The following is a 144179-nucleotide window of genomic DNA, read 5'->3' as shown; positions in this document are numbered from 1 at the left end:
AGCACCACCACCCCCTGCATCCAGGGGCACCCTCCATCAGGCCCCCACTCATGTCTCCCTGCATCCCCTCCCCCCACCAGTCAGGGGCACCCTCCACCAGGCCCCCACTCATGTCTCCCAGCACCCCCACACCCCTGCATCCAGGGGCACCCTCCACCAGGCCCCCACTCATGTCTCCCAGCACCCCCACCCCCCAGCATCCAGGGGCACCCTCCACCAGGCCCCCACTCATGTCTCCCAGCACCCCCACGCCCCTGCATCCAGGGGCACCCTCCACCAGGCCCCCACTCATGTCTCCCTTCACCCCCACCCCCCAGCACTGTGGAGAACCCTCCACCAGGCCCCCACACATGTCTCCCATCACCCCCACCCCCCAGCACTGTGGGGCACCCTCCACGAGGCCCCCACTCATGTCCCCCTGCACCCCCACCCCCCAGCACTGTGGGGCACCCTCCACCAGGCCCCCACTCATGTCTCCCTGCACCCCCACCCCCCAGCACTGTGTGGCACCCTCCACCAGGCCCCCACTCATGTCCCCCTGCACCCCCACCCCCCCAGCACTGTGGGGCACCCTCCACCAGGCCCCCACTCATGTCTCCCAGCACCCCCACCCCCCTGCATCCAGGGGCACCCTCCACCAGGCCCCCATTCATGTCTCCCAGCACCCCGCCCCCCTGCATCCAGGGGCACCCTCCACCAGGCTCCCACTCATGTCTCCCTGCACCCCCACCCCCCAGCACTGTGGGACACCCTCCACCAGGCCCACACTCATGACTCCCAGCACCCCACCCCCCAGCATCCAGGGGCACCCTCCACCAGGCCCCCACTCATGTCTCCCAGCACCCCCACGCCCCTGCATCCAGGGGCACCCTCCACCAGGCCCCCACTCATGTCTCTCTGCACCCCCACCCCCCAGCACTGTGGAGCACCCTCCACCAGGCCCCCACACATGTCTCCCAGCACCCCCACCCCCCAGCACTGTGGGGCACCCTCCACGAGGCCCCCACTCATGTCCCCCTGCACCCCCACCCCCCAGCACTGTGGGGCACCCTCCACCAGGCCCCCACTCATGTCTCCCTGCACCCCCATCCCCCAGCACTGTGTGACACCCTCCACCAGGCCCCCACTCATGTCCCCCTGCACCCCCACCCCCCCAGCACTGTGGGGCACCCTCCACCAGGCCCCCACTCATGTCTCCCAGCACCCCCACCCCCCTGCATCCAGGGCCACCCTCCACCAGGCCCCCATTCATGTCTCCCAGCACCCCGCCCCCCTGCATCCAGGGGCACCCTCCACCAGGCCCCCACTCATGTCTCCCTGCACCCCCACCCCCCAGCACTGTGGGGCACCCTCCACCAGGCCCACACTCATGACTCCCAGCACCCCACCCCCCAGCATCCAGGGGCACCCTCCACCAGGCCCCCACTCATGTCTCCCAGCACCCCCACGCCCCTGCATCCAGGGGCACCCTCCACCAGGCCCCCACTCATGTCTCCCTGCACCCCCACCCCCCAGCACTGTGGAGCACCCTCCACCAGGCCCCCACACATGTCTCCCAGCACCCCCACCCCCCAGCACTGTGGGGCACCCTCCACGAGGCCCCCACTCATGTCCCCCTGCACCCCCACCCCCCAGCACTGTGGGGCACCCTCCACCAGGCCCCCACTCATGTCTCCCTGCACCCCCACCCCCCAGCACTGTGTGGCACCCTCCTCCAGGCCCCCACTCATGTCCCCCTGCACCCCCACCCCCCAGCACTGTGGGGCACCCTCCACCAGGCCCCCACTCATGTCTCCCAGCACCCCCACCCCCCTGCATCCAGGGCCACCCTCCACCAGGCCCCCATTCATGTCTCCCAGCACCCCGCCCCCCTGCATCCAGGGGCACCCTCCACCAGGCCCCCACTCATGTCTCCCTGCACCCCCACCCCCCAGCACTGTGGGGCACCCTCCACCAGGCCCACACTCATGTCTCCCAGCACCCCCACCCCCCAGCATCCAGGGGAACCCTCCACCAGGCCCCCACTCATGTCTCCCTGCACCCCCACCCCCACCAGTCAGGGGCACCCTCCACGAGGCCCCCACTCATGTCCAACTCATGTCTGCCTGCACCCCCAGCATCCAGGGGCACCCTCCACCAGGCCCCCACTTATGTCTCCCAGCACCCCCACCCCCCAGCACTGTGGGGCACCGTCCACCAGGCCCACACTCATGTCTCCCAGCACCCCCAACCCCCAGCATCCAGGGGCACCCTCCACCAGGCCCCCACTCATGTCTCCCTGCACCCCCACCCTCCAGCACTGTGGGGCACCCTCCACCAGGCCCCCACTCATTTCCCCCTGCACCCCCACCCCCCAGCATCCAGAGGCACCCTCCACCAGGCCCCCACTCATGTTCCCCTGCACCTCCACCCCCCAGCATCCAGTGGCACCCTCCACCAGGCCCCACTCATGTCCAACTCATGTCCCCCTGCACCCCCACCCCCCTGTATTCAGGGGCACCCTCCACCAGGCCCCCACTCATGTCCCCCGCACCCCCACCCCCCAGCATCCAGGGGCCCCCTCCACCAGGCCCCCACTCCTGTCTCCCTGCACCCCCACCCCCCAGCACTGTGAGGCACCCTCCACCAGGCCCCCACTCATGTCCCCCTGCACTTCCACTCCCCAGCATCCAGGGGCACCCTCCACCAGGCCCCCACTCATGTCCCCCTGCACCCCCACCCCCCAGCATCTAGGGGCATCCTGCACCAGGCCCCACTCATGTCCAACTCATGTCCCCCTGCACCTCTACCCCCCAGCATCCAGGGGCACCTTCCACCAGGCCCCACTCATGTCCAACTCATGTCCCCCTGCACCCCACCCCCCTGCATCCAGGGGCACCCTCCACCAGGCCCCCACTCATGTCCCCCTGCACCCCCACCCCCCAGCATCCAGGGGCACCCTCCACCAGGCCCCATTCATGTCCAACTCATGCCCCACTGCACCCCCACCCCCCTGCATCCAGGGGCACCCTCCATCAGGCCCCCACTCATGTCTCCCTGCATCCCCACCCCTCTGCATCCAGGGGCACCCTCCACCAGGCCCCCACTCCTGTCTCCCTGCACCCCCACCCCCCAGCATCCAGGGGCACCCTCCATCAGGCCCCCACTCATGTCTCCCTGCACCCCCACCACCCAGCATCCAGGGGCACCCTCCACCAGGCCCCACTCATGTCCATCTCATGTCCCCCTGCACCCCCACACCACTGCCCCCACGGCCACTGCTGCTAGGAACGGTATGTTCATCCTGGCGTCTGAGCTTGTTTGTTGTTTGCGCACTCTTTTATGTTGCGCGTCACGTGCACCGTGTTTCCGGATTGGACCTTTTTTTTTGGCGCGTTTTTTTTGGCCGCAGGAGGAGGAGGAGGATAGTCAGGGCCAGAATCTTCACACCCAGAACCAGCCTATTTGGTATGCCTGATGACCAGGTGTATGGGAGGTACAGGTTTCCACCACACATAATACTCAACCTGGTCAGTGAGTGGGAGGATGACCTCACATCACCCACCCTGTGCTCCCAAGCACTCAGCCCCCTGGAGAAGGTCCTCAATGTACTGCACTTCTTGGCTACCGGATCATTTCAGCGGACAAGTGCCATAGTGGGGGGGAGTGTCACAAGCCACGCAGTCACAGTGCCTACACCAGGTGTTGGCCATCATCACTGCACGCCCATCAGTCCTCAGGCACATATACCTGCCCAGAACACCTGCAGAATGTCAGGCTGTCAGCCAGGATTTCTACAGGGTGGCACAATTCCCCAAAGTGCTAGGTGCCATTGATTGCACCGATGTGGCTCTATGTCCCCCCAGGGCATCTGATCACATCTATAGAAACCGCAAGCACTGGTATTCCATCAACGTGCAGGTAGTATGTGATGCCAAGGGAATCATCACCTCAGTACATGCCAACTATCCAGGGTCCACCCACGACAGCTTCATTTACAGGATGTCAACCCTAAACCGGGACATGGAAGCTGGGCGGCATGGCGGTGCATGGCTGCTTGGTGAGTATAAATGCCACAGCACACGCATGCTTGACAGATACAGAGTAATGTCACTACCCCACTAATGATCCCCATCACCACCTCCACAGGGGACAGTGCCTACCCTCTGAGCACCCACATGATGACGCTAATTTGGAACCCCATCACGCCTCCCGAGGTAAGATACAACACAGCCCATATTGCAACCCGGGGCATAGTGGAGCGCACATTCGGAGTGCTCAAGTAACGCTTTCGCTCCCTTGACCGTTCTGGCTGGCAGCTGTTATACGCTCCCCCAGTAGTGTGCAGGATCATTTTGGCAGCATGTGTCCTGCACAATGTGGCAACACGCCGGGGCCTGGCTGTGGACATGGTGGTGCCCCCACATCCCCAACCACATGCACGTCCACTGCGCATAGGAGGGGAAAGGGCACGGGGTGAGGCAGCAAGTACGCAGCTGGTGGCTAATTACTTCACATAGAAATCACACCCCTGTGGAGTGCACACAGCCCTGGCACATACCATCTGACAATCAATGATGACTCAATCTGACAATTCTGATGAATTAAGGGACAGTCAACTGTCAGAACCATAGCAGCCTGAGATTGTTCACCTGGAAGTGTCACAATGTGTTCATCCCTACCTACACAAACACCACCAATGCAGTGTCATCAAAAGACACCCTTCTATGCAGCAAAAATGAATATCCACTTGCAAAATACAACATGAGAACAGTGCCATGTCAGCCAACCCCTCCCCGGCACTGCCACACAACACACCATGGCATGTCATGCTATGTGAGAGCAAACAAATTAATCCCCACAACATGACACAAGTGTCACGAACTACAGTGTCCCTCATGGAAATTGGCCACACATGAAATGCTCACAGTAATGCAGGACCAACAACACACATTACCAAATATTTACCAAAAATACTAATCACCTACACAACCTCCAACCTACCATAAACATGACAGTACGGACTTAAAAAATTGGTAGCCTCACTACCTGATAATGCCAGCACTTCGAACACTTCCAACTGTACAGTGTTAGCGCCACGCAAAAGTGTAGGTGCACTGCTTACAACATGGACTCCATTTCCAAAGTAGACCGCCTTCTGAAGACATGAGAAATGGACCTGCAAATTAGGAGGATGAGATGGATGCAGAGGCACATATCAATACACCATGCAGTGTACAATACAGCAACAATATGCACTAGGAATGTATACACAGTATTGACTACAGACTGCCCACACATCAAATGGGAGTCCAACGTCACTGTGTAAGTCAATGTCACTTGGGCACACCCTTTGCAAGCCCATGGAAACGGGAAGCAGGAGGGGTGTGTGTCACACAAACCCAAGCATCTGACCCAAATTCAGGACAAGCCTGCATCTGCCCAGCCACAATACAGCGTATGCCCACGGGAGCCACACAAGGCAACACACTGTCCAAAAAATCAAAAATAAAAAATAAAAAATAAAAAATAAAAAATAAAAAATCAAAAATAAAAAATAAAAAATCAAAAATCAAAAATGGCCATGAATAGGCCAGGGGAGGTGGGGGAGGCCACCCAGAAGGTCCGAGGACAGGGTGCACACCAAAACCCAACTGTGTAGATCTTGCGAAAAAAAAGCACCTCCATGGGCTCATGGCCTGCACGGCTACCCTATTGTAGGAGAATCGCTGCTGTCGCTCTCATCACCCTCTGCAGCTGCATCAGGAGGTGGTGGCACTATGGGAGGCAGCCCACACAAAGCCCTAGTCTGGTCCTCCATGGCAGCAAGCATGCGGGTGTGGAAGGTCTGGATCTAGAGGATAATTGTGCGGAGGTCCCCATGCAACAACTCACGGGATGCCCGGACCTCATCCCTAGTTGCCTGCATCTCAGCTGAGAGCATACATGTGAGCCGTTCCAGCTGCTGTTCTGTCCTCGTGTTAGCTGAAGCCTCAAGCTCAACCAGAGTTACCCTGAGCTGACGGAGTTCCACCCTCAGGGCTTCCCTGCGGCCCTGGGACTCAATAGAAATGGCTTCCCGCAGAGTCTCCAGTGCCGCCCACCTGTCCCTGTTGGACGTCAACATGTCCTCCCTGTGTGACTGGCAAATGAAGTCTGTTGCCTGCTGTAGTTGTTCAATCAGCCTTTCTTGGGGGACAATGGAAGTGGCCACCCTATTCATCTCAGTTGATGCTGCCTGTTGGTTTGCCATACCGTATATGGATTGCTCCCATGCGGTATTGCCAGGTGGCGTACGGCCACCGCATCGGCGGGCACACACCTGTCTGGGGCAAGGCGAACTGCACCTTGCTGTGCCGGCACTGCCTGAGGCTGCAGGACTGCATTCCCCCTCTGATCTGCTGGCCTAGGAACATGATCTGATGTAACGGAGTGTGACCCTGCATTCGTAACCACCAAAGGCGGACCTACCAACACTGACATCCCCGTTGAGGGTTCTACCCCTGGTGCAGGTGGGTTGGACAGTACAGAATCCCTCCCAGAAACACTTACCTGCGACGGCACATAGGTCTCATCATCCGAATCGACACCTGAATAGATCTCGGGGGAGGTGCACCCAGAGACACCCCTTGAGATGATGGTCTGCAGCAAGTGTGGGTTCTCACCCACCACCACACCACGTCCCTCACTGGTGCCCGGTCGGGCCTGAGACCCCTCCTGGGTCTGCACCATCTCCACAACCCCAGCAGTATCAAGTGCGTCATCCCCTGCAAAGACATGAAAGAAAAGAAATGCGAACAGACATTAGCACCATGGCACACAATTAGGTCTGAGAAGCAACAGAAACAGTACTTCATTGACACATGTCCCACATGACTATAACCCTCCCATGCATGCACTGTCACTGCGTATGAAGGGGAGGCAAATGGCACACATTAATGACACCAAGATGGAAGACCAACACATTAGCTGCATGCTGGCTAGCAGTGCCATCACACATTGGCCTGTGATCGGCATGTCCAATACACATACATGACACATGCCATCACACAGATGGCATGTACCCTAGCCATGTCACACATGTGACAATAGGACTGATAAATGCCTAGTGAAAGTGGTGGAATGCAGACAATCAGCCTGAATGAACACAGAATAATATGCAACTATGGTGTGGCAAGATGACACTTCAAGGGCAACTGGCGTGAGGTTGGGCTGAATGTCTACTGTTGCCAGAAGGGATACTGCAATACCCAAATCCTGGTGCGCAGAATGTATTGGATGAAGCACATGGGTGACCCAAACCACTCAGGCACACAACCCCTCACCTGGCACTGAATCAGAAGCACTCACACACACACCATGCACATGGATGACACACACATGCATGTGCACTCACCGGACAATGCCTCGTAATCTGGCAGGTCTCCCACGCCTTGGATCTGTTCCTCCGTGACGTAGGTCCTAGCAACATACTCATGTGGAGTGAGTTCCATGTCCTCTGCTGGAGACCCACCTCCAGTCACTAGAGTTGCGGCATGACTTGAGGCCAGCTTTTTCTTTGCCCTGCGCTTAAGGTCATTCCAGCGCTTGTAGCAATCATTAGCTGTGCGCCTCACAAATCCAAGGGCACTTATGAGTTCCGCAATGGTCTGCCAGTGTGCCTGACATTGTGCAGGTGTGGTCTTGCATCCTGCAGTAATCACCATTTTGCTGTCATGTGCGGACACATACTCCACAAGTGCATCAAGTTCGACCCGATTGAAGCAGGGCTTCCTTGGTGGGCCGGACTGTGTAGCCGTGTCGGGGGCATCAGCCTGTACTGGACGAGCACTCTTCCTCTTCCGCTTGGAAGGTGGTGGTGATACTGAGTGTCCTATGCCGCTCTGGACACTAGGGGCAGGAGCCCCGGTGGACTGTGGACTAGGAGTGTGGGAATGAACACTCACCATGGGACTTGGTGCAGGCATTAGCTGAAGTGTGATGTAGTCAGGGGGAACGTCAGCAGGATGGACTAGGACCGACACTGTCCTGGCTGGGACACTCAGAGCTGGGGTGGATAGAGCCGCAGCTGGCCCTGCAGCCTCCCCTCCCTGCCTACTCGGGGCAGCAGATGACATAGCTGCCCCTGATCCACGTGGGCTGGTGACACCAACGTGCACTGCTACACGTGGCCTAAACCTGCTGACCTGGAAGTCAGCCATGGAGTCACCCAGTGCCAGGTCTGGTGCCACAATGGGCTGGTCCAACAAGGGCTGAGCAGGGATGGTGTCAGCCACGTTACCCTCAACCGGGGGGGGGGCATGGGTGTCCCTGACTGGTCACCCACACATGGGGGGCTAGGATCACCCTGCAAGTCCTGGGCACGTCCCATACTGTATCCACCACGGCCACCTCTTGTGGCTCGCCCACCTTTGCCACCCTTACCACGTACTCGCCTCCCAACCATGGCACTGATGTAGTTGTGCGTATGGGAGTTGCAGTAAACTATTGTCCTGGGCAATTGGGGGTCAAAGGGGTAGGGTGCTAGATGGAATTCGTACCCTAGTGCTCTAGCAAGGCTGTATGTGACCCCTGGGGGAAGATGACGGGTCATGCACCGCACAGGCACCCCGAAAAAGTAGAGATAATGTGCACGCAACCCCTCCTAGACCACGTGCGTGGAAAAAAAACCTGCACTATGCTGTGGCACCCAGAAACACAAAAATGAACGTATGCGTGTCACATGCAGCCTAGACTGACCTCTGAAGGGGTAGGCAACACACGGGGCAATCACAGATGTCAAATATATGCGCAACTCACTGTCTGCCAGGAAAAATCGCGTGTAAAATACGCGCGTGTGCGCGTTGGCAACACCCCCGCCAAAAGACGAATTGTACGCTGTCTGAGGAGACAGGACAACAGGAGAAGTGAACGCTGTTTGAGGAAACAGGCCCAGGAAAAAGACAAGAAGAGAAAAAGCTCTCAGAGGTAACAGGGAGTACGAACTTGGAACGCCGTGAAGTAAATCGCGTGTGAACTGACAAGAAGTACAGATTTCACCCACTCGCTCTCCACGAAAAGCACGTACAAGGAAATGGCGTTCTACACGTACCTTTTAAACATGCCCACACGTCCAGTGTCAATTCCGCGTGTACACGCTAAGGCCCCATCCTCCAATTACACGCGCTGACACTCTGACGTGCAGTCATTGGACGTGTAACATGCACCCGTATACAGGGAAACGCCCGCGCACGCACGTCACAGATGCGCATACGCACTGTTGTCCTTTGGGCCAATGAATTCACGTACGTGTGCTGACGCGCTTACGCGCAAAGGCCCTTTCCTCGAATTACACACAGACGTGCTGGATTTTCACGTGCCAAATCACTCCGTATCAAGCTGGCCACGCGTAAGCACACGGAAGACCATGCTCCTGCCCAGAAGGCCGAATTACTGCCCCCAGAGTCCCGAGCACTCTGCCACCTGCCATCTGCTGCTGCCTGATTGCCTGCTGCCCACATGCCCTGCCATTTGCTGCCTGCACATCAGCCAGGGGTGCTGTTGCTGTGACCACCCCTGCTGGAACCAAAGACTCCCGACTGGGATTCCATCGCTCCACAGCCCAGCCCCAGGACCCAGTTGCCCACCCACTCCTGCCTCTGGGGTTGTCATGTTGGGCACTGCAACATCTGGCCCCACTGACAACCCCCGGCCAGAGAGGCAGAGGCGCACCAGCTTCACTGCCACCGAAGTTGGTGTACTGGTGGAGCAAGTCCTGGGGCAGTATGATGCCCTCTTCGGAATTTTGCGCGCCGACAAGGAAGGACGGACTCGGATCTGGACGGACATCGTGACTGCCATCAACGCGGAGGGATTGGCAGTCCGTGACTTCCAACATGTCAAGAAGCGCTGGGAGGACTTCAGGTCCAGGACCCTCAACAAGGCCCAGCGCTCCATGTCCAGGTCCTTGAGAGGCAGACCCGTCTGGAGTCGAGCGGTAAGTGTACATGCGTCATGATTGTAAGCTGTGCGTGTGGTGATGTGCCAGTAGTGTGCAGGTTGCACATCTGTTTGTATGGGGCCGAGTATGGGTGGGGGTGTACACGGCCGTGAGGCTAACACATGCGAGGGCTGTCATGTGTGAGACATGGATGGTGCTTGTGCATGTAGGCTTGCATGCCAAATGCAGTTGTGTGGGCCCACATGTTTGGATGAATGTGTATGTAAGTAGGCCCACATGTCACCTTGCATCCCCACCCCCCACCAGTCAGGGGCACCCTCCACCAGGCCCCCACTCATGTCTCCCAGTACCCCCACCCACCTGCATCCAGGGGCACCCTCCACCAGGCCCCCACTCATGTCTCCCAGCACCCCCACCCCCCAGCACTGTGGGGCACCCTCCACCTGGCCCCCACTCATGTCCCCCTGCACCCCCACACCCCAGCACTGTGGGGCACCCTCCACCAGGCCCCCACTCATGTCCCCCTGCACCTCCACCCCCCAGCACTGTGGGGCACCCTCCACCAGGCCCCCACTCATGCCCCCCTGCACCCCACCCCCCAGCACTGTGGGGCACCCTCCGCCAGGCCCCCACTCATGTCTCCCAGCACCCCCACCCCCCTGCATCCAGGGGCACCCTCCACCAGGCCCCCACTCATGTCTCCCAGCACCACCACCCCCCTGCATCCAGGGGCACCCTCCACCAGGCCCCCACTCATGTCTCCCTGCATCCCCACCCCCACCAGTCAGGGGCACACTCTACCAGGCCCCCACTCATGTCTCCCAGCACCCCCACCCCCCTGCATCCAGGGGCACCCTCCACCAGGCCCCCACTCATGTCTCCCAGCACCCCCACCCCCCAGCATCCAGGGGCACCCTCCACCAGGCCCCCACTCATGTCTCCCAGCACCCCCACCCCCCAGCACTGGGGGGCACCCTCCACGAGGCCCCCACTCATGTCCCCCTGCACCCCCACCCCCCAGCACTGTGGGGCACCCTCCACCAGTCCCCCACTCATGTCTCTCTGCACCCCTACCCCCCAGCACTGCGTGGCACCCTCCACCAGGCCCCCACTCATGTCCCCCTGCACCCCCACCCCCCCAGCACTGTGGGGCACCCTCCACCAGGCCCCCACTCATGTCTCCCAGCACCCCCACCCCCCTGCATCCAGGGGCAACCTCCACAAGGCCCCCACTCATGTCTCCCTGCACCGCCACCCCCCAGCACTGTGGGGCACCCTCCACCAGGCCCACACTCATGTCTCCCAGTACCCCCACCCCCCAGCATCCAGGGGAACCCTCCACCAGGCCCCCACTCATGTCTCCCTGCAATCCCACCCCCACCAGTCAGGGGCACCCTCCACGAGGCCCCCACTCATGTCCAACTCATGTCTCCCTGCACCCCCACCCCCCAGCATCCAGGGGCACCCACCACCAGGCCCCCACTTATGTCTCCCAGAACCCCCACCCCCCAGAACTGTGGGGCACCGTCCACCAGGCCCACACTCATGTCTCCCAGCACCCCCACCGCCCAGCATCCAGGGGCACCCTCCACCAGGCCCCCACTCATGTCTCCCTGCACCCCCACCCTCCAGCACTGTGGGGCACCCTCCACCAGGCCCCCACTCATTTCCCCCTGCACCCCCACCCCCCAGCATCCAGGGGCACCCTCCACCAGGCCCCCACTCATGTCCCCCTGCACTCCCACCCCCCAGCATCCAGGGGCACCCTCCACCAGGCCCCACTCATGTCCAACTCATGTCCCCCTGCACCCCCACCCCCCTGTATTCAGGGGCACCCTCCACCAGGCCCCCACTCATGTCCCCCGCACCCCTACCCCCCAGCATCCAGGGGCACCCTCCACCAGGCCCCCACTCATGTCTCCCTGCACCCCCACCCCCCAGCACTGTGGGGCACCCTCCCCAGGCCCACACTCATGTCTCCCAGTACCCCCACCCCCCAGCATCCAGGGGAACCCTCCACCAGGCCCCCACTCATGTCTCCCTGCACTCCCACCCCCACCAGTCAGGGGAACCCTCCACGAGGCCCCCACTCATGTCCAACTCATGTCTCCCTGCACCCCCACCCCCCAGCATCCAGGGGCACCCTCCACCAGGCCCCCACTTATGTCTCCCAGCACCCCCACCCCCCAGCACTGTGGGGCACCATCCACCAGGCCCACACTCATGTCTTCCAGCACCCCCACCGCCCAGCATCCAGGGGCACCCTCCACCAGGCCCCCACTCATGTCTCGATGCACCCCCACCCTCCAGCACTGTGGGGCACCCTCCACCAGGCCCCCACTCATTTCCCCCTGCACCCCCACCCCCCAGCATCCAGGGGCACCCTCCACCAGGCCCCCACTCATGTCCCCCTGCACTCCCACCCCCCAGCATCCAGGGGCACACTCCACCAGGCCCCACTCATGTCCAACTCATGTCCCCCTGCACCCCCACCCCCCTGTATTCAGGGGCACCCTCCACCAGGCCCAAATCATGTCCCCCGCACCCCCACCCCCCAGCATCCAGGGGCCCCCTCCACCAGGCCCCCACTCCTGTCTCCCTGCACCCCCACCCCCCAGCACTGTGGGGCACCCTCCACCAGGCCCCGACTCATGTCCCACTGCACCCCCATCCCCCTGCATCCAGGGGCACCCTCCACCAGGCCCCCACTCATGTCTCCCTGCACCCCCACCCCCTAGCATCCAGGGGCACCCTGCACCAGGCCCCACTCATGTCCAACTCATGTCCCCCTGCACCCCCACCCCCCCAGCACTGTGGGGCACCCTCCACCAGGCCCCCACTCATGTCTCCCAGCACCCCCAATACCCAGCATCCAGGGGCACTCTCCACCAGGTCCCCACTACTTCCTACCACCCCCCCACCCCCCAGCAGTGCGATTCGCCTGTGTACGTGTATATCAGGGTTGCGCGTGTAGTCTGACACGCAATATCAGCAGAGTACGTGTATTACGGGGTTCGCGGGAAGTTCCTCACGCGATTGCCCTGGGTACGTGTATTTCGGGCTGCGCGGGAAGTTCCACATGCGATTTCAGCAGGGTACGTGTATTCCAAGGTGTGCGGGAAGTTCCACACGCAATTTCAGCAGGGTACGTATATTCCAAGGTGCGCGGGAAGTTCCACACGCGATTTCAGCAGGGTACGTGTATTCCAAGGTGCAAGTGAAATTCCACACGCGAATCCAGCAGCCTACGTGGATTCCGGGGGTGCCGGGCAGTCCTACACGTGAATCCCCCGTGTGGGTCCTCCCAGCTGTTCAACCGACACCCTCCACGGCCCCTGCAGGCGGCCCACACCATAGGGGACTACCCTGCACATGTCCCGCAGGCAGCCCATCCACCATGCCCATGCTCCCCAGCCAACCCAAATGTCACCTTGCACTACTGCCCACCAACGCATGTCTCCCAGCACCCCCACCCCCCAGCACTGTGGGGCACCTGCCAGCAGGCCCCCACACATGTCCAACTCATGTCCCCCTGCACCCCCACCCCCCAGCACTGTGGGGCACCCTCCACCAGGCCCACACTCATGTCTCCCAGCACCCCCACCCCCCAGCATCCAGGGCACCCTCCACTAGGCCCCCACTCATGTCTCCCTGCACCCCCACCCCCCACCAGTCAGGGGCACCCTCCACCAGGCCCCCACTCATGTCTCCCAGCACCCCCACCCCCCTGCATCCAGGGGCACCCTCCACCAGGCCCCCACTCATGTCTCCCAGCGCCCCCACCCCCCCAGCATCCAGGGGCACCCTCCACCAGGCCCCCACTCATGTCCCCCTGCACCCCCACCCCCCAGCACTGTGGTGCACCCTCCACCAGGACCCCAATCATGTCTCCCTGCACCCCCACCCCCCAGCACTGTGGGGCACCCTCCACCAGGCCCCCACTCATGTCTCCCAGCACCCCCACCCCCCAGCACTGTGGGGCACCCTCCACCTGGCCCCCACTCATGTCCCCCTGCACCCCCACACCCCAGCACTGTGGGGCACCCTCCACCAGGCCCCCACTCATGTCTCCCTGCACCCCCACCCCCCAGCACTGTGGGGCACCCTCCACCAGGCCCCCACTCATGCCCCCCTGCACCCCCACCCCCTAGCACTGTGGGGCACCCTCCACCAGGCCCCCACTCATGTCTCCCAGCACCCCCAACCCCCTGGATCCAGGGGCACCCTCCACCAGGCCCCCACTCATGTCTCCCAGCACCACCACCCCCCTGCATCCAGGGGCACCCTCCATCAGTCCCCCACTCATGTCTCCCTGCATCCCCACCCCCCACCAGTCAGGGGCACCCTCCACCAGGCCCCCACTCATGTCTCCCAGCACCCCCACCCCCCTGCATCCAGGGGCACCCTCCACCAGGCCCCCACTCATGTCTCCCTGCATCCCCACCCCCCACCAGTCAGGGGCACCCTCCACCAGGCCCCCACTCATGTCTCCCAGCACCCCCACCCCCCAGCACTGGGGGGCACCCTCCACGAGGCCCCCACTCATGTCCCCCTGCACCCCCACCCCCCAGCACTGTGGGGCACCCTCCACCAGGCCCCCACTCATGTCTCTCTGCACCCCTACCCCCCAGCACTGCGTGGCACCCTCCACCAGGCCCCCACTCATGTCCCCCTGCACCCCCACCCCCCCAGCACTGTGGGGCACCCTCCACCAGGCCCCCACTCATGTCTCCCAGCACCCCCACCCCCCTGCATCCAGGGGCAACCTCCACCAGGCCCCCACTCATGTCTCCCTGCACCCCCACCCCCCAGCACTGTGGGGCACCCTCCACCAGGCCCACACTCATGTCTCCCAGTACCCCCACCCCCCAGCATCCAGGGGAACCCTCCACCAGGCCCCCACTCATGTCTCCCTGCAATCCCACCCCCACCAGTCAGGGGCACCCTCCACGAGGCCCCCACTCATGTCCAACTCATGTCTCCCTCCACCCCCACCCCCCAGCATCCAGGGGCACCCACCACCAGGCCCCCACTTATGTCTCCCAGTACCCCCACCCCCCAGAACTGTGGGGCACCGTCCACCAGGCCCACACTCATGTCTCCCAGCACCCCCACCGCCCAGCATCCAGGGGCACCCTCCACCAGGCCCCCACTCATGTCTCCCTGCACCCCCACCCTCCAGCACTGTGGGGCACCCTCCACCAGGCCCCCACTCATTTCCCCCTGCACCCCCACCCCCCAGCATCCAGGGGCACCCTCCACCAGGCCCCCACTCATGTCCCCCTGCACTCCCACCCCCCAGCATCCAGGGGCACCCTCCACCAGGCCCCACTCATGTCCAACTCATGTCCCCCTGCACCCCCACCCCCCTGTATTCAGGGGCACCCTCCACCAGGCCCCCACTCATGTCCCCCGCACCCCCACCCCCCAGCATCCAGGGGCACCCTCCACCAGGCCCCCACTCATGTCTCCCTGCACCCCCACCCCCCAGCACTGTGGGGCACCCTCCCCAGGCCCACACTCATGTCTCCCAGTACCCCCACCCCCCAGCATCCAGGGGAACCCTCCACCAGGCCCCCACTCATGTCTCCCTGCACTCCCACCCCCACCAGTCAGGGGAACCCTCCACGAGGCCCCCACTCATGTCCAACTCATGTCTCCCTGCACCCCCACCCCCCAGCATCCAGGGGCACCCTCCACCAGGCCCCCACTTATGTCTCCCAGCACCCCCACCCCCCAGCACTGTGGGGCACCATCCACCAGGCCCACACTCATTTCCCCCTGCACCCCCACCCCCCAGCATCCAGGGGCACCCTCCACCAGGCCCCCACTCATGTCCCCCTGCACTCCCACCCCCCAGCATCCAGGGGCACCCTCCACCAGGCCCCACTCATGTCCCCCTGCACCCCCACCCCCCAGCATCCAGGGGCACCCTCCACCAGGCCCCCACTCATGTCCCCCTGCACCCCCACCCCCCTGTATTCAGGGGCACCCTCCACCAGGCCCAAATCATGTCCCCCGCACCCCCACCCCCCAGCATCCAGGGGCCCCCTCCACCAGGCCCCCACTCCTGTCTCCCTGCACCCCCACCCCCCAGCACTGTGGGGCACCCTCCACCAGGCCCCCACTCATGTCCCCCTGCACCCCCATCCCCCTGCATCCAGGGGCACCCTCCACCAGGCCCCCACTCATGTCTCCCTGCACCCCCACCCCCTAGCATCCAGGGGCACCCTGCACCAGGCCCCACTCATGTCCAACTCATGTCCCCCTGCACCCCCACCCCCCCAGCATCCAGGGGCACCCTCCACCAGGCCCCACTCATGTCCAACTCATGTCCCCCTGCACCCCCACCCCCTGCATCCAGGGGCACCCTCCACCAGGCCCCCACTCATGTCCCCCTGCACCCCCACCCCCCAGCATCCAGGGGCACCCTCCACCAGGGCCCATTCATGTCCAACTCATGTCCCCCTGCACCCCCACCCCCCTGCATCCAGGGGTACCCTCCACCAGGCCCCTACTCATGTCTCCCTGCATCCCCACCCCTCTGCATCCAGGGGCACCCTCCACCAGGCCCCCACTCCTGTCTCCCTGCACCCCCACCCCCCAGCATCCAGGGGCACCCTCCACCAGGCCCCCACTCATGTCCCCCTGCACCCCCACCCCCCAGCATCCAGGGGCACCCTCCACCAGGCCCCATTCATGTCCAACTCATGTCCCCCTGCACCCCCACCCCCCTGCATCCAGGGGCACCCTCCACCAGGCCCCCACTCATGTCTCCCTGCATCCCCACCCCTCTGCATCCAGGGGCACCCTCCACCAGGCCCCCGCTCCTGTCTCCCTGCACCCCCACCCCCCAGCACTGTGGGGCACCCTTCACCAGGCCCCCACTCATGTTTCCCAGCACCCCCACCCCCCTGCATCCAGGGGCACCCTCCACCAGGCCCCCACTCATGTCTCCCAGCACCCCGCCCTCCTGCATCCAGGGGCACCCTCCACCAGGCCCCCACTCATGTCTCCCTGCACCCCCACCCCCCAGCGCTGTGGGACACCCTCCACCAGGCCCACACTCATGTCTCCCAGCACCCCCACCCCCCAGCATCCAGGGGAACCCTCCACCAGGCCCCCACTCATGTCTCCCTGCACCCCCACCCCCACCAGTCAGGGGCACCCTCCACGAGGCCCCCACTCATGTCCAACTCATGTCTCCCTGCACCCCCACCCCCCAGCATCCAGGGGCACCCTCCACCAGGCCCCCACTTATGTCTCCCAGCACCCCCACCCCCCAGCACTGTGGGGCACCGTCCACCAGGCCCACACTCATGTCTCCCAGCACCCCCACCCCCCAGCATCCAGGGGCACCCTCCACCAGGCCCCCACTCATGTCTCCCTGCACCCCCACCCTCCAGCACTGTGGGGCACCCTCCACCAGGCCCCCACTCATGTCCCCCTGCACCCCCACCCCCCAGCATCCAGGGGCACACTCCACCAGGCCCCCACTCTTGTCCCCTTGCACTCCCACCCCCCAGCATCCAGGGGCACCCTCCACCAGGCCCCACTCATGTCCAACTCATGCCCCCCTGCACCCCCACACCACTGCCTCCAGGGACACCCTCCACCAGGCCCCCACTCATGTCGACCACATCCCCACCCCCTAGCAGTGCGATTTGGCTGGGTACGTGTATTTCAGGGGTGCGCGGGTAGTCTTACACGCGATATCAGAAGGGTACGTGTATTACGGGGTTCGCGGGAAGTTCCACACGCGATTGTCCGTGGTGCGTGTATTTCCGGGTGCGCGTGAAGTTTCACACGCGACTGGGCCTGTGAGAGTGGGGTATGTGTATTCCTGGGGTGGGCGGGAATATTTACTCGCGACTGGGCCTGGGAGAGCGTGTCACATGTATTCCTGGGGTGGGCGGGGAGATTTACACGGTCGTCTACAACGCGCCAAAAAAAAAGGTCCAATCCGGAAACACGGTGCACGACCCGCGCAACATAAAAGAGTGCGCAAACAACAAACAAGCTCAGACGCCAGGATGAACATACCGTTCCTAGCAGCAGTGGCCGTGGGATACCACAGGAGGAGGAGGAGGATAGTCAGGGCCAGAATCTTCACACCCAGAACCAGCCTATTTGGTATGCCTGATGAACAGGTGTATGGGAGGTACAGGTTTCCACCACACATAATACTCAACCTGGTCAGTGAGTGGGAGGATGACCTCACATCACCCACCCTGTGCTCCCAAGCACTCAGCCCCCTGGAGAAGGTCCTCAATGTACTGCACTTCTTGGCTACCGGATCATTTCAGCGGACAAGTGCCATATTGGGGGGGAGTGTCACAAGCCACGCAGTCACGGTGCCTACACCAGGTGTTGGCCATCATCACTGCACGCCCATCAGTCCGCAGGCACATATACCTGCCCAGAACACCTGCAGAAAGGCAGGCTGTCAGCCAGGATTTCTACAGGGTGGCTCAATTCCCCAAAGTGCTAGGTGCCATTGATTGCACCCATGTGGCTCTATGTCCCCCCAGGGCATCTGAGCACATCTATAGAAACCGCAAGCACTGGCATTCCATCAACGTGCAGGTAGTATGTGATGCCAAGGGAATCATCACCTCAGTACATGCCAACTATCCAGGGTCCACCCACGACAGCTTCATTTACAGGATGTCAACCCTAAACCGGGACATGGAAGCTGGGCGGCATGGCGATACATGGCTGCTTGGTGAGTATAAATGCCACAGCACACGCATGCTTGACAGATACAGAGTAATGTCACTACCCCACTAATGATCCCCATCACCACCTCCACAGGGGACAGTGCCTACCCTCTGAGCACCCACATGATGACGCTAATTTGGAACCCCATCACGCCTCCCGAGGTAAGATACAACACAGCCCATATTGCAACCCGGGGCATAGTGGAGCGCACATTCGGAGTGCTCAAGTAATGTTTTCGCTCCCTTGACCGTTCTGGCGGGCAGCTGTTATACGCTCCCCCAGTAGTGTGCAGGATAATTTTGGCAGCATGTGTCCTGCACAATGTGGCAACACGCCGGGGCCTGGCTGTGGACATGGTGGTGCCCCCACATCCCCAACCACATGCACGTCCACTGCGCATGGGAGGGGAAAGGGCACGGGGTGAGGCAGCAAGTACGCAGCTGGTGGCTAATTACTTCACATAGAAATCACACCCTTGTGGAGTGCACACAGCCCTGGCACATACCATCTGGCAATCAATGATGACTCAATCTGACAATTCTGATGAATTAAGGGACAGTCAACTGTCAGAACCATAGCAGCCTGAGACTGTTCACCTGGAAGTGTCACAATATGTGCATCCCTACCTACACAAACACCACCAATGCAGTGTCATCAAAAGACACACTTCTATGCAGCAAAAATGAATATCCACTTGCAAAATACAACATGAGAACAGTGCCATGTCAGCCAACCCCTCCCCGGCACCGCCACACAACACACCATGGCATGTCATGCTATGTGAGAGCAAACAAATTAATCCCCACAACATGACACAAGTGTCACGAACTACAGTGTCCCTCATGGAAACTGGCCACACATGAAATGCTCACAGTAATGCAGGACTAACAACATACATTACCAAATATTTACCAAAAATACTAATCACCTACACAACCTCCAACCTACCATAAACATGACAGTACAGACTTAAAAAATTGGTAGCCTCACTACCTGATAATGCCAGCACTTTGAACACTTCCAACTGTACAGTGTTAGCGCCACACAAAAGTGTAGGTGCACTGCTTACAACATGGACTCCATTTCCAAAGTAGACCGCCTTCTGAAGACATGAGAAATGGACCTGCAAATTAGGAGGATGAGATGGATGCAGAGGCACATATCAATACACCATGCAGTGTACAATACAACAACAATATGCACTAGGAATGTATACACAGTATTGACTACAGACTGCCCACACATCAAATGGGAGTCCAACGTCACTGTGTAAGTCAATGTCACTTGGGCACACCCTTTGCAAGCCCATGGAAACGGGAAGCAGGACAAACCCAAGCATCTGACCCAAATTCAGTACAAGCCTGCAGTACAAGCCTGCATCTGCCCAGCCACAATACAGCGTATGCCCACGGGAGCCACACAAGGCAACACACTGTCCAAAAAATCAAAAATCAAAAATCAAAAATAAAAAATAAAAAATCAAAAATAAAAAATAAAAAATGGCCATGAATGGGCCAGGGGGTGTGGGGGAGGCCACCCAGGAGGTCCGAGGACAGGGTGCACACCAAAACCCACCTGTGTGGATCTTGCGAAAAAGAAACACCTCCATGGGCTCATGGCCTGCACGGCTACCCTATTGTAGGAGAATCGCTGCTGTCCCTCTCCTCACCCTCTGCAGATGCATCAGGAGGTGGTGGCACTTTGGGAGGCAGCCCACACAAAGCCCTAGTCTGGTCCTCCATGGCAGCAAGCATGCGGGTGTGGAAGGTCTGGTTCTGGAGGATAATTGTGCGGCGGTCCCCATGCAACAACTCACGGGATGCCCGGACCTCATCCCTAGTTGCCTGCAACTGAGAGCATACATGTGAGCCGTTCCAGCTGCTGTTCTGTCCTCGTGTTAGCTGAAGCCTCAAGCTCAACCAGAGTTACCCTGAGCTGACGGAGTTCCACCCTCAGGGCTTCCCTGTGGCCCTGGGATTCAATAGAAATGGCTTCCCGCAGAGTCTCCAGTGCCACCCGCCTGTCCCTGTTGGACGCCAACCTGTCCTCCCTGTGTGACTGGCAAATGGAGTCTGTTGCCTGCTGTAGTTGTTCAATCAGCCTTTCTTGGGGGACAATGGAAGTGGCCACCCTATCCATGGCCTGAGCCATCATCTCAGTTGATGCTGCCTGTTGGTTTGCCATACCGTATATGGATTGCTCCCATGCGGTATTGCCAGGTGGCGTACGCCCACCGTGTCGGCAGGCACCACACCTGTCTGGGGCAAGGCGAACTGCGCCTTGCTGTGCCGGCACTGCCTGAGGCTGCAGGACTGCATTCCCCCTCTGATCTGCTGGCCTAGGAACAGGATCAGATGTAGCGGAGTGTGACCCTGCATCCGTAACCACCAAAGGCGGACCTACCAACACTGACATCCCCGTTGAGGGTTCTACCCCTGGTGCAGGTGGGTTGGACAGTACAGAATACCTCCCAGAAACACTTACCTGCGACGGCACATAGGTCTCATCATCCGAATCGACACCTGAATAGAGCTCGGGGGAGGTGCACCCAGAGACACCCCTTGAGATGATGGTCTGCAGCAAGTGTGGGTTCTCACCCACCACCACACCACGTCCCTCACTGGTGCCCGGTCGGGCCTGAGACCCCTCCTGGGTCTGCACCATCTCCACAACCCCAGCAGTATCAAGTGCGTCATCCTCTGCAAAGACATGAAAGAAAAGAAATGCGAACAGGCATTAGCACCATGGCACACAATTAGGTCTGAGAAGCAACAGAAACAGTACTTCATTGACACATGTCCCACATGACTATAACCCTCCCATGCATGCACTGTCACTGCGTATGAAGGGGAGGCAAATGGCACACATTAATGACACCAAGATGGAAGACCAACACATTAGCTGCATGCTGGCTAGCAGTGCCATCACACATTGGCCTGTGATCGGCATGTCCAATACACATACATGACACATGCCATCACACAGATGGCATGTACCCTAGCCATGTCACACATGTGACAATAGGACTGATAAATGCCTAGTGAAAGTGGTGGAATGCAGACAATCAGCCTGAATGAACACAGAATAATATGCAACTATGGTGTGGCAAGATGACACTTCAAGGGCAACTGGCGTGAGGTTGGGCTGAATGTCTACTGTTGCCAGAAGGGATACTGCAATACCCAAATCCTGGTGCGCAGAATGTATTGGATGAAGCACATGGGTGACCCAAACCACTCAGGCACACAACCCCTCACCTGGCACTCAATCAGAAGCCCTCACACACACACCATGCACATGGATGACACACACATGCATGTGCACTCACCGGACAATGCCTCGTAATCTGGCAGGTCTCCCACGCCTTGGATCTGTTCCTCCGTGACGTAGGTCCTAGCAAAATACTCATGTGGAGTGAGTTCCATGTCCTCTGCTGGAGACCCACCTCCAGTCACTAGAGTTGCGGCATGACTTGAGGCCAGCTTTTTCTTTGCCCTGCGCTTAAGGTCATTCCAGCGCTTGTAGCAATCATTAGCTGTGCGCCTCACGAATCCAAGGGCACTTATGAGTTCCGCAATGGTCTGCCAGTGTGCCTGACGTTGTGCAGGTGTGGTCTTGCATCCTGCAGTAATCACCATTTTGCTGTCATGTGCAGACACATACTCCACAAGTGCATCAAGTTCGACCCGATTGAAGCAGGGCTTCCTTGGTGGGCCGGACTGTGTAGCCGTGTCTGGGGCATCAGCCTGTACTGGACGAGCACTCTTCCTCTTCCGCTTGGAAGGTGGTGGTGATACTGAGTGTCCTATGCCGCTCTGGACACTAGGGGCAGGAGCCCCGGTGGACTGTGGACTAGGAGTGTGGGAATGAACACTCACCATGGGACTTGGTGCAGGCATTAGCTGAAGTGTGATGTAGTCAGGGGGAACGTCAGCAGGATGGACTAGGACCAACACTGTCCTGGCTGGGACACTCAGAGCTGGGGTGGATGGAGCCGCAGCTGCCCCTGCAGCCACCCCACCCTGCCTACTCGGGGCAGCAGATGACATAGCTGCCCCTGATCCACGTGGGCTGGTGACACCAACGTGCACTGCCACACGTGGCCTAAACCTGCTGACCTGGAAGTCAGCCATGGAGTCACCCAGTGCCAGGTCTGGTGCCACAATGGGCTGGTCCAACACGGGCTGAGCAGGGATGGTGTCAGCCATGTTACCCTCAACCAGGGGGGGGGCATGGGTCTCCCTGACTGGTCACCCACACATGGGGGGCTAGGGGCATCCTGCAAGTCCTGGCCACGTCCCCTACTGTATCCACCACGGCCACCTCTTGTGGCTCGCCCACCTTTGCCACCCTTACCGCGTACTCGCCTCCCAACCATGGCACTGATGTAGTTGTGCGTATGGGAGTTGCAGTAAACTATTGTCCTGGGCAATTGGGGGTCAAAGGGGTAGGGTACTAGATGGAATTCGTACCCTAGTGCTCTAGCAAGGCTGTATGTGACCCCTGGGGGAAGATGACGGGTCACGCACCGCACAGGCACCCCAAAAAAGGGAGATAATGTGCACGCAACCCCTCCTAGACCACGTGCGTGGAAAAAAAAACCTGCACTACGCTGTGGCACCCAGAAACACAAAAATGAACGTATGCGTGTCACACGCAGCCTAGACTGACCTCTGAAGGGGTAGGCAACACACGGGGCAAGCACAGATGTCAAATACGTGCGCAACTCACCGTCTGCCAGGAAAAATCGCGTGTAAAATACGCGCGTGTGCGCGTTGGCAACACCCCCGCCAAAAGACGAATTGTACGCTGTCTGAGGAGACAGGACAACAGGAGAAGTGAACGCTGTTTGAGGAAACAGGCCCAGGAAAAAGACAAGAAGAGAAAAAGCTGTCAGAGGTAACAGGGAGTACGAACTTGGAACGCCGTGAAGTAAATCGCGTGTGAACCGACAAGAAGTACAGATTTCACCCACTCGCTCTCCACGAAAAGCACGTACAAGGAAATGGCGTTCTACACGTACCTTTTAAACATGCCCACACGTCCAGCGTCAATTCCGCGTATACACGCTAAGGCCCCATCCTCCAATTACACGCGCTGACACTCTGACGTGCAGTCATTGGACGTGTAACATGCACCCGTATACAGGGAAACGCCCGCGCACGCACGTCACAGATGCGCATACGCGCTGTTGTCCTTTGGGCCAATGAATTCGCGTACGTGTGCTGACGCGCTTACGTGCAAAGGCCCTTTCCTCGAATTACACACAGACGTGCTGGATTTTCACGTGCCAAATCACTCCGTATCAAGCTGGCCACGCGTAAGCACACGGAAGACCATGCTCCTGCCCAGAAGGCCGAATTACTGCCCCCATAGCCCCGAGCACTCTGCCACCTGCCATCTGCTGCTGCCTGATTGCCTGCTGCCCACGTGCCCTGCCATTTGCTGCCTGCACATCAGCCAGGGGTGCTGTTGCTGTGACCACCCCTGCTGGAACCGAAGACTCCCGACTGGGATTCCATCGCTCCACAGCCCAGCCCCAGGACCCAGTTGCCCACCCACTCCTGCCTCTGGGGTTGTCATGTTGGGCACTGCAACATCTGGCACCACTGACAACCCCCGGCCAGAGAGGCAGAGGCGCACCAGCTTCACTGCCACCGAAGTTGGTGTACTGGTGGAGCAAGTCCTGGGGCAGTATGATGCCATCTTCGGAACTTTGTTCGCCGACAAGGAAGGAGGGACTCGGATCTGGACGGACATCGTGACTGCCATCAATGCGGAGGGGGTGGCAGTCCGCGACTTCCAACATGTCAAGAAGCGCTGGGAGGACTTCAGGTCCAGGACCCTCAACAAGGCCCAGCGCTTCACGTCCAGGTCCTTGAGAGGCAGACCCGTCTGGAGTCGAGCGGTAAGTGTACATGCATCATGATTGTAAGCTGTGCGTGTGGTGATGTGCCAGTAGTGTGCAGGTTGCACATCTGTTTGTATGGGGCCGAGTATGGGTGGGGGTGTACACGGCCGTGAGGCTAACACATGCAAGGGCTGTCATGTGTGAGACATGGATGGTGCTTGTGTGTGTAGGCTTGCATGCCAAATGCAGTTGTGTGGGCCCACAGGTTTGGATGAATGTGTATGTAAGTAGGCATGATCGTGATGTCACACATGGATGTTGTTTTCAGCTGCATGTATCAGCACTGTGTACATGTGCATGTGTGTGTATTTGACAAGGGTGCAACAGTGATGCAACATGGATGCATGTGACAGCAGGATGTGGAAGCCTGATTGGCAGATGTGACATGGATGCCCATCTGAACACTGCGACAGTTGGCAGAGGTGTACACATGCATGCAAGTGTGGTGGTGTGTGTGCATGTGTAGTGCACTCCCTGTGTTGCATGTGATGTCTGGCTCACCTTTGCCTGCTCGTGCTGTTGTATGTGCATGGATGGTGCTGGCAGTTGCAATGTGTCTGTGGTATGGCTCATGTGTGCAAGTTGAAATGACATGTGTGTTGGCGATTGTGATGCCATGTCTGAGGTTTGCCAATGCCACTCATGTACAACTGTCATGTGTGTATGTGTCCATTGTACAGTGCCCTGATGCCTGTGTTTTATTTCTCCCTGTCTGCAGCGTCAACTGATGAAGAGGGTGGAGAAGGTGCTGTGGAGCACAGCGGCGGGGATCGCACCTCCAGCCGGAGATGCAAGGCCCGGCTCCCCTCCCAGGTTGTCATCTCGTCGGGGAGTGAGGAGTCCGGTGCCGCATCCCAGGCCGCAGCTGCCGGGGGGAGGTCCAAGAGGCGGAGGTCGGAGTTGGACTCCTCGCCAGCAGAAGGGGCAGCTGGGACCCCACAGGGCCCAACGGGGGAAGATGGCACGGAGTCATCCAGGTTGGTGGGGGGTTTGGTGGAGGAGGAGGCCATGCAAGCAACAGAGACGGGGTCTGGAGGTGGGGATTCCACTGATGCTAGTGGTGCAGTGCAGGACCAGGGACAGGAGGCAGCACATGTCGCCGCGGAGGTGCCTGTGTGCAATCCTGTCCTGATCCTGTCACTGCATCATCTTGCACCAGCAGGGATGCCTACGTCCAGACCCGTTTTCAGGCAGGGGATGACCTCACAACAACTGGCCTTCCTCTGCCTGCAGATGTGGCTATCCGGGTCCGGGTTGAGCCTGTCCTGACTGGTGTGGCGTTGCGTCAATGGGCCATGCGAGGTGACCTGCAGTCTTTTCATGAGGAGACTGCACGTCATCTCGAATGGCTCGTTGACTGCGTCGGCCTACTGGGACAGCACACCCAGGCCGGATTCCTCCGTTTGATGGGGCTTGCTCAGACCCCCTCCTCAACTGAACCCCCTATGCGCCAGTCGTCCTCCGTGCCATCTTCCCACCCATTAGTCATCTGGGTGCCCTGTGGAGCTGCCTCTGACGGTGCGGCCAGGCTGGTGGAGGAGGCATCCCTGCCACAGTCGGGAGTCGGACGTCCAGCAGGGGTGGCCACATCAACGACTGCACCCCAGCCAGTGGAGGATGTGCAGGCAGCAGGAGGCAGGGCACGGGCAGAGGCACAGCAGCAGCAGCAACGAGGTGGGAGCCATGATGGCTCGGGGCCTTTGACATCGGAGGGGCAGGCATCGGCCGGAGGGCAGGAGGACCCAGAACCGGGAAGTGTCTTCCGTGTGGCAGCGGTTGGGCCACGCCATAGATGCGGAGCGGCAGTGGGCGGAAGAGGCACGGCTCACGATGGTCAGGGCGGAGAACTCCATGTGGAGGGCCCTGAGGCGGGGCGAGTGCCTCGAGGCAATCCGCAGGGAGTTGGAGGCGAACGTGTCGACGGCCCTGCGGACCCTCGGGGCCATGGAGGAGGACCGCCTCCGGGATATTGAGCAGGAGTTCGAAGATGCCCTGGCCCGGAACATCCCGAAGTGAGCCGTCGGATTAGCCCGCTGCCCTTGTAAATAGTTCTGTAGTTAGTGTTTGGTTTCCTTTGGTTTTGCATTTTTTTTGGACCTTTTGGACAATGGGCCACATTTTTGTATATAGTTTTTTTTATTAGGTAGTGTTATTAGATAGGTTTCATTTCTTCTGTTGGGATCATGGACCGTGGATTGTTTATCTGTATATAGTTGACTGTTGGATTTTCATTTTTTTTTTATGATTTACCCATGGAGCAATGGTTTTCGATTTTAATTTTCCATTGAATTTACTTTTGTGGACTGTGACTTTGGACACCTTTCCTTTGGATTATGATTTGTGGTTTTACATTATTTCACGGACATGCTGCTTTTTTTTTTTTTAATTCCCATTTTTGTTTGTTTATTTTTGATTCAATTTATGTTGCTTTTAATACATATTTTTTCTTCAAACTTCAATGTGTAGTATCATCTCATTGGTTTCATGCATATTGTCAAGATCCGAGTCCACCTCCCCTTTCTCCTCACCTGACTCCTCCGAGGTAAATACACAAGGATCCGTCTCAACCTTGCCTGGCTTCTCCTTAGTCCTTGGAACCTTGCCTTTCTGTGTTCTGGTCTTCTTTTCGTGAAGGTAAGCTCTGGCCCCTCCGGAGGCCACCTTGACAGAAGAGTGGACCTGTCACCGGGGAACTCCAGGGGGCCAGCCTCAGCTCTAGGGAAAAAGCCAGAAGGCAGAAAAAACCCTAGTCCATAGATGGGTTCGGAATACAGGTCCTTTAGATGGTACAGATCTTTAGTTTGCAGTTCCAAGATGCCAGGTATGATGACGTAGTCAGTGTAGCTGAAGGCAGGAATCCAAGAAGCTAATGCCAAGATACGGAGTGGAAGGGTAGCAGACCCTGGGAGAAGGGTAGGTAAAGGAAGGTATAGAAAAGAAAAGGAATACAAGAGTAAGATGCAACAGGAAGGGACTACTGTACCAAATCAGGGAGAAGGCAACAGGAATGCCTCAAGTAGTCTGAAGCAGCGCTGAACCCCCGCGGCGGAACGGAAAGGAACAACTCGCCAGAAGGCAGTGCGCCGAGAAGGCAGAAAGGTAGAATAAGCAACAGGGGCTCAAGAAACGCAGAAGCGGCAAAGCGCAGCGCTTCCGTGCCTGTTAAAGAAAGAAATTACCAGCCAGAAGGGCTGAGAGAACAGCCGATAGCAAGTCCAGCAGGGAAGCTCCTGTTCACGGACGCGGGACACAGTGCGAGAAGCACCCTCGCTGCCGGAGTAGGATGGAGACCAGGTAGAAGTAAGGTAGATAGAAAGTTTAGAGCGAAGGAAGAAATAGGGAAGCGGAGAGGCACCGCAGCAGATATAACAGCGGCACCCGTGAACTCAGGGTAGAACTGTAGCGAGCACGAAGATAATAGAAAGGTAGTGGACAAGGGATAAAGGGACGGAACAAGGTGAAATAGGGACTAGGAGGGTAATACACAGGATGGCGATAATCCAAAGTCGGAGCGTTGAGAAGTGAAACAACAGATACAACGCGCCGAGAAGTGGGCGGAGCCAGATTATATAAGCTCCAGCGCCATGTTGGGCGCCATGTTGGGTGAGGACTAGACCGCTCACGGTCGGAACCGCCAGCGATTCCACTGTTTCCAATCTTGGGTCCTGACACATATCATGATATGGGTTTTGACATTCACTGACACCCATTGTGTGTATGTGAGGGACATGTGTTCATTTACAAACTTGCAATTGGGGTTCTATCATGTAATTGCCATTTCTAAGTGGGTGGATGCAATACTCGGGTGGGTGCTTGGCATTTGGAGGCTGACCATAAGGGCCAGGGATCTAGATTGTGATGACATGTTGGCTGGGGGACATGTGTGGGGGCCTGGTGGAGGGTGCACCACAGTGCTGGGGGGCGGGGGTTCAGGGGGACATGTGTGGGGGCCTGGTGGAGGGTGGCCCTGACTGGTGGGGGGTGGGGGTGCAGGGAGACATGAGTGTGGGCCTGGTGGAGGCTGCCCCACAGTGCTGGGGGGTGGGGGTGCAGGGAGACATGAGTGGGGGCCTGGTGGAGGGTGGCCCTGACTGGTGGGGGTGCAGGGAGCATGAGTGGGAGCCTGGTGGAGGGTGGCCCTGACTGGTGGGGGGTGGGGGTGCAGGGAGACATGAGTGGGGGCCTGGTGGAGGGTGCACCACAGTGCTGGGGGGTGGGGGTGCAGGGAGACATGAGTGGGGGCCTGGTGGAGGGTGCCCCTGGATGCAGGGGGTGGGGGTGCTGGGAGACATGAGTGGGGGCCTGGTGGAGGGTGCCTCTGGATGCAGGGGGGTGGGGGTGCAGGGGGACATGAGTGGGGGCCTGGTGGAGGGTGGCCCTGACTGGTGGGGGGTGGGGGTGCAGGGAGACATGAGTGGGGGCCTGGTGGAGGGTGCCCCTGGATACAGGGGGGTGGGGGTGCTGGGAGACATGAGTGGGGGCCTGGTGGAGGGTGCCCCTGACTGGTGGGGGGTGGGGGTGCAGGGAGACATGAGTGGGGGCCTGGTGGAGGGTGCACCACAGTGCTGGGGGGTGGGGGTGCAGGGGGACATGAGTTGGACATGTGTGGGGGCCTGCTGGCAGGTGCCCCACAGTGCTGGGGGGTGGGGGTGCTGGGAGCCATGAGTGGGGGCCTGGTGGAGGATGCCCCTGACTGGTGGGGGGTGGGGGTGCAGGGAGACATGAGTGGGGGCCTGGTGGAGGGTGCACCACAGTGCTGGGGGGTGGGGGTGCAGGGGGACATGAGTTGGACATGTGTGGGGGCCTGCTGGCAGGTGCCCCACAGTGCTGGGGGGTGGGGGTGCTGGGAGACATGAGTGGGGGCCTGGTGGAGGGTGCCCCTGACTGGTGGGGGGTGGGGGTGCAGGGAGACATGAGTGGGGGCCTGGTGGAGGGTGCACCACAGTGCTGGGGGGTGGGGTGCAGGGAGACATGAGTGGGGGCCTGGTGGAGGGTGCCCCTGGATGCAGGGGGGTGGGGGTGCTGGGAGACATGAGTGGGGGCCTGGTGGAGAGTGCCCCTGACTGGTGGGGGGTGGGGGTGCTGGGAGACATGAGTGGGGGCCTGGTGGAGGGTGCCCCTGTATGCAGGGGGGTGGGGGTGCTGGGAGACATGAGTGGGGGCCTGATGGAGGGTGCCCCTGGATGCTGGGGGTTAGGGGTGCAGGGAGACATGAGTTGGACATGAGTGGGGGCCTGGTGGAGGGTGGCCCTGACTGGTGGGGGGTGGGGGTGCAGGGAGACATGAGTGGGGGCCTGGTGGAGGGTGCACCACAGTGCTGGGGTTGGGGGTGCAGGGAGACATGAGTGGGGGCCTGGTGGAGGGTGCCCCACAGTGCTGGGGGTGGGGGTGGGGGTGCAGGGAGACATGAGTGGGGGCCTGGTGGAGGGTGCCCCACAGTGCTGGGGGGTGGGGGTGCAGGGACACATGAGTGGGGGCCTGGTGGAGGGTGCCCCTGGATGCTGGGGGGTGGGGGTGCTAGGGAAACATGAGTTTGGGCCTGGTGGAGGGTGCCCCACAGTGCTGAGGGGTGGGGGTGCAGGGAGACATGAGTGGGGGCCTGGTGGAGGGTGCCCCTGGATGCAGGGGGGTGGGGGTGCTGGGAGACATGAGTGGGGGCCGGGTGGAGGGTGCCCCTGACTGGTGGGGGGTGGGGGTGCAGGGAGACATGAGTGGGGGCCTGGTGGAGGGTGCCCCTGGATGCTGGGGGGTGGGGGTGCTGGGAGACATGAGTGTCGGCCTGGTGGAGGTTGCCCCACAGTGCTGGGGGGTGGGGGTGCAGGGGGACATGAGTTGGACATGTGTGGGGGCCTGCTGGCAGGTGCCCCACAGTGCTGGGGGGTGGGGGTGCTGGGAGACATGCTTTGGTGGGCAGTAGTGCAAGGTGACATGTGGGTTGGCTGGGGGGGCATGGGCATGGTGGATGGGCTGCCTCTGGACATGTGCAGGGTAGTCCCCTGTGGTGTGGGCCGCTTGCAGGGGCCGTGGAGGGTGTCGGTTGAACAGCTGGGAGGACCCACACAGCGGATTCACATGTAGGACTGCCCGGCACCCCCAGAATCCACGTAGGCTGCTGGATTCGCGTGTGAAATTTCACTAGCACCTTGGAATACACGTACCCTGCTGAAATCGCGTGTGGAACTTCCCGCGCACCTTGGAATACACGTACCCTGCTGAAATCACATGTGGAACTTCCCGCGCACCTTGGAAACCACGTACCCTGCTGAAATCGCATGTGGAACTTCCCACGCACCCCAAAATACACGTACCCAGGGCAATCGCATGTGGAACTTCCTGCGAACCCTGTAATACACGTACCCTGCTGATATCGCGTGTCAGACTACACGCGCAACCCTGATATACACGTACACAAGCGAATCGCACTGCTGGGGGGTGGGGGGGTGGTAGGAAGGAGTGGGGGCCTGGTGGAGGGTGCCCCTGGATGCTGAGGGGTGGGGGTGCTGGGAGACATGAGTGGGGGCCTGGTGGAGGGTGCCCCTGGATGCAGGGGGGTGGGGGTGCTGGGAGACATGAGTGGGGGCCTGGTGGAGGGTGCCCCACAGTGCTGGGGGGTGGGGGAGCAGGGATACATGAGTGGGGGCCTGGTGGAGGGTGCCCTTGGATGCAGGGGGGTGGGGGTGCTGGAAGACATGAGTGGGGGCCTGGTGGAAGGTGCCCCTGGATGCAGGGGGGTGGGGGTGCAGGGGGACATGAGTGGGGGCCTGGTGGAGGGTGCCCCACAGTGCTGGGGGTGGGGGTGCAGGGAGACATGAGTGGGGCCCTGGTGGAGGGTGCCCCTGAATGCAGGGGGGTGGGGGTGCAGGAAGACATGAGTTGGACATGAGTGCGGGCCTGGTGGAGGGTGCCCCACAGTGCTGGGGGTGGGGGTGCAGGGAGACATGAGTGGGGGCCTGGTGGAGGGTGCCCCTGGATGCTGGGGGGTGGGGGTGCAGGAAGACATGAGTTGGACATGAGTGGGGGCCTGGTGGAGGGTGCCCCTGACTGGTGGGGGGTGGGGGTGCAGGGAGACATGAGTGGGGGCCTGGTGGAGGGTGCCCCTGGATGCTGGCCGTGGGGGTGCTGGGAGACATGAGTGGGGGCCTGGTGGAGGGTGCCCCTGGATGCAGGGGGGTGGGGGTGCTGGGAGACATGAGTGGGGGCCTGGTGGAGGGTGCCCCACAGTGCTGGCGGGTGGGGGTGCAGGGAGACATGAGTGGGGGCCTGGTGGAGGGTTCCCCTGGATGCAGGGGGGTGGGGGTGCTGGGTGACATGAGTCGGGCCCTGGTTAAGGGAGCCCCTGGATGCAGGGGGGTGGGGGTGCAGGAGGACATGAGTGGGGGCCTGGTGGAGGGTGCCCCACAGTTCTGGGGGGTGGGGGTGCAGGGAGACATGAGTGGGGGCCTGGTGGAGGGTGCCCCTGGATGCAGGGGGGTGGGGGTGCTGGGAGACATGAGTGGGGGCCTGGTGGAGGGTGCCCCTGGATGCTGGGGGGTGGGGGTGCAGGGAGACATGAGTTGGACATGAGTGGGGGCCTGGTGGAGGGGGCCCTGGATGCAGGGGGGTGGGGGTGCTGGGAGACATGAGTGGGGCCTGGTGGAGGGTGCCCCTGGATGCTGGGGGGTGGGGGTGCAGGGAGACATGAGTTGGACATGAGTGGGGGCCTGGTGGAGGGTGCCCCTGACTGGTGCGGGGTGGGGGTGCAGGGAGACATGAGTGGGGGCCTGGTGGAGGGTGCCCCTGGATGCTGGGGGGTGGGGGTGCTGGGAGACATGAGTGGGGGCCTGGTGGAGGGTGCCCCTGGATGCAGGGGGGTGGGGGTGCTGGGAGACATGAGTAGGGGCCTGGTGGAGGGTGCCCCACAGTGCTGGAGGGTGGGGGTGCAGGGAGACATGAGTGGGGGCCTGGTGGAGGGTGCCCCTGGATGCAGGGGGTGGGGGTGCTGGGAGACATGAGTGGGGGCCTGGTGGAGGGTGCCCCTGGATGCAGGGGGGTGGAGGTGCAGGGGGACATGAGTGGGGGCCTGGTGGATGGTGCCCCACAGTGCTGGGGGGTGGGGGTGCAGGGAGACATGAGTGGGGGCCTGGTGGAGGGTGCCCCTGGATGCAGGGGGTGGGGGTGCTGGGAGACATGAGTGGGGGCCTGGTGGAGGGTGCCCCTGGATGCTGGGGGGTGGGGGTGCAGGGAGACATGAGTTGGACATGAGTGGGGGCCTGGTGGAGGGTGCCCCTGACTGGTGGAGGGTGGGGGTGCAGGGAGACATGAGTGGGGGCCTGGTGGAGGGTGCCCCTGGATGCTGGGGGGTGGGGGTGCAGGGAGACATGAGTTGGACATGAGTGGGGGCCTGGTGGAGGGTGCCCCTGACTGGTGCGGGGTGGGGGTGCAGGGAGACATGAGTGGGGGCCTGGTGGAGGGTGCCCCTGGATGCTGGGGGGTGGGGGTGCAGGGAGACATGAGTTGGACATGAGTGGGGGCCTGGTGGAGGGGGCCCTGGATGCAGGGGGGTGGGGGTGCTGGGAGACATGAGTGGGGCCTGGTGGAGGGTGCCCCTGGATGCTGGGGGGTGGGGGTGCAGGGAGACATGAGTTGGACATGAGTGGGGGCCTGGTGGAGGGTGCCCCTGACTGGTGCGGGGTGGGGGTGCAGGGAGACATGAGTGGGGGCCTGGTGGAGGGTGCCCCTGGATGCTGGGGGGTGGGGGTGCTGGGAGACATGAGTGGGGGCCTGGTGGAGGGTGCCCCTGGATGCAGGGGGGTGGGGGTGCTGGGAGACATGAGTGGGGGCCTGGTGGAGGGTGCCCCACAGTGCTGGAGGGTGGGGGTGCAGGGAGACATGAGTGGGGGCCTGGTGGAGGGTGCCCCTGGATGCAGGGGGTGGGGGTGCTGGGAGACATGAGTGGGGGCCTGGTGGAGGGTGCCCCTGGATGCAGGGGGGTGGAGGTGCAGGGGGACATGAGTGGGGGCCTGGTGGATGGTGCCCCACAGTGCTGGGGGGTGGGGGTGCAGGGAGACATGAGTGGGGGCCTGGTGGAGGGTGCCCCTGGATGCAGGGGGTGGGGGTGCTGGGAGACATGAGTGGGGGCCTGGTGGAGGGTGCCCCTGGATGCTGGGGGGTGGGGGTGCAGGGAGACATGAGTTGGACATGAGTGGGGGCCTGGTGGAGGGTGCCCCTGACTGGTGGAGGGTGGGGGTGCAGGGAGACATGAGTGGGGGCCTGGTGGAGGGTGCCCCTGGATGCTGGGGGGTGGGGGTGCTGGGAGACATGAGTGTGGGCCTGGTGGAGGTTGCCCCACAGTGCTGGGGGTGGGGGTGCAGGGGGCATGAGTTGGACCTGTGTGGGGGCCTGCTGGCAGGTGCCCCACAGTGCTGGGGGGTGAGGGTGCTGGGAGACATGCGTTGTTGATCAGTAGTGCAAGGTGACATGTGGCTTGGCTGGGGGGCATGGCCATGGTGGATGGGCTGCCAGCGGGACATGGGCAGGGGTGCAGGATGGTTCCCTGGTGTGGGCTGGCTGCAGGGGCCGTGGAGGGTGTAGAGGGAACACCTGGGAGGACCCACACGGCCAATTTACGTGTAGTGCTCTCCGCGCACCCCTGGAATACACGTACCCAGATGGAATCGCGTGTGATACTTCCCGCGCACCCCTGAAATACACGTACCCTGCTGATTTTGCGTGTGATACTTCCCGTGCACCCCTGGAATACATGTGCCCTGATGGAATTGCGTGTGATACTTCCCGCGCACCCCTGGAATACATGTGCCCTGATGGAATCGCGTGTGATACTTCCCGCGCACCCCTGGAATACACGTACCCTGATGGAATCGCGTGTGATGCTTCCCACACACCCCTGAAATACACGTACCCTGCTGATTTTGCGTATGATACTTCCCGCGCACCCCTGGAATACACGTGCCCTGATGGAATCACGTGTGATACTTCCCGCGCACCCCTGGAATACACGTGCCCTGATGGAATCGCGTGTGATACTTCCCGCGCACCCCTGGAATACACGTACCCTGATGGAATCCCCGCGCACCCCTGAAATACACGTACCCTGCTGATTTTTTATGTGATACTTCCCGCGCACCCCTGGAATACACATGCCTGATGGAATCGCACGTATTACTTCACGCGCACCCCTGATGTACACGTACCCAGGACAATCGCGTGTGATACTTCCTGCGAACCATTGAAATACACATTCCCTGCTTGGCGTTTGCTGTTTGGCAGCCCTGTGAACTGGTCCAGGGTTAGCGCAGCCCTTTGCGATGAACTGGGAATTTTGAAGGCTTTTCCTTGCGCGAGGGCATTCTTGGGGGCGTAACTGGCGCTGCTGCAGGGTCGCTGCGCCACTCTGCACCACAGCTGGTTTTGGAGGCTGGAATCCATGAATACGCTGTGCGATTAAATGGATTTTATCGCACGCGGCTGGCGCAGTGTATCGCACGGGGACACTGTGCGCCAGCCGCGTGAGCCACTTTTGTGCGAAATTCTATGAATTACCCTGTAAGTCATATGATCTATTTTGTTACAGACACTCAAATGTTTGTAATTTACACTTGAGACTAGAGTACATTTTCCAAATGTGAAAGCTAAATGCACACAATAGACACAAACTGATAATAACATATATCCAGCAAAGGAATTACAGCTGAATTATGAAAATATATTAATGGGCTCATTTTAGTACATTAGATTTGTTTGTTTATGGATTTGTCTACATTATTTTTTTTAAAAAACATATGAGTCCCATAGGAGTCCCAGTCACTCCCAGTTGCTGTGTGCTTTCTGTTGGAAAAGGAGAAGCTGTTTGTATTGTGTGGCTGCTACTTGTGCTTTAACATTTGAGCCCACCTACAAAATCTGCCTCATGGTGTTTAGCACTGCGCGTGAGTCACGTAGGAGTCACTCATTCCCAGTTGCTGTGTACTTTCTGTTGGAAAAGGAGAAGCTGTTTGTATTGTGTGGCTGCTACTTGTGCTTTAACATTTGAGCCCACCTACAAAATCTGCCTCATGGTGTTTAGCGCTGCGCGTGAGTCACGTAGGAGTCACTCACTCCCAGTTGCTGTGTGCTTTCTGTTGGAAGAGGAGAAGCTGTTTGTATTGTGTGGCTGCTACTTGTGCTTTAACATTTGAGCCCACCTACAAAATCTGCCTCATGGTGTTTAGCGCTGCGCGTGAGTCACGTAGGAGTCACTCACTCCCAGTTGCTGTGTGCTTTCTGTTGGAAGAGGAGAAGCTGTTTGTATTGTGTGGCTGCTACATGTGCTTTAACATTTGAGCCCACCTACAAAATCTGCCTCATGGTGTTTAGCGCTGCGCGTGAGTCACGTAGGAGTCACTCACTCCCAGTTGCTGTGTGCTTTCTGTTGGAAGAGGAGAAGCTGTTTGTATTGTGTGGCTGCTACTTGTGCTTTAACATTTGAGCCCACCTACAAAATCTGCCTCATGGTGTTTAGCGCTGCGCGTGAGTCACGTAGGAGTCACGGTCACTCCCAGTTGCTGTGTGCCTTCTGTTGGAAGAGGAGAAGCTGTTTGTATTGTGTGGCTGCTACATGTGCTTTAACATTTGAGCCCACCTACAAAATCTGCCTCATGGTGTTTAGCGCTGCGCGTGAGTCACGTAGGAGTCACAGTCACTCCCAGTTGCTGTGTGCCTTCTGTTGGAAGAGGAGAAGCTGTTTGTATTGTGTGGCTGCTACTTGTGCTTTAACATTTGAGCCCACCTACAAAATCTGCCTCATGGTGTTTAGCGCTGCGCGTGAGTCATGTAGGAGTCACAGTCACTCCCAGTTGCTGTGTGCCTTCTGTTGGAAGAGGAGAAGCTGTTTGTATTGTGTGGCTGATACTTGTGCTTTAACATTTGAGCCCAACTACAAAAACTGACTCATGCGTGTACTATCACGCGTGACACCCGTAGGAGTCCCAGTCACTCCCAGTTGCTGTGCACTTTCTGTTGGAAGAGGAGAAGCTGTTTGTATTGAGGCTGCTGCTGGCACTTTAACATTTGAGCCCACCTACAAAAACTGACTCATGGCGCATAGCGCCTCGTGTGAGTCCCGTAGGCGCCCCAGTCACTCCCAGTCCCTCACGAGTACCGATTACACAGGCAGCCAACATGGAGCCTGGCAGTGACGGTCTATCCTACCCTAACACCCACCTACATCAGCGGAAATAAGAAGCGGAGATGTCGTGCAAAAGGCTCCCGGCAGGCATCAATTCGGTGAGTGGCATGTGTGTGACACACACTACATTCAAGTTAAACTCTTTGAATAATACCAGTGACTTGTTTGAAACTGATGCAGGGAGTCAGCTGCATTTAGAAGCCTAACAGGCGGGAGACCGGGGAAAAGAGGGAGAAGTATTTCAGCTGGTGCCCGGCCCTAGCCTGTCCATCGCTGACGTCAGGTGCAACCCTAATAATTAATTACATGTAACGACCGATCTTTAGATTTGCTTCTGGATCCATGATGTGTTGCAGCCGAAGAGGCAGACCAATCTCCTGGTTCTGAGGACATTAATACTCTTTCTCAACAATCGCTGGCAGCTCCAGTGTCTGGAAAATGTCTGCATACAAATGAACCTCGCACTCGCTTCAATCAGTTGGAAATCAAAGAACATGCAGACGCATGTATTCTGTCTGTCGAATTGTAAGGCAAGACAGGTTTGGCAGAAATGCCAGTCGTAGAGAGGCCTAATTGTTTAGAGACACTGAATAAAACATCAGCCCTGCAAAGGCAAATGTCGATACCTGTAACATCATCAACTCAAAAGGCTCAAAGATTCCATTTCAATGAGCGATCGATAGCAGGCGAATTAAAACAATACGATGTGCGGGTGAATTGCATCACCAAAAGGAAAACGCATGAGAAATTTAAAGGGAGTGCGCAGTCTAAAAATGATCAAACTGCTAAATGAATGGGCAAAGACCACAAAGACATTGGAGTGGGCTAGAATGAAGATGAAAAACTCGAGGCACATATACTGGAGAGTGGTAAAACCGAGCACTCTGAAATGAGAACTAAGCGGACAGACAAACTTAGTAGAACCAAGAGAATCAATAGAAACAACAATATACCCAATCAAACTGGTATCACCTTGAAAAGGCCCTACATCAATGATGCAAACTGATCCCATATAATGGGGGAAATAATCAAGAGATCGCCTCCTCAGACCAGCGGAATTACAGTGAACGCCAGCTGTAGGAAAGTATGGTTGGTGGTCAAACTCATAATAGTGTGAGAAATGTATACGCAAAACAAAAAAGTACAACCCGGGATGAGACGGCAACCAACACAGAAAATAACAACAATGAGAGAGGTTAGAGGAGCCAACAAGGAGACCACAATAAGAACCATCTCTCCATCGCGGCAGCGATCCAAATTCGTAACAATGTCATGGCAGCCATGACAATTGCCATGGCACCGTTCACCAAGCTATACGAGTTGATGAATGATTATATAAAAGACAGTGCCACGATATTGGACATGGCACATACAAAATGGTTATATTTGGAGGCATTCACATTGAAAGTGGTGGAACGACTAAATGCAGAGGCAGAAGCCTCGCAAAACTGGCAGCACCGCTTATGGAACATAGCCAGTTGGGGACATGGAGAAAATGCTGTGTTGATGGAAGCCATCCTTGATTCAATAAAATTAATTGCGTTCTTTAGCCACCGAAAAGACAAGAGGTCCAATTTACCCCCATGACTCTGGTAAAAGGATCGAAAGTGGTGAACTCAGACTAAATAATCATGGGCCAGATTGGAATTTCCCACGAAATAGTGAAGAGGGGAGCGCGGCAGGCGTACAGAGGCAAAGAGAAGTTCCAACAATGTCGATGAGGGGACAAGAGACACACAATGAGAAGACTGCTCAACACTCTAAGATGGAAAAAACAGTATGTGATCACATCGGCAAAGTTGAAAGCAGTCAAATCTTGATAAAGACACAGATCAGTAGAATGAGTGATTCAATCACCCACAATAGTGATAGCAGAATTCAACAAGATAGTGAAAGGCAAGAAAATGCATCGCAGAAGTCAGTGAAAGAATACAAGTGGCAAATGAAAACTCAATGATCAAAATAGAGAAGTGATCCAACATAGATGCTCACCGAGAAATAAATGATCAATCCCGAATTGCGAGCATCCAGATGAAGAGTTATAGCCGCTATTTCACCAAGCGAAGACGAAGGATGTCAATAAACATCAAACTGATCAGGCCCAGATTGTTAGGAAAATAAAATAGCAAAGGAGTCAAGTGGATAAAAATAAACAGAAATATGGCACAGGGCACAACTAGGAAATCAAACGATCCACATTCTATTTTGCGGAATCTGTCAACCTCTCCTCGTCGCATAGCTATACCTGTAAGGAAAAGCACAAAGGAAAGGTCCAAGGTTGAAACACACATTCTAGTTACTTCAAGAGAAAGTGACAGTGACAGCGATACACATTCAGATGTTTCCATGAAAACCTTACCCCGGTATCATGATGATGGTGTGTGGGAGTGAGGGGTCGTTTGCGCCCCCCGCCATACATTCAGTACAGCCTGGACCACTTACTCGTCCAATGGTGGGGGACGCCTCCATTGCCCTTATGTTAACATCAGCCTTATGCTGACATTGGCATAGATGGGGCTGTTGCGAGAGACTCTTGGCATCCATTTAGTACACCCTCGACTCCATCTTTTTGGACTAGGCCTCACTGCGATTATACAAAAAGGCTTCTCACCCCTGTTCAGTGTCGCGCGTACCGCGCACATATCCCCCACCCTTTCTCACTGTGTCTGAAAACTTTGCAGCTCCATTCTCATGTTCGAGCGGGAGGCAATTGCAACAAAAACAAATGTAACATCTCGCTCTTCCTCTGAGATCATTGTCCCGTGTGTGAACCGGCCTGAGCCAGGCCTTGTAGCTCGTCCATTTCCACAAACCTGCCCGTACCCCCTCACCCTAGCTGTGGAAAATTACTGCCAGTGTAACCCTGTGTCCCTGCAAGGTATTCTCTTGATGTACCAGATACGTGACCCTTCCATGAAGCCCACTCCAGCATGCCCTCTGGCTAAAATCAGACATCTGTCACAGTATTCTGCTTTCTATAACTAACAAACGTCAACCCGACCCCAGCCTCTTTGATAAGTCCAGACCCACCCCGCAATTGATGTTATCATACTGGTCAAGACCCTTAACCTGGTAGTCCCAATAAGTAATGGTGCGATTATATGAATACCATTTATAGGTTTATGATGATTTGCTCAAAGGAGTTGTAATGACTATTGTGTAGTGCATGTTTTATGGTAGTGTATTATGTTAGCTTAGTTTGCGGACACCCTGCCTCACAGCGGCCTGACCCTCACCCCGCCTGGACACAGACAGATGGACCTTGTGATGCTCACCCTCCCACCAACCCAGGAGCCAACCACGGAGGAGCAGCACCTATATGCGCCTATACAACGCGAGCTTGTGTCCAATCATAATGAACTTCGCAAAATTAATGTCTGACATCATTTATGACGCTTTCTGCCCTTATAATCAATTGCAAATGTATTGTTTGCCAGAGCGCTCTCGGGCAGCAGTCTCATTCCCTGTTGGGGTGTGTCTATTTTATTTGTATTGCATGTGCTAAGACGGGGATGGGCCTTTACATTTGGTGACCCCCCCCGCAACGTGATTTGGGACAGGTGCCCCAAGGCCCCATGCCATGCGGCAAGATCCGGGACGCCCCCAGCAAAACCATTGCCTACGCGGTTGATTAATCCATGCGCACAACAAGAGAGTCGAAGGGTTCCCGTTTTCCGAATACCCAACTAAAAACTGCTCACAGAGGCGGGCCACAGCTTGGTTGGGGTGCGGACCCGATTGTTGATAAACTGTGAACTGTGGCTCTCGGACTACCCGACTGAACACGTGAGTACTGGTTGTGAGACTTCAAGGGGAGAAAAGAGGGTTTGGGAGAAGGGGTAAATATAATAGAGTGGGTTAAAATATAAATAGCGCAAAGTTAGGGTCTATGTGAATGTTACTGAGGCTTTTTCTTATCTATCCTTTATATGGCCATTAGGTTTTGTGGAGAAAATGAAAAAGAGGTAAAGAGGTACAAGGGATCCTAGCCCGAAGGGGGTAGAAGGCGGCACCGCGTAGCATTGTCTCATCCAGTGCAGGTAAAATAAGTGAAGATAAAGAGAAAACAGTAGGAGTCTCATATATTTAGTAGACCCGGAGTAGTAATTTAGAATATTCTTTTTCCGTCTGAGCAGAACTCTTGGTGAGGTAGACTGGGGGGGCTTAGAAGTGGGGAGTGCATGAGAAAGCAAGGTTGAGGGGTACAAACTGAAATAATTAAGAAGGGGAGCAAAGCGAAGGTAGTTCACGTTATATGTTTATGTGTTTTATGTTCATGTGTGATAATGTTACATGTTGTTCTGTTAGTAAGTGCCTATGTATCTGTGACTTGAAAAGAATTAAGGTTGATCAGAAAAATTGGCAATGAAATGTGTCAGTAATATGATAAACATGTTGAATATTGGCAAATAAGGAATACCTTTTGAAATAATTTGTGGTTTCAGCAAGGTGGTGTAAGTAAAAAGGTTGTTGAAATATTGTTGATGCCAAAGGTTAAACAAGGTTGAATAAAAGCATCACAGAATAGAGATTGTTGGTTGATTGATTGTGTATTTATCCCCAGAAAGTGAAGTGACCAGAAATAAGAGTACAAACACACTATCATGGGAGGGACAACACCATTAACACACATTTGTCAGCATCTCCCTTTGTATAGTGAGAAAATACAAAAGCATCATGATCAATGGGTGGTGGAAATAAAAGGAGACAGTGTAACACCGATATGGCCGCAGGGAGGGTCCTTTGACAAGAGGGTATTGGATCTAGCATCCACACACTTGCTCGCGAAATACAGGGGAAAGCAATTGCAGAACCGAAGGGAAGTGCTAGATTTGTGGCAAATGTTTGAAGAAGTAGCACCTACCGGCGAGGTGAGTAAGGACACGATAATTGAGAAAGAGAAGGTGCCAGAGGGAGGCGATGGGGCTACAGGGGGAGAATGTCCAACAGCCGCAACAGAGAATGACCCCACTAGAATATACCCATTGATGACAAGGCCTGCAGTGGGATACAGTAAGCCCCTGTATGTGCCAGCGTGCACCACATCGACGACCGGGGCAACACCATCAGCCACTGCACCACCCCCGTATGAAAGAGGAGGGGTGTACAGCCTAACCAGTGCCCCACCAGTGAATTTGGTGCAGTTAACAGGAGATTTAGACAGACAGCTTGCGCATGCAAAATTGGAGATAACACGGTTATGAGCCTTGTGTGACAAGGGCCAGATGTTGCCAGGGGGAGGGGAAGTACCACCATTAACGTTGGGTGACCTCACACCTACGTCGGCACCAATACCAAAAGGGCAAGAACAAGAGTGGCAATCAGGTGAGTTTCTGTTCTATTTGAACGGCAAACCCATGAAGAAAATACAACCAGCAACCCCGGACAGCCAGAGAGGGGACACACAGGAAAGAGGGGAACAGGAGGAGAAGGAAGAGGAGGTATGGATTGATTTAGATGAATATGAAGAGGGAGTGGCAGCGACGGAATCTCCACTGCCATTCCCATTCGACGAAGAAGTTGAAAGGGCTGCACCAAGATGGCAGGGGAGGTTAAGGCAAAGAGTAGGAAACATGCTGGTAAGTAAAACAAGGAAGGGAACGGTAAGCAAGAAAGGGGTAAAAACAAAGCTGCAAATGCCCCTAATACACAAAGGAGCAGGGAGGCCCCACTACATAACGTGGGCACAGATGGATAAGAATAACCTGTTGAAACTTCTCCTTCCACTTTCGGGTGGGGCGGGGAAATGGATACATGGATCCCCATTTAACAACGTTAGAGCACAAGTATGGGATGCATTGCGGAGAACGTTTCCAGATATTCCAAATTTACACCTAGTGATGCAGTGCACTATGGGAGAGGAGAAGGTTCCTACACAATTCATCCTCCGGGTGCAGGCCTGTGGAGAATTGAAACGGGTATGGCGTGGGACCAATCTACCACCTTGTTTTACTTAGCAAAAACGGGCTCCCAAAGGAGGTACAGAAGGCCTTGGAAAAAATAGCTGGGATAGAAACCAAGCTCCCGCCCGAGATTCAGAGCATAATTGTGCACCATTGTAGGAGGATCAAAGGAAGAGAAAAAGAGATAGCACAGCGAAGGTTGTCAGACGAAGCGAAGCTAGAACAAAATAAATTAGTGAAGGTTGTAGCGCTGAATGCCTCAACATCAACTGACAGGAAGGGCGAAGGAGAAGAGGGAGTGGGAAGCGTACCAGCCAGAATGGCCGCAACATGGGCTGTAAATGGACAGGAGCAGTGGGATGGAGAGGAACAGTACGGAGGGCCCCAATGGCAAGGGAGGCCAGCAAGAGGACGAGGTGGGTACAGAGGCGTGCACCGGTAGAAGAGCAAGGACTATGGGCCAACAGAGGGTGCTGTAAGAGGATTCAATTCAACACTACAGCTAAGTCAATGCCTAGTCTGGGATACTGAATGGAAACCCTTATTGATATATCTTTATGTCCAGTTCATGAGTTCTGGATGACTGACTACCCCTATATAACACCCCTCTCTTAGAATTCCCCTGACCCCACTGAGCCAAGAAGTAGTTCTGTTTTGCAAGTTTAAAAGGTTTATTTGAGAATTTAAACTATATCAACAATGGGTAATCTGGCACTAGCACACTTCTTTACAATCAATGAGGAGTTAGTATACGATGGATAAAGTAGCAAAAATACTTTTACGGTTTCAAGGGAAAAGCAATGAGGAATAAAATGCAGTACAGAAATACTTGATATGATTTTAGCAAAAGATAAGATAATCACTTTTTCTCTGGCAATTCACCCCCCCCTCCCCTATGCAATGTAAGAAATGGAAGGAGATGGAAAGAGGAGCACACAGTTCTCAGGAATGCAATCAAATACAATACGAAATTCAGTTCCTCCGCAGCAAGCTTAAAGGAAACAGGTAGGAGTTTGAAACACAGGCCCAAAATGCTTTTTTTAAATGTGATGGCAATGGATGGGAAAATGTGCCAATGATTTTAATTCCCTCTAGAGATTCAGGGTGAGTGAGAGATGTGTGCTGGTATTAGTTCAGGCTCACTTTAGCAATGCTCTATGAGTTATTACCATATTGCAAACGGATTTTAACAAAAGGAAGAATGGAGCTGCTATTTTGACAAGTGGAGAAATTGAGCCAAAATCCAAATCGCGGTAAATTTCGCAAGTGCGTGTCTCGCGATCGCTGCAAAAGTATAAGGAGTAGCAAGTCGGGTCTAGGTTGAAAAGCCTAGATTCTAAGCTTTCAGAGGAAAGTTAAATCTCGTTCCTAGCCCAAACGGTTCCAGAGATACGGACGATTAAATAAAGGTAGTTTTTCGGATTTAAAGTAAACTCAAAATGACAGGTGACAGCTTGCAGCTTCAGAATTGACAGGTGACAGTTGTGCAGCTTTATAAATGACAGATGACACGATTTCTAGGAGGCTGTTCTACTTAGGTTAAAATAGTTTGGATTAGATTATTTTAACTAAGAGATTGGTTCTGCACAGTTCTGCTAGGTACTCATAATATAAATTTGAAATAGGCCTTGCCACGGATCTGGTCAGGTTTTGGACTGGACTCCGGTTCTGGTCTCGGCACTTCACAGTGATCTGGGTCAGCTCTCTGGTTCTGCTCACAGCGGTGTGGGTCACTCTGGATCTCTGGTCTGGTCTCTGGATACTGCTCTGCTTTCTCTGGGTACAGCACTGCTTCTGGATCTTTCTGGTGCAGGGTTTCAGGCCAGAATCAACAGCTCAGACCGCTGTGAATAGTCTGCAAATGATTTTAAGGTTGCTGAGGCCTGCTGAGAAGAGTTTTCAGTTTGTGGGTTTAGGCCCTTGCTTTAAGTTCTGAAGTAAAGTTCTGGTCTTTGGAGATTGATGGATTTGAAGTCTGGATTTCTGGATGTGAAGTCGTCGGTCAGCATGCTCCGCAGCAAATGGAATTGAATGTTTCTACCTGTCCCAGCAGTCACTTTTTATGTGTTTTGAAAATGGGTGTGTGCCTGGGCCTAGCTAAGCCTGCCCCTCTCTACTTGTCATTGGCCCAATTCTCCCCTCTCCCATGATTGGGGGAAGGAAATGTGAGTCAGAGTGATGCTGTAGGTTTTATGGGTCAGAGGATCCTCCCCTGGTCAGTTTGCCCACAAATCTATATTTGATTCAAATACATCCTTCCCAGATATACAATTTGTTGAAATTACATGTGCACATTATATATTCCTTATGGTCCATGCTTGTCCGCCTCTGTCCTTCCTGGGGGCTTGCATTCAAAAATGACAACATTTTGCCATTTTTAACTGGTTTTGCAATACCCAAATGTACACACATGTGCGCAAGGAGTATGGACATTAATTGATGAAGTGTCAGATTTTTAACATGCAGACATTTGGAGTGAGACCCTATTTTCCGCTAGCAACCCCCCAGAATACACCACAGGGTCCTAACGCATCTCAAAATGTTCACAGAAAAATCACAAAAATAATGATATTACTTATATAATTCTGACAAGTCCGCACTTTGAGTTATCTATCTTTTTAAAATTATGCCCTGGTCAAAAAGGGGTGTGGCTTCCCACATCACAGGGTGAAATAACTGGTTTATCTACTTCCCCCAAGCTCAGCTGCTAGCAGAGGCACTGCCCCTCCCAGTTTCCCCTGAGGAAGCCACTTTACGGCCCCCAATATAACATTTGCCTGAGTCCAGGACAGGCCTTTGTTCAACTCCCTGTAGTCCCCAGCTGCTCCACCCCTAATCTAATCAACAGGGCCATGTGACCTCAGGATGCAGCCAGGCCTGGCAGCCAGGCCTGGGAACACAGCTGTTGATCCAGTATCAACTCCTGTCGGGGGTAGTTGTCAGGCAGAATTCAGTTTCATTAAGCCAGGTTTCAGCTAAATGTCACTTTTTGTTCCCAGTTTTCTACATTCAAATCAAACTGACAATTTTTACATATACATTAAATAATTACTTCCTTCAAGTCATTTCAGAATATAGTTTTACATTGTATCCACCTCTTAGCAAGTCTTTCCTTGGTCTGGTTTTGTTTCATTTGTTCAGTTTTACACAAAAGTCTGGTGGTTTTAAAACGCCGGCTTTCTGATAGTGGTGAGTACTGGTAATGCAACCATTTTTGGGATTAAGAAAATGAATTCCCCACAAGAAGGTTTTATCTTTGGAGTGGTCTCGTGCCAACTGCGCAGTTCTCCTATTCTGGCGTGAATGTGGGCGGCGATAGCTCATCCCCACATCCACCTAGTCTATTGATTTAGTTTGTTCTGGGATAGAATAATGGGCGGCGACAGCTCATCCCCACATCTACCCAGTCTATTGATTCAACATGGGTCAAAACCCATGACAGTGCAAACAGTCATCAACAGATTTAATATGTAGACAGGAATTAACAGGGAAAGTGGTGATGCCAGTGGAGTTGCTGGAAATAGCGTTCCAACAGTTACACTTTCCGACACATGTAACTAAACAACATATTGCAGCAGATATACAGGAACATTGGTTTGTTCCCAACTTACAGCAACATCTGTCAAAATCTACTATAGAGTGCGCCAATTGCCAAACATACAGTTCAGGAATGACACTGAGGACATTGTGAGGAACATTACCGCATCCTGTGGGCCCATTCAGAGAGCTCCACATTTGCTATGCGGACATGGGAGAAAGATGTAATGGATCAAGATACTTAATTGCGATAGTTTGTCCCTTCTTATGGTGGGTGGAAGATGGACCATCCCCCCACCCAGATGCGAAGTGCGCCGTGAAGTTCTTAGTACGAGAAGTGTTCTCGAGGTGGGACATATGTGATGTAATAAGATCAGATAATGGCACACACTTTGTGAATGACCTCTTCAAGGAAGTAACATCAATACTGGAGGTCAAGCACAAACTGTGTTCGATTTATTACCCAATTGCCAAACGGGATGGTGGAAAAAATCAACGGCCTGCTCAAAAGTAAGTTGTCAAAGTTGTGCAACACGCTTAAATAGAATTGGGTGTATTGCTTGCCCCTAGCACTGTTTCGAATCAGAACATAGCCAAGTAAAGAAAATCATTTGAGTCTGCACGAAAAAGTGATGGGCAGGCGCATTCATACGCCACTCTCCACATTAAGAAAAGCTTCAGGGATTCTAAGATGGCCGCTCGTAGTGGGTAGACGCGCCCACGGAGCTCCCAAGCCCTAACGTTGGGAGAGGCCCACCACCCAGTGCTTACTGCGATCAGTAGCTCGTTAAGCAGTATTAGGGAACCTCCAAAGTATCAGGGAAGCGACGGAGCCTGCAACCATTTGGAGGCGAGCAGAGTTTTGGTCCCGTGTGAGCGCCGTAGCTGGAGGAGACGTCCTGGTCCCTGGAGCATGGATCGGGGCTGTGCTGAGAGGGCCGGTCGCAGCGGATGAGGTGTTGCCCAGAGCCGGGTGAGTGGAGCCGCCACGATCCCTGGGATCTAGTGACAGGAGAGAGCCCGGAGCTGTGCCGAAGGGAGGAGACCAGTGGATCGGAGGAGGGAGTCCCGGATGGCACCCTGGCACCGCGGCCTGCTGGAGCAGGAGGAGGCGGTGATTCCCCGACAGTACAGGTTCTGCCGGGAAGGGCAGCCGCAGACAAGGGGAGCAGCTACCACCCGGAGGAGCGAAGACTGAGTCCGGTGGCCCTTAGGGGCTGACTCCGAGGCCTGGCCCGCTGACACTGAAGGAGGCTTTGAGCATGGCGGGGACCCGCAAAGCGCAGTAGCAGCCCGGGGGAGCGGAGCTGGAGCTCGGCACAGCAGGAGGGGTGAAACACTGCGTCTGTGAGGAGTGCTGGTCTGGGCGAGATCAGACCCTGGGCTGGGACGGAGGAGGAGCTGGCAGAGTAGGGCCCGGCCCTGCGCCCGGCCATACCATAGGACCCGCGCTCGGGTCGAGGTAAGAGGCGGCGAGGAATAACAGAGCTTGCCCCGTAGTTCCGGGAAGAGAGGCCCACCAGAGACAGGAGGTTTTTCAGCGGGGGGCAGCCCCCGGAGAGGCCCTGGGAGGACGCTTTCAATAAGAGGTCCCCGGGGAGGGTACTCCAGCCCCGAACTCCATTGGACTTTTTATTACTGGACTGTGGCTGCTTAGGGGAGCCTTGCTTTAACCTGGAGAAGGCTGCAACCGTATAGAGGCGACCAGGAGCATTTTGCCGCCAGTAGGAGGCAGAGCACAGGGGCTCTCCGGGTGCTTGGAGGGGCTGACAAGTGAAGAAGGCCTCAGAAAGGACTGGTGCCTGCAGCTGTTGGAGAAGCACGTAGTGTGGCCAGGAGTAGAAGTGGAAGAAGCGGGCGGGCTCCTACTAGGTGATGGCCATGAAGCCCAAGGTGAAAAGAGGGAAGGGTCAAGCCATCCAGGGCGACAGCTCTGGTACCCTCCCCTCCATGTGTCATGACACGAGAGAGCTGGCTAAATCGGCAGGGGCAAGCGAGTCAAGGGAGCCTTCTCCGCCGATGGAGGGGGGTGCGGCCGGGATGTCGCGGGACAAACTGAAGGGAGAAATGCAGGCCCTGCAATCTAGCATATCCAAGACGTTTCTGGACCAGTTTCTTTGGGCGGATCTTAATGCGGCGATGGGAAAATCAAACAGGAACTGCGGCAGCAGAGTGTGAGGACGGATGTGCTGGAGAGAGGGCTAGAAGTGCTGTATAAGGAGGTATCCGCAAATAGCGAAGCAATAGAGCGTCTGGATGTAGCCACTCGTAACCTGGAGGCCCAGGTTGAAGATATGGAGAATAGAACTCGGCGAGTTAACATCCGAATTAAAATGCTTCCCGAGACACTCCAGGATAAGGACCTCAGGTGGGTCGCCCAATCGATTTTTGTGGAAATCCTGGGGTCCTCGGCCCCGGAGGAGATCGAGCTGGATCGCATACACAGAGTGGGAAGAGGGGGGCTGGGACCCCAGGCCAGGCCCCGGGATGTCCTGGCAGCATTTGCCAGGTATGCCCAAAAGGAAGAAATTCTCTGGGAGGCGAGGAAGCAGGAACCGATAAAGTATCAGGAGCACCGCATAGTGCTATTCCAGGACCTGGCGGCAAGTACTTTGGTGAAGAGGAAGCTGATGGCCCCGATCATCAAGGCGTTGAATGAGAAAGGGATCAAATATAGATGGACATTTCCCTTTGGCCTGGTGTTTGATTGGGGAGGGACTCAGAAGCGAATCACCACGGTCCAGGAGGGCGTAGGCTTGTTGGGCCTCGAGGTTGATGATGTCCCCATTAGCTCGGGGAGGTCAGCTGCGGCAGTTACCCCGGAAGCAAGGCCATGGATGTGGTCTACGGTGGGGGAGAAGAGAAGGAGGGTGAGACAAGGAGGCACAAGGCGGTTTGGGGGAAATCCGGGTAACCCCTCGGAGGGGGACCAAGCAGCACTGGGAGAGTCTCATACATATAAAGATTTGGATCAAGGGTGGTGGGCCACCAAAAGGAGTTATGGGGCAGGAGGGAGGACCCACCTGTGAATCGGTAAGGGTGAGGTTACCCGAGGGGAGAGGAGGTGGAGGCAGGAAGGGTATGCTCTTCAGGAGGGGGGAGGGGGGATTAGGAGGGGTGGGGGTTGTCGGGCAGCAGGTGAGGTGGACAGGGTTAAAAAAACGTTGGTTAGTCACTGCCCTTACAGGTCGGATGGACGACTGGAAGGCGGAGTTGGTTGCGTGGACTGCCCGCAGCGGGGGCAGCCATCTGTGGGGGGGCTTCCGGGGACTCAGGGCTTTCTTTGCCCGATCCGCTATCACAAAATTTCAAGTGCTTAACACATAATGTGCGGGGCCTTAATACCCCCCAGAAAAGGAAGAAGCTAGAACACTTTACTAGGAAGGAGAACCCGGGTGTATTGGGGTTGCAGTTAACGCACCTTCGACCTACGAATCAGGGCCGTCTTAAACTCCAGGGTTACGACCAGATCTTGCACGCATCGGGGGAGGACCAGGTCCGGGGAGTTGCTTTAGCGATCAAAGCATCAGTGGGCCTCAAGATATCAGAGAGTGTACGAGACAAGGGGGGGTAGATACATCTTGGCTATAGGATCGTATCAAGGGAGACAGTACACATTAGTGGTAGCGTATGGTCCGAATGCAGGGCAAGAGGACTTTTTGAGGAGACTCCTGGGACTGATAGAGGAGAAAGCACGGGCCATATTATCTTAATGGGGGACCTCAATATAGCGTGGGAGGGGGTTTGGGACCACTCGGATCATCCAAGGGGAGGAGTTGGGGCGGTGATGTCGGTGGATCTCCGGAATCGAATACAGGAGCTGGATTAAGGGATGTCTGGCACGAGATAAAGGGCGAGGAGGAGGGATATACCTTCCTGTCGGGAGTTCACGGTTCGCAGTCGAGGATCGACTATATCTGGGTGTCCTCATGTCTGGTGGGAAGGGTACGGGAGGTTGCAACAGGACTCATTGGCATCGGGGATCATAAAGTAGTTTCAATGGTTTTGGACCTGGGGCCAAGGGAAAGAGGGGTATGGTCCTGGAGATTTCCGGGTCATCTCCTTAGAGACCCGATTCACAGACAGGATATAGAGGGGAAGATCAAGGACTTCTTCAATAACAAATGTAGGGGAGATACGGGGGAGGAGATGAGGTGGGATGCCTTTAAAGCTGTGTTATGTGGGGAACTGATAGCACTGGCGGCACATAGAGAGAGGCAATTGAGAGCGTTGGAAGTGAAACTGGAGGGGGAGGTGGAAAAGGCGCGATGGGGAGCTGGGGCGGTGCCGTCCAGGTCTTCTATGAGGGAATACCGCAGGGCACTGGGACAGTTGAAGATTCTTCGGACCAAAAGGGCGGAGGGGGCTCTCCTGCGAGTATGACAACAATAAAGCAGATGCTCTCCTCGCACGATTGTTGCGAGGGGTTAAGGCCAAAAATGCATTTACTGCCCTAAGGACAGAAGGGGGGGAAAAGGGTCGTGAAGGCAGGGGAGGTTAGGGAAGCGTTGGCTTCTTTTTATGAGGCTCTTTATACATCGCAGAACCCCCGGGAAGGCTTACAGGATGATTTCCTGGATAAGATTGGGCTGGAGAGGATAGGGATTGAAGCACGAGAGGAGCTGAACGGGGAAATTACAGAGGAGGAGGTGAGGAGGGTGATTGGGGGGTTACCGCTGAATAAGGCACCGGGCCCTGATGCATATAGCGCAATCTTTAATAAAAACCTTTGTGAACATCCTGGCCCCGCAGCTGACGCACCTTTTTAATGTCTTTCGGGAGACGGGGAGAATTACCCCCTCCATGGAGGAGGCTCGGCTAACCCTTGTCCTCAAGGCGGGTAAGAACCCGGAGGAACGAACATCTTATAGGCCTATAGCGCTGATTAATATCGCCGCAAACATTTTCACGAAGGTTTTGGCGATAAGGCTAGAGGGTTTCCTCCCCGACTTGGTTCACCCGGACCAAGCAGGGTTTGTTATGGGTCGGCAGACTGCGGACAATATACGAAGAATTGCGCATCTGGTGGAAAAGTCTCATAGAATGGACACTCCCGCTGTCTTCCTTTCGTTAGATGCTGAAAAAGCCTTTGACAGTGTAGAGTGGTCCTTTATATTTAAGCTAATGCAGAGGATGGGCATCGATGGGAGCATTTTGCGCATGGTTCAGGCCAATTATCAGACACCTAAGCTGAGAATAGCGGTGAATGGAACGATGTCTAGACTATTTGGGGTGACCAGGGGGACCAGGCAAGGCTGCCCTTTGTCCCCCATGCTTTATGCAATTTACCTGGAGCCTCTCTTGCAGGCGATCAGATAGGCGAGGGGGATTAGGGGTATTTCTTTTGGGGGGACAGAGCAGAAGGTTGTGGCATTCGCGGATGACCTTCTACTAGCTCTTACAGCCCCTTCTCCATCTATCCAACTGAGCAGGAGCCTGTTAGAATCTTTCGGGGAGGCTTTGGGCCTTTGGATTAATTATGCGAAGTCTGAACTTTTGAATCTGACGGTACAGGGCGCCGAGCAGACTGCTCTGAGGGAATCTACCCCGTTTATCTGGAGTCCAACTAGTATTAATTACCTTGGGGTGAAAATTACACCGAGGTTGACGGGATGGTACAGGGCAAACCATCCCCCATTATTAAAAAGCATCAAAGGGGATTTTCGCCGGTGGAGAACTCTCCCGATAACGTGGCTAGGTAGGCTGGCAACGGTCAAAATGGTAACGTTACCCCGCCTGCTGTACCTGTTCCAGGCAATTCCTCAGGGGGTCCCCCGGGTTTTCTTTAAGAAGTTGGATCTACTCACCAGAAATTTCCTGTGGGCTGGGAAAAAACCACGGATTAGCAAGCAAATATTGTAGGCTCCTAGGCGGGAAGGGGGTCTAGCGCTTCCGAATTTTCAACGGTACTATGAGGCGGCCCAATTAAGGGTGGTGAGGGAATGGCTGTGTGAAGGGGAGCCTGCTCAAAATAAGCAGTGGGTGAAGATGGATAGGGCGGTGGCGCACTGTAGCCTTGCAGAGGTTCTATGGCTTCCGAAGGGGCTGCGCCCTGGTCACATTTATGAGAGCACCATTACTGGCCTGATGGTTCGGAACTGGGACAAATTGGTCAAAGGCAATGGGATTATGACATTTCCTTCTCCATACACGCCCCTCTTTCGCAATAGAGAGTTTACTCCGGGAATGGAAGAGGGGGCTTTCTGCCAATGGGAGGACGGAGGCTGTAGGTGGCTGGGAGACATGTTCTGAGAGGGGCAGATTCTCTCTTTTGAAGACTGTAAAAAGGAATACGGGGTGGGGGAGGGGGAGAGGCTCCGGTACGCGCAGCTGCGCCACTGCGTTATGTACCCGGTAAATAGGTTGGCGGCCACTAGGGGAAGAACGAGGTTCGAAAAGTTTCTGCACTCGACCGATGGGTCTAAGGGTCTTATTTCCAATCTTTATAAGATACTAGACGAAACCCCGGATAGGGCCCCATGGCAGTACATGCAGAGATGGGATCGGATGTTAGGTAGACCAATAGAGCGGGAGGAATGGGAGCTTCTGTGGCGGGTAATCCCCAAGTTAGCGAGAGCCTCCCAGATCCAAGAAATGTGGTACAAGATCTTATTTGGTTGGCACTACACCCCAGCCAGGCTCAAAGAGATCTTTCCTACGACATCGGGGAAGTGTTGGAGGGGATGTGGGATGGAGGGTACGGCACAGCATATCTGTTGGGAATGCCCACATATTACACCCTTCTGGGTTGAGGTGCAGAGGGCTCAGGAGCAGATAAGTGGGCCGGGAAGTAGTAGGTCTCCAGAGGAGATTATTCTGGGTGTGGGGAGGGGCAACGGAGGGGGGGCGCCCAAATCACGGGAGAAAGCAAGAGTGATCTATGTCTTGGCTGCTATGACAGTGATAGCTTAGAGGTGGAGCAGTGGAGAGGTCCCTCTTCTTCAGGATTGGCTGCGGAAGCTTTGGGACATTGTGTCTCTGGAAAGGGCCACTCACGCAAAGGATAATAAGCTGCAGTCCTTTGCAAGAGATTGGGAGGAAACCTTGTGTTTTTTGCAAGACTACTTTCGTATCGGCTGGCGGCCTCAACGCTTGAGATTATTGGACCTGGGGTGAGCACTGGTGGAGGGAAGGGGAAAAGGGGGGCTGACAACGCAAGGAGCCGGGGACTATTTGGACTACTTTAACTGTGTCTATCTTTGACAGTGACAATTTAAGCTGCCTGGGAGGGATGGGGGGGAGTTTGGGGATACAAGTCTCGTTGTTTGAAAATTAATAAAAAGAAGTTTAAAAAAAAAAAGAAAATCTTCAGATGCTCAGAGAGCTGCAACAGTGCTGGGGGAAGAATTCAAGGAATACCTCACGCAGTTAACACGCGCAGTGCGTAGCATAGCACGACAAGTTGCACCACCATTCACTGAAAATGCTGTGACAGACACTGCAATGCCAGCCCATGACAGTCTAAAGGGCCAGTTAAAGCCAGGAGAAAATGTGTATGTATGGAGTTTTGTTTGGAGGTGGAAATCCCCAACATTTCATGGCCCTAACGAAGTAATATGCTGCACACCTACCGCTGTAAAGGTTAAGGGATTGAAATATTGGTGCATCTGTCAGATGTGAGAAGAGCCTGTGATCCCTCAATGCGAACAAACCAACAAAGTTGTAAGTGGGTAAGAAAGGAGCTATGAAAAGGCCAAAAGTGACAGAAATTAAAAATTGAAAAGCATTGAGTAAAAATCAGTTAGGTCTCTCTCTCTCTCTGTCTCTCCCTCTCTCTCTATCTCACTCACTCTCTCTCTTTCTCCGTCTATCAATATCAGGAAATTAAAGGGACAGCTTGTATAGAAAAATGATGATTATTATTGAAAGAAAATTATGTTAATTGCGAAATGATATAATACAAATAAAATGCACAAGAAGAATAGAAACAATAGAATTTAGGTGTGCACACCATAAAAAGTATCATTTAGCAATAGTAGATATGCCAACAACAAAATGACAGCGTAATGAAATAAAGAATGTATGCATGTCACTTAACAATTTTATATCACCCCTCCAGGTAACATAACGTAAATGGCCGAAAGGAGTAAACTCACAGTTGACAACACAGTTTTAGTTAGTGATAGGGTAGTTAATAGAGTTAATAAATATGATAATTTAGAGTGCGGCGTGAAATATTCTGCAATATTGTTTTCAATTGTGCTATTTTTAATGGCATGGTACTATACTGTGTTTTTCATTGTTGATGACATGAAAAAGGGGGGAGCGGGAAAAAGCTAATATGAGAAGGATCAATACTTACATGGGCAGGTGTGAAAACCATGTGGAAACATAATTAGTCTGTTAATAATTATTCTGTTAATACAAACCTCACTACGCTGTACATAAATCGCACAGCGACAGCCCCCCTTCTTCCTCTTGCTGCTATAAGCCCGAGAAATGACAATGAGACCAACCAGTATGATGGTGATTACTTTTGGGAGAATGAAAATTATAAATATTGATGTATGGACAACCACAGAACCTACCTCACAAGGAACTATGATGCACTTTTATGTTGCTGCTACCCAGGAGACCCCAGGCTGGGTACACTGTGAATGATTACAATGACACAACATGTTTTTCCCATAAATTAACAAAAAGTAAAAACAATGAATAACCAGGATGGGGGGAGGAGGAGACAGAAAAGGGGGGGCGGGAGCGAAAAGATATGATATCTACCATGGCTTGGGATTAGATGAAATTGAATACCCCCGCCACCCAGACCAGTCAAATAAATGGTACTCAGACATGAGTGCTACAGCAAAACAAGCCACAAACAAGAGCTGCTATGTCTGCTCTCTCATACTGCATGAATCAGGCACATCGAAAATACTTGTACCACAAGAAGTGCCCTTGTCAGATGCCCAGTGTTTAATTCATCTCATATTATGTAAAATGCGGAGCCCCTTCCAGGAACACACCGTTACAATAGAACTGCTGCAGAATGAGAAAACATGCACAAGCAGGCGCCAAGGAGTATTCTGCATTAAAGAACCATTTTTTGTCATAAAAGGAACAAGGTTCACAGAAAACAAGTGGCATGACGAAACAATCGAGTGCAAAGCTGAAGCACTTAGGGGACTAACTGAAGAAAACTTTCAATGGGTCAAAGAAACGTGTGCTCCTGTCTGGTCCCAGCACATTGCAAAACTCACCTGGGTTACTGCTCTCGAAAAACCTATCAAGACCCAAAAAGAAATACCACATGAGCTTTGTTTCCACGGGGAGGGAAGGTACAAATGGGTGCCAACAAACAGTGCAGCAAAACAATCATTATCCTGGATATGAAAAAAGGTACAGCTGCATATCAAAATATCAACTAACTTGAATTAAAGCGCTTGATCAAAGCTAAAAAACTGCATTATCGAAATTGGGTAATCAGCTTTAGAATGATCTGCGAACAGAAACATGGAGAAAAAATGAAAAAAGCAATGGCAAATTCAAATTCACGAGAAATGTGGTCAATTATAAATGGAATCATGCTAAATCAGCGAAGCCGGCTAAGCTTTGGAGTAACCGAGAAAAACTGGTTGGCTCATTATGTCAATGTCTTTGCAAATAACAATGAAGAGCTAAATAAACAACCTAACTATCCTCTGCCAATTGGGCTGTGCAAGTTGATGCTGATAACATTAAAGGTATGATAAAATAAAAAGGAAAACACTCATCAGCAGCAGGTCCAGATACATTGGTGAATAAATCATTGAACGCCGATCCAGAGGCATGGGCAAGCGTTATTGTATTGGTCGTTCTTAACATCAAGAAGTACAGAAAACTCCATACCTCATGAACTTCAAGCATAATCATTCCGATCTTTAAAAAGGGAGCAAGAGACAATCCTGCATGCTACCGGCCCATTGCGTTAATAGATGTGATAGGAAAAACTTTGCATCATTTTTACAAACACGGCTAATGCAATGGGCTGAGTGTGAACGAATTACTGATCTGGGACAATCAGGTTTCACAAAAGGGACTGGGAGGGACTTAAATCTATTAATTCTCTTGTTACTAAAACTTGATACAATCAGAGCAAAAGGAACACTTTTCATAGCCTTCATTGATATGAAACAGGCCTTTGACGGTGTAAACGGTCAGAAAATGTGGTCAAAACTACATGTTTGGAACTGTCTAGAAGATTTGCTAGGTCCCATCGAAGCCTTACATCAAAATACAACCTTGTGTGTTAGGTTAGACAAAAAAGGAAACTACACTGCAGCAATTAAAGTCAACAAAGGAGTAAAACAGGGGTCTTCCCTAGCAGCAACATTGCTTAAATGATACATTGCAGACTTACATGAAGCACTACAACATATTCCTCACTTTTCTCCAAAACGGAACAACATAGAAATTCCAGGTATTGCATACGCTCATGATCTGGAGATAATGGATCAGACCCAGAATGGACTGCAGTGCTTACTAGACAAGCTTCAAGAGTATATGGTTGAAAACGATCTGGCCATAAATAGCGTAAACACAAAGATAATGGCGATTGGGATAAACAAGGGAAACTAACAAACTCATTGAAATGGAGTATTGTAGAGGAAACGCTTGAAAAGGTAAATGTGACACGATATATGGGCACACATTTCAACACATCTGTAGCCGAAAAGACCTGGCAAGACAAATTACATCAAAAAGTGACCCAGCTAGCCTCTCAAGGTGCGATCTTGCACGCTTGATATGGCAAATTCTCAAATGTGCCCTTGCAGACATTCTATGTGAATAAGGTGATACCCATATTGACATATGCAGGAGAAGCAGTGTTAAATCTCTTGTGGAAGGTGTAAGAAGCTCTAGAAGGTACATTTTGGAAGACATAGTCAGGAGTTCCCAAAAGTCTATCTATGGTTGTGAGCCATGCAGAGCTTGGGCTACAGTCCATCCACTCAATAGTTCTTTGGAAATCCTTGAACCTCCTACGAAAATTGTCAGAAGAACACCCGGCACAGGGGTATTCTTTTAAAACAAGAAGGAAACGCTAAAGGCTTAAGTACATTAGGTGAGTGGAAATTAAAGGGTGAGAAACATCTGAAATACCTAGACTCATCATTAATACAGCTACTTGAAAATCCTGACAAAGTGAAGGACAAGCTAAAGAGAACGGACTGTATCCACACCATGAAAGCGAAAACGAAATTACCATCTCAGAGAGACTCCACCAGCATTCACCGACCGAGAAATACAATACCACACTACTTGCAAAAGTTCCCAAGCAAAATCCATCAGGGCATATTGCTAAGAATAAGATTAAACATTTATCCAACCAACGAATATCATCATAGGACTGAAAGACATGGAGTAAATGGAGTAAATAACAGACACTGGCCCTCATTACGACCCTGGCGGAAATCGAAAAACGATGGCGGAAATGCAATACCGCCATCGAATAGCGCTCGGTGCGATTATGACCCGTCACCGTAAAGTACGATGCCATTAGCGACACCGTAGTGAACGCCAACGCTAACTGCACCAAGTACGCGCGCGAATTCCGACCCTAGCGGACATGTACTTAACGCCATCAAGCACGGCGGAAAGTACCATTCCGCCATGGTGAGAAGTACGGCATCGCGAATCAACCGTAAACGGCCCCACTGAGTGCCTGTACACCGCTCCCTGGCCACATAGTACAACTCCCCGTAGGTGCAACGAAGTCACAAGTCACCCATGCATGCCAACGAACAAAAGAATCACAAGAGGGACCAATGGGAGCTGCAGGGCACAGATGGCACGAATACAGAAGCTATACCAATGGACATGACCTCAGTCTCCCACCAAGAAGCGCACGCAAACACAGGCACCTGTGACCAGCAATATTCCGATAATCACATCATTCCACCAATCCACCTGGCTGACCGGCATCTGTTACACAAAACCCAATCCCCCGCCCCTGAGCATGACATCATTCAAACAGTCATATTGGCAGCCCTCACCCCTGACCTCACTGGGCTTCGTAGGCAAACGCGCCCAGCACAGTACCACGCAACTATACTCCGAAGCTGGAACCCAATGCAGATCTCCTCACAATACATCGCTCCCCAAATAGGAATATGCCACATCACTTGCAAAGAAGAACGCTACACGGCCCATATCAGAATAGAAATTTAATGCACAACAAATTCACCAAGCCCATACAGCCATTAGGCCATGAACTCCAAAACACATTTCACCATTGTGGGCTGCATCCGCAATAAATGACCAGCTACTTCTTGTGTGACGCCCTGTTCCTTCATGGTACACAGGGGCTACATTCTCGTACGAAAAGGCAACATGGAAGCGCCTAGAACCGCAGGGCCGTCCCAATAGGGAGGCACTAGTCCAGCTGAAAGGCCGAAATGTTGCTCCGAGCCACTAGTACTGCGTAAGGGCATGTGGCCCATTGGCGATCGTCCCATAAGATCGTAATGCTGCTCCACTGATTAACACGAAGCAGCAGGTGTCGGGAGTAAAACCCATCTACAGGAGTGGCATACAGATGGCAGTGGCAAAAGGGGAGGAGATACCTGTCAACCAAAAGAAAAGAAAAAGAATAGAACGGCCATCAGAACTACATTCGAACAACTCACTTCAATGATCACACTAGATCCACAGCCATATGCATGCTAGCCCACTCCAAAGGATCATCACCACCCCAAAACCACTTGCGACTCATAACTATCCATATCGAGGTGAAAACACCATCACAAACGAGTGTACCTGTGCATGCGTCTGTGAAAACAGAATCCATCAGATGGGATTGGTAACGTGCATGGACACAAGTGTCTGAAGGCGCGTCGAGACAGGGAGGGCTCAACAAGGCCAGATAGACGATGGTCCCACTATGGCAGCCCTGCATCACATAGCGCAGGGGAGGCAGACAGATTCCAAGAAGCCCTGTACATGGCAAACACCGTATCAAATCATCTGTCCATGCATCCATTCATCATTCCCTCATCCCGTAATGATAACGCCTGTTTCCATACTCACATAACATGTGAGAATTCCATTGAGTCTGTGCGTTATGCAGCCTGCAAAATCCACTGTGCCCCAGCCCGTAATTCCAGTGTTGTGAAGTAACATGTATTTGGGAACGTCCGGCCTCATCATCCACTTCGCTATTGCGCATCCCAAACTATTCATATCAATCATTGCATCCTCGCCATGGCCCCTGTCCCAAGGACACTGAACAATAGAACGTTATATTTGCAGTCAGACCTGTGGGCATCTCCTCGCCGCTAGCTGAAGACCGAAAGCGCCGCCCTTCGAATTCCTCATTTGCAACATCACGTCGAAAAGGCATCTGTGGCCGCTTGAAATCACAAATTAATCCATCTAGTGCGGCTGTGTGTGAAAATGGCAACTGCCTTCACTCACAAATGGGAGGCCCCGCCCGTCGGTGAACCTCGGTACAGTGATGCATGAGGGTCCACCGTTACTCGAGTACTACGTTCCACTGACCCTTCACAAGTCTGTTCGCGACTGCAAAGAATGCATGTGAAACAATGGGACCATAGCCGAATGAACATATCAACCAATGTTACACGGCCATCGGGTACTAATACATGATTGTAATAGCAAGATGCCATTCCTCGATTTGCAGCGTTGTGTGCGGGACGTGCTCGCCCAAAGGGGAGAGCAGCTTGCACAGGTGGAATGAATCACCACAGGTGGAGGCCATACAGCCTGAAAACACATAAATTGCACACCCAGTCTCCTCCCACAACCACACCCACTCCGAAATGCTACCGGCAGGACTCGCGATGTTGGCCCTTTGGGACCTGATAGCACTGCAAGTACTCCAACTCCAAGAAGAAGACGAACACCAACTACAACCAGCCACACGGAGGAGACGCAGGAGGAGGAGGAGGGCAAGGCAGGGCCAGCAAGGGCTGCCAGCACAGCCACTACCACCACTCAGGCAGCCCGCAATCCCACGCCTCCGAGCACATCCGTTCAACCTCACTGATGAGCAGATCCACACCCTCTACCGTTTGGACCGGGACACCATAGCCGCCATTGTGGACATGACACAGGCTGACCTTGTCAGCATGATAGATAGCCCAACCGCCATCCCACCCCTACTGAAGGTGGTGTCTGTACTCCACTTCCTGGCCACAGGCACCTACCAGCACACAGTCGGACAGTTGCATGGCATTTCTCAGCCACTGTTCTCACGGACACTATTGCAAGTGCTCGATGCCCTCCTGCAGCACGCAGACGACTACATCTCTCTACACCGCTCGGAGCAGGAAATAACCAACACAAAAGTGGGATTCCATGCACTTGGCGGCATACCGGGTTGCATTGGTGCCATCGACTGCACCCATGTGGAATTGGTCGTCCCACATGCCATGGAGGCCCAGTACCGCAACCGAAAACAATTTCATTCACTGAATGTACAAATGGTGTGTGACTCCAACAGGATCATTACACATTGTTGTGCCCGATTCCCTGGATCAACCCATGATTCTATGGTCTTGAGGAACTCTACAATACCACGGTACATGGAGCGACACGCAGGGAACAGATCCTGGCTACTCGGTGAGTCTCATTTCATGCATGATGATGTGGGGTATGTGATGCGGCAATGACCTGGCAGGAAGGGGGGGGTGTGTACGTAGCAATGGCATTCCACATAATTCGTTTATCGTCCACATACAGGTGATGCCGGATATCCACTGAAGAGATGGCTCCTCACACCAGTCCGGAACCCACGGGACCAGCATGAGGAGGACTACAGCCATGCCCACTCACGTACCCGTGTAGTCATTGAACAGGCATTTGGCCTACTGAAGACCCGTTTCCGGTGCCTCAGCAGGTCTGGCGGGGCACTCCTGTACCGCCATGAGAAGGTTGCAAAGATGGTGATGGCATGTGTCATGCTCCACAACATGTGCGTACGTAGAAATGTGCCCATGCCCCCTGACGCAGAACTGCAAGCACCTGAAGATGGTCATGATGAGGGTGGGGATGTGGCAGCACCTCAAGGAGTCTGCGAGGCACAGGAGGGCCGTGAAATTCGTCAGCATCTCATAGATGCATGCTTCTAGCACTCACGCCTGGTGGCTGATACATGGACACGGGACTCGTGGCACTGTGTGTGTCTGGTACATGTACAATATGGACTGTACGCCTATGATGGCCTAGTACACAAAGATCATTGTCCACACATCTCATTGTTTGATCGTGCATTGTTTATGGCATATGTGATATCATGTTGAACACCCTATCGACCCGCCACCCAAGTGAGCCCAACACACCCCCTCCACCCTCCTACCTCCCCCCCGAACACCAGTGTCCAAAGATGCTCATTGTCAGTGGGCAGTCGCTATTGCAAGCCCCCTCTGCGGGTATCAGGGGCACCCCTGCCTGTGGAGCGCAGGTTCCTCCCAGATCTACGTTGGGGGCTGCCCTGGACGGAACTTGCAACGGATGATGTCTCTGCCTGCTCACGTCCATGCATGTCCCTAAGGGTTTGTGAGAGCTCAGTGAGCACACGGCGCACTGCGGCAAGTTCGGCACATACGTCTTTGGACGTCGCATGCAGTTCCCCCCTCAGGCTCTCGGTGCTTCTCTCCATTTGGACTCTCAGGCTCTCGGTGCTACTCTCCATTTGGACTCTCAGGCTCTCGGTGCTACTCTCCATTTGGACTCTCAGGCTCTCGGTGCTACTCTCCATTTGTGCCCTAAGTGTCTCAGTTGATGTTTCTATGTCTGCCTTAGTGCCCCCACATCCATCGGCATGGTCCTTGAGGAGCGTGGCCAGTTGCTGCTGTTGCACGATTAACTGGTCGAGGGACTGTTGCCTCTGCTGGGCCATGGCCATTTGCGGTGGTGTCACAGAGGGGCTGTTCGCCTCATGTTGCCCTGCCACAGGGCTTGTGGGGAATGGCCAGTCGTCGTCTTGTGGGTGCCCCTGCGTGGTATCCTCATGGTGTACGGGATGGAACAGACAGGGGGATTGGGACAGGTCATGGATGGATCTGACTTCGACATCCCCGTCTTCTGTGTCGGAGCATGCTGCCATTAATGGGGTGTCACCTATGGTGCTGCTGCCACCAGAGGCAGTACCTTCTGTGGCATCCATTGGGGGGACCTGTGGTGGTGCTGTTGTGGGCATGCTGGCTGCTGGGGTGCCTGTTGATGTTCCCTCCTGTGTGCTGCCACTTGATATGTGCTGCTGCCGTGTCTTGATGCGTGCAGCTGAGGTGGAGGGTCTTTGGCCGTCGGTCTTGGCCCTCTTTGCAGGTGTGCTGGTAGGGGTGTCCTGGAGCTCGTCGTTTGGATCGGACCCTGTGGTGGAGTAAAGGAGGGCGAGCGTTATTAATGGGTCTGTGGGAATTGGAATGGCAATGTATCACATGCATTGGGGTGGTACCTGAGGGTGATTTGGGTCGGGGCCTTGGAGGTGCTTTCATTTGTGTGTGGAGTGAGGGTGCAGTTGTTTGGCAGCCTGCAGTTAGGGTGTGCCTGCTGCACGTGTAGTGGGTGTTTTTGGGGTTTTTACTTATTTATGTATTTATTGTGAGTTTTAAAGTGCGCTATCAGGCCAATGTGTGTGGACGTTCTCCTGGCCATGTGTTGCTGTTGCGCTATGTGGACACATGTGAGTCACATGATTGGACATTGTGGATTTGGCATGGTTTTATTTGGGCCACCTACCTGATTCTCCGGATGTCTGCACTCCTTTCTCCATCCCTCCGACTCCCTCTATGCTCTCCATTCCAATGGTGGAGGCACAGATTTCTTCCCAGGGGGTCAACTTGATGGGTGATTCCGATCCTCCCCCGGTGGCTGTGGCAATGTTGCGGTTGGCAGAAAGTATGCTACGGACGCGTATCCGCAGGTCGTCCCACCGCTTCCTGCATTGCTGTGGGTTGCGGGGTGCGGTCTCCACCGCACTTACCCGCTGTGCCACCAGGGCCCATATGGCCTTCTTGTTCGCAAGTGCCGTCCTAGTCATTTGCGTGGAGAAGACGGCGGCGGCATTCTCCTGGAGGGTCTCTGTAAGCACGGTGAGTTCCTCACGGGAGAAGTGGACCTGCCGCTTGCGGTCGCACGCTTTCTTCGCTACTTTTCCCATTTTTCTTGGTTTCACTAGGGTGGATGACGGGTTGGGATGTGTCTCAGGGTGGTGTTTTTAGTGGTTGTGTGTATTTTGTGGTTTTATAGGTGTACGGGGTGTTGTTTCCCGTTCCGGGCCCATGTTTTTACTTCCGTTTCCGTATATTTACGGTCACCGTACTTTCCGGTTGGCGCTCACTGCGGTGTCCGCTATGATGGGTGGCGGTATTGCACCTAGGGCGCCGTACGGCGGCGGTGTGGGCCGTTTTGGGGTCATTTCCGCCATCGCGGTCTTTGCACTTCCGCCATGGCGTGGTGCTTGTGCCCGATGGGTCGGAATGGGCCGCACTTTGCTCCATCGTGCAATGGCGGAAACGCTATTTACGCTGTGGCGGTCCGGTCAGTCACTTTCCGCCAGGGTCGTAATGAGGGCCACTGCAGTCTCTGCAATACTCAGAAAAGTCTGGAAACCGTGAAAGACTTATTAATGTACTGCCAAGGAGTAACCAATGAGAGATCACAGTTCCTTGCAAAACAAATGGAAAAGTATAAAACCCTCACACCGGATGAACCAGATGCCTTTGGGCCAGGCGCGCTATATAAATAAACAAAATACAAATGGTGGGTGATGTTTCTAGGAGAACACAAACAAGCAATGGTATGTGCGGGATTGACTTTTTGGAGAAGTTAAGAAGAGAAATAGACAATACCAACTGTAGCAAGAATTAATACTTGATCAACCGTTTATTGATCGGAGATGACTGTAAATAAACTCTGTAACATGGTACTCTCAAATGAGAGATGTACTATGTTAAATGGTAATCTGTTTTTTCTTTTTTATCTACTGTGTAATGACGATGAACTCGTGTAAACTGTAAAAAGTGTGTTAGTAAACTATAGTAAACTATACTACACAATAAAATAAAAAATAAAAAATACAGAAAAAAAACAATTGTTCAGCCACCTCTTAGACTATTCATGGACGTGTGAGACATTACAGAAATTATGAATTTACAAGTCATGTGAGAAATATAGAAAATCACCTATATGAGAAAACATGTGTTTTTGAATTGTATCTGTTGCACAAACTGTGCTTGTTAATGAAAGTATGCTCACTACGTAGTCAATAACCCATGTTAATAATTGCATCTGGAAAATTATGTGGATGATTCTGGTCTTCTTCCCCTCTCTCCCTGCATTTCTTCCACAACCCTTTGATGATGTCATGAGGGATAGAGCTAACAGATGAGCGTATTGCCACTGAGATGGAAGGCTAGTGCTGTGTAGGGGAGTAAGGGTTATCTAGACACACTCGCTATATCTCTTTTATCTTCCTCCATTGCATGATCATGTGCTCTCCTATCTTCTCACTTTCATGTCTTTGAAGAAGTGGTGGTAGAGTGACCATTGAAGCATGTTCCAAGTCAGAATATTTGGGGGTATTCTGTTCGTGCACTGTTTATAGATCATCATATCCTGAGGTGATAACAAATGAAAATTACATTCAATATATATGCTGAGAAACAACCTTGCTCTTAACAAAAGCAAGACGGAGCTTTTGCTTGTGGCTTTGTCTCCCTTATTATCTAATCTGGGCTTGCCCTATACCAGTTTACTTCTCGGCAAGGTCATGCTAACCCCCTAAAAAAGTTAAAACCTTAGGGGTAGTTTTAGATCAACAGCTATCGATGAAGGCCCACGTGGGCAGTTTAGTTTCTGCTGCAGCATTTTATATAAAACTCTTACCCCATCTTAGGCCTTTTATTAGCTAAGTTAACAAAGAAACAATCGCCCGCACGATTATAGTAGCCAAAATCGACTATTGTTGTAGCCTATTGGCTGCCCTCACCAAATCAGAAATGAATAGATGCCCAGTCAATCAGAATGGTGCTGTCCGGGTCGATTCATGGCTTAAGCACTGCAACCACATCTCTGCTGCTAGAAGGGGCCTGCACTGGCTCCCGGCGGATGCCCGATTAAAATACAGACTATTGGTGATTAAATATAAGTGTGTTAATGTCACCATGCCTGACTATCCAATATCCTAAAACTTCTGAGCATTCCCACAAGTAGAACCAAAAGGGCTGAAAAAGGAGATGTCTATTTATCAGCCCCGAAAGCGTGGAACAACCTCACTCGTGATCTCAGAATTCAACCTGATCTGGATTCTTTTAAAAAGAATCTGAAAATTCTGTTGTTCCTTTAATTTGATGGCCCAGTTCTTCTGTTCACTCTGTCAGCATTTTCTGAGGTTTATGTTATGCCTTGTGCTCTAATGCCCGCTGGTGCACAGCTGCGCTATATAATGCTTGAATTTTTTTTAAAAAAAATTAATAAATAAATAAATATATAGATATTAATGTACTTGAGCAGTGCACCCATCATGAGATCTTTTTCCTCGCCATCACCCCATCTGATGGTCAAATATCCCATACCAAGGACTGATACTGCAGCAAAAAAATAATGAAATGTTAGAGAGGTTTTTGTTGCAACCAGTTGACAATGCAAATATTTATCTTGGCAATGACAGCACTGTGGGGATCCAAACACCTGCGTTTGTAACGCCTAAATGTATGCAGATTGCCTGGACACCATCCCCATAATTTGGATTTGCTTGCATATTTCATGATTGCATTATCTTTTAATTTTCTTTGCTCCTTTGTACTATCATTCACAGTTAGTCTGTAGTGTTTCTGGACTGCAAAAGATTAATTAAAGATTTCATTGGTCTACTGGCAGCAATGTCAGTCATCCATTGTGGTTTGAGTCTCCCATTTACACACCATAATTAGGCTCTAATTTTGCCACTTAGGATGACTTGACTACTTTCACAATCAACTAAGGGCAGGCCTCAGAAGGAGCAAGATATTCTCTATTCTCTATTTAAATGAGGCCACAGCGCCAGAAAACATCACTATACTGCAGAGGAAACATCTATCGAACATCCATATTGGACACCTGATCAGTAAACTGTAACTTTATAATGTGCACAAAAGCTGATTGGGCATCAATCTGCAGTAACAAAAACAAACAAGCAAATTACTTGTTCATTTCATATTACAAAGTTGTCATGTGTTTCCAAATGAAGAATAACATTGTACAACACGTTGCTTAAAACATGAGGGATATTTCATTCAAAGCATGTAAAATAATATAAAATATAAAAATGATGCAATTATAAAAATAGAGAATCATATTTTAAATGCAACACAATGACTTGTTCGAGGTTATACAAGGAATACATAAATGTTTAATCTGCATGGATTAACCAATGTTTGTATCTGATGACTTTCTAGTGGCTCTGATATTCATTTCTATTCAGCCTACATGAAAACACATTCCTATTGAGGAAAGGCCCAAGACTCTAGGAAACAGCTTGCCAGCTGGAGAAACATCAGCATATGTATATTTCATAAAAGGAGCACATTGAGATCAGTACAAGCCCATGACCAGTAAATTCATAAATATGCTGATCCAGCTAATAAAGGTCTATGGTTCAAAATAAAATTATTCAACTTAAAAATGGAAACTCTGAACTCTGCCTCCCCATAAAACATCTGGAGATAATGGAAACTCACACAAAGTGACCTGTAAGACCCCTCTATTAGTCATCTGCTTCACAAAGGGCATCTGAGAGCTGCACACATGATTAATTAGGCTGGCACAAGTTTTGACATATCTATATAGAGCAGTAATGAGGAAAGGATGCACTCTTCTCAGTATATCTGGTGAATTTCCCCAGGATGTCCCTTGCATCTTCCATAAAGCATGGTTAATCCATGTCCCTTTAGGAATATATTCTACTTTTTCCCCTTCTCATTAATCTGAGTTTGTTTTAAATGGGCTAAAATAAAATATAAACTCACAATGTAAAATACTGGGTAAAAATATTGTATTTTTTAAGAGTCACTAGCTGAATATACATTGTAATTAATCCAGAAAATGCATAAACATGGAGATGCAGCTGATAAAGCTCTAAAGTTCAAAATAACATTATTGCACTTAAAAATGGACACTCTAAATTCTGCCTCCCATAAAACCCACCATCTGGAGATAATGCAAACTCACACAAAGGGACCTTTGAAACCTCTCTATTAATAATATGCTTTGCAAATGGCCTATGAGAGCTTCTCATGTGATTCATTAGGCTGAATCAATATTTCACATGCCCAGTGCAATAGAAAATAAAGCTGAACATTTGATATTAGCCTGACTGAGAGATTCATTGAAAGCTCAGAGGTTCCATGCTGACTCTGAGACCTAAGGAATTATCCACCAATGAGTATGGTAATTTCCCAATGCAGTTAGATATAAATCCCCAAGAATCATTTCCCTGCTAGGTCACTGGAGGGCATGGAACTGGGAGGACATTTCTTTATTTGAGGCTGGTCCCGAGAAGAATTAGATTCAAACCCATTTGTGATCTCATTTAGTGTTGAACAAACATAATTTTCCACTACGAAGAATTTTGTGTGACATGTATCCTGTTTCTGAGCATATTATAAGCCAAAGAAAGGGGAGGTTAAACTGGTACCTAAAATCAAGTCTATGCTTGATGTGCATACCCTTGCAACCAGAGCTGAGTAAATTGAGCCCAGGTGTTTTTGCAGGTATCAATCAATAACTGAAACTGTGAACCCAGGCAACCACTTCATAGCTAAATAGAACATTCATAAGTCAACAATTGTGAAAGCCTAGTCTTTCACAATAAGAGATAGGGATGAAAGGGAGCTTAGAGGAATTACTTCGATTTTCATAGATAATGATGTAATTGTATATGAACAGTACAATTTAACCAATGGCATTGAATTGAGAGGACCCCAAATTAGATATACTCCAATCATATAAGAGAATTTGGATTATAGTTGTTATCCATTCTGACATGTATTAATCAGGTCTCACAATTAGTGTAGATGAATAAATACATTCTTTCCATCCTAATTTGATAGCACAGCTCCCCTAAACAGAAATCAATAGATTGTGGTACAGCCTATCAGAACTTGTTATTTATTTATGTGCATATGCTGGAAACCAATCGCTCCACATTGTACATGGGAACCCACAGCTGATGGGAAATATTTAGCAAATGCAGTGATCTGTGTAACATTTGAATGATGCCAATAGATGTTTTTGATATGCCTAGAAGAAAAAGTATTCAAAAAAGTCTGCCATTCATTAAAAGGAACATGTTCTTTAAGTATATGTGGTGTGAAGTATTTAAACACACTGAATGATAAGCAACAATATATGGATTGCATTGGACTGTGTTGCTTAGAATGTATATGTCCTTTTAGAATTACTTATTCAGTAATGTACATCTAGTCAGTCAATCAGTCATAATAGTTTATTTCGACATTGGTCGTAAAACTTGCAAAATACATAACACCATTTATTAAAGACACAATGTCATGCCTAAATTAAAATAACTATGGTCAAGCTACATTACATCCAATGACATAACAATACAATCAGTAGGAAATAAATAAGACATCCTACATGTGCATAAATTGCTAATAAATACAATATATTATAAACAAAGCTAGAATTATGAAGTTCATAGTGACTAATAAGCTCGGGTTCAGGTATCAATACATGTGGACATAACAAGTCAGGTATTATTCAGGAAATTAGCGACTGCAAAAACTACATTTCTTTTACCAGTCGTTTTGAAAAGTATTGATGCATCATAAACCCGTCTCAAGGAGTGCTCTATCGGTACTGGCTTTAGGTAGACATATTTTGGACAGAAATAGAGGAAATGTTTGACTGAGTCTGTCTCCAAGGAACAGACAGGGTAGCAATCCCAAGCATGTGCCTTTCTTGCATATTCATTATATGCTAGTAGTCGGATTCCAATCCTTAATTTCAAGTAAAATGTGCAAACATGTGCAGGAGACATCTTTTCTAGCTGTCAAATCCGAAGCTCATTTTTCAACACATATAAGATCTAGCAAAAGCTAAGTTACTGCAATTTGAAATAGCTTTCCCTAAGTGCTGCTTTGAGAATAACCTATGTGTTAGTTGCCATATGGTAAGGATTGCATCACAAGTGTGAGAAGCCTGGGGCTCTTAAATACTTGTTGACAGGCATAAACCAGGGCAAATAACAACCTACATCATGGGACAGGAGGTTGTGTATAGTGTCTCTTTAATTTCCTTGAACAGGTGAGGACCCCAATCTTACCCAGTAAAAGGCCTGAAAGAAATGGCATCACTTATTGTTCTTTGATCTGGCTCAAGCCGTAAAATAGCATTAGATGTGCTTGATGGGAGATAAGGCAGCTTTTCTTAGAATGTATGTTCTGTTTTCTCAATTTCTGCATACTTTGTAAATCCATAGAACTCGGAGCTATATGTTGACACTTCTTTGGCTTTCATATCATGAATTGTCAGCGCAGATGTAATCGCCCCATTACCATGTGATTTACTGTATTTAAGAATCGCATTGCTGTTTATTGCTGTTTATTTGCTTTCTCCACCTACTCAGTCCATTTAGTGTTTCCTGCTGAGCGAACACCAAGGTAATCATAGCTAGATAACTACTCTGTACTACCACCATCTAAGGTCATATATAGTCAATGTGTTTTTTTTTGTTGATGGTGGGTGAAAGACCATAGCCTTACTCTTACATATTAATGGTTAAACCACTGCATTCCTCATTGAAGGCAATACGTTCTTTCCTAATACCAGATGGAATCAGAGATATGAAGGTTCCATCATCTGCAAACAATAGGAGCAGGATCCTCTCACCTCCTAGTTTAAGAGCATCTGTTTCTAAGGCTGTAACACACTCAATGAGCATGTTAATATAATTGCAAACAGCCTGTCTAACACCAGTTTCAATATTTAAGGGATCAGTAATGTCTAACAGCAGTGGTGTTGTTTGTGTATAGGATTGGAATTTCCCTACAAATACCAGATGGCACCTCCGCACCTCTAAGAGCTCCCCAGAGCATAGCTCTAGGGACTCCATCAAAGGCTGTTTTTAGGTCTATGCATGCCACATTTAAATTGGCCTTTCTCAGCACAGTGCAGTTTGAACAAGCACGAAGACCCTTATTGACTGGTCAATTGTGTTCATACCTGATTAGAACCCTTTTGCAGGTGATTTACCACCTTCTCCTCAGTTACCCAATCAGACATATAGAACAACACTGACTTTCCATTGATTTTACCAACTGTATCGAGCATGGATAAGGGCCTGTAATTGGCAGGATCTTTATATGCAATAGGTTCAAAGACGCAATCAATAAAAACAAGAAGGGACAATTTGCAAGAAAAACAAGTTTTAATCCATACAAGTGTAGCCGGGAGGGTCAGCCAGCTCTGTAGAAAACGGAAAACGCACTTGACACTTCCATATTAGTCACAGTTTTTATACAGAAAAAACACAAAACTACAGGTGTTAAAAATATGAAATACATGTTCATCCCACACTGAAGCGAGTGTGAACAGTGCAGTCAGTACACAGTGGTAACAAAATGGGCACAATACTATTGTTTTATGAGACCAGACACCTTGGCACCCCCATGAGGTTCTCAGACCTTGCAGTTGTACATTTGCAACACTTCATGCGACTCCCATCTTGAAATATGTTGCTTTCCTAGCACACATTCTCTCATGGGAACCAGGTGGCTTTTAAAAAAACACAGTCGATGCACTGCTCTTGAGGACTAACTTCTCTGATGTATTTGCTCTATTTAACCTGTCAGCTGCCACTCCAATGATACTACCACTTCTCAGTGGGGGCAGCATACCCACAACCTCATTCAATACCCTGACTAGGTCTTGCCCCTAGGCAATGTTCACACCAAGATGTGTCCTTCACTGTCATCGCATTTATCTAATGTTGAGAACATAACATTACCTATGTCCTGCCTGAAGCATCTGGGAAAGCTAAGTCTTGCAACAATAACCAATCTCTGTGTGGTGCTTCACCCTTCCTCCAAGAGCCTTGGCAACCTGGACACTTGAGGGGGTGGCGGGGCAAGCAGGAATGCTTTTATTTCACATATACACTTGATTCCGCAGCTCTGTGTAATGGGGCCGGATGACTTTGAATTCTTTGTACCACACAAAGGAATCAACCCAAACGTCCCCCCTTAATTGAGCCCATAGGGCTCAATGGGAATGGGGAAGGAGCTAATAACGGTAAACCCAGGTGTTAAGGAAGGGACCCGCTAAGGGACCTCGTAGTAGGGCGGTAAGGGATTACCGGCCGGTAATCCCTTACTGCCTACCGTGTAATGAGGCCCTATGTCTCAGACCTTCCCCAGCATCTGGCCCAGATAATAGGCTGTCCCCCTAAAATAGACAACATGCATTGTATGATCCTGGCATATGCAGATGATCTGATGCTCCTGGATCATACTTTCAGTGGCATTCAATGCACATCAAATGCTCTTTGGGCCTATGGGGACAAGAATGCGCTTGTTATTAACAGGGAGAAAACACAGCTTATGTTATTTACTGTGAAACAAATAGCCAGACCCAGGCTGTTGGTACAGAACATTGGGATTGCCTATACTTTGCAGCATAAATATCTGGGTGATCGAATTTGAGTCTGGACCAGGCATTAAACATCTATTGAAGGCCGTACTAGGAAGGCAGAACAGCTGACGACACTTATCGGACAGTATACGAAAAGAAGGGCAGGCTATTCGCTGGCCGGTATAAGATAGTTCTATATAAAGGTTCTTGTTCTGGCTGTCATTTATGGCCTGGAGTGTTTGGCAGATATTGTTTTTACGGGGGCACTCAATTAACTCCAGTTGATTGAGGGCAGATGTCGGAGGAAATTACTGGGTCTGCCTAAATGTGTCCCTATGGTTTTATTGAAGCTCGAGCTGGGTATTTATTCTCTCAAAATTGTCGTTCTGAAGAAGAGATCCATCATGTATATGAAAATGATGAATGGGCCATTTAATCCTCTCCTCAAAGTCTAGGCAATTTAGAGCGGAGATTGGAAATTAAATCTAGCTTAAGTAAGAGAATGAACTCTTTATTTAAATATTGGTTGGATCCCAAACTAGGGAGAAGACTATTTCAATCTCTGGCGACGCTTTGAAAGATGCCTAGACCTGTGGGATTGGAATGAAAATTGTGCACATTTGAGTTCAATAAAAAGTTATACCTTTGTGCCTGATATGAGCCGCATCTCCATCAATTGCACTGAGGAAATTTATTCTCCTATTGTGTATTAATAGGCTTCCGGTGTTGAATGCCAGAACAGGAACGCTTTTGTCAGAATGTGTAAGACTGGGTGCAGTAACTTGAAACACCTCAGTAAATGTGTATGCCATCAAGGATCTGACAATCCGGAAGAAATGCCTACATACTTATAATAGGGTTTTGCATAGTGCTCTATTTAGGATATGGAAGGTGGTGGAAACACATTTAATTGCGGTACATGATGAAGGAAATGAAAATTAACTTTAATGTACCCATGCCCCGGTTAAATGGGGCACACAAGGTGACAAGGATATAGTGATCCTGATTTCAATAATTCAATAATTCAATATCTTAATATATGCTGATAAAATGCTGAGTCCTCCATCAGTTTTGTTTTTTTGGTGTACTGTTCTTACTGTTTTTACAGTTTTAATTGTTTAAATAGTTTTAACAGGTAACATGCTTTTAAGCATCTTAAAATGATTGATATACCTTATCTTTTTTCACTTTTTAGACCTGCAAGACAGCTAATATGAAATAGAATTTGACATTGACGCTGATTGTGATTAATTGCTGATTGATCGCAGTTTGTTTAATACAGCACATTTCTAACTATTTAACTAATAATGGTAATAAGTATATGGGTAAGTGCATGTAATTATTAAAAATCAAAACACATTAAATAAAGAAATAAAAATGTGTCAAAACTAAGTTCAATTCACACATACACAGAAATGGCAATTATTCTGACACATAAAGGACCAATCCTCCATGCCAATAAAATATACGCAGCCTGTACCTCTTTTTGTTAATTCATTAACTAATCTATGTGCTTCCTTCTGCTTGTCAAAATCTGTCTTGGTTACCCATACCATACTCACAAAAGCACGATCTCCCCACTTTGGTTGTATGCCACTGAGGTACATGTTAGGAAGCATAAATCTCCAACTCCTGCACAATCAACCCAATGTTCAAAATGTTCCCAGGGTCGGGTGGAGTGTCAACAAGTCTTCCTGGGGAACCACATTACTGTTCTACACTTCGCATACGATGCTCTATTTCACCATTCCATTTGTTTGTCTGTTTATGCACATGTTTCAAGAAGGGAGTGGCTGTCATGATGCCTACCCCCGGGCATCAGGACCAAGCCCATCAGCTCTGGAAGCAGGCATCCAGATACTTACTAAATCCCCAACAGCCCCTTAGGCGCCAGGCTCATCATGGAAATCAGTCCTGGCCCCATAGGCGCCACGCTCATAGACTTTACTTACCTGATGCAGACCATGCTGCTAGTGAGTCCAAGCCAACGTGAGGCCTGGATGGGACTATTTTTCTACAGGGACTATTTTTTACTCGGGCGTGGTTCTAGGGAACTTCTTATCTGGAACTACTTTGGAGGCTATTTAAACGACGCCCGAACAACAGCAAACGCTTTGCGTTATTCTGCATCCAGCAGCGTAACGCTCACCGTGCCTGCAGTCTGCATCCAGTCTTCTGCCACGCACGCCTCGAATCTGGAGCTCCTAAAACCAAGAGGAAAGAAAAGGACAAGAGTAGAAAACGAACTATTTCGAATTCCTCACCTGACTTCGGATCCATCTCGCCTCCGGACCTGGAAAGAACATCATTTCTGTACGTGTCGCATCTCCAGCTGAAGCGCCGCGCAATACTCACCAGTCCTCGCAATCTTTCGATTCGGTGCTGCCTCCATCATTTCTTCGCCGAACTCCGGCACCTGAGGGACGAAAGAAAACAACAAGGTGAGCCGAGAAAACCAACAAATAAAACACTTATCATCATAGACTTACCTGATTACCGCCGGAGGCATTATTCTATAACTCTCCACATCTTCATGTGCTGCACCTGCAAAGAGAGGGAAAACAACACGTTAAACACCGGCAACATTTACCGGACGGCGTCGGGTAATACAGACTCTTACCTGAGCGCCACCAACTGCCACGAAGGGTATCTTCTCACGATCTTAGTTGCATGACAAGGAAGGAAGGGTGAATCATCAGACATATTGAATTCTATGAACTTGATACTTACCGAACCTTGCCAGGAACCTCAGAGTCAATACTCTCCGGAACTCTCCCACTCCTTCAAACCAGTGAAGTAACTGGCTTCAACGCGCCCCTGCAATCCACACAGGATGGAGAGCTCATCATTTAAAAACCTAAGGTGAGGTTCCTAAAAGGGGATATCGGAGGTGACAAGAAGGGAGAACGAGAACAGTGGGAGGGGGCTATCACTCATATCCATGGGCGTCTAAATCCCTTTCTCCACTTGCAGGAGAATACTTCTATGGATCAAGCAGACGAGATTAGGTGGGCCAGTCCAGACAGTCATCTCGGCACTACACATCACGTTGGTGGAGACCACAGCTGTCCGGGTCCAATCGACGCCCCTGTATGAACCAGGTGAGCGTAACAGTGGCCTTACCTGCTTTAAGATTTAGGAACATCACAGTCATTTCTCCTAACAGTGTCTTTGTGCAACACCTTACAACTAGCTAGGAGGAGCAAAATGTTATAAGCACCACGACAAGGACTGGAGTCAATATTTTACAAACAGTACTCACCCACAATGGGACCCATGCAAATACGGATGAAACCTTCGACCTTCCACCAGCCCACCTTCCTTTTCAATTACTTTGCATAGAACATGTAGGGCCAACATGGCAAGCATTAGAGGTCCATTGTCGAAATCATGAGGTGCAATGGAGGAGCAACAGGAGTTGCCTATTTTCTCACACACACCACCCACCATGGTGGTGAGGAGGTCAAGAATATTGCAGTTTTGCAGTGTCATTGATCTAATGGCCCTTCGTTCATCCTTAATCGTGTTAAGGTCATACTAGGTATTATTGGCAAGCTGGATCATCTCCCAGCATTTGATCTGTATCCACTTGGAGTTTGTTGCTGCCTGTATTCCCAGAGCAAGCAGAGAGGATTGGTGAACAGCCTATTTTTTGATGAATGGCATTGAGCTTATCTGGTGAATCTTGGGAACAATTATTTGAGCGTTTACGGTGGAGGAGGTCCAGTGACCGGCAGGCTCGCTGTTGGGTAGGGTGTGGCTGAGAGGTTCTCATTCAATATGGTGAGATGGGAGTTTTGTACAAGGAGGACAGTGGAATGAAGAGTTGCTAGGGAGCAGACACCCTTCCAGAGCAGTTGGAGGTGGATATATGAAAGGCACCCACATGTCTAGAAAACGTCCATGAGCAATGCAGTCCCCCCATTGAGGTTTGGGATATCGAGTGTCTTATTACTACATTGTCCATTTGTGCCAACAGGCACACTGCCATTGCATCTGAAACACAAGGAGAATTGTGCGTGTTTCTGTACTTTAGTTGGTTGCCTCATTTCTGTATCCATGTCAGTTGTTTTACATATCCTTCCCACACATCATAACATGTCTCATTTATATATGTCATTGTTTCCTCCAAATACCCCAACAGTCTTCCTGCGTTGCACCTGTTAGTCCTCGACCCACTTATTGTTTTGCACCGCAGCCTATCCTACTCGTTTACCTCAGAACAATCACTGTCATCTGCTTTTACCAAGGTTGCTTGAACCCTGGGTCCCTGAAACAACCCATGCAATCTACATAGGGTGAGTTGCACCAAGCATTGTGCTATTCGAGATTACATTTCTTGTGTCAGAAACAGTCTGGGGGTGCCAGTTGCATGGTGTATTAAAAAACAACTGTAACAGGAGTCATCTGACTTCTGTCTTTCCGCCTCCCTCATGTGGTTATAATGTAAATTGTCAGTCATGGGGTGATGCACATCTGTACTCCTTAGATAGCCCTTTGGATCCGACACATCCCTTCTAATTCTAATCATTGATACTCTCCTATTTTTCTGCATAGATGTAAAGTTGCTATCATTATTATATATACCCCTAGAAGACAAACATGTCATTCTGATGAAAAAGAGAGAGAAAAAAACAGAACAATAATGCAACGTATTATCCTATTTGCACTATCCGATATCCTTACAGCCTGCAAAGATGAGTTATGGTCTGCCCGACCAAAAGGGCACACTGAGATAAAAAGTTCAAATAATCTTTATGGGCACTTATATTTCTATGGTACTTGTTTCACTCCTTCTGCTGCTTGATTGGAGGTTTGAGTCCATCGGCCGTCCGGGTGTTAATCCAGCTGTGATATTGCTGTGGGTGTGGCATACATAACAGTAAATGGACCACCCTCGAAGCGTTGTTCATTCCATGTTCTGTTAAAGTTCCTGATGAAAACATGATCACTGTGGGGAAACATGCTGTTGTTGTGATGCTTTCCCCTTCTGTGCCGCTTGTTCTTCTCCTTTCAGAGCCGGCTCCCTTGGATGAGGACCAACGTGTTGGAAGATCACAATGACAGCATTTGTTAAAGCATTAACATTATCCTGAAACACATCTGCTAAAATGCACAAAGATATGTCGGCATTGGAGGCTGTGCGTGCATGTGTGAGTATGGTATGGAGATGCCTCACTGTTATTATTTCATGAGGAGTTAAATGTTGATCTTTCCTTGGCTGAGTCCTGAGAGCAAATAATTCAGTTGGTAGGCAGTGTAGCCAACTATTGCATAACGAACTGCACATATTTGCGAAATGTTGATTTAACAGACCAGCGAGGTGTTCTGCATCCTGTAAGCTTGTGGGTGGTTCTAGATCCCGTAGGCCTGCAAGTCAGCTGCAATGTACGGTTTGGATGTGTTTGTAGGGGAATTTAATTGCTCAGGGGCAACCGTGAGCAATTGCTTGGGCATCATTGCTTTCTCTGTACTGTTTTGCCTCCAAATTATATCTTTGGGGGATAGAGAACTCCCTATTTTTATCCTTAGATCATTCTCTTGTTGTGGTGCTTGTCCTTGTAATTCAATACTCTGAGTGAGGGTAATTGTATTGTAAGAAACTGGCTACTGCACCTGTTGGGTTACTATTCCAGAGTGTGCTGTAGGATTTTGTATGCAGCATCATTGCAGCATCATTGCAGCATCTCTGCAGCATCATTGCCATAAGCAATTGGTGCTGTACATTTGGCCACTGCAACTATTGATGGGAGCGCTAATGCCTCAATCAGTACAGAAAGCAATGTTGTGTCCTGCACTGGTGCTCCACCCGATGTCCTGTACCATTTCCTGCACCATCTTGACATCACTGAATGCACTTTTGTAGTCACATGTCACAAGTCTGAATAGATGTTAACAGAATGCCCTTTAGACATTTGTAATGCTTATATAAGTGTTATGAGATCTGCTGCTAGTGAGGAGTAATGTGAGAGCAATTGCTTCTTTATCATTACCTCATACCCCACATCTTCACGGCCCACTACTGCTACAGCAGTGTATCTTTTTCCAGTGCTCTGATCAATTATTGATGACCCATCAATGAAGAGTACTTCCCTCTCCTTAAGATCATCCTCCCTGACATGGGTACCCTAATCTACAGTTCCTTCATTTGTGGTACAGTCATGTACTGAATCATCTGGCTGTGTGGGTTCTGCAATGAATGATGCAGGGTTCACTGTGTGATATCTGACAATGTGAATGGAGGAGTTTGATAGTAATGTATAGTAATGTATAGTATAATGTAACTGGGCAACCCATTGTGATTAAAGAATACTTTTGTATTGTGAAGGCCACTTCTGCTAATGCTTGCGTGTATGGGAAATAACCTTGCAATACTGGGTCCCATTGATGTCTGCTGATTGAGGAAAACCGTCATCACTTAGCCATTTGAGTGTGAGAACAGGAAGAATTGCTTGTTGTAATCTGGTGTTGCCAGAACAGGTGCATTACTTAGTGCATTTTTACGTTTTTGAAAGAACTTGAGGCCTCAACATGAGTTTGGCGGTAACCCTTAAATGCGGCGGTAATGCTTTTACCGCCACTTTTAAGGGTTCGCCAAATCACAGGTTTGCAGCATTTACTCCCAGCTCTGAGCTGGGGGTAGATGCGCCAGGAATTTGCCAATTTTCGGTGCAATTACTGCGTGGTAATACTGCCGACAGTAATCACGCCAAAAATTCCCCAATGGGCCCAATGGGTGATGGGGAATTACCATTCCACCAAACCTGTGATACTGGCGCTAATAGCGCCGGGCGGGTTGGCGGTAACGATATTAGCCCTGCCGGTATATCGGCAATAATACCGCTGGGATACCGCCCAACTCATGATGAGGCCCTTAGTCATCTCATCTGTCCAGTGAAGGGGTCCCTTTATTTTCTGTGCTTCCTTTAGACCTTGAATCAGGGGTTTGGTGTAGGTGGAATATTCAAATATCTAGGCACTACAGTAGTTACACAATCCTAGAAACTGCTACATCTGCTTTACTGTGGTTGAGTATGGTGTGTGTTGAACTGCTACTTCTCTTTCGGAAGTTACCTTTCTCCCTGATGGTGATATTATTTGTTCTATTATTTGTTCCTGGTACACAACCTCTTTCTGACAAAACTGAAACGTCTCTTTCCCTACCTTGTTACCCTACTCTGCTAATAAAGTTAAACAGTTTACTGAATCATCCCTGCATTTCTCTTCTGTAGTGTTTATTTATTAAATCACTGTAATCAATACTTGAAGGTTTCGTAAATCCATTTGCAAAACCCTATCACAGATGTTCAGGGATTCACAAAACCCCTGAGGCAACCAGGTGTGTTGGCAACTGCGTCTATGATAGGTCACACTGTGAGGAACTGAGATTTGGGTGTGATGGAATGAAGAAAAATGCATTCTTTAAGTCAATTACTGTGAAGTCTGTTCCTGCAGTGGGGATGTAGCAAAGGAATAATGAAAGGATTAGGGAGCACTGGAAATACTGCTTCTACAATATTGTTCAACGGATGTAAGTCCTGAACCATCCTTCAACTTGAACCCTATGCTTTCTTCACAGAATATATAGCTGTATTAAGTTTTTTAAAGTTAGTACTCTAATATTGCGCCAGGCATACAAAGAATTGTTTTCCGAAACCAGTTTTCACTCATGATTTGAAATGTATTTGTGAATTAATTGAGTGCCCATTTTTGTTGACATACGTTTCGGCCACTTAGGCCTTTTTCAAAACTGAGCTCAATATTATTACACTTTCATAGTTCATGTGAATAAATCATATTCTGTATCAATGATATGCATTACATGTATGCACAAATTACTGGTAATGTGGACAGAGAAAAAGGAATTGGTGTTAGGTAGGATTGGTAGGAAGAGAGAGACAGTACCATATACACCATTAATTACACTGTTCTTTTGATTACAAAATCATTTTTAATTTACAAATTTCTAGATTATTTGGTGCAGCGATGCACATAGCAATAGCATACTTATGTTTACTGTATATCATTGTTGCTTCTGTATATTTGTTCTTTCAACATTCCCTAAGTGACTGCCACAAGTGAATCAACTTATGTCACCTGAATCAAACAGGATAGTAAAAGAATTCAAATTAACTTAGCATTCACTAGATTTAAGCATGTACTCCGAAGGATTGAACATTTTACTGCCACTTCACGTTTCAATGTGAGCTTGATCCCCAATGTAAAAACGTTATCAATGCCCCATATAGAGACTACTACTTACCACCATCATCCTTGAAAATGTCCTTGTAATTCCTTATACTTTTAGTACAGTTTAGAAAGGATGATTTCTCCAACTTGTATATCAGGGATAGCTCCCTAGGTCCTGTAAAAAAAAGTTTTCAAGTTTATCCACCTATTCAATTAAGAAAACATCTATTTATATATTACTTAAGTACTTTAGCTGACCTAAAAACGTCCCTCTACACCTTAATCACTGATATGTTAGGTCTCCTCTCTACCATATTACACATTCACTTTTCATATTGTCATTATTTTTTGAAAAAATAAGGCTGCCCAAGTGCCTTAAAAACAAACTTAAATAATTACGTTTATTTTTTGGTTTTGGTTCCTCCAAAGGTATATTAAAGCCCCCCTGATAGCAATTACCTCATCTCATTGCCTCTAATGAGGCTCCACAATCGTCCCGCGTGCCGATCTGTGCCGCAGACGCCATTCCTGATGGCTTAAATGCCTATGAAAAAATAGTGACATCACATGTTTTACGTGCATAGTCATCACGTTACCTAGTCCACACAGCCATGTTATGGGAGAGCTCACTGTACTCCCAAACCCCATGGTGCCCACTAGTCTTCTTTAATCTTAATTACTACAAGTTGTAGTGGGGTCTAATGTCTCAATCTAAAATGTATCCTTGAATCAGTACATTAATTATATATTTTCAAACTACATGCTACCAACTACTCTTCCTTGTAATTTTCAGATATAAATTATGCTGACACCAAATATTCAAACTAAAGCATATCCTTACACCAATAGATTACACAAATAGCTCATAAATACTAAAATTAATTCGGATCTTGCTTCTCCTTTTTATTAACTTTAATGCTCCTACTGGTGTATATATCAAAATGGCTTCATATTCATCAGTGAACCCCATATTTAAACCAACAACACATTTCAGCAGTAGCGGGCTTCACATACATTTAAGTAGAAATAAAATTCACCAAAATCTCTAAATATCATATTTTTACAAGTGCATAGTTAGTAACCTCCACCTTACAAAATGTATGTGAAGCCTGCAAATCATCAGGTCGAGGGAAGACACATCGCTTTTGCCAGGGCTATGTGCAGAGTGGGCTAAGCTACCCTTCCAAACACTGCTTGTTGCTGCAGCATTAATATTATAATTATTATGATTATTAGTATAATTATTATTATAATTGGTTATTGATAAGGTGAATAATACCAAAGAGGTTTCTAAGAGCGGACCCGGGATTTGAATCTGTGTTCCTATGCATCATCTTGCTTCTAAGGCGAGCGTGTTACCACTGAACTATACTACCCGTGTCTAGCATAATCTTGCCTTTCATCGCTACTTGTATTGTTGCCCTTCACAATTGTAGCGCTTCCAAGGAAATCATTCATTTTAATTTATTAGTTTATAGGCGTTGCCTGTGATCATACTATAAGACCCCACCTTAATGACACCTTGATCGAGATCTAAAATGGGCAGATCATGCCACCTTCATTTTACAATGAAATGTTTCCTCTTAGTTATGCAGGGCGCAGAGAGGATTCTTGGTGAAAGGGGGAAGGAAGCGGCAACCTCCATTGACATGTCAGTACAAGTTAGAGATTCAAAAAAAAGGATACAAGGATACTGGTGAGGGATCACCATAGTACGACTCCCCCCTCACCCACTATCACAAATAGACTGTGCTGTTCTTCAAGTTCATCAACGAGGAAACAGGTGCAATCAAATTGCTAAATATGCTGTCTCAATGGGGACTTATATGAACTTGTCAGGTGCAAGACAGAGTTCAGGATATGTGCGGGACAGACAGAAGGAACAGAAGGAACTACTCAACTAGTCTTAGACAGCCAATCTGATCAGTCGACTCAATCCACTCTACCTACTTTAACCTACTCTAACCACAAGAAACACATGTGTGCTGGCACGTTTATCATCACTTATCATATCATATGCAGTCCATGGGTTCCATGGGTTCCAGCAAAGGCCTTCAGTAATTGCAGAATACGACGCTCACTAGAGGAACTTGGTTTTAGCTGAGCCGAGTGGTTGCGTTGTCAGGATGTCAAGTTCTCAGTAACCAGTTACCGGTGAAGGCACGCCCCTGAACGCTCACACAAGAGAGAATAAAACCTGCTAGGGATGAAAGGGCCAAGCCGATCTAGTAAGGATAAACAATTTAATCTCACATGAAGATGAGAGCAACAGCAAAAAAAGACTGCTGCTAAGAACGCTCTGCCAAAAAGAAGTACAAGCAGAATCTTATAAAGGAAAACATTTTCAGAACTGACGAAATACATACAGTAAAACATGTACTATTTCTATCTACTACCTCTATCCATAAGGGATGGCAGTTTATTGGTCCCAGCCCAGCCCGGTACATCCATCTTCATCACATGGGTGGCTTATCTTCTTCTCACATCAAAGATCAGAAAACAAAATAATTATACTCCTACTATACAACTTGTTTTATCATTCCTTAAGACAGACACACAGGAGGTTCTCGGGCACTCTAACCTTCACACACACATTTTGCTCAATGCCTCTGCGACATCTGATCACAAGGTCTCCACCCTCTTTTGAACTATAATTTATACCTCCCAGCACCTCGCAATATAAATCACATGATTGTCACTTCAACAATGTGCCCTTTGCATCCTCTTTGAACATTTCAGGACTTGTTACTTTGGGGTCGGTTGTCAAAGGGCACCTGGTGCCGTGAAATTCGGGGATCATAGGGTCAATAACTCGTGGTCACCCGGGAATGGGCCATGTCATGCTTTGTCCAATGTGAGATAACATGCACACCAGGCGCCGGCCTCTGATCGTGGCCTTATAGGACACATTCATCTTGGGTGAAAAACACCTCTTTGCAACACTTTTGGAACAAAAAATAGATGGTGTGGCGGGTGGGGGTGCAAACTGTCCTCATGGGAGCTCGGGCATGACTGGAGATTTCTGTGGCCTCATGGATTTGGGTCTAGTTCATGCAATGCCGCATTTACCATGCAGGCCTTCCCTTTGACATACGATTACTAATATCTACGCAAAATAGCGATGCTGTCCGTGCCTTGGGCCACACCATGCCGTTAATCTATAATTAACATGAGGTCCTGCTGGACGGGAAGGTGTCCCTCTCACTGCTCCCCCTTACCCCTAGCTCATCACAGTGCCTCAAATGCATCTCGCCTTACTTTAAAGTGCCTAGAATGGGACGGGGCTGCCTTCCCTTCCCAACACCGGTTACTGAGCGGCCACATAATACCAGAGAATGCTCTCAATGGCACCGTTGTCTGTATAAACAGAGCTTAGAGACTGATAAAGCTGTGCTGGGCTGCACGAGACTGAGAGACTGCGAGACTGAGCTGTAGTATAAAGTTGCAGCGGCATGAGAAGGAGAAGGATAAATCACAAGCAGTGAATTAACAAAAACAGGCACCTGCAGCTATGACAGCCAAGCCAGCCAAACAGTAAAACAGCCCACTCACGGCACCGCTACACTCCGCTTTGTGGCAGCATGCCAACGTTATGAGCCCCAGGTGGTGGGCTGCGAGGACTGCTGGGCTGGTCAGGTGAACACCCACCCTCCTCCTCACAAAGAGCAACAAAACAGCCCGCTCACATCCCGCTCTGCTCCATTCTTTGGGCTGGATGTCAACTCTTTGACTCAGACTTTCCTTAGTTTTGTTCAGCTAGGGAAATCCCACCTTAGTATAGGGCAAGGTAGGCCTTCTACTATCCCGGCATTTCATTTAATAAAATATTTTATTTTGAACTTTAAGTCTGTTATCCTCATTTATAGATGTGCTATTTCACATCAATTCTTCATTTATACCCTATTTATGACATCATATTTCCCTGCGGTGGGGGGGGCTCCACCAAAATTCTTTTTTATCCACTCATACACCACACAATAACAAAAACTGTAATTCCCCCCCCAACCCCACTCCGGTTTTCCCACAAGAGTACACTCATGTTCTAGGCATTTTCCCCAAAGTTCTCCATTTATTGCACCCACCTCAATTGCTTGCACAGCTGTGTCCAGCACCCTTCTCCAGGGTTCAGTCAGGCCTTCAGGGAAACATGTTTCCTGCAAACCCTCTTGTGTTGTACACATGAACTGGTCACTACAAGGTAGGCGCAACAACCCACGGTGTGAGGTGGGGAAACCAACAGCCTCTAGGGGGCCCTGGAATCACCTTGGGGACACCAACATATTGGGTAGGCCAACTGTAACAAGCATGGATATGGTCCTGTAATTGGTAGGATATTCTATATAAAGTGGTAGGATTTACGCACTTTACGTCTAGGATTGTGATACCATGGACTCAGCAACCACAGCATTAAGAAGGCAGTGAAAGAACAGTGGCCAGATATTAATTTCTGCCTTAAAAAATTCAATAGGTATTTCATCAGGGCCAGAGTCTTTGCTGATGTTTTTGGTTAAGTAATGCTTCTTTAATCTCTCTCAAACCGAATATTAATGGGGCATATCTTCGGTGTGGACATCATTCTCAGTCATACCAATGACGTTAGTCAAGGAAGGCCTCTCCCCCTTGTATAATTAGGAAAAGGTAAACATAGAAGACCCTTTCTGTGATGTTTCCCAGAACAACATTACTGTTACCTTCATTGCCTGAGGTAACAAGTTTCCAAAATGTTGAGCTATCATTGTTCTTGGTGGCATCCATCAATGCATGCCACTTGGTTATTTCAAATATTCTTAGTTGATATAACCTCATATTCATGCCTTATGAGATTATGCCTCGTAGCCTATAAGACTTTGTTTTTGCCTTTCTCCATTTTTCACCTTTGAGTTCCCCAAACTCACTAATTACTGTACTATCTGTCCACACTGTGCTAATCATCTATAATACATTCACTCCTGCTCCTACTGCTGCTCCTCCTACTCACCTCTCCCTACGCTTTCTCCAATCATGCTACTATTTCCTCCTTTCCTATCCCTATTATAAAACTCACTACTCCATTTATTTTCCACCTCCTTCCAACAGACAAAGCCAAAAGCTAAACAAACCCCCTCTAAAAACCCATCCAACTTGCCTCTTTTCTTCTCAGACTCAACCTCTCTACTCTTCCTTAACTCATCAACTGAACATTGCACTCTGGAATGCTCTTTATCACTGACTAATTTCACTCCAGCTCTCCTCCCCTTAAACTTCTTGCTATCATTGAAACCTGGATTTCTCCATCTGATACTGCCACTCTGGTGGCTCCACATGACTCCAAACTCTCCTCTACTGAATGGCAGAGGTGACATCAGTATGTGGAGGCATCAGACATATATTGATTGAATAATGATTTGAGTAATTTAGCAGCATACAAGCATGTGCCGCCTTTTGCCCTTCACATATATTCTCTGCAGTGCAAAGTGAGTAGGCAATGACTGGCAGTGTTTACTTTTGATTGTGAGTGCCGCTCACCATGCTGGCAAGCAGGGAGCATGTACAACAGATCCCGATGCAGACTGTCTGTTTTATGCTGATGCATAAAGCTAGTGGGCACCATACAGATCCCCAACATTTGCACCGGCGTGAAAATCCATGCCAGTCAAATCCTGGAGCATTTGTATGTCAGAGGGAAGGGAGCGGCAGAACGCAAGATACATTCTGTCCCACCTGTTTGGCATACATATGCTTGAAAATGAGGCGCAGAGGGCATGCAAGGCATCACTCAAGGCTTTTATACCTTGCAGTCACATTATGGCTCAATGGAACATAACCTCACAACTGTCTACGCATGTGGTCCTGTTACCCAGCCCCACCTTTAAACCGAAATTACATCACCCCTTTCAACCACCCACATATATTTTTAGTACTTTTGTTTTTGGGGCTTCAACTTAATTAATCTGCAATGCTTTCCCTCAACACGCGACTCGAAGATGCAGGAGCAGCTAGAATTCTGAAGAAGTCTCAGTGTTCGTGCTGCAACGAACAACCAAGCCGTGGCCCTTATCTCAACATGGTTTAATTCATCATCTGCAAAGGCCCACCTGGCATGAGACCGAGGTCTCACTGTGCCCCATTGTTTCATTCTGAGTGGAGCTGCTGCTCTGTGGTGCTGCAACTGAAGCAGATTGCCCCAAGATGGCTGCCACCTATTTTGTGTATTGTGTTGTATAGCAGCGCTCCAAAGAACTTGCCTATTGGCACAGAGTGTAGCCGGAAGGCGGAAGCCGGCCCCCCTCACCTAAGACCCTTGAGCACAAGGCCCATCTGTCTGTGCCTGTCCAGGCTGTAATGGGCTTGTGGGCCCCGCCACCCTGACCGTCACCCTACATGCTCCTTGCCAGCGCACATCGGATCCTTGGGTAAGCTAACCTGGCTTCCTCTGCCTATACTAATACCCCACATCTACATGGCCCACTACTGCTACAGCAGTGTATCTTTTTCCAGTGCTATACTAAAATCTAATTATCCAATGTCGCTGCTAGAATTACTGCCACGAGGAAACGAGAAACTTGTTTCACCAGCCCAATCCAAATCCTCTGTCCAGCATCTCATCTAGTGCTAAAACTTCTGACACTTTGATCTGATATCGAACTACCCGGCATCAAGTACATGCATCACATGGGAGCCAGAGCAACGACGGCCCTCGCTCCAGTTTTTCTCCCTAAATATGTCAGCCATTTGGCCCTCTCAATTGTTTCACCCTACTGCATCACTTCTCGGCAAATAATACTATTCATATGTGTTGCCTTTTATATCTGTATACTGTAAATTCATCTTTCACATGCACCACTGCATGTTGTACATTATGCCCAGCAAGTCAGCTAAACTATTGTCCATTGAATTACCTATCTCAGCGTCATGCATGATCACCATTCATCTAGTCTATAGACCTCCAGGGCCCTCCCTCCACTTTCGAAGAGGACATCACACTTCTCCTTGCTACGAACACAAAGCCAGTATCTCAAATTATCTTACTGGGTGATTTTAACCTGGACTTCCAAGACCCTAAAGATCGCAAAGCAGTAGATATTGCTAACTCATTTTCTGAACTAGGCTTTAAACACTGCATCACCGAACCAAAACATAACAAAGGAAAGAAACTAGATTTGCTGGTAGATATCAATTGTGGCACACATATACTTGCCAACACACCTTGTGCCTGGTCGGACCATCATCTTATTACATTCACTATAAAGGAAAGTAACCAGCCCAACTATCAGAACTTAGCCCCACCTTTATGAACAAGAAAAAATCGCAACATAACGGTTGAGACATGACTCCCTCTGTTACAGGCTATTCTCAACACCTCCACCACACACTCTGATCCTACTGTCCTGGTAGGCATTTACAATCACACACTACTCAAAGCCATTAACACATTAGCTCCACTAAAATTGCATAAAGCAAAACCGTGGGCCCATCTTAACTTGTGGTTCACTCCGCACCTCAGGTCCTCACGCAAAATTAAAAGAAATGTAGAAGCTTTGTGGAAGAGCCTCCCTACAGTCACCAACAAAGACAATGTTATACTACCATCCTTCAACTATACCACTCTCTGGTCAAAAAAAGATACCTACAAAGGGACATCGGCAGGACAATTGAAATGGAAGAGTGGAGGCACATCTGGACCAGAACACAGAAGAGCTCGAAATGTGTCACCAACAAGGAAGGGGCAATCAAAACTTGCTACAGATGGTATTTAACCCCAGAGACCCTGAACAAGAGAAACCCAACGATCTCCCCGCAATGCTGGAGAGGATACACAGTCACAGGCACGCTCTTTCATTTGCTTTGGACATGCCCAGCGGCCATTAAATATTGGAAGGAGATTCTGGACCTTATCAAACAGATCACAGGACTAACGATCCCATGGGACCCGGGAATAGTCCTATTGGGAAGCACAGGGGAGGGCCAGTTTCCACGGTCCGGCAACCTGGCAAACCTATGCTCACAACTACTCACAGCGGCAAAGATAGCTATGGCAAGGCAATGGAAACACCCAGAGGGCCCGGCTGTGAGCCTGTGGTGGGCCAAATGCTGGGACATCGCAGTAGCAGAAAAAATAACTGCCATCCGCCTGGGCAACAGAAATAAGTTCTTCGACATTTGGGCCACCTTTCTAGACTATGCAGAACGATTCCCAGGAATGGCTAGGAAACCACCGCCCCTTCGCTTGTTAGATAAATCTAATCCCAAAACTGATCCCCTGGCCCACACCGAACTCGCCCCCCCGAGTGATGTTAACTCGGGCACAGGAACAGCAGAGGGCAAGACGAATCATCAGAAGCATCCAGTCTCAATCAAAATCCAGCAAAAACCCCCATGTGAAAGACAAGCACCCAAAACAGTTCCCCCCAAGGACTACAGCACCCCTGATGACTTTTTCCCTGGTGCTCCCCCATACCCCCGGAACCCCACCCGGTTATGTTTTAGTTATGTTTTGGTTATTACGAGTATCTCGAAACAAACCGTGTACGAAGTAAACTAATGCACTCGAGAATGTATGTTTACTGTTAAAAACAAATACAAAGATTAATTTTTTAAAAAAGACACCTACAATAACCGCATCATAAATGGCAAATCCAGCATGAAAGAACTCTTCAATATTCCCAGTCTGACCACCTGGCACATGCATAAAAGATACTACCTGGTGCTCTAACATCCATAAAGCCTCATTAGGTAAAATCACTATGTTACAAGAGATAACAGAAGCCAAGAAACTGAGCCTGTCACCTGACAACGCCCAACCGACCCTGCCAATGCCTCATATGAACAATCACAAACCATTCAACTATTCCCCCCTCTCGAGTAAAAAAGTTGAGGACTTCATTGGTAGTCAGTTGGCTGCTCGCCTAGCATGGGAGGTATGGTCTGAGCGTTTTCAAGCCCCAGAGAGCGTGGGCGCATTGTTTTGGGTCAGTTGGTGTTTAGTTAGATTTTTAGATCAGGTGCCTGAGACAATGGCATTATAGTAGTCCAGTTTGCTCCTGATGATGGCTCGGGCAAGGGTTTTAGCATGGAGAAAGAGGAGTAGTCTGGGTCCAAGTGTTTTAGGCAGTGTGAAGATAAGATGAGGAGCTCTGTTTTGTCGTCGTTCAGCCACAGATATGCTCTTGCCCTGCCCCACATTAATAAGGTATTGAGAACTAGGGTTGGGGGGATTATTGCCACATAGATTGAAACACAATATTTTGGGCACTAATTGTTCGTTTTAGTTGTGTTGCAGATGGAAACAAGATTACAATGCTAATCTCTTGTGTAATATAGTATTTATAATGTTTGCGCCTTCATATACAGAATTAAATACGTCATTCCAGCACCTGATGAATGTTCTGCATTTAAAGCACGAGGAACAGAAAGAAACATGACATGTTATGTCGGGCGATTACTCAAATCATTATTGGGATTTTAAGTGAATGTTTCTAATTAACAGTTTGTGTGCATGTTTCTATTTGTGTTCATACTAACATTTAACATGCTATGTATATGAGACACTTTAACATTTCTTAATACATTGATTTTTATTTGAGTGTGATTTTGGCATGTTCGAAGAAGGGAATGTGGTGAGATATTTACATTTTTGAGTTTCTACCACAGCTTTTAGAGATTGTGTGGAGGTTTTAAATGACTAAATTGCGTAAAGGTGTTCTCACTGCACACTTTAACACAGATCCAAGTCTGTTGTAGTTGTTACAGTCTGGCATTCTATCCATAGAGAATGCATCCTGGCACAGTAAACTTTAGCTCCATCTGGCTAAAGATGTAAGAGAGGAATCACGTCCCTATGGAAAAGAGCCACCTAATATCTCCCTGGAAGAATTACAAGGAGTTTGTTTGGTGTCCTAGGCCTGCATTTGGAGCCAATGAGCCGTCTGGATACTATATCCATGAAGGAGTGGCTGAGAGATAAAGAACTTAGACAGGCACTGAGATATTTCCCTGGAAGAATTCCAAATAGCAACATGTGAGATGCATCCATGTGACTGCAGCATATAATGGTGTTACAGAGTCGTACACAGCATCCCTGACTGGGGATGTCATTTAACCAGGGTGCCTGCTGCACTATCCAGCACTTACTCCAAACATGCTGTTAGATCAGTAAAGGGTCTTGTCCTAGTGTGGACACATACAACGTGGCCACTTCTTTAATCAGAGGATATGGAATGAAGAGGCAAGGGGCCTCATTACGTCCCTGGCGGTACGGGGTAAACGGCGCCGTAAAAGGTGCCAGCGCCGTTTACCCAATACCGCCTCATTACGAGGTCCCCTCGCGGGACCCAGGAAGTAAACGCCTGGTCAAACCAGGCATGCTTACCGGGTCCCGCGAGGGGAAAAGGGAGCAAACAACGGGCCAACTCGTAATGGCCCGTTGTTTGCTCCCTCTGCCATTCCCATTCAGCCCTATGGGGGCTGAAATGGGAATGGGGAAGGACCGGGTCCGGGTCCTTGGAGGGAGGAATTACTGGGCCTTCCGAACTCGGAATGGCCCGGTAATTCCTCATTCTGAGGACCCGGACGCGATTTCGGCGGCAGCCATGCCGCCAATAGCGGCATGGCTACCGCCGAGGTCGTAATGAGGCCCAAGATGTTTACAGAAGAATGAACAGTCCTGATAACCACAAAGCCCAATGATAGGCCTGATGGCCACACCTTGCAGATGCTTATATCTTCTGAGTGATGATAGTGGAATCTTGCACATGGTTTGTTTGTATTCACAGATATTCCTTCTTTACATGAGCATAGCAGAAAGGATTGCCGGACGATTCTAGAATGGGAGACCTTTACCTACGTGCACCCTAAACACCATCCAATTAACTAGTTAGCAATGGGTACGATATTGGAAATTAAAAGGAAATCGCCAAATCGGAGGGCATTGCTTATGTTTACATTTACTAGCAAAAAGGTACCATCCAAGCGATTTTCATCTTTTGCACTGCAGAATGCAAACCAAACGTGTGGAGTGTTGGCGGGAGCGTCCCTATGCCTCTCTTTTGCGCTCTGCAGTCTAAAATGAACAAGCACTGCCTGCCATGTACACATGATGTAATCTGCCTGATTTTTGCTAGTGTAAAAAGCAAGGAGATTTCAAAGGAAATCAATGGTTTTACACCACCATGAACATCTCATGCGATCGTAGGCCCAAGATGGTTTTTAAGTGGAGGGTAAAAGGAAAGCTGAAACGTATCTTCCGTTCTGTCCCAAACAGTGAAAATGCCCCAACGCTGTCTTTTGTGCCTTCATTCGTGCTCCGCGGAATTTGAAAATGAGTCCCAATGTGTCTGTAATATGAACACCTCACCACAGATGGTGAGAGCAGCAACATTGCTCAGAGTGGACCTTGCAAAAATAATTAATGGGAGATTTCCTGAACGTAAATGGAGAAGAGACGCAGTGACAGAATGAAAGCTACGGACAAGGGTCATAGATCTCAGCGAAAAGAACACACATGGTGTAAAGTGACTCGAGAGAAAGTTCTATGTTGCATGGACTAGTGCGTCACTGAAACTAGGCAATGCATACTGCTAATATGGGATTGAGGGAAAAGGTGGTCAACCTTAGTATTAAGATGTGACGGCAAAGACACAACCACCTTTGTTCCTGCTCATCCATTACTCTGCGGAACGTCCTCATAGAACAAAAATAGTCTCTGTCCTGTATAATGAGATGGTTCCTTTTAGCCCCCCTTGTTAACCAGTGGCAACTGCTTAAAGGAATGACAGGAATGTGGGTAGTCCAAGTTAGCAAGCAATGTTAAACTTGGGTTGACCGAGACAACACTCCAGGGATATCCTTCGTACACTGTGGGACTTTTTGAGACATTGAACAATGCCTGCCTCGTACCTGCCAGAAACCACTCCTTATAGACCCACATTTGGCCTTTTGCCCACTTCAGAATATTTAGAACTTAAGGGAAAAGGTACAACGTTTAATGAGTATCCAGCATTTAATTGCTAATGCTTTGTCTGAGAGCAGCTGCATTTTCCATGCCCATCTCTGTGGATCATGTCCTTGGAGGCGATGCTGGTGCAAGGCTGGCATATATAACTGTGACAGTGAAGGAGGATCCAGAAGAAAGCTCTCCTCACAAGTGATTTACTGATTCACACCTGATCTCTTTTTTATATGGCTATGGCTCCTCTCTCCAACCTTGACAAATAAATGAAAGCATAATGCATAATGGTATTTCACTTGTACTTTAGGAGCTTCCTATCGTTGGCATAACTGAATTTATTTACTCTAACAGGGTCTCTGGTAAAACTAACAGTGCTTTTGATGTGTTAGGCATTTGCAGCCTTTCAGAATTGCGGCCAGAAGGATGCAAGATGGTCTCATGTAAATCACTGCCCTACTGTTTGCTTTAAGAGGTAAGTTGACCAGTCTTTGAATGCATATGGCCTCTACATATGATGGTTTGCTCTTCAAATAATGTGCATGTGTCTTAAACATATTGATAGCAGCATAGTTTCACAAAATACGAATTGGAGATTCACAAACTGTGTTTCCATTGAAGTGATGGCATGAACTAGTGCACCCTCCTTACTTCCATGATGACAATGTGCAGTGATTTACACATGTGAGTGAATGTGGACATGCTTGATTGACACTGCAAAGGCAGGCATGCTTGCCTCTTATGCACGTGATTAACACTGAATAATTGGGAATTCTCACCCCTTATTTATACATTATGCACTTGATTGATACTGCGCAGATAGACATCTTTACCCTTCCAATATGCACTTGTTTTACACTGGCCATTGGCACATGGCCCCATCCATATTCTCTCATTATGCACATGTGATAGTGATAGTCGGGCATGCATGCCCCTTATTTTTCCACTATGTACTCATTTAGCACTGGACAGTCGGGCATGCTTGTCCCTTATATTTCTGTTATGCACTTGGCAGCCATGCACAAGATCAGAAGATGCACATTTGTGACCATGCCACTAACAGGGGAAGACATGCCACTTTATTTGCTTTGTATATACTTCTCATCTGCACCAAGTATCAGAGAATGACAATGATTTCACATGGACACTGCAAGGAGTCGATTCTGGCACATAAAGTAAACAGGCAACCATGCCATGTATTACATTATTGTATCTTATTAATTTATTTACATTTGTAAAGTGCCTAAACCCGGGGGCATGAAGGTGCTGTTTCATTCCAGTTACTTGGTACAAATGCTTACAGAAATGAGCAATTAGCAGTCGGGAAAAAAATGCAACGGGCAAGTAGAGTGCCTTTTCCCTTCCAATGTCTATGGTCTGTCTGGGCAAAGAGCCAAGTTTTTAGAGTTTTCCTAAATGCACAATAAGAATGTTCTGCTCCAAGAGAGAGAAGAAGAGTGTTCCAATGAGATGCTGCTATAGCAGGGAAAGTAGCCCCTCCTCCTATGGCCCGTTTGAATTTCGGTGGTGCGATTCAGTGGGTCTGGGAAGCTCTGACCGGTCTGGAGGAGTTGACAAGTGCTGCTGACGAGGCAATTCAATTGACTTGTTTTGAGAGGGAGTGGGTGGCATCCAGGTGCACTCCCAAAAGTTTTCAAGGATGCTGAGACCAGGATTTTGACACCATCAATCATGAATGATGAGTACACAGGGGAGAGTTTCTTCAGCATTGCAGGTGATCCCACTAGCAGGATTTCCATCTTATCATCGTTTAGGCACAGGTTGTTCATGGCCATCCAAGTCTGGATGGCGAGTTACATTTTGTTGATCATTTTGGTGTATTCTTCATGTGAACTTCACAGGGGGAGGATAATTTGTGTATCATCGGCATAGTTGGTGTAGACTATGCCGATGTCATCTAGGCGGTTTCCTTGGGGTTTGGTAAATATGTTGTAGAGGGTAGGAGTGGCACAGGAGCATTGTGGGACACCACAAGAGATGGGTCCAGAGGGGCGTTAGCCAAGTCAAAGAAGTCTCTCATGGATCTTCGTTCTAGGAATGATGAAACCCAAATCATAGCTTCTTGGGAGAAGTTGGCCACTGCTGTGAGGTGGTGGCACAGGTGTTGAGGACTACCATGTCAAAGGCAGCCGATAGGTCAAGGAGAAGGAGGATAGATGTCTTTCTTTAATATCTGAAATGGTCCAATTGATTTTTCAAGTCTAGTATGCAGATTGTGTCCCAAGTCCTGGTCGGAATCCAGATTGTCCCTTTCCTAGGAAGTGGTTGAATTCCAGGAATGGTTGGATTTGGTTGTCTAGGATCTTTAGCAGAAATGGCACTGTAGTGATCGGGAGGTAGTTGTTTGGGGCAAATGGGTCTAAATTGGGTTTTATGAATAGCGGGAGCACTAAGGATTCTTTCAAGCTGGTAGGAATATGGTTATTTGAAAAGGGGGAATTAATTAACCTGGTAATGAAGGGGGCTAGAGTGTCCGAGCAGTCTTTGATAATAGATGCCGTTCAGATATTGCCTTTCCATTTTGAAGGTTTCAACATTAAAATGATGTTTAAAATCTCTACTATAGAAGTCTCTCTGAAATGAAAGATGTGGGTGGCCTGGCTGGGGGGAAAGAGGCCGGTGGTACAGGTATCGGGTGCCTTGGATTTGATGATATTTTATTTCAACAAAATGTTCTCCTGTAGTGAATGTAATTTGGCTTTCATAGCCATGTGGATGCTGGAGCACCACAACTCATCTTTCTTGATAGTGGATGGAGGGGCAGCTGGGATTTCAAGTTCTCTAAGAATGCAGATTTCCTGGGAGTTTGAGCTGGCATTTGTAATTCTGGTATTATAAGCAGATGATTTAGTTGCTATGATTGGTTAGTTTGTATTCTCTAGCGATTTTGTTAAATGCATATCTGGTGGTCTTAGCTGATGCTTTTTTCCAAGCAGCTTCTACTTGTTGGTTATTAGTACGTTGATCCTGGAGGTCTGGTGTGACCCAAGCACTGATGTGCGCGATGGGCTTGGCTTTTTGCAGGGTCAGTTGTGCATTGGCGTTCACTGTTTTAGTCAGAGTGTCAGAATAGAGGTCTGCTAGTATGATAGTGCCTGAGGAGCCAATATATTCCTGGCTGAGGGGTGTGAGATAGGGGAAGATGTTTTATTTAGGTATCTTTTGGGCACTGCATGTCCAGATAGGTTGTAGAGCCTGTGGTGAATGCTGGGGGGTCTTGAAAGGTAGGAAAGTGAAGGAGAGGATGTGGTGATCCTACCAGGGGTACAGCGTGTTAGCAGAGATACTAATCTGAGTATTAAGGTCAGCTACCCAATCCAGAGTCCTACCATTGTTGTGCGTAGGGGCTCTAACACAGTGCATAAATACCAGGTCAGTGAGCTAGTTTGCAATGGAAGTGACATGACGGTCGGTCAGGTCATTGAGTGGAAGGTTGAAATCCCCTAGTATAATTGATCTAGAATTGGGCTTAGTGTTGCTTCCTATAGATTATAGGGGGTCTTCTTCAAAGGAGCCAATAGGTCCAGGCAGATGATGTGGATATCAAGGGAGTTGGTTGGTGAAGAGGTGAGTTTAATTGAGCGCTGTTAGGAAAGATTTCATATTGTATGTAATTTTCCCTCCATGTGGCAACCCCCAAACTGTTTGCTGCTGTTTTACACCCTCATCTAGACTTTGCCAGAGAAGTGCAGCCTTCCGCCGCACTCCTCTGGGCTTTCGCTCAATTCTTATGGGGAAACTGACATGCCCTTAAGACAGTCAGTACGGGGAGACTTTGTTTCCCTTAGTCCTTTTCTCATTTTGCAGCTTTTTGTGCAACATAACACAAGAGGGCACTGTAACCTAAGTTACCTCACTCTCGGGTCTATAGTCATTCCAAAGGCCCTAGAAACCTCTTGCTGGACTTATTATGAACTGTGTAAGTAAGTGTGTCACGGACAGGACAGGTGGCAGCTATCGTTTCTTTTGTGTTTTGAACCCTTTTTTGCCATGTTATCCGCGCTTATCGCATTTGGCACGAGTAAGTGGCCTGGCTCCAAAATGGCCATGCCACAAGGTTCTTTGTCTTGTCTGCTGACTGTCTTGCCCCTTCACCTTCCCCCAGGTCGAGCCGACCCGGGGCAGTCCTTATTTGGTCATGCACTTTCCCGCAAAACACAACGCTTTTGCGTTCTTCTGCATACCTTGTGTGTGCCTCCAGGATGTGGGCTGGGATGTCTGGTCCCAATACACATCCTGGTGCCAGAGAGTCTGGAGTGTCCTGAATGCCTGAGACCACTGTGGTCCGTGATAGGTCCACGTATGGTGTGAGTGTTTGTGAGCAGATCTCCCATTGGAAACACCACTACCATGTCGATCTCCTGAGTTCACACCGTACAAAGGATAAGGAGCCAAGTATCCTGCAACAAGAAGCTGAGTCGAGGAACCACTGGTGACCCGCTGAAGGTTTGGCACCCTGAACTGCTGTCGTCCTGCGAGACCCCTCTGCATCTGATCGTCCTAGAAGGTCTGTGAAGGCGCTTTGACCCATTGGAATAGTGGGATCAACTATTCCCGGCACCTTCATCAAACCCTGCAAGTAAGCCTCTTCGGAAGTGTCCCTGGGCCAACCAGTGGGCTGACCAGTTTATGCAGGACGCTTTGCTCTGTCACCGCCGACGTTTCGGGGAAGACCTCGAAACTTGGTCTACTGCTTGCTCTGCGTCCACGGCAATCTCACACCGAATTTCGTACACTTGGCATTCCCAGGTCTGAAGTGAGACGAGTGCGCCCGGACCAGAGACCAGAGTAAACGCGGTTGCCGTGTTGCCCTGCTGTGGTAACAACCTGTGCACGTCCGCTGCATTTGGGACACCCTCGACCCTGCATCCTGCTATGCAGAATCAACACAGTGTCGAGACTTCCTGATGATCACAACTGAACCGGCCAGCATCGTGAACTGAACTGGAGAAGTCTGGGTCTGCCTGCGTCGGGGACCGGTGAGTAGTCCATACCCCAACCGGTGGTCCCTCGCGCAGAAGCCCATTTCTTTTCTACCGCTGTTGCGAAATAGCGACTCTATGTCGCACTCTCACCATGCCTCTGCCCACAAGTGGAGGCCTTGCTTGAGTAGTGGGGACTTGTTCTGCATCGCTTCATTCACCTTCCTGAACTGCCTGAGATCCTTGAAGAGGCCCTCTTTTGTCCATTGGCACCAGCGCGTGCAGGTACTTTTGAGCATAAGGCTCCTCTCTTCGTAAGGCTATAACTTCTTCCTAGTTAGGTGTATTTTGAATGTCGAACAGGGCCTAATGATTACTTGCACTGCCTGTTTTCCTCCCCATCTAGGTGGTCTACATATTACGTGCTCCTAACTCCTTAGACCCCTCGGTCTTGTATATATATTGTATTGATTGTGATGTATTGGTTTACTTTTGTATTATTGGGATTCTTTGCTATGGTCGATGTTACAAAGGCCTTGTAATAAATGTGTCTATATTTTTAATATAACACCTGTCTGGAGTAATTTGTAAGTGCCCTTGCTTTGTGTGCTCATTGCGGGTTTTCAGTCACCCTCACCCCTCTTGAGACTTAGTCTTGACCGCTGCCATCGCTACCCAGATTGGTCTAGCTTGACCAGAGGTTACCCTGTTCCAAGAAACTAGGTTGGCCTTCTGGACCTCTGCCCCGCCAGGTCCGAGTTCAGAAATCCATCTTAACAAGAGCAACTCATAGTTGTCTGCCCTAAGCGTAGCAATGGATCTTATGGGTAGGGTGTCTCTAAAGATTAGGGCAACCCCCCTCGTATGGCATCAGGTCTGTTACTTCTCAGGATGGTAAAGCTGTCCGGTATAGCTAGGGAAAAGGGCTGGGATAGAGGCTTGCTGTAACCAAGTTTATGTAATAGATAGTAGTGCCAGGTTTTGTACAGTGATCAAGTCATTGATGTCAAGGGCTTGGGCGGGGATAGATCTGGCATTAATGTGGGCTACTTTGGAAAGGAGAGGTAGGGCAGGATGGGCCATTACGGGGTTCCTTTGGCTGGAAAACATGCTTATAATCACATGTACCAGTGATATGGCCCACTGGGGTGGAGGCGGTTATTGGGTAAGAGAGTTGGGTCCTTGTCTGGGACGGCACCCTGACCAAGTCCAAGGGGTAATGGATGTGGTAAACGTTCTTAGGGGGGGCAGCTTGTGGAGGATTACTACTGCTCTACCTGCCCTCTATGGCAACTTTTGCTGGATGGGTCAAGTATGAAGGGTGAGATCTGAGGCCTAGGCTGGCATCTCATTGGTGGCAGAGAGGCAAGATGCATCTGTTTTTAGTGTCCTGTAACCCAACCTGCTATTTCTGAATAGAAATGCCGGCGACGGGGTCAAATTGTCTTTTTGTGCCACTGTTGTTGGAGAATCGCATGCACGCGAGCGTTTCATTGCAATGTACGGTATCCTGGCCAGCGAGTAAGAGCTGGTGTCTAGGCACCTTTTAGGGTGAATGTTAGTCCCTGAGTTGTTGCTTGTGACCTGGTGACATGGGTGCTGTGGTGGCGCACTACTTGAGTACTTGGTTGGAGTGCTAGTTTTGGAAGCGGCTCGTTGGGTGAGGTGCAAAAAGGAGGAGCCAAGTGGGGGGCATGTTTTTTCATTGTGTTACGGTTGCTCACATGCAGTTGGGGGAACAGCATGGGTGAGTGGCTATAGTTAATGTCGAACGCTAAATTTCCTGATAGTGGACGATGGACCTGAATGAATGGGCAATCCTTGTGACTGGTAGCATGAGGATGCTTATTGCAAGAAACAGTCAGTTCACGGCATGGACTTCCTGTAATGACAGGAGGCTGGCCATGGACGGGGGCACTCGCGCATTGCTCGATGTGGCAGAAAAGGCATTTAGGAAGGCACTAGGTTCTGGAAAAGAGATATTGTGCGCACAGAATGAAGTAACATGACAGAGAGAGGAATTAATATTGCTGCCATTAGTATCATAACTTGCTGCCGGCTTGCCTTTAGGAGTGAGATCTTCGAAGGATCTTTTGTAGCGCGATCCCAGACTACGCGATGGAGCAGGTTCTATATGTCCATTTAACACTGGCCAGTCCACCAGAAGTGATAGAAGTTCACAATTATGTTCAGTTTGAAAATGATTTATGTATGCTGCATGTCTGACAAATGTTGCGACAAATGCAAAACTCACACATGCAAAAAATGCAATTTATGGAATCATGGATAGCCATGAATTTCACTTATTGGTGATGTTGATTCTATCAGTCGCCCTAACAATCGGGAGATACTTTTTACCACGTTTGTCACAGTGCAACCTGCTCTCTAAATAAAACAATGCTGTTCTATGACAGAGCATCAATCTTGCAAGAATCTGTAAACCCTAGGTTTTTTACTTAGGTTAATTTAAAATCATGTGTGTGATTTAGTTTCTGAAAGGGTGTCTGTTAATCACACCCCTTCTTTCAAAAATGTATACTCCAAAGGCATTGTGCATAGATGTCCCTGCCCCTTCTGCACCAGTATACTGACAACTGCAGCACCTGATTATCAGTGGCACAGGCCAGGTTCAAATGGCAAATGTGCATTCCAAACAGCTGCTGCGACACTGCACTTTAACTTCTACACCTCTGATCCAAAATGTAATATTTGTAGCATTATCTCTTTGGTGGCAGGTTAACCTATAAGAATTATCTATACCTGGTAATGGTGTGGTGACTGGTAAGCTTACACAAGTATTAATGCCACAGGTCATATAGATATTATACAAGTATAAACTCTGTGAGACCAAACCAGCTACGTGGCAGTGAGGTATATTCATTGCAGCCTGGCTGTTTCCACTTCAACAAGTGAGACATGAAGAAGGATGCTGGAATACTTTGATTCCCTAGAAGGAAGAGTAAGAACCCCTTAGGCCACAGGAGCTCTCAGCAGAGATGTCCAGGTAACCATAGCAACAAAGGCCAGCCTCACACCAAACAGCCTTTGTAGTGCCGACATTTGAAGGGGGCACAGCTAGGGTAGCCAGAGTGTGAAAGGTGTCCCTGAGAAAGGTGTCTACTATCATGCTTTTCAGTGGGCTCTTTCCCTCCTGTCCCATTCATTTCCAGAGGGAACAAGGTCCTCTGGAAATGTTGCAAGAAGGCAAAGGGTCATTTACTAAAGTGACAGGGATTGAATACCTTGCAGCAAGCTTGCTTCTGTCCAAAACCTTTCATCTTTATAAGGGAGGGGTCTTCCACTCCTTCTTTGATTTACCTATGGAATTTTAAGACAAGAAGAATTCATTGGACCTCTTTTGGGAGTGCAGCCCATTTCAAAGTCCTCCAACAGTGATGGGAAGATAGAAAGCATTCAAGGTAAAGAAGAGTACACCTAACCATTCCCAGGGAACAGTGGGGGTGTCTGTTGCTTGAATAAAGTAGTGCTATCCTTTTGCCACGTAAATAGCTCTGTACCTCTCCCACAGGATCTTTGAGTCAGTTGTGGACTCAGTGTTAAGATCACAGTATTCTGTAGTAGTCAAGTGAATGACATCTTTGATTTGTGGAGTCTTTAAATACTATGGGTTCAGCCTCCATTCTCGCCTTTGATTGGGTGTTTTGATACGTATATACAGCAGAATGGGGGAGTGAACTGAAATACCCCGAGATAAGAAACTTGCATCTGTTAATCTGTCTACAGAGCCAGTGGGTGTAAACAAAATGATCTAGGTGCGATATCGAGAAATGCCTGCCTGAGTGAAAGGAGTATTCATTGCGGTCCTGGTGCAGGTTCCGCCATACAGCCCTCAGGCCCCTCTACATGTATGAAGGTGGACAGTGTGCCCCCTAATCTTCCCTGTGCTACTGGTGACTCAATCCCATGCGTGATCCATGACTTCACTGAAATCTTCCTCCACTGATCCATGTGTTAACTGTGTGTGTTGTCAGTAATTCTTGTATCTTGTGTACCATGTTCACTTGTAGCTGGGGCGGTACATATATGTTAAGGAGAACCACAATTTCGCCCCAAAATTTGAAAGCAGACACTGTTATCTTTTATTATTTTGGTTATTGACTATGGTGAGGACTTCCTGAGCAGTGTCATTCCCCCCTCTTAAACCACATGTATAGCCTGCATGGTACAACCTGGAGTAATAAGTCCAGGAGAAGTTGCTGTCTTGCCCCTGCAAATGAGTTTCTTGACCAAACACCATTTGTGGTTTAATTCTATTTAACGTTTGAGCTCTTGTCGCACTGCCCATTACCATTATGGGTCATGCATGTTGAGGGCATTACAGCCATTGTCAGTCGTGGTATTAGTTGCGCATTACATTTTCCATACACTAAGCTGAGATATTTCAGTGTCATCTGCTTGTGAACATGTAAACTGTTTAAGTTAAGTATGGCTAAGGACCCCTCCACCTTACCCAACTCCAGCCCATACCCCTTCAAAACATGAAGTATCTGGCACCCAACCAACAACATTAAACCTCAATGGCTGTTTTCAAATTCTGTAGGAAGTGACAGTCTTCCTGTCCCAGCTTCCATCCCTGCACCAGTACTATATATGCATGCATGCAGTGCTGTACCATGTCCCTGGTTGGTCATTTCCTGGTACAGCTGCAAATCTCTCATTAGCACTCTGCATGTTGGCATGTTGGTAAATTCCCATGGTCACCATGCTCCACTTAAACTGTTTATTTATTCAGGCCATCATTTCATTGTCGTCCAGGACTGCCTTTTCTCCGGACATTGATGGTTCTTTCTTCAACGGATTGTTTTTCTGACCGGCCCAATGGTCTGCGGTGTTCATGTGCCCAAGGCGCAGTGAGTTGTGTATCGATCCAATTCCAGGCATATTGTGGATTTCCAAAGAAGGGTGCTTTCCCTCATGGAATATTTGGAGGTTTTCCTGAAAGAATAATGCATATTTGATATCCCAAGATTGCAGTTTCTTCTTGACCACTTCGCTTTTTTGCACCGACCTTGTGAAATCGAGGAATATGTTGACCATGCCACCATTATGTACAAGTGGGCCTTTTCTATGGGCTGCTTGCAGAATTGCACTACAGTCACAATAATTTAGTAGTTTGTCGACTATTGCATGTGGAGGGCCCCTAAGTTTGTGGAGGCTTTCCTGATGCTTGTTGTACCCTTTCTACTGAAGAAAATTGGAGAGGCCAAAGGGCCTACATTGACCAAAAAACATTTGTCCAAAATATCTCCATGGAGGGGCCTTCCGCTCACTCCAGAATCCCAACTATTCTCAGGGTACGTCTCCTGGCCCTACCCTCAGCATCATCCACGCCTTCTTCCAGAACTTTGGTCTGCTGTGGATGTCTGATAGTGGGTGTTTCATGGATTGGATCACGTCCTCAGAGTCTGATACCCTCTGTTCCACTATGCCCATCCTCGAGAATATTTTGTGAATATGCTGGTGGAGCGGTGCCATGTCTATCCCACCGTACAGATCTTAGATTCCCATACCATTCTTAAGCTATTTATGGCTGGAATAACATCTGTGAGAGTCAAGCCATTCTGTCCTGTTACTCACTTGTCCATGGCTTCATGAGTAGTCAGTTTGGGGGTGGCTTGCAGGGACGTAGCATATTGGGTGCTCATATTCCTTTGTTTTTCTTTAGACATTATGAAATTATTGATGTGACCACTGTGTTGTCACTCCGCACTAGCGTGCAATGTCCGCAATGGTAGTGTATCCGATTACTGCCTATGCAATCTGCCGGGAGATGCTTCCCCTCCTTATATGAGTGTTAGTGGTCCTTTCGAGGTGTTTGCAGTATTGTGGTAAACTTTGGCAGGTCTGTACCTTGACATGGTGTCAGTAATCCTCTGGCAAGATGTCAAAGTGTCCACAGAATGAACTGCATCCTCTATGGGCCAGAAGACAGGGTTTGAGATTCACTAAAAGTTTGAACCCCATGAGGGACCCACAACAAGCTGTGCGTATGGGCTTTGATCCCCTCTGTGAGGTGATGGCATGAGGTGTTATGGGGCCTGTGATCGAAATAGGGATGTTTGCCCAGCCCGCTGCACCGCTAACCCTCACCTACTCCATCTGAAATACGCTGTCAGCTGCGCCGCTGGCTCCGCACCCACAACCTGGTATGTTTCCATGTTCTGAGCATGGGCCTTGCTCGCCAACTTGTTAAGATGGTCTCCAGTAGATCATTGGTTTATCAAGACCAAAGTTGGGGGCAGCGCTCCATAATTCACTAGGCCGCACAGGCAGCTGTTCCTCCATCACCGCTGCACACTGTTCCGGAACTCATCAGAAAGGGTGTGTGCCCATAGCTGCACCAATGCATCCCGGCCTGCTGCTCTCTGTCAGCGCCTTCTGATTATGTAGCAGGTCGCCAGCCATTCTAGTATTGCACGTTGTAGGCTGTGTCGGATGTGCCCAATAAGCAGCCAGGTCAAAAACAAAGCCGGTGTGCAGATCGCCATTTTTTCCAGATCACAAGAGTCTTAGGTCACCATTTTTCCATATAAATGAAGGCTATTTTTCGTCCAGAACGGAGCTCAGACAAAGGGCTACTACATGCCTTGCTGTTGTGCCAACTGCTGTCCACCTAACTTGGACACTTTGCACAGTTAGAACACCATTCTCCACCTTAAAAGACACTTGTAAAGAATTAATTTGGAATTCTTGCATTTCTGCTGGTTTTTCCTCCCACCTGTCATTTATATCCCGAGCCATCAGTACATATTTATAATTTTATTGATCAGTGTATTTGCTTTACAGAGGTGGGATTAAATAATGCTTTTGAACATTTTTTTTGTAAAGTATCTATATTTTTAAGAACCCAGTGTGGACTTTCATTTTATTTTGTTACGACAATGATATTGTTGATTGGATGCTTCTGAGCTTGGTCACACAACCCCAAAAAGTATAGCCTGCCCTTGCCCCTTGCTAATGTAATAGGAAAAGGAGTTTGCACAATTCAATTCAGTGACATATTCACATTTATGACTTGATCCCTACTGCACTAGTTATGTGATGTTATGTTATTGTGCTTTATAGTGCACACCACTGGCATTGTCATGGTCTCCAGGCACTCTAGAGGATCTGAACATAAAGGAGGGGTGGGCGGGCTTAGTTAGTGGGATAGAGAGGGAAAGTGCTACAGAGATTTGATGGTTAGCTTCAGTTCAGAAAAAACGGTCAATGTGTGCCGTTTTCTTTTTAGTTCGTAACGGTTAGGTCATGTAAGCTGTGTGGAATTGGTTACATTTTCTGTGGCGTATTGTGTTAAGTTGGGTGTTGCTGAGTGTTTGCATATTGTAGTGGTTTTAGGTTTATGCGGTGGTAGTTGAAAGTGTGATGTGTTTGGTGTTTGAGGGTGTCTATGCAGGATATTGGAACATTTTTTGTAGGGTTATTTAGTGATGTTAGTTGTCTGTGCCATTCTATTCAATGGTTATGTTGGTCTGGCACGGTTCGTATGGTGGTTTGTGTTAAAATGCTTTCTTTAGTTGTGGTAGCCAGGTTTTGGTTAATTAGGTTCTGGATGTTTCTCTTGTGTTGTGTTGGCTGTTCCCTTTCACTGTATCTCCTGTTTTGCTTGGTGAGTTAAAGAGACATAGTTTTATTTTTGTATTTCTTTAGGGAGTGAATTCCAAAGTTTTGTTGGGATGCAGGAGAATGCTGATCCACCAAATCTCCGCTTTGAGATTTTTTTGGTTCGAGGCAAATGTTGTTGCAGGACCTTAGTGTTCGGTTTGGTTTGGAGATAGGCAATTTCTTCTGCATGAATTCTGTTCCTTGGCTGTGGATGTTCTGTGTGTTTTGTAGAAAATGTTTGTTTGGTATACAGTTTAGGGTTGTCACAGTTGGTGTGATGCATTTTCTCTTAGTGAGTCTGAGGGGTAGTCTTGCTTCTGTATTCTTTATTTGTTGTAGTTTTTTGGTAAGGTAGTCTGGCATTCTGTAATAAAGTCTCTTATTAGTCACAAGGGACACACAGACCAGCTGTGGAGACTGATGTTGTTCCAGGTATGCTTTATTGGTACAATATGTACAGTTCCAGTTACTCTCAGGTATTTACAGTAGTCTGGATGACAGGACAAGGACAGGGATAGGTAGTACAGTACACATGAAGGAGAAGACCCACCGGCCATCCACTCACTCCAGCTCAGGCCCCCAACTGACTCACTCAGAACATTCATACACTGATGCACTCAACATTCTCCTGGCTGCATCATACATCACATTCTATGGCAATCACTCCAGGCCGGTGACAATGTACAAGACTATATATAACATCTCCCTTTCATACCAGATTCAACCATAACATAACATCTCCCTTTCATACCGGAAGTACCCACGCGTGACATCTCCCTTTCATATCAGGTTCATACACACAAACATCATCCTTTCATTCGGGTGGAGGGAGGTCAGCCAAATACACATCACTCGCCCACTCATAAATTTAAACACAACCACAATCTCACACAGATGAACTACATGTAACAGATGGGGTGCTCCTGGCAGCACCGGAGGGCTTAAGCTTAAAACTATTACTAAAGGAACAATGGTGAATGCTTAACAGTAACTAATGCAAAAGTGCGCACTATATATATACAGAATGTACATTTGCCGGCAATGAAAAAAATGTTTCTTTTTTTTTTTTTAGGCACAACCCTTGTTCAGTCAGTTGGCCAAACTCTTTATGGTGCAACCCTTATTCAGTCAGCTGCCCAAACTCTTTCATGACGCAAACCTTATCCAGTTGGTTGGCCACTTAAGCATCTTACATTAGAGCGTACGCATATAACATATACCTCAAAAAGGAGTATACATACCGCCACATTTTCCTTTGTGGCTCTGGTGGAAATTTAAAATTCTCACCTGGCTTCAAATATCTCCAAGACTATTTGATTAGTACACATTAACAGGAATACCCATTAATTAGTACACATTAACAGCACTACCCTGCACCGCGACCATGAACTACAACACGTGGGTCATGGCCGGGATGGAACACATAACAGTGGGCCACAACATCACACAAACTGAGCAAGACAATGGCCCAAAGTCAATTGCAGGGTATCCAATGTAACTAATGTTTTGTTCAACAACTCTCCAAAGGGTAAATCAGACCCTTAACACCATAACCATAACATACTTATTCAGTATATAAACATTTCTTGATGATGGTGGAAATTTGAGAAAATGAAAAAAAAAAATTATTATTACTTTGTGCTAAAAAAAAAATGAAATTCGTTTTTTCATTTATATTGATAAGTGTTGCAAAAGTCCATGGGGGCTTTTCCACATTCATTAAGAAAAAAAAAATCAAAATAAAGAAAAAGATGTAAATTGTCACGTTTGCATTATTGCCAAACATAATTCAATCCAAAATAATGATGCCAAGGGAAGGGGTTTCTCGTAGCTTATTTCACAAGTATGCTGCTTGCTCACGTTGTGCCTTTAGTTCATTGATGTATATAACAATAAAGAAAATGTCTTGCAAAATGTTCCTTTCAGTGCCCCAACTAAAGCTTCCTTAAAGTACGCACACGGCAGCAAGTGTTTTCTCCATCAATCCATTTAACATGAAGAAACGAAACTGACACGTATCACTTCCTTTCATTGTTCGTTCCGCATTCCATGGATCACCATCACCCACTGAATGTTGACACACGTCATCATTCAATAGAAGGGCTGGAGGAGGACAGACCTCACTGGGCCTGTGCTGTCAACCGTCCTTTCACGGAGCATTTTTTGAAATACAGGCAGGATCTTGGATAAAATCAAACTCCAAACTTTATCCATGTTCATTCCACATGGGAGACAATGTTTAATACACAAAAAAAACTTGGCACAACAAAAATGTCTTTCATTACGGGTTGCACACTGCCTTTATCTATTCATTTTCACAGTTAATATTCTGAGTGCATGGAGCTCTGGCGCCACCCGGTGGTTTGCAGAATGTACAGGGTGGTCAATGAAACTGTAAAATGCTCCCATGAAGTTATTGCATTTCATTGACACACACACTGCCCCGAGCTCCTGCTGAGAGTTATCTTTTTACTTATTAATTTGAACGGGGCTCAAAAGGTTCAGGGAAGACCTGATGGAATGTTCAGTTGTGATGTCACAATGGACCAAGATAGTGAGTGATTAGTCCCGGAAAGTCAGAGTAGCCATTGAGAGAATGAAGACTGCTAATGCTGTGTGTGTGTTGCTGGGCAACAGCTAGCAGCTTTTGAAAATGATGCAGGGTCCTGCTCAGGGCAGCAGTGAGGGTTTTACACAAATAAAATGCCAATAAAAGGAAAGTGTACGTTTCATTTTGTCCGTTTTACACATAAAATGCCAAATGAAAGGAAAGTGTAAGTTTCACTTCGTCCTCCCCCCTCCTCTGACCTGATAGATGGACAGCTCCTGCTGTCTGAAGCACTTTTGGAGTAGGGCGTCTGGGGAAATGTTTTTGGTTGCTGGGGACCTCCCTCCCAGAGTCCAGTGGCACATTATACATTTTCAACCCTGGAGCTGGCAGGATGTTTATTTTTGAGTCTATGGGGGAACGGTGGGTCACTCTTAGGCTGCTTCCCCCCACAGCTCTCCTTACTGTACATTTTTGTAGCTGCAGCTCCTCAGTTACACTCTGTCCTTTTAAGTTGTATTTGTCCATATCCCATCCTCGTCGCCAATGTAATACAGTCTCTTATTAGTCACAAGGGACACACAGACCAGCTGTGGAAACTGATGTTGTTCCAGGTATGCTTTATTGGTACAATATGTACAGTTCCAGTTACTCTCAGGTATTTACAGTAGTCTGGATGACAGGACAAGGACAGGGATAGGTAGTACAGTACACATGAAGGAGAAGACCCACCGGCCATCCACTCACTCCAGCTCAGGCCCCCAACTGACTCACTAAGAACATACATACACTGATGCACTCAACATTCTCCTGGCTGCATCATACATCACATTCTATGGCAATCACTCCAGGCCGGTGACAATGTACAAGACTATATATAACACATTTTGAGATAGATGCTACTTGCATAGTCTATGCTTGACATGACAAGAGAGATGATGGTGAGCGTTCTATGTGGGAAGTTGCAGAAAGTTAGTATCCATTTGTTTGTGTGTAGGTGGAAGAACCACGTATTTACTACGGCATTGACTTGCAGTTGAAGAGTTAATTTGTTGTTAATAATATGAGGTTTTAAACACTTTACAAAGTACCTGTCGATGTCTCATTTTGGTAGACCATGGAATGTGGTGGGGGGTTTTCTACCGGTTGTGAGTGTGATCATGTTTTCTAGTAGTAGTGTTGAGTGGAATGTAAGGTTTAGAAATCACGACTCTACACTGTTATATTACTGCAAAATAGTCAGATTGTCACCGGCCCCATATGCTGTGGTACCCTGCATAGACATGGGAAGAAGTCAAAATATCTGATGTACATCAATAATATCATCACAAAAGCATCTTACATCCACCAGTCTGTACAATATATATATATATATATATTTATATATATATATATATATATATAGAGAGAGAGAGAGAGAGAGAGAGAGAGAAAAGAAGAGGACTGGAAGCCAATCCTGGGCGCAACGGCACTCAGGCTATACTTGTGAGTAAATGCATCAATCTTCATTACAAATCCACACGCAGTCAGTGTTTTTCTTGATGCAGCCGAATGTGTCCTTTATTAATTAAAAGAGCATGGACAAAGGAAGGCAGCAGCAGTTTAAAACAAAAAGAAGAACAACGCGTTTCACCCTGCTCGTGCTTCGTCTGCTATGTAACATGGAGAGAGGACTACAGTGTTATAGACAAACATGCATAAATCCATCTTCAGTGTTTAGCACTTACGTGAGTTGACTAAAAAATACACAACAAACATAAAAACATGCTGGCAGCCATGTTGGAACATAATGAACATTACTTCTGTTCTCTGTCACCGTTTGTGTTTGTATGAAGTACTAACAGTTCACTATTATAGTTATGCATGGAATCAACCCCGAGTTGGATTATCCCAAGTGGGTTTGGACAGGGGGATATATAGAGAAATATATATGTATATTTCATAATTTTTCAAAAATGAAAAAAAAAAATGTAAATATTTTTTCAATTTTTGTTTAATTTTTACTCGTGATGCATATATTGTGCGTTCAAATACTTAACATTTTGAAAATTGCACAACCAGATGTTTTTTTTTCCCATTTTCTTTTTATGGTATTTTATGCTGGTCTAGTTGCCGTTCATTATCCCAAGTGGGTGAATTTATAACTAGGCACTGCATGATACAGCAAAGTGATATGTGCTATTCGAAGTGCATAATATAGAACTAAGGATGATTATTGCAAATTGATATGTCTCAATACATATTAAAGTGCTACGTGCTATGTAAACACATGAACTGTTCCTTGGTAAAGTGCTATGTGCTTTATAAACACAGATGAGCTTATCAATGGTAAAGTTCTGTGTGCTATTAAAAGTGCATGTTAGAAGAATAAATATAATTCATATATTGACCAGGGAGGCTGTGTGTTCCCCGTGCGGGTGCCTCTGTTGGTCAGAGTGTATATTGTGTGAGCTTGGAATTCTTCAAATACTAAAAAATACCCAAAAGTACCAAAAAATACTAAAATACACTAAGGGGTCCTGGAGCCCAGATGATTCGAAGGGCATTAATGGAGGCTGTATGTTACCCTTGCGGGTTCCTCTACAATATCAATTGACCTACCTAACTAACCACTTTTAATCTGAGATAGGGAAATTTGTAATTACATGCCATGGTCATAAGATATTAGTAGGGCCCAAATGGCTTGCATCGTACAGTGGAGGCTGTATGTTGCCCTCGCGGGTGCCTCTACAATAACATTGACCCACCTAATAAAGCTTTACGAGTAAAATAAGAACAAGAAGGGATTCAATATATTATGTCATAGTTAGAGCATACACGGTTTGCTGCCCTTGAGGGTGTCGGGCTCTGATCAAACACTGAGATGGGAATCACACTTTTAATTTACAGAAAAGGGCAACCTCAGTAAATACTGTGGCTACATGTTACCCTCTCCCGTTGTTAGAGTGCTATCTCTGGTATATTAAAGTGCATAATTCTATGTATATGAAAATAATATTTCATGGTGAAACAGCAAACATGTTAAAATAGATAGCCTGTAGTTTCCCAAATAGATTCATTCGATGGTTAAGACCAGCTATAGATTACAGATTAAAAATACAAAATATTAAGAAATGCAATCATATGTTAAAATCTGCATGTTTAAAACATTAAGGGGCCGATTCATGGAACAAACGTGCGCCGAAAATCTTCGCGCAAGCAGGCGCAAGCGGAAAAAAAGAGGCGCACGCGTGCGATTCATGGAAGTCCCTGCGCGTGTTCACCGCGGGATGTGCGCCAAACCCATGCATGGCGCACAAGTCACTGCAACATCGCGAAAGGCGTGCGCGACGCGCACAGTGAAAGCGCACAACCTCAGCGCACACACCAGAAAGTGGGCGGGACATGGGGCGTAACGCGCGGAATAGGGAACAACACGGGAAAATAAGGGCGTAACTGGGGATGTACTGCAGGGAAGCAGACGGAACGCCCACACGCACTCGAACCACACGTATTCATGGAATCGAATAGGGCAAAGCCACGCACAGGCAAAGACACGCACAAGCTGAAACACGGCCGCCACACGAAGGCAGGCGGTAGAGTCCCAGCGCATCAAAAAAGTGGCGCGCGGGAAGTCAAATACGCGATTGAGCGGGGTACGTGGATCTCAGGGGTGCGCGAGAAAATCTACACGCGAATGGGCTGGGTACGTGTATTTCAGGGGTGCGCGTGAAGTTCCACACGCGATTTCAGCAGGGTACGTGTATTACAGGCCAAGTAATTCTACACGCGATTGAGCGGGGTACGTGGATCTCAGGGGTGCGCGAGAAATTCTACACGCGATTGGCCTGGGTACGTGTATTTCAGGGGTGCGCGTGAAGTTCCACACGCGAATGGGCTGGGTACGTGTATTACAGGGGTGCGCGAGAAAATCTACACGCGAATGGGCTGGGTACGTGTATTCCGGGGGTGCGCGTGAAGTTCCACACGCGAATAGCCTGGGCGCGTGTATTTCAGGGGTGCGCGTGAAGTTCCACACGCGATTTCAGCAGGGTACGTGTATTTCAGGGGTGCGCAAGAAAATCTACACGCGAATGGGCTGGGTACGTGTATTCCGGGGGTGCGCGTGAAGTTCCACACGCGAATAGCCTGGGCGCGTGTATTTCAGGGGTGCGCGTGAAGTTCCACACGCAATTTCAGCAGGGTACGTGTATTTCAGGGGTGCGCGAGAAAATCTACACGCGATTGGGCCTGTGCGAGTGGGGCAGTGTATTACGTGGGTGTGCGGGAAGTTGAAGAGGTGAATTGCCAGTGTGGGTCCTCCCAGGTCTCCCCTCTACCCCCTCCACGACCTCTGCAGGCAGCTCACACCACAGGGGACTAGCCTGCACCCCTGGTCATGTCCCGCAGGCAGCCCATCCACCATGGGCATGCCCCCCAGCCAAGCCACATGTCCCCCTGCACCCCCACCCCCCAGCACTGTGGGGCACCTGCCAGCAGGCCCCCACCCATGTCCAACTCATGTCCCCCACCCCCCCACCCCCCAGCACTGTGGGGCACCTGCCAGCAGGCCCCCACCCATGTCCAACTCATGTCCCCCACCACCCCCACCCCCCAGCATTGCGGGGCACCCTCCACCAGGCCCTCGCCCATGTCCCATCCATGCCCCCCTGCACCTGGGTCCCAACAATCCCCAATCATGTCCGTAATGGCCATCCTCCCCTGCCAAAAGGCCCAACCAACTATCACATCCACCCACATATCAAAGGCAATTACATGTTACACACCCAATGTAAATAATGCAAATGAACACATGTCTGTCACACACAATGGCTGCAAGTGAATGTCAAAACACCCAACATGACATGCATGAAAGCAATGAGATGATACGACACATTGAAGGATGAAAGTAAAAATGTATTGAAAATCAACTAGAATGGAAATGAAATGAGAAAAACCACAAAGAAAAACAACAAAAAGAAGATGAATGTCCATGAAAAAAATCCAAAAAATCAAAAAATCCATAGAAGAACCATTTACAAGACAATCCCGGGTCCATGAGCCCAACCAAATGAAACCTAACTATGTCAACTAACTAAAAACTGAACTATATACAAAAAAGTGGCGCATTGTCCAATCGCAACCAAATTAAAAAAAAAAATTCAAAGGAAACATACCACTAACTATACAATGGCAGCGGGCAAGTCCTGCGGCGCACTCTGTGATGTTGCCGGCCAGGGCATCATCGAACTCCATGTCGATGTCCCGGAGGCGGGACTCTGTCCTGGCCCAGAGGTCTCGCAGGGTCAACCCTGTGTCCACCTCAAACTCCCTGCGAGCTTCCTCGAGGCACTCAGCCCGCCTCAACGCCCGACGCATGGAGAACTCCGCCCTGACCATGGTGAGCCGCTCCTCTTCCGCCCGCTGCCGCTCCGCACCTATCCGCTGGACCAACTGCTCCCACACGGAAGACACTGCCATCCCAGGGTTCTCCTGCCCTCCGGCCGATGCCTGCCCCTCTGATCTTGATGGCCCCGAGCCATGATGCCTCCCACGTCGAGCCTGCTGCTGCCTCCGACGCCACTGCCTCTGCCAGCACGACGGCATCCAGGCTGATGGAATCCACCGATGCCGTTGTGCACGTGCCCTGCCAGATGATGCCGGCACATCCTCCATCTGCAGGGGGACAGTTGCTGGTGTGTCCACCCCTGCTGGACCTTCGACTCCCGACTGTGGCAGGGATGGGGTCCCCACCGAGCTGGCTGCGTTGGTCGGGGCAGGTCCACAGGGGGCCCTGGTGGCATCTGGGCCGGAAGACGGCATGGAGCACGACTGGCGCATAGCCCCCACAGAGGAGGAGAGGGTTGCCAGAAGGCCACACACATGTAGGAAACCCCCGACCATGGCGGCTCCCAAATGGTTCACGTACGCACGGTGCTCTTCGTGATGATGTGCATGCTCCTCCCGGGAAGCATGCACCTCATCACGAATGCCAGCCGTGCGCAACGCAACACTAATCAGGACCCTCTCCACACGGCCAGGGGTCCCCTCGTCCGCAGGTAGAGGAGTGTCAGATGACATGGACATCTCCCCTACCTGCGGACGGGCCTGGGATGGGGCATCCCTGCTGGTGCATGGTGGTGCAGTCACAGTGTCAGGGACAGTGACATGCACAGGCACCTCCACGGCGACCAGTGCTGCCTCCTGCCCCTGGCCCTGGACTGCACCACTTGCACCAGCGGGGATGCCCCCACCAGGCCCCATGTGTGGCTCAGTAGCGGCCTCCTCCCCCTCTGTGGAAACCACCAACCTGGATGTCTCCACGCCGTCTTCCGCCGGTGCAAGCCCCTGTGGGGGCTCACCCACCCCTTCCGCTGCAGCCGTGGCGGCATCCCAGCCGCTCTGCTCCACAGCGCCTTCTCCGCCCTCTTCTTCACTTGCCACTGTGTAGAGGGAGACATAGAACACAAGCATCAGGGTACTGTACAATGGTCCCCTAGACAGGAAGCAACAGCAGATGAGTGGCACTGTCATACATCACTTCCATCATGTCCCTCCACAACACATGGGTCAGTGCAGGCAAAACACATACAGTAACAGGCATGGCGCATGCCATGGACATTGGCATACATGACCAAGGGACTCATGATTCATACAATGTTGGTTTTAAACTCACATGCATCATGGGTCTTGCCATCACATGCACACACCTCACCGTAGTTCCATCCATCTGGCCTCGTACACCACAGACGCAGTGGATACAAGGATGACTAGGCTGCATCAGTGAATCTGAACATTGTCACAGACATGTGTCATGCATCCATGGCTTTTACAAGTCACAGACACACAGGTCAGACACACACACATGGACACCATACGTGTACATGGGACCAGCACCCATCCCTCACCCCCACCCATGTCCAGGAACAGAGACTGCCATGCTTCCATGTGTCCATTCCGCACAGAGCCCCCCATGTTGTAATAGAACACATCACTGTACTCACATGCCTGACCATGATGTCCCTGCACACACACACGTACATGGCCTATGTCACACATACAGGCAGGTATCAGACAACCAGCACACTGCAACATGCCCTGTCTCACACAGCAATGCTTGGCCACTTACCGGCCAACTCCAGATTGGTCTGCCTCCGAAGGATCTGGGCGTGGAGCGCTGGGTCTACGCGTTCCAGGACCCTCATCTGGATGTCACTCAGGCGTGCCCGGCCCCCCTCCGCGAGGCGCCGGGCCTTATTGAGGGTCCTGGACCTCAAGTCCTCCCAGCGCTTCTTGATGTGCTTGATGTCGCGGGTTGCCACCCCCTCCGTGTTGATGGCAACCACTACATCGTCCCAGATCCTCTCCCGTCCTTCCTTGTTGGCGCGTGGTCTTCCGAAGAGGGCATCATAATGCCCCAGGACATGCTCCACCAGGACACCAACTTCCTTCTCACTGAAGCTGGTGGCCCTCTGCCTCTCTGGCTGGGGGTCGCCACTGGTCTCAGATGGTGCTTGCCCCGACATGGCGACCCCCGAGGCAGGCGTGGGTGGGCAACTGGGTCCTGGGGCTGGGCTGTGGAGCGATGGTATCCCAGTCGGGAGTCTACTGTTCCAGCAGGGGTGGACACAGCAACTGGAACCCTGCAGATGGCTGATGTGCAGGCACCAAATGGCAGGGCACGGTGGCAGCAGGCAGGCAGGCAGCAGCAGATGGCACGTGGGAGGCTGCTCGGGGCACTGGGGGGCAGTGATTCGGCCTTCTGGGCAGGAGCGTGGTCTTCCGTGTGTATTCGCGTGGCCAGCTTGATACGGAGTGATTTGGCACGTGAAAAATCTGCACGTCAGCGTGTAATTCGAGGAAAGGCCCTTAGCACGTAAGCGCGTCTGCACGCATACGCATTTTCATTGGACCAAAGGCCCTCAGCGCGTGAGCGCGTCTGTGACGTGACGTGCGAGGGTGTATCCCTCATTGCACGTGATGACAGAACACACGTGGATTTCAACCAATCGCGTGTGAAAGTTCACGGCACCCCGGAACACACGTACCCAGGCCAATCGCGTGTAGAATTACTCGCGCACCCCTGTAATACACGTACCCAGGCCAATCGCGTGTAGAATTACTCGCGCACCCCTGAAATACACGCGCCCAGGCTATTTGCGTGTGGAACTTCACGCGCACCCCCGGAATACACGTACCCAGCCCATTCGCGTGTAGATTTTCTCGCGCACCCCTGAAATACACGTACCCTGCTGAAATCGCGTGTAGAATTTCTCGCGCACCCCTGAAATACACGTACCCTACTGAAATCGCGTGTAGAATTTCTCGCGCACCCCTGAAATACACGTACCCTGCTGAAATCGCGTGTAGAATTTCTCGCGCACCCCTGAAATACACGCGCCCAGGCTATTTGCGTGTGGAACTTCACGCGCACCCCCGGAATACACGTACCCAGCCCATTCGCGTGTAGATTTTCTCGCGCACCCCTGAAATACACGTACCCTGCTGAAATCGCGTGTAGAATTTCTCGCGCACCCCTGAAATACACGTACCCTGCTGAAATCGCGTGTAGAATTTCTCGCGCACCCCTGAAATACACGCGCCTAGGCTATTCGCGTGTAGAATTTCTCGCGCACCCCTGAAATACACGCCCCCAGGCTATTCGCGTGTGGAACTTCACGCGAACCCCTGAAATACACGTAGCACGCTCCCCCAGGCCCGATCGCGTGAATCAGTTCACGCGAACCCCTGAAATACACGTAGCCCGCTCCCCCAGGCCCGATCGCGTGAATAAGTTCACGCGAACCCCTGAAATACACGTAGCCCGCTCCCCCAGGCCCGATCGCGTGAAAAAGTTCACGCGAACCCCTGGAATACACGTAGCCCGCTCCCCCAGGCCCGATCGCGTGAAGAAGTTCACGCGAACCCCTGGAATACACGTAGCCCGCTTGCCGTGCTGGTACAGGGTTGGCGCAGCCCTTTGCGCTGGATTGGGGATTTTGATGGCTTTTCCCTGCGCGGAAGGCGTTCTTGGGGGCGTAACTGGCGCTGCTGCAAGGTCGCTGCGCCACTATGCGCCACGGCTGGTTTTGGTGGCTGGAATCCATGAATACGCTGTGCGCGGAAATGGGTTTTGGCGCACGCGGCTGGCGCAGGGATTCGCACGCGCACACTGTGCGCCAGCCGCGTGCGCCACTTGTGCGCCGAATTCTATGAATTGGCCCCTAAATATCAGTGTTTTAGGCATTAAGATTTTCTTGTATCCCTTTGTCCCTATCTTGGTCTCATTAGTCGTGATGGTGGACTCCCTACCGTGTATTAGCATTCTTAATATTTCTATCCATATTATGCACTGTTGACAGCAAGGCACTTGAACTGTAAATGCATGCCAATCTCTCCTATTTTCCACCAAAAAGTGCATATAGAAAGCTGTGATTAAAATATACTTATTGGAAAAAATCAATAAAATATAGATGCAAAAAACTGCATTCTGCTGAAAAGACGTACAAATTGTACGTAGTGTAGTATGAAACTTCACCTCTCGAGTTGTGGCACACTTCATATAGAGAATTGAAGAGTGGTGGGAAAGTTTTTTCCACAATCAAAAACTGGGCAGAAACGGAGATACACACACACCACGGTATAGCAGTCATAACAAACAAACAAACATAGAATTCATAGAATTCAGGATTTAAGATCCAAGGAATACACATAATTCTTTGTCACGATTGTGACCTCCCGGATGTTTGGTATTAAAATCTACGATGTATCTTGATTCCAATTGTCTCAAAGTTTGCAATTTGTCCCCTCCTCTTGGATGGATTCCCACTAAATCAATAATAAAATACTTGAATGTACTAATGTCATTCTGGTGGGCCTCTTCGAAATGTTTGGCAAGTGGGTAAGACATGTCGTGATTCTTGATTGCACGTAGATGTTGTAGTATTCGCAATCTGGCTTCCAATTTAGTGCTGCCAATGTACCATAGATTGCATGCACAAGTAATCACATAAATGACAAATTGTGTGGAACACCTTGGCTCTTGTTTAATCTTAACTTCTTTCCTGGTTCGAGGGTGTAAGAAAGCTTTAGTGTTCATTCCATGGCGGCATGCTTTGCATGTGGTACAGGTGTAGAAACCTGGTATTTTGGTTGTCAACCAGGTATTGGTGCTTGGTTTAGGCGATTGAAACATACTGGGAGATAGTTTCTTTTGTATAGATGGTGGTTTCCTATATGTTACAGTGGCATGAGACGACAGATGTGGGCTGATATCAGGATCTCGCTTCAAAAGATACCAATGTTTGTTCAAGATCTGTTTGGTTTCTTTGGCTCCAGAATTAAATGTGGTAATAAACCTGAGTGAGCAATCTTCATTTAGTTGATCTTTAATCTGTTCTTTGTACACATTGCTTTTAGCCAAAATCATCTCCCGGGTTTTATTGCAGCTGCGGTCATAGACTTTGTTTATAATTCTTTTCTTGTAACCTCTCATTACAAATCTAGCAGCAGTTTGTTTGTTTGTTTGTTGGTTTATTTATATGGCGCACCAAACCCAGGGGCAGCAGGGCGCAGGCAGAAAGAATATGTGAAGCTTACAATGTTACAGAAATATACAGTTGAGATAAAATTATAGACCTATGCAATTAAGGGTTACAGGAATGAGAAAAATACAAATCTTCACACATAAAAATATCAATATCTATACAAAGGGGTGAAATATACAGATATGTACAGGGGCTGTTTGTGGCGAGAGCAGAGGCCTCAAACAGAGAGTAACAGTATCTATACAGAAGTGTAAAATGTACAATTAAATGCGGGGGTTGTTGGAATTCAAATGACTGATGAGATTCCTTCTAAAGTGCAAGTGGGGTTGATCGGCTCTCAGGTTGTGTGGCAAAGAATTCCAAAATGTAGCAGCTTTCACAGGGAAGCTGTTACCTCCAATGGTGGAGAGTTTGAATCTGGGAGTTATCAGACAGTTGGAATTGATAGTTCTTGTTTGTCTGATGGATGACTTTCTCTTTACTTTGTCCATCAGGTAACTAGGGGCAGCATTGTTGAGGGCTTTATGGGTTAGGGAGGCCAACTTTAGTTTGATTTTATTGTCGGTAGAGAGCCATTTGTGTTGGTGTCTGGTAGCGGAGATGTGTTCTCTTTTATTAATGCCGAGGGCAGCTCTCAAGGCATTGTTTTGTAGGATTTGTAGCCTATGGGCTCCCATACTTCGTTTTCACTGCAGTTTCTCTTAATGCGTAGGAACTCACCATACGGAATACTGTTTTTGAGACATTGTGGATGTGCACTTGTAGCATGTAATAGTGTATTAGTGCTTGTTTCTTTTCTGTGTAATTCTGTACTAATCTTGTTTTCAATAACTTCAATAACTTTTCAATAGACTATTTCCGTTTTGCTATGATGTTCCGTAAATTGCAAGTTCTGTTGATTTTGATTCAAAGTGTGAAAGAAACCTTTCCATTCCATAGCCATCCCATTCCAGATGATGAATACATCATCAATATACCTTTGCCACATAATGACTTTGTGCGTGTATTCCTTCTGATCGTCATTTGAGAAAGGTTCTTCCTCCCATGCACCCATATATAGATTCGCAAAGGTGGGAGCTACTGCTGTGCCCATTGCCGTTCCACAGATCTGGTTATAGTACTTGGAATCAAACATGAAGGTGTTGTGGGTCAAAATGAACGAGAGCATGTCCAAAAGCATAAGTGAATGTTCTCGGTAACTTAGAGATCTGGTTGACAGAAACCTTTTTACCGCTTGTATGCCCTTGGAGTCAGACATGTGATGTCATCAGTGATGTCATCAATGACATTTGTGATGTCAGCTTTGATGTCCTGGGTGTTAGGATTAGCAGTGCACGGTGGTGGCGCGAGTTATGGTTGCTTAGCTTACCATAACTGGCGAATTTCAAGGGGTTTTCGGTTTTACTTGGAACCATAACGTCCCTTTAACAAAGATTTTCCCTGAATTTCATAGGTTTTCAGTAGCGCAACTTAACCATAACGTCCCTTTAACAAAGTTTTTTTCACTGAATTTCATAGGTTTTTAGTAGCGCAACTTAACCATAACGTCCCTTTAACAAAGTTTTTCACTGAATTTCATAGTTTTTTAGTAGCACAACTTAACAATAATGACTTTGACTTTATATACATGTCATATGGAACTGTCTAGATCTCTTCTTATGAACTTGATGTCCGTGAACTTATTTAATGTTCGCGGACATGTTCAGAGAACAGTACCACTACCTAAAAACTGTGGGGGGGTGGAGGGGTATGTTTGATTGTTATATCATAATATAGGAACATTTAACAAATTCAAAAAGCAGCATACAAACACATTATATATAGTAATACATAAGAAATGTAACCCATATATGTAACACACTAACCATTCATTTAAATACAATATGTTCTGAAATGGAATATACCACAAGAAGATAAATTGGCTCCCAACATAATTACCTCACAGACACAACAGAACTCAGAACAAGACCAGACCCACTGAATACATAGGATCTATCTTACCAGAAATAGTAAGTGTACTTCATTTTACTCATATATTTATAAACTTTCTGTATTAGATTAAAAAATATATTATCTTTTTTTGTTTTTTCTCACAGAAATGTCTAGTACTCTGGAATGGCTAGAGGACAATTTCCCACATGAAGAAATGTCACAAGATAGTGAAACTAATGGTAAACACTTTATAATATAAACCATTTATTTATTTTTTTTATATACATTTAACATATATATTATTTTTTTGTACAGAGCATACCAAAATAGAAAAAACTTCAGAAAACCCTGTTATGGATAACAGTCTTCACAATATAGAAGAAAAAATGGATGTATTGTTGGCTAATTTTAATAATTTAAAAACTTTTGTAGAAAATCATTTCAAACCAAAAACATCATACCATTGCCCCACATGTACTTGTCCCTCCTCACCATATCCCAGTCAATTATCCCAAACCCTCTCCATAATCCAAAACGTTTTGATGAGACTTCCATCCCTTCTTCACCTAATACCAATCATGTTGAAACCCCAAATTCTCCTGTTTTTGTTTCTGTTTCTGCCTCACCTTCTCTGTCATAAATTATTACTATATGTTAAATAAAGTTTAATTTTTATATTGTATTGTGAATAGTTTCCGTTTTTTTTTTAAAACAATAAAAGTGTCCGCGGACATTGCGAGTGTTCTGAAATGTTCGTACATAAACGAAAATGGAGGTGTCCTGAAGAACACCCCACCTGTTCGTACTGTTCGCTAGCAAGTTGAAACTGTTCTAAGAACACGTGGTGTCCTGAAATGTTCTTAAAGAAACAAAAATTAAAGTGTTCTAAAGAACACTATATCTGTCCGTAATGTTCGCTATCAACTTAAAACTGTCCTAAGCACACAATTGGTGTCCTGAAATGTTCGTAAATAAACAAAAATGATGTGTCCTGAACAACAGTACAATTGTTCGTAGTGTTCGCTAGCAACATGAAAATGTACTAAGAACACACGCGGTGTCCTGAATTATTCGTAAACAAACAAAAATTAAAGTGTCCTGAAGAACACTATACCTGTTCGTAGTGTTCGCTACCCAATTGAAACTGTTCTAAGAACACACTTGGTGTCCTGAAATGTTCGTACATAAACGAAATTACATGTGTCCTGAAGAACACTATATCTGTCCTTACTGTTCGCTACCAAGTTTAAACTGTTCTAAGAACACACGCGGTGTCCTAAAATGTTCGTTTCACGTGTGACACACTTTTAATTACTTCAGAACCCGAACAGTGTCCGTAGGACATCAATGCGCATGCGCTAACCAATCTCCGTGCACTTGGTGTCCTGCGGACAGGCGCTTTCTTCGCGGACTAGCTCGCAAACAGATCATATGACCGCGCCCACGCTCATCGTGTGTCCTGAAATGCGGACACTGTTCGTGTCCCCGAACAATTTAAAAGTACATTTTCAGTTAATCCATAATATTTTTCAATAATATCTCACCATGGCACAAGTCCCACATAGCAATCTTGAGTTACTATATACCTTTTGAAACTTTCCGATCCTTTTTTTGTGTTCGATCTGTCTGCGGACAGTGCGCATTTCCGCAAACCGCGCACAAGCACCCCTATAAAAGACCATGCCCAAGAGCTTATTTCCATTGTGTTTCTGGCTATTCTTCAGAACACAGTGATTTTTGCTGCCACCTGCAGACTACACCATCATCGAGATGGCATCCTTGGCTGCTGAACTGCCACTTGGTGCTGCACCTGCTTCAGCACCACCCCCACCCCCTCCACCACCTCCCCAGGGGCCTGAAGAGGGGAACCGGAGTGAGGATGCGGAGGAGGAAGAAGAGGATGATGAGAATGAGGTAGAGGAAAACCCTACTACCCGCACTAGGCGTGAGTCTTGGGTGTGGCGGTTATTTACCATTCATGGTAATTTTCCTAAGGCTCGTGCGAACCGTGTTACCTGTAATGAGTGCAAAATGATACTCAGTCGTGGGAAGCACGGTAAGTACAGCTTTGGGACCACTACTATGAAGCAACACCTGAGGTCATTTCACTCTGGGGCTATTCGCAGGGTTGTACCTTGCGAAGAACGTAGCAGGTATATTTCCTCTACTTCATCCTCTGTTTCTGATCCTGTCACCACAAGGACCACCTCTTTGGGACAGCGTCTTTCTCAAGCTGCCTCACAGGCCATACAGAATGCTGATGACCCTTACCTTTCGAGGGTCACAGTTGTATGTATGTACTGTGACACAGTACTCAGCAGGGGGGAGCGACTTCGGAGTGCTTTTGAGACTATCGTCTCAGAGCACCAGAAGACCTGCTTACTACCCAAATAAAACCCACTCTACATCTTCCTCTCTTAGCTCGCCCTTTCTTATCCCTGTGGTTGGTGTCCCCCCCTTTACCCTCCTCTCCTAGTGTGTCGTGTCTGAAAAACCCCAAAAAAATACAAAATTACAAAAATCAAAAAACAAATAAGGCTCTTTTCAGAGCCGCCTTTCCCAGTTAAAAAATAGAAGTGAAAATAAATGAAGCAGGGCTCTTTGTATTTTTTAGAAGTCTGCGGACAGTTCGCGAACATTAAAAAAAATGGGTTGCTACTCCATCACAAACATTGTAATTTTCTCTGGAAAGAAGTGGTGGCTCTGAAAAGAGCCTTTGGGTGGTGTTTGTAAGTCAAAAATTGTAAATGCTTAACATCTACTTCAAAATCGTTGTTGTAATTCCAAAAAAGGTCGCAATGCATTTTGTACATTTCTCAGAAAAATCTGATTGCCAGCATAAGTAAGATGGACTCCATCTCTGCGAAAAATGCATGTACTCCAAAACATAATATTTTCATTGTGAAAAGAAGGCATGCCAAAATCTCTTAGAAAGGCACAAACAGCCTAATTAACATTGCGCCTTGCTTTTTCCATTTGTGGAACAAATGAAGAAGGACAAAGCCACATTTGTCTCTGCGCAATCCGTGAAAATATCACTTGAGAATTAGGAAACATGTCCATAACCTTCCTAAATCCTTCTTTCATAGCAAATTGCAAAACAATTCCAGTGACATGTCCTAAACTGTTCCCTCCACAATGAATTACAATTATGTCTGGATGCTGCTCTGTCTCCAAAGTAGCACAGAGAGGTAGCAAGTCCAACCACTTCATTCCACGTACTCCATGCCAGTGTACTTCCACATGTGGGTATCCAAGATCTACATCTACCGCACAGCTTTCTGCATGCACCTTCAACCAATGTATCCACGAATCTCCTAAAATCCAAACAATCTGTTTTCTGAAACACACAACCATAGCTATCTTTTGTTCTCTCAGCAAAAAGAGTATCTGAGAAAATCTCTCCTGGCACAACACACCCACCAAACTTTCCTGACCAATCCCTTTCAGTGCTTATTCTCATTTGCATGACTTCTGAACCCAAAAATCCCCAGATGTAACTCCCGATGTCCGCAAACTACCGCCATGTCCGCGGACATATTGTAACATGAACAGCCCTTCTACCATTTCCACTACACTCTCTCTGCCATTCCCTCATTGGATGTACCTCAAAAATCACATGACCATGCACCAATCACATTCAAGACCTCTACATCTAACTGCATCATCATAGATCAGCACTGCAAATGTACTCTGAATCTCTCTGAGTACAAGTGTCATATCATTGGCAAGCAGCATCTACCAGAAATACTGTACAAGTCTTCAAGATTTCTACTTGCAGCTCCATGCATATCCAAATGCATGAACACAAACTTTAGGTATGCATATTTTCTGTATAATAGATGAATACATTTTCAAACAGACTTTTACCTTGTAAAATCTGTAAAATGAATTTACTGTACTTTTTTGAATTTCCTAAAATCAACTATCACTTATAAACCTTTATAACTATTTACTTTCTTTATACACACACACTCAAATCATGTTAAACTAACATTTTTTAAATTTAATATATAGACTACATATATTCAAACAAAATTGCATGCAAACACAATCTATGTTTAAACCTTTATAAAAATACTTATACAATTTCATATTTTTTGTTTTTATTTATTTATTTACTTAATTACTTTAAATTAGACATGACATTGAGCCGCTATTACCTAGAACAGTTTACTTACAGAAATAGTGGTATTCACTAATATATTATAAATTTCACAAGACATAGTAAAGATATTTTTTTTTGCTACAGTTAGTCATTCAATACAATTTGTTCATTAAGAACATATCATATGTACTGAACTGATGCAATGTATCTTATGTAAATAAATTAGTTTAACGGTTTTACAGAAGGCAATGAGGATTTCAATTAAAAAAATCAATATCTAAATTAAAAACAGTGCTATATACAAACAAAGTTATTAATTTGAAGCTTTTACAATTGCAGTGAAGACCAGTTTCCTGAAAAGAAGCAGCCGAATTCGAAGAAGAAAGAAAAACTAAGAAGTTACCTGTTAATTTTTTAAAAAAGTAAGTAAAATATCACCATAATATTTGTCTTATTAATCAAGTATACTATAACATTAATACGAGCTATTTCCGTTTCTAAAAATAGAGATTTTGTACCATTTTGTCCAAAAATCTCCATGTCTTAAACAGCGATTTACAGCCAGAATGGCCCACAAATTCCTATTTTTGGACACACAAATTACCCAACTGAACCGCTACAATTTTCATATTATAGAACAAACAACTGTTTTAATTGTATACATTAGATTTACTATTTGTACTATTCCACACCACTAGCTTACTTTTTTTTGTCATCTGAACCCCAGTTTAGTAACACATAAATTCAAGAATACCTATCCCTACTAGTTTTAGTTCCCAATGCACAATCACACACCATTACATACATCTTTATCATCTTACTCAAACACTCATGCACACAGCACACATACATTCCAGAACACCCCAACCCATATCTTCTTTATTTTTTTCAACAGACCCTAAAGAATGCCTACCAAAAGTCAAGTCCGTAGAGAGCAATGCAAAAGTAGAGCAAATGAAAATAAAGGTGTCCAACATAAGCATCCACCTCTAGCAGAATTTGTAAAAAAAGTTGAAACAAAACAGCTAATACAATCATTTAGTGAAACACAAGAAGTTTCAAGTACAACAACTTTGCTTCCTCTACCAAAATGTAAAACAAACCAAAAAACAATTAACAGAAAATCAGCTATCAGTACAGATAAAACTACTTCTTCAAATTTTAATATAGTGCAAAGTAAGCATACCAAGAAAAGTATTTTAGCCAAAATATACCATCACAAAGTCCTTCAAAATCTTATAAAAACAGGAGAGAAATCAGGTTCAAAGCTTAAAACCTATCGTAGGAAATTAATCTTAGAAGCATTGATGGACAGTGCAATTCTTCTCAAAAGAAATGTATTTATTTTACTGTTAAACAAAATGAAACCACTAACAAAACTAATAACTAAATTACAAAAAGACTTCTCAATAAGCGAAATATCAACAGAAAGTTAAGTATCAGCGGAGGTGAATGGAATCACACTACAAGCACAGAACCATATTTTAATGAAGAAGCATACAAACAAAAGCAAACAAATACAATTGCCATACATAGCAGTGGTTGAGGTTATGAAAAAGTGAATAATACCATAATGGAACAAGAAGTACTTCTTACAAAAATATGCCCTGAAAACTTAGAATTACCCCTCCATTCAAATGAATCAGAACGTCTAGTGTACAAATGGCCATTCACGTCAATTTGTAACATTCCCAAACAATGTTTCAGATCTTTACGCCAATTCCTCAATAAATATGTAAAAAGCAAAGACAAAATCAAAATTAAATTACTGCGAAATCTAGTCTATAAACTGTACTATGCTAAAAGTCCTGCTTTAGCACTAGCAAAGTTAAATAACATCCTTCTACATGGTACAGCAAAAGACCTACTTGAAGAAATTCACTATATCCAGAAAAAATATTTTGGAAGTGAAAGCCATTTATAGAATGAAATAGCTTTACAACAATTAAGCAACAATTCTACACATGGGAACCTTTTGCTAAACACATACAAAAAAGAAATACTAAAATTTAAAAGTACATCAAGTACCAAACCATGTATGTGTATGTTGCCGTAGAAACTTTTATAAAAGTAACACAAAAACTGTGGACCTATCATACAAAATAGAAGGCAATGAAGATTCTAAATGGTTTGAATTAGCTCTCTACCTTGTAGCAGAAAACAAATATGAAATAACTGAGCCCTTAATACTTTGCAGTTATTGCACTACAAAACTTGACAACAACCAAACTCCTTCACGTTCTATCACAAATAATTTGGAATTATACCCAGTACCAAAACCTCTACAACAACTTAATTTATATGAGAGCATCATAATTCAAACAGTACACCCATTTCAAGCAATAATACGCCTTCAACCAAAAACAGCAAAATTACCTCCCTCTGAATTGGTAAAAGGCATTTGTGGAAAAGTAGTTTATTTACCATTAAATCTAAAAGAAAATGTGCATACTCTAGGAGTGCAACGTCCAATGCAGCAATCTTTAATTATATTAGTAAATGGAGTACCTACAAAAGACAAAAAAATATGGCAACAGCTGGTAGATTTATATAAAGTTAGACAAGCCTTCCAATATCTTAAAGAGAATAATGAATATTACAAAGAAATTAATATTGAAGAAAACTTGAAAGATACAACTGAAATAATTCAAGAAACACAAGAAGCTGGTCGATTTGAGCTACTAGATCTTGCTACAATATCAAATGCTTTAGACCATTATACAATTCATCCTTTGCACTGTAATGACACCGTACAAGATGTACTGGAAACTTACCAAATGCGTCAAACAAAAGGATCGCCAATCAGTATATGGGAAAAAAGTATAGAAGCACGTGCTTTTCCTCTACTCTTTCCTACTGGCAAAGGAGGAAGGTATGATGATAGGCCTATTCAAATATCAGCTTCAGAATACCGCTCATTACGGATGTATTCTGAAGATCCCAGATTTAGACAAAATGTGGAATACATATTCCACCTACTCTTTGAAAGTGAACTAGCAACTTTATGTTACGGAGTTGCACACATATTAAAATCAGGATCACACTTTCAAAATATGACAGCTACACAATTATTAGAGAAAGTGGAACAAAAGGATGAGGTTTTACAATCAAATATTACAAATCTAATAGCAAATATGCATGCTACTAAAGAGTACTGGTTTCGACGTCATGGAGATGTACGTTGTATGATCAGAAACCTTGGCCCACCCACTTGGTTTGTTACATTAAGTTGTGCAGAATATGGATGGGAAGATTTACATGATTTCCTACGCATATCAAATAAAAACAAAACAAACATAGATATTCTAACACCTGGAGAACTTTGTTCTTTGGATCCTGTTAATGTTTCAAGATATTTTCACCATCGCTTCATTGCTATGCTACATTTTATTTGTAATAAAACTGTTCCTCCCCTTGGAGAAGTGCAACACTTCTTTTGGAGAAAAGAATACCAATCCATAGGAGCACCACATATCCACATGCTTTTATGGATTAACAAGACAGTGATGCCACTGTTTTACAGTTTATTGAAAAATATGTCACTTGTGAAATTCCATCATAAGCCACAAATAGTGATCTTCGTGCACAAATTTTACAATTTCAAAGACACAAATGTGGAAAATATTGTCGTCGCAAATACAAAAACAAAGGCAAATACTACACCAAATGCTGATTTGGTTTCCCTAGACCAGTTACAAATACAGGTCAAGTAAACAACCTCATGTCTTCAGTTAGACATACTGTTAAAGGAAAGTCAACTAAAAATACATATTACATAAAAAAAAAGAAGAAGAAAAATATATCAATGATTATAATGCAATCATTGCCCACTTATGGAATGCAAACATAGATGTGCAGTGCATTGCAGACAATTCTACTGCAGTTGCACGATATGTCACAGCATACTTAACTAAAGCAGAAAAGACAGAGCTCCAAGACCTCTGGAATGACCTGTCATCAGATAAAACAGTATCTCAGAAATTATACAGCTTGGGCATAAAAATGCTCACCCATAGAGAATGTGGATCTTATGAAGCAGCTGATCGTTCAACTGGTACTTCATTGTATGGTAAATCTGAAAATATAGTATGGCTAAGTCTTGGTCCAGCTAAATCTAGAAAAAGAGTTCTAAAATCATTTGAAGATATAGAAACAATAGCCAAACATGATCCCAACAGCGAAGACATTTTAAAAAACAATTTATTGGACACATACTACCCAAACAGAAGTAATACTTTGGAAACATGCGTCTATACCAAATAGCCCAAAACTACACATACAAAAATAATATGAAACCCAATGAAAAAAAAGGTAAATATAGAGTGACAGACTGTGAAGGCAGCTTAGTTAAACTCACTAAACCAAATTTAATTAATCATATCAAATTGTCATTGAAGACTCCTCAACATAAAGAAGTATATTACATGTCCCTGCTACAACTCTTCAAACCATGGAGAAAAGAAGAACAATTACTAGATAACTATGACTCATATGAGGATGCTTTCAAAGCAAATGAAAGCACTATAACTGATGTAAACTTTACACAGTACAAAACAATGTTGCACAATGAACAGCAACATGAAGAAGAACTCCAAGCCCAACTAGATAAGGATACTCCTGACAGTAGTCAACCTTCTGTAACAGGAAGCCAAGAACCACTGGGAGAACCACTAATAACAAATGAGGCAGAATTAGCTATGATAGAAGTAGAAAACACCATGTGTCAGTATGAAGATAAGGAAGACTTAACTATACTACAATCAAAACTAAACAATGAGCAAAGTAGCATTTTTCAAGAAGTAACAAAACAAATTGCACATGGTGTAAAACATGAAAATAAAGAATGTTCCTGCCATAATTATAAACCTATACTACTGTACGTCAGTGGTGAAGCTGGTTCTGGCAAAACATTCCTAATCAAAATCATTAGTAAGTTCCTTCAACAATTGACAAACAACAAACTGTCAGCTGTTGTCACTGCCCCCACAGGTTTAGCTGCCTACAACATAGGTGGTGTTACATTACACCGATTACTACTATTATCAGTAGAACACCAGAACAAATTAGACTATTACAAACTTTCTGCAGAAGCTGCAATGGAATTAGGCAGAGTATTGAAACAAATGAAAACGCTACTAATAGATGAAGTGAGCATGGACTCCAACCTGATGTTAGCTTTGATTCACCTCAGATTACAAGAAGTACTCAAAACAGACTATGAAGAGCTCTTTGCAGGAAAACACATTATTGTTTTTGGAGATCTGCTTCAATTAACACCAGTAAAAGGTGAACCTATTTTTAAAACATTAGGGCACAAACTCTGCCGTAAAACTGTTGGCAGAATTAGAAATGTCAACCTTTGGCAACATTTCCAATACAGAGAATTAACAGAAAACATGCGCCAATCTGCAGATCTAATTTATGCCAACATTTTAAAAAGTTTGAGAGTTGGTATACTTTCTAAAGAAGCAGAAGCAACATTGAAAACCCGGCACATTAATGCACTTTATGGCGATAATGCATGTGCTACAGATGTTATGGAACAATTAGCCCACAAAAATGTCAATTGTATGGCCTTAATGCCAACTCTTGCAAGCTGTTTCAAATTCAATGAAATCATGCTGAGTAAAGAAATGCAACCAATAATGGAAATTAGCGCCACAGCCAAACTAGATGTACATGGTATGACACTACCCATGTGTGACCAAGCCACAACAAGACTAAATAATTTAGAAAAATCAATCTCAAACACAGCAGGCTTAGAAAAGATGTTAAAATTATCCTTAAATTGCAGAGTAATGCTTAAACGTAACCTTGACGTGGACAAAGGACTAGTTAATTGAGCACTGGATACAGTTGTTGGCTTTCAAACATAGCCACGTGACAACAAAATTCAGTTTGTCAATATACTCTTTGACAAACTTTCAGAAGTAAAACGGATAGGACGCTCAACAGCTAGATTCCTTCTCTTCAAAGATATGTATGTACGCAGAGAACAATTTTCTCTAACTCTTGCATACGCAGTCACAATTCATAAATCACAAGGTCTTACCCTAGACAAAGCAATGATAGATATTGGTAACACAGTCTTTAAAGAAGGCATGAGCTACGTAGCACTATCACGCTTACGTACACTTGACGGTCTATTTCTAATCAACTTTGATGCAAGTAAAGTAAACGCTGATATTCCTTGCATTTTAGAATATAATAGACTTCGCTCACTATACACTCCTCATCTAAACACATATTCTGTTCCACAAAAACTAAAACGTTGTAAAAGAAAACTAAATCAAACAGAAATGCAACAGGACGTGACTGCAAATCCTCCAAAGAGAGTAAAAGAAACTAATACTTCATCAAGTACCACAAACAAAAAAGAATCAATTAGAGAAAGTAAACCAGGTACTTCTTTAAAGAAGGAAGACAAACTCAAAAAAAAAGCAGTTAAATACAAAACTACCTGGACCATTTAAATTCTCAAATATAGTTGGTCTAAGTTGCTATGCAAATGTAGCAATGAATATTCTATTTCAATTACCACCAATTGTTTACAGCATTTACTCACACAGTACAGACCCATTTGGCCTCATTACGACTCAGGCGGTAAGGGGTTTACGGCGGCGTAAACAGCGCCGACCCTTACCGCCTGAGTACGAGGTCTCTTAGCGCCATGGAGGTTTTAACACCTGCTTTTAGCAGGTGTTAAAATCCATGGCGCTAAGGGACCATGGAGTTAATTACGCCACCGTAATTTACGGTGGCGTAATTAACGCCTTCCCCACTCCCATTATGCCCTATGGGGCAAAAATGGGAATGGGGAAGGGGAAATGGGGATTGGGGACTTACCGCCCCGCCAAACTCGGAATGGGGCGGTAAGTCTGCCAACCACCATGGCGTAAACATAGTTTACGCCATGGTGGTAAAGGTACGAGCCAGGCGGTGACTTACCGCCTGGCTCGTAATGAGGCCCACTGTGTTTGCAAATGTTAGTACTTCACAGAAATGCAGCAAACAATCCTGACAACACATATATAGTTTTTTTGGACGACAATTGGACTACTGTGCTGGAATGGTGAAATTCACTATAAACTCACAGGAAGATCCACAAGAATTTCTAATGTACTTACTACACGTACTGGAAAACAAAAACATACCTATAAATGAAATCTTTCAGATTTCATACATGTGGAAACATACATGCACTCTCTGCAACAATGTGACACAAGAAGAAATCCCCAATGAATGCTTCATATATATATATCAATACCAAATTGTGAATCCATTCCATTTCAGCAACTTGTACAAAATGCAAACCATGGTAGATTATGCTCTACCTGCAATTCAGATAATCGCTCCACGTTAGTAATACAAACACATAGTCAATACGTAATACTAATGCTTCTACGTTACAATGCAGATGGTACCAAAAACAACTGCAAGCTGACTGGATTCACACATGGTCAAATATCACTTGGTAAGAAAACCTTCAGTACAATAGGTATAATCTACCACGCAGGAGCCACAACCAATTCAGGGCACTACACTGCATACATAAAAAAAGAAATGTTGATGGTTTGAATGTAATGATAATACCATTACTCTAAAGCAGAGATTACCAGCAAATCTTACAAACGCTTATTTGATGTTCTTAAAACCAAAATTTGATAAATAAACTGTATTTAAACCTTTAAGTAAATGTGTGTTACAAAAATATAAACTGTTAGAATACTCCAAAAGCTATCTAACTGCTCAAAGATTCTACAACAACTAAATAGATAAATGAATACTACTAAATTAGACCAAAAATACACAGTTAGAATACGCCAATTGGTATCTATCTGTCCCAAAATTATAAATTTGTGTTAAAATAATATAAACTGTTAGAATACTCCAAAAGCTATCTAACAGCTCAAAGATTCTACAACAAATCAGATAAATGAATACCACTAAATTAGGCCAAAAAATACACAGTTAGAATACGCCAATTAGTATCTAACTGTCCCAAAATTTAACAATATCCAAATAGGTAAATCAAAACCACTAAAATATATTAAAAAATAGACAGTTAGAATATGCCAATTGGTATCTAACTGCTCCAAAATTTTATAATATCAAAACAAATGAAGAATCTGTTACTGCTCCAAAAAAATACAACAAAGCAAAGTATAAAGCATTAGCCAGAAACAACAAGTGAACACTGAAAACAAACAAACAAATAAACTGTAGCATAACAGAAAAAGTTTTTTTTTTTAATCCAACATGGATTTTTTTTTCTCCCACAGACCCAATGATTTTAGCAACAAATACAGAAACTGAGCAAATTGCACAGTACTCTGATTTGTACTCTACTAAATATGAGGGTCGAAAAAAAATAAAAGTATATTGCTTATACAATGTAATAAATCATTACAAAATACTAATACTAGCATGCTATTTTCTTTTATCACAGAAATGAAGAAGAAAAACATGGACTCCCATTACTAGACCAAACAGTAAGTATACAATAATAAGGACAACCATAGCAGCATATCACATCTATAGTATCTAATACCTTTGTTCCTTATACATTTGTTTTTCACCCAAAGTTATAAGCAAATATGAATGTGATATGCTGCAGTGGTTGTTGCCAGGGCATAAAGTCTTGGGTGCATGGCCAAATGGGGACGTCCGCGAATCCAATATGGCGGGAGCTACCGAAAAATCTGACGCGCTTCACGCTCCACGCCGTCCAATCAGCGAACACTTTGCATGTCCGCGAACATCATGCAAGACGATTGGCCAATCAGGACACTTTCCACGGAGCGAACAGGGAAGTGTATCCGCAAACCGAACACAGATATCACTAATTTTTTTTGACCTACTTTTTGGTTATTTTAAAAAAAACTACTGGACGGATTATCACCAAATTTGCAAAAGCACGCTTTCGGGACCAAGCCGCTGCTCCTGGTCCAAATTTGGTGGAAATCCGTTCAGCGGTTTGGGCTGTATGCGCGAGCAAACTTTTTTTCCCATTCACTCTATGGAGAGTGAGTATAATGTATACAAATATGAGCATATAGAGGGAAGGTAGAGTAATAAAAATAAAACTATGAGAAAGTGCTGATAACCATAATGATTATCTTCATGCACAGAAAGGATTGCTCTCTTTCAAGCTTGTATCTTCCGCTATGTACATGTTTCATATGATGTGACAGGACCCTAAGTCTACAAATATAGTACCTTTTCAATTTTTACTGACTGTTACTGAAGAAAACTATGTGGCTTCGATATGTCAGTAAAGGATAAAAAGGGAGAGCCAGCCATGTGATGTCATCAGTTATGTCATCAATGACATTTGTGATGTCATCTTTGATGTCCTGGGTGTTAGTGTTAGCAGTGCACGGTGGCGCGAGTTATGGTTGCTTATGTTACCATAACTGGCGAATTTCAGGAGTTTTTCGGTTTTACTTTGAGCCATAACGTCCCTTTAACAAAGTTTTTTCACTGAATTTCATAGGTTTTTAATAACGCAACTTAACCATAACGTCCCTTTAACAAAGTCTCTGTTAATATCACTCAAACATTATACAAACATGGCGTGCAAAAACCAACTTCTAAAGATGGCTTTACACAGAATGTTGCAAAGTAAGAATTTATGCTCGTTCACAGTGAAGGTCAGCTTCCATTTTTTTCTCAGACCCCGGAGAGGCTCACGAAGTGGACTATAAGGTTGTATTGTGTTTTGACTTTGACAGACAGAGATTGTGATGAAAGACTTTTCTTGAAGGAGTGTTGCTAAAACGTAAGAGAAGATAAATATGACATTTCTGAAACGAAACCACTTTTAAATATTATATCACTATGCGAAAGATCGTTGGCACACGCTGAGTCGTATTTTGGGACTGCACCACTCGTAGACAATGGAAATTGCAATTGTACTGTAAGTAACCCTTTAGATTACTTTATACCAAATATAATTAAAATAGCGTAGCATTAAAGACCGCTCAAGTTGAACTTGTTCGTTGAAAGTGGCATAATGTTGTCTACCGCGCACTTTCACTGCCAAATTGATCCCCTGTTGTTTAGAGGGCTCTGAAAAAGGCAGACGACACAGGGTGGGTTAATACAAATAATTTAACCGGTCTATAGGCGGTAAAGCGCTCTACTCGCTGTGCCACTTCACTGTAGCCTGTCAAATGGCACAGCGAGTACAACGCTCGCTTTGACATCCGTGCACAGCTTGCTAACGCAAGTTCGAATCCCGGCAAGGCCAAACTCAGCCTTTCATCCTTCCGTGTTCGATAAATGAGCACCACACACCGTGGTTAATAATAAGCACCGCTTAGATACCTCACGGTTCTTAGCGCTATATGAATGGGAAAATATTATTATTTTATTATTAACATACACCGTTGCAAACCATCTCCCCTCGTCTAATGGACTGCCTGCAATAAAGGCAGTAGATCTTTACATGCCTCATTTTGTAATTTCCTAGTATCCTAAGCTAAGTCAAGTGCTGCTGGTGCCCCCTGCAGGAGCAATACCCAGAAACCCTCATGTCCATTAGAAAACATGACTTGGTGGTGGATACAATTTAGCGTTGGAAGTGTTGTGTATGGTGATCACAGGTTGTGTGAGGCACAACCGCAGGTGTGCTTTCCATCATCATAAAATAAACCTTGCATTCCAATGATTTGTGTGACACTGAACTTTTAAATAGGGTCATTGATGAAAATGTTGCTTGTTTAAAATATGCAGAAATAGGACCTGTCTTAATGCTGATAGCACAGCTTCTGTACCACTGGTACTGTTTAAGGGGATGCCATGGCCACTCCCAATCTTAAAGTAAGGCAAATTCTATAACCACAACACCGGTGGTTAGCCCAAATATGGTCACTTGACCATTCTTCTCCTTGCTAGGCTAGCCTGGGTTTTTTCTCACTGGAAGTAGGAACCTCAATGATCTAGGCTAAGTACAAGCCTGCAAAGTTAGCCGACTCTGCTATAAAAGAAAAGTGCAACCAAAGCAAGTATAATGGCGCAAAGTGTAAATTGCCAAGAGCCACACATTCATTGACCTGGGCCACTGAATGAATGATGTAGTCAATATGAGTATGCATACAGGCACCAGTCCTTGTCTTGGACGAGTATTGTTTAAGGAACATCACATAACTAAATATCTTCACTATTATCTCCTTTCCTGGTGGCAAGACCAAAAGCCCCCAGGCACCGTTCATCCCTGTAATAAATTGAGGAAAACAGTGACACTTGATGCATATAGTTTTACAAAATGGCAATACTGTGGTACAAGCCCTGCATAATGCAGATGAAATTAGTTCATTTCATTGTATGTTGATAATTTTTTTAGGCAGTTTTGTTTTCCCTTGTGAAAAAAGTGATTTGAAACACTGTTGCAACAATTATGCTTTCTACTGTTCTTCTAGCCAAACATTGTGTTTCAATGTATTTTCTTTTCTAAAATTTGCAGTATTTAAAACAATATATATAACCTGCATGCATAACTGGATCAATGAAACACGAAAATCAGAACTCCTCTGGATATTTCCTCATTTTGGGGTTTTCCGATCTTCCGAAGATGCAAGTACCCCTTTTTGGTGCATTTGTAATGGTATACCTGGTTGTCTGGGTGGGGAATCTTTTAATTATTGCTACAGTTTATTCTAACTCACATCTGCAGACTCCAATGTATTTCTTTCTCACAAATTTGTCATTCGTTGACATTTCTCTCACCACAGTCATATTCGCACCGATGCTGGCTGGCTTCTTCCAGGAGGGCACATGGATTTCATTCACTCAGTGCCTGACACAGATGCACTTTTTTTTCGCCATGATGGTAGTAGAATTTGACCTCCTCACAGTCATGGCTTATGACCGCTATGTTGCCATCTGCTATCCACTACGTTACATGACTATTATGAATAACTCTGTGTGTATGTGGCTCGCTGCTGCATGCTGGGTAATGGGACTCATAGAACCAATTGGCCACACCATAGAAATGTCAAAGCTCTCCTTCTGTGAAAGCCACACAATCAACCACTTCTTCTGTGATATAGCAGTCCTGATGAAGCTCTCGTGCAGCAGCACTCTCACTATTGAATTACTGACCTACATCATCGGCTCTCTGTGCACAGGGATTTCATTTGTTTTAATCATCACATCTTACATCAACATCATCTCATCCATCCTGAAAATACAGTCTATCACTGGACGTCGCAAGGCCTTCTCCACATGTGCCTCTCACCTGACTGTTGTTTTTGTTCTTTATGGGTCTATCTTTGTTACCTACTTTAGACCGGCATCAACATTTTCAGACAACAAGATATCTTCTTTGGCATATATCGCTATTGCTCCAGTTTTTAATCCTGTTATATATAGTCTAAAAAATACAGAGCTAAAAAAAGCTTTAAGAAAGAATACGAATTCATCATAGAAGATAAGCGACATGTACTATATTTTAGTTTATTGATTTCAAACCTAATGTACTATCAAATGAAACAATATTGAACATGTATTAGTCAATAGTTTTTAGAGCAAACGATATAAACACAAATGTATAGAATTCCTTTTTTTAATCAAGGTTTCAATTTTGATTGTAAAATTGAGTTGAATTATCTATTTAGTGCAGACACTAGCATTTGGCAACTTGCATTTGAGACTAGAGTACATTTTACCAACTGTGAGAGATAAATGCACACAACAGATACAAGAACAAAAAACAAACTAACAAAAGCCACATCTACATAATGAATTACTGCTAAATTACGAAATGAAAATACATTAATGGGCCCATTTTAGTATTTCAGATATTTTTGTTAATGGATTTGTCTGCATTCATGACAAATGTTCTTCAGCCACCTCTTAGAATATTCATGTACGTGTAAGACATAACATAAACGATGAATATACAATTCATGTGGGAAATATACAAATCACACTTATTAGTAAATATGTTTATTTTAATTGTATAAGATGCACAATAAAATCAAATTGCTGATATAGTTCCTTATTTTCAAAATCATTAAAATACACGTTACATCCAAATATTAACTTACTACAAGCAGTTGAGCTTGCAATTCATGGGAGTTTAAGTGACCATAAGTAGAATCCGAAGTGGGCTCACAAGTGGCTGTTGGGCTGTCGTGGTCGTGTGCCTGGATTGTGTCAAACTGTTTTTTGGAGACCCGATAATCTCGCCGTCAGCGAGAGGAATCCTATGTGCAGCCGTAACGTGAATGATTTGGAACTTTGACTAACTCCTCCTGTCTCCGCCTCCTGCTCGGCCCCCCTACCCGCCCATCACTGCATCACTTCCTATATTACTTGTGAGTGTGTGCATCCGTGCGCGCGCATCCGAAGTGGGCTCACAAGTGGCTGTTGGGCTGTTCGGATGAGCGGGAGTGCTGGGGTGCAGGTGCTCAAGAAGTGAAGTATTCAAGGTTAGATACTTGTTTTGATTATATATTGTGTTTAAGAAGTCATGCTAATTCACTGAAATGGTTACAGGGTGTGTAGAGATCAGCACCGTGTGATAGCTTTGTAAGTGGATTTTTGCTGACTTTGGTGGTTGTTCTCAGGTGTATGACTAAAGGTCTCTGCATTAACTAAGAGTGCTAAAATATACAACAGATATAAGGGGTACATCTGCAGGCACTATTATCATTGAAATGCAATTATGGTCAAAAATGTGCGTAGTGGGAAACACTGCTTGAATAGCTCCCCAAGCACTGTGTCTGAGGGTAAGAACCAGAGGAAGACTTTTATGAAGAGCCTGTGAATCAGGTAAAAAAAAAAGGTCGTAATGTGGCCAGTGCAATAGCAAGTTCTGACTTGCCTGAGCCAATGAATACTAATGCTGGTAGTGCATTAGTGAACCCTGAGATATCCAGTGGCGCGCTGAAGATAGACCTCACCAGTGCTCCACCTGCCAGCTTAAAGGATAAATGTCTTGAGCCTACTGAGAGTACCATGGTTCCAAAAAATCCCATTTGTAATGTCCCGATTAATAACAACTCTCTACTAGGCGCTGTTGGCGACGTGTCAGCTTTTCCACCATCTGATATGTCCCTAGTGGCTCCAGTAGTCCTGGCCGAGTTACACAGTCACACGCAACTGTCTAATGGGCCATCGACGCCTGCGTCGAGCTCTCATGGAATTAGAGAACAGGTTCATTTTCATGCCACAATTGCAGCAAATTTAAAACTGCTCAAGGAAAATTCGAAAAAAGATGTGAGCTTAACTATAAATAGGATGAACCATAAAGGCTTGCTCCCCGTCACACGAGTCTGCTGGCAACCCTAGTGAATTGATCTATCCGCAATCGCCTATACTAGGACTTGATCTAAACCAGCAAAAATGACGAAATGAATATACACGCCTTCCGAATTCGTCTTTACCCTTTTACCCACTTGAAGACACATTGATAGCATAAATCATCAAGAGCTTCAACATTTGTTCAGTATTGGCCAGAATTTTGAACCTCCTGGATAAAGGGCACAGATATAACATGGAGCAATTCATGCTCTGAGTAGGTCTAATGTAGAAATTCTGAACACATTAAGCACAAATGAAGGGTTTATGATGTCCCAAGAAAAATGCCACACATTTTGGGCATCACAATTGCTAATTGCTAATTGCTAAGCAGCCGGTTCAAAATGTATGTAGGCCTGCCACATATGCTTGTTGTGATCAGTCTTCTCAAACTGAACTATCTCCTGAGACAAGCAAAGGCTCATCAATCACACAACAACAAACAACAGCTGATACAAGACAGGGGCTATACCCCACGCCTGATTATCTCGATATTGCTAAACTACAGCATGATCGTATTTTGGTTCTTGAAAACCTCATAGTGGCAGCCAACTTAGTTCCACCAGAGTTAATGAAAAGAGATGGGGGAAACCGGCCAACAAAGGCGGTTGGCGACAATGACACGACAGATAGTCCATCGGCATTAACTGACTTGATTGACCTTAATGTTGTCAATCAAGAAGTGACCTATGTAGCCCCGGGTATTACTGTGGAACAAAGTGACACACAGCAATCCACGTTTTTTATGTCTCGGAAGGCAAAAGAATTGTTTACAAGAGCTCAAAAAAGACGGGGTTTGGCCACCAGTTCTACTGTCCCTATAGACAATCTTGAGAAAACAAAAAGAAATCTAAAAAAACAAAAAACATAAAAGCCTGTAGTCCTAGTTCATTTATCAAAACATCTGGTCCAAGGCCTTCTGAGAACGTGGACATTGATTTAAATCAATTGCACAAAGAGAGTCAATCACATTTAGAGGTGAATAAGAGTAAGCCAGAAGATAAGTCACTTCTACTTGTTCAATTACATGAAAAGACACAGAACATAATAGAGGGGGCAAAAGGGAATGACATGGGGGGGTCATCTCATAGCTCACCCCTACCAATTCAAACTCAATTACAGAAATTCTTTGAAAAGCTGGATAAAAAAATTACATCCATGTCTGTCCAGGCTACAAATGAGTCCAACAATACAGCAGGGACAGTTGTGGACAACACAGTATCGAATGGGAGGTGTGCTAAAAAGACAAGGATGAACGTGGTTCCGTGCTGGCTTTGGTGACAAATATCACGCTCTTGGGAGGGACTTCAGAATCCCTAAATCTAATACCAGCTATAAATGATAAACCAGAAGAGGCTGTAGGAAATCTGGTAAATGGTGAGCCTATTAAGGAAATTCCCCCAGAAATGAAATCAGTGATGGGGTGGTGGGCAGATCCAACGAAGATCGATAAACCGAGCCTAAATCGAGCTGCCGCGATGAACATTTTTCACCAAATACTGGCTTTACGAAACTTTGTATCGGATGATATTGATTGCATTAAATTACCCCTCTTGCGTAACTACCCCATGATTTGTAAATTACTAACGCCCATAATTGCCTCCTTAATATGGAATCACCATAAAGATCTTGAGTTTCTAGGGTATAAACTGTTTTCCTGCCATTCAGTGGAAGAGGCGACCAGTTTTATTGAATATCAAGCACCAGAAGTACAGCAGAAATCAAATAATGACTCAAGGGATGTGCAAATGGCAATTTTGAATGAAAAGGTAACTCTACAAGCAGAGTCTGTTGCACAGATTCTAAATGGTCTCGCCTGGTTGAAATCCATTCTCAAAGAGAACCCAGTGAATGAAAAATTATAAAATAAGGTTATTGTAGTGAACTCATGGAATTGCTGTGGGTTTAACAATCTAGAGGCATGGTTTAGGAATCTAACATGCAACAAACGGCCGGCAATGATCATCTTGCAAGAAACCATGGCAACCACAGACATTCTCCTAGAGGGATATTCTGCATTCTTTAACCATGCCCAAAAGGGTTTAGAAGGGCATCCACAAGGTGGTCTTGCTATTTTTGTATCACTGAGGTACACCTTAGAAATAAGGCAGATATATTCAACCAATGAGATGCTGGCCATTGTTATATTGTCATGCAATGCACAGAGCGTTCCTCTGATAGTAATATCATTATGTTGGAACTCTAATACAATTTTTATTGATGATATTCTTGACAGACTGAATTCCCTGTTGATGGATGTTGTGGATGAAATGCCTAATGTTGAAATCATTTTGGTTGGTGACTTCAATTCTACCTTAGTGACAAGCCAGTCTCACAATGAAGTGCACACTAATCAGTATACTATCTCCTCATATGAGAGAGGACACCTGTGGGTAAATTTATTTGAAGAATGGGATATGCAAATCATTCCATTTATTTGCTATGGGTCTACAGTGACCTGGACACGAGGGACAAATGCCTCTACTATTGACTACATTGTTACTTCAAATAGGTTAGCTAGGACTGCTTCACCCTGTGCAATAGATGAGGCTACCCTGAGTGACCATTTGTGTTTGGAGTGTATATTGGACTGTACATTTCTAGAACATGATTTGTGTAAATCTCTGTCTCTACCTGACATTGATAGGCATTTGCTTTCTATAAGGTGGAACCCGAAAATATGTCGGCAATTTAACAGCCTAGTTAGCCATGATATTATAAAATGTAATCCAAATTTGTTGTCTACGGTAGAGTGTAGGTCATTAGACCTTAGGAACAATCTTATGATCCAGAAACATCTTATTCAGCTATCAAACTCAAAAAAGCAATCACTTTTCAATGAAACAGCAGGCTTGTTTAATTTCGACATAGCGAGAAGGAAAAGATAGAAAAATATTGAGATTCGGGCCTTGACAAGGAACTCAGATATTGTCTTAGATCAAGTAACTGATAAGAAAAAGGAAATCCTGGTAAAGTACAAAAATGATATCAAAATCTTGAAACTTAATTTCTATCTAAAAAAGAACCAAAAGATGATTAACTTTTTAATCGGCAGAAAAAACTGAGGGATCCCATGGCAAGAGCTTCGGCTGAAATGTGCTCTACTGTGAGTGGGGAGGCATGGGTTGAGTTATATCGCCATAAGTATGCCATGCCTAATAAATGTGTGTTGACCAAATCTTATTCCATGGTGGAAGATCTGCCTGACATGTGTCCATGGGGTTGGTAGAAATTGAGTTGGTGATCAGGAATCTCAAGGCTTCAAAAGCAGCCGATCCAGATGGTATTCCACTGTGTCTTCTGAAAGATGATCCGAAGTTATGGGCTGCATGTTTGAAACATCGATATGATCATTTTTTTCAAATAAAATGTTTACCAACTTCCTGGTCATCAGCAACAGTTATCCCCCTGCACAAAAAGGGAGCCACCGATGACCCGGCAAACTTTAGACCAATTTCCCTGATAGATGTGCCGGCAAAGGTCTTCTTAAGGAACTGACTACCTTTATTTCATCTAGACATATTTTATCACGCTTCCAGACTGGTTTTAGGAAGGGAATGGGCACGCTCCTGAATGCAACAATTCTTGCTCACTTATTGAAAAGCTCACGAAAGGAGGGAAATGGTCCAATTTATATGACATTTGTAGACCTTTCATCAGCGTTTGACAGCGTTATCAGGGAAATCATGTGGGCCAAAATGCGAGATTTTAAGATTCCTGCACATATAATAGCCATGATTGCCCTACTTCATAACAATACTAATTACAGGGTAAGAATAGACAGAACTGGGCGCCTTAATCTTGTTCAACTTGTATTTAGCCGATATAGACAAACTGTGGATGCACTCTGACTCTTTCCCGGTCAAATTAGGGGATCTGCGCATAAGTTGGTTGGCATTTGCCGATGATGTGATCTTGTTGGATCGAACGCCCTTTGGGCGACAAAATAAGTTGCACCTGTTTTGTATCTTTTGCGATAGCATAATCTTTCATTAAATCCATGTAAATCAAATCTAATGTTTTTTTCCAATAAAAAAAAATTCCATCATTTAGTTGGCAAATTAAAGGGAATCTGATCCCTCGTTCCCTGGGTATGATTTATCTGGGATATAATCTTACTAACACTGAATCAGTGACGAAATGGCAAGCTGCAATCACTATCAAAGCAATGCCATTGGTCGCTCAGATGAAGATCATACATCGGAGGGTCTGTAGATTCTCTCTAATTCCTCTCATTAAATAATACCTCCTCAAGGTAGAAGCAATACATCAAAAATTGATCTATGCACTCTCTCTATCGGAGCCATTTTGAATACCCTCCAGGGCATGATATGGAAAAAAGTATTACATCTACCAATTTCGATGCTGAATCCTATAATTATTCATGAACTAGGAATGTCATACCTAGCGTAAAAATTACTATGGCGAGGATTATATAACTTCAGAAAAATCTTACAGCCATTGGAAAATTCACTGTATGAGACTTGGCAGTAATGGTAAAGAAGGGTAAACCAATATCTGCGCATAATGTATATAAAGAGGTACAACAGAACTTGGACTTGTTTGCTCAGAGCACAAAAGATCTGGTAACCTGGCCGCAAAATGTAAAAAAGAAATTGTATATACATGATTGGGCAAATACGGCAGACCTAATTGGGCAGTATAAAACTTATAAAGAATATGTTCCGTCATAATCAGAAACCATACCTCTTATATATTAGGCAAGTGTCCAGTAACCTGGTAAGATCAATGTATATGTGATTTAAATTTAACCAAGGACCGTATGACATACTGGAAAACTACCAGTAGTGAACCGTATGATGAGAACTGTAGATTCTGCATGAACAACGTGAGTGAAACTTTGAAACACCTGGTATTGTACTTGGTATTTTTTTTAAAAGATAGACAGACATATCTTGGAACATACGTGAACAGTGTTAGTGGTATTGCCCTAGAAACTCTTTGAGCTCAATGAATGTGGGGATCTAGGATATCATTGGTACTTGCGCTGGTTTACTTTCTGTTAATTATTGATAACAAACTTGATTTAGTTAGGTCATAGGCTGATAGGATCTGGGCGATGGCCTTATATTTTGATTTTGAACTATCCTTTTTCAAGATATTGACTCGATTTGTTTGCTTCTTAAAGCACTACTGTTTGAAAACAAGGATAGGAGTGAGTGAACATAAAACTCCTTGGAAAATCCAATATGAGAAAGATCACAACGCTAGTATAATCATGTAGAGTTGTGCAATGTAATTATACATGCCAACTTGGAAGAAGCGGACCTTCTAAATGTTACTTATATCTATCAACTAGTGATAATGTTTTATTCAAGCATGACTTTTATGGATAAAAATGTACTAGTGATGATACTTTATTCAAGTATGATTTTTATGAATAATAATGTATTTTTGTAATTAAATGTTTTTCTTTTTGTGTGTTGTAAAGATGTATCATCAAAAACAACAATAAAATAAAAAAAATAAAAATAAGTAGAATCCTGATCTTTTCCCAGACTTTTTTGAAGTGATACATAAATGATATAGTATTTTTCTCCAATATCATGTTCAAAAGAGTGTCTGGAGCCAGGCCAATGCTTGCATTCCCCCCTCCTGATCGAACAGTCCTATGTCTTTGCTTGGTTAATTTCTGACATACATGTCTAACCGACTCAATGTCAGCTAACGTGCGTAGTCTACATGTGCAAATTGCTCTATTCAAGGCTACTCTAGGACCAATAATCTCAAGTGTACCCACCAGATTCAACTTGAGCCTCACGTATGCTTCGCAGAGAAACGAGTTGGGAAAGGAATGGACATATTGTCCCAAACAAATACTTCCATTTATATAGTCACTACTGGTGGCTTTAGTTGCAAGGCTAACCCACTGTTGCTCTTTGTCAAGCTATGTGATGTGTTCTTTTAGCAACATTTTATTTAATCCAAGTCCGGTTTTCCAGTAGACACCCATTTTTGACACTTTCGTACATATTTAATGCTTATTGAACGTTTTAGTTTTAGTTTTAGTTTCTAGCTGAAGTGAGGTCAGTCAGAGCGTTTTGCTAGGCTTGGCCATTTTCCAAAAGTACATAGCATACTGGAAGCATAACATTACATTTACAGTGTGAATATTGCGTTTCAATGCGTAGCAGTGGAGTGAAATTCATGGGGGTATTTATTCAGTGGTTTTCATATCCAGCTCTCTTTTCTTCCCCATACTATGTCCCCTTAAGTCAATTTAGTCAATTTAGGAATAATTTTCATGATATATACAGTGACCAGAGAGGCAAACAAGAACCCCACATGCTGGTTCACAAACTTCTTCAATGCCCACATCAGTTGCTTAT

General features: G+C 47.8%; 1 protein-coding gene across 1 annotated transcript; it reads left to right on the top strand.

Moving 5' to 3' along the window:
- The first annotated feature begins 135382 nt into the window (after positions 1-135382).
- On the top strand, positions 135383-135952 carry LOC138579798 (olfactory receptor 1G1-like). The gene has a single exon (XM_069650027.1). It carries the CDS (start codon positions 135383-135385, stop codon positions 135950-135952), a length of 570 nt encoding a protein of 189 aa, XP_069506128.1.
- The last annotated feature ends 8227 nt before the right edge of the window (positions 135953-144179 follow it).

The sequence above is a fragment of the Ambystoma mexicanum genome, chromosome 3p, assembly GCF_040938575.1.
Source record: "Ambystoma mexicanum isolate Mex_15411 chromosome 3p, UKY_AmexF1_1, whole genome shotgun sequence".
NCBI lineage: Eukaryota > Metazoa > Chordata > Amphibia > Caudata > Ambystomatidae > Ambystoma > Ambystoma mexicanum.
Note: the sequence above shows the minus strand (reverse complement) of the source record. Positions and strands in the feature narration are given on the sequence as shown.

Excerpts from the sequence above, each read along its gene's own strand:
- LOC138579798 (XM_069650027.1), top strand. The coding sequence starts at position 135,383 with ATGGCTTATGACCGCTATGTTGCCATCTGCTATCCACTACGTTACATG.